General features: G+C 36.4%; 1 protein-coding gene across 7 annotated transcripts; it reads left to right on the top strand.

Moving 5' to 3' along the window:
• Positions 1–54,232: 54,232 nt before the first annotated feature.
• Positions 54,233–123,873, top strand: LOC127873674 (protein Smaug homolog 2-like). Of its 7 annotated transcripts, none has more exons than XM_052417602.1 (12): positions 54,233–54,312; positions 71,369–71,858; positions 76,286–77,005; positions 91,290–91,676; positions 105,362–105,471; positions 108,750–108,836; positions 110,557–110,743; positions 110,999–111,087; positions 113,381–113,490; positions 114,932–115,151; positions 117,606–117,789; positions 118,257–123,873. In XM_052417602.1, exons 2-12 carry the CDS (start codon positions 71,618–71,620, stop codon positions 118,283–118,285), a joined length of 2,364 nt encoding a protein of 787 aa, XP_052273562.1. In that variant the 5' UTR covers positions 54,233–54,312; positions 71,369–71,617; the 3' UTR covers positions 118,286–123,873. The 7 variants fall into 7 exon arrangements, with proteins under 7 accessions (XP_052273562.1, XP_052273559.1, XP_052273557.1 ...); XM_052417599.1 differs by lacking the exon at positions 54,233–54,312 and adding an exon at positions 54,319–54,567; XM_052417597.1 differs by lacking the exon at positions 54,233–54,312 and adding an exon at positions 54,319–54,586.
• The last annotated feature ends 5,881 nt before the right edge of the window (positions 123,874–129,754 follow it).

Genomic DNA, 129,754 nt, shown 5'->3' with positions numbered 1-129,754 from the left:
AGTCGACTATAGCCACAGTAAATGACTCTTAAAATGACACCATCGTTCATTACTGCAAGTCGACTATGGCCACAGTAAAAGACTCTTAAAATGACTCCATCGTTCATTACTGAAAGTCGACTATGGCCACAGTAAATGACTCTTAAAATGACACCATTTTTCATTACTGCAAGTTGACTATGGCCACAGTAAATGACTCTTAAAATAAGACCATCGTTCATTACTAAAAGTCGTCTATGGCCACAGTTAATGACTCTTAAAATGACACCATTGTTCATCACTGCAAGTCGACTATGGCCACAGTAAATGACTCTTAAATTAACACCATCGTTCATTACTACAAGTCGACTATGCCCACAGTAAATGACTCTTAAAATGACACCATCGTTCATTACTGAATGTCGACTATGGCCACAGTAAATGACTCTTAATATAACACCATCGTTCATTACTGAAAGTCGATTATGGCCACAGTAAATGACGCTTAAAATGAGGCCATCGTTCATTACTGCAATTCGATTATGGTCACAGTAAATGACTCTTAAAATGACACCACCGTTCATTACTGGAAGTCGACTATGGCCGAGTAAATGACTCTTAAAATGTCACCACGGTTCATTACTGCAAGTCGACTATGGCCACAGTAAATGACTCTTAAACTGACACCATCGTATATTACTGCAAGTCGACTGTGGCCACAGTAAATGACTCTTAAAATGACACCATCGTTCATTACTGCAAGTCGACTATGGGCCGCAGTAAAAGACTCTTAAAATGACACCATCGTTCATTACTTAAAGTCGACTATGGCCACAGTAAATGACTCTTAAAATGACATCATCGTTCATTACTTAAAGTCGACTGTGGCCACAGTAAATGACTCTTCAAATAACACCATCGTTCATTACCGAAAGTCGACTATAGCCAGAGTAAATGACTCTTAAAAAGACACCATTTCTCATTACTGCAAGTCGACTATGGCCGCAATAAATGACTCTTAAAATGACACCATCGTTCATTACTGCAATTCGACTATTGCCACAGTAAATGACTCTTAAAATGACACCCTCGTTAATTACCGAAAGTCGACTATGACTACAGTTAATTATTCTTAAAATAACACCATCGTTCATTACTGAAATTCGACTATGGCCACAGTAAATGACTCTTAAAATGAGACCATCGTTCATTACTTCAAGTCGACTATGGCCACAGTAAATGACTCTTAAAATGACACCATCGTTCATTACTGCAATTCGACTATGGCCACAGTAAATGACTCTTAAAATGACACCATCGTTCATTACTTAAAATAGACTATGGCCACAGTAAATGACTCTTAAAATGACACCATCGTTCATTACTAAAAGTCGACTATGACCACAGTAAATGACTCTTAAAATGACACCATTGTTCATTACCGCAAGTCGACTATGGCCACAGTAAATGACTTAAAATAACACCATCGTTCATTACTAAAAGTCGACTATGACCACAGTAAATGACTCTTAAAATGACACTATTGTTCATTACTGAATGTCGACTATGGCCACAGTAAATGACTCTTAAAATAACTCCATCGTTCATTACTGAAAGTCGAATATGGCCACAGTAAATGACTCTTAAAATGAGACCATCGTTCATTACTGCAATTCGATTATGGCCACAGTAAATGACTCTTAAAATGACACCATCGTTCATTACTGGAAGTCGATTATGGCCGAGTAAATGACTCTTAAAATGTCACCACTGTTCATTACTGCAAGTCGACTATGGCCACAGTAAATGACTCTTAAAACGACACCATCGTTAATTACTGAAAGTCGACTATGGCCACCGTAAATTATTCTTAAAATACCACCATCGGTCATTACTGAAATTCGACTATGGTCACAGTCAATGACTCTTAAAATGTCACCACTGTTCATAACTGGAGGTCGACTATGGCCACAGTAAATGACTCTTAAAATGGCACCATTGCTCATAACTGGAAATCGACTATGGTCACAGTAAATGACTCTTAAAATGTCCGGTACCGACGGACTAATACATTAAAAAAAAGTCTATTTTTTTTAGATCTTTCCTTCTATATGTCTAGCCACGGCGTGAGAAAATATTTTTTCAAATTGCATTCGTTAACACACCTCATCCTTTACCACTGAAGATTATTATAAAATCGAAATATTGTTCTTGACTATATAGTCTATAGTCTTTACTAGAGGTCGAATATGGCCACAGTAAATAACAATGAAAATCGCACCTTGGTTCATTACTGAAAGTCGACTATGGCCACACTAAATGACTCTTAAAATGACACCATCGTTCATTATTGAAAGTCGACTATGGCCACAGTAAATGACTCTTAAAATAACACCATCGTTCATTACTGCAATTCGATTATGGCCACAGTAAATGACTCTTAAAATGACACCATCGTTCATTACTGCAAGTCGACTATGGCCACAGTAATTGACTCTTAAAATGACACCATCGTTCATTACTAAAGTTGACTATGGCCACAGTAAATGACTCTTAAAATGACAGCATCGTTCATTACTGCAAGTCGACTATGGCCACAGTAAATGACCCTTAAAATGACACCATCGTTCATTACTAAAAGTCGACTATGGCCACAATAAATGCCTCTTAAAATGACACCATCGTACATTACTGCAAGTCGACTATAGCCACAGTAAATGACTCTTAAAATGACACCATCGTTCATTACTGCAAGTCGACTATGGCCACAGTAAAAGACTCTTAAAATGACTCCATCGTTCATTACTGAAAGTCGACTATGGCCACAGTAAATGACTCTTAAAATGACACCATTTTTCATTACTGCAAGTTGACTATGGCCACAGTAAATGACTCTTAAAATAAGACCATCGTTCATTACTAAAAGTCGTCTATGGCCACAGTTAATGACTCTTAAAATGACACCATTGTTCATCACTGCAAGTCGACTATGGCCACAGTAAATGACTCTTAAATTAACACCATCGTTCATTACTACAAGTCGACTATGCCCACAGTAAATGACTCTTAAAATGACACCATCGTTCATTACTGAATGTCGACTATGGCCACAGTAAATGACTCTTAATATAACACCATCGTTCATTACTGAAAGTCGATTATGGCCACAGTAAATGACGCTTAAAATGAGGCCATCGTTCATTACTGCAATTCGATTATGGTCACAGTAAATGACTCTTAAAATGACACCACCGTTCATTACTGGAAGTCGACTATGGCCGAGTAAATGACTCTTAAAATGTCACCACGGTTCATTACTGCAAGTCGACTATGGCCACAGTAAATGACTCTTAAACTGACACCATCGTATATTACTGCAAGTCGACTGTGGCCACAGTAAATGACTCTTAAAATGACACCATCGTTCATTACTGCAAGTCGACTATGGGCCGCAGTAAAAGACTCTTAAAATGACACCATCGTTCATTACTTAAAGTCGACTATGGCCACAGTAAATGACTCTTAAAATGACATCATCGTTCATTACTTAAAGTCGACTGTGGCCACAGTAAATGACTCTTCAAATAACACCATCGTTCATTACCGAAAGTCGACTATAGCCAGAGTAAATGACTCTTAAAAAGACACCATTTCTCATTACTGCAAGTCGACTATGGCCGCAATAAATGACTCTTAAAATGACACCATCGTTCATTACTGCAATTCGACTATTGCCACAGTAAATGACTCTTAAAATGACACCCTCGTTAATTACCGAAAGTCGACTATGACTACAGTTAATTATTCTTAAAATAACACCATCGTTCATTACTGAAATTCGACTATGGCCACAGTAAATGACTCTTAAAATGAGACCATCGTTCATTACTTCAAGTCGACTATGGCCACAGTAAATGACTCTTAAAATGACACCATCGTTCATTACTGCAATTCGACTATGGCCACAGTAAATGACTCTTAAAATGACACCATCGTTCATTACTTAAAATAGACTATGGCCACAGTAAATGACTCTTAAAATGACACCATCGTTCATTACTAAAAGTCGACTATGACCACAGTAAATGACTCTTAAAATGACACCATTGTTCATTGCCGCAAGTCGACTATGGCCACAGTAAATGACTTAAAATAACACCATCGTTCATTACTAAAAGTCGACTATGACCACAGTAAATGACTCTTAAAATGACACTATTGTTCATTACTGAATGTCGACTATGGCCACAGTAAATGACTCTTAAAATAACTCCATCGTTCATTACTGAAAGTCGAATATGGCCACAGTAAATGACTCTTAAAATGAGACCATCGTTCATTACTGCAATTCGATTATGGCCACAGTAAATGACTCTTAAAATGACACCATCGTTCATTACTGGAAGTCGATTATGGCCGAGTAAATGACTCTTAAAATGTCACCACTGTTCATTACTGCAAGTCGACTATGGCCACAGTAAATGACTCTTAAAACGACACCATCGTTAATTACTGAAAGTCGACTATGGCCACCGTAAATTATTCTTAAAATACCACCATCGGTCATTACTGAAATTCGACTATGGTCACAGTCAATGACTCTTAAAATGTCACCACTGTTCATAACTGGAGGTCGACTATGGCCACAGTAAATGACTCTTAAAATGGCACCATTGCTCATAACTGGAAATCGACTATGGTCACAGTAAATGACTCTTAAAATGTCACCACTGTTCATTAGAGCAAGTCGACTATGGCCACAGTAAATGACTCTTAAAATGACACCACCGGTAATTACTTCCAGTCGACTATGGCCACAGTAAATGACTCTTAAAATGTCACCACTGTTCATTAGTGCAAGTCGACTATGGCCACAGTAAATGACTCTTAAAATGACACCATTTTTTATTACTGCAAGTCGACTATGGCCACAGTAAATGACTCTTTAAATGACACCATCGTCCATTGCTGCAAGTCGACCATGGCCACAGTAAATGAATCTTCAAATGGCACCATTGCTCATTACTGCAAGTCGACTATGGCCACAGTAAATGACTCTTAAAATGTCACCACTGTTCATTACTGGAAGTCGACTATGGCCACAGTAAATGACTCTTAAAATGTCATCATTATTTATTACTGGAAGTCGACTATGGTCACAGTAAATGACCCTTAAAATGTCAAAACTGTTCATTAATGCAAGTCGACTATGGCCACGATATATTTTTTTTAAATATCACCAATGTTCATCATTGCAAGTTGGCTATGTCCACAGTAATTGACCTGTGAAATAGCATTGATGTCATTGATTGCTAGTTGACTATGGCCACAGTTATTGCCCATTGAAATGCAACCAATGTTCTTTATTGCAAGTCAACTATGGCCAACCAAATTGCCCTTTGAAATACAACTAATGTTGTTTCTTACAAGAATAATATTGCCACCGTAATTGACCTTTAAAATATCATGAATAATAATAACGTAAGGAATTCCGGACTACTCTCTGTATGTTCAAACGAGACAAATTGTGGTCCAGTTGCAATTACGCGTTAATGTCCATCACGCAGAATTTCCGTTTTGCTTTCAAGATGAGAAAACAATCATTACCGAAATAGTAAAGTGTCACGATAAGAGGAAAATAGTTAATGATCCAACCACAATGTTTGCCGAACTTGGTCAGCACGTCTGGAAATCGTTCCTGAACGCCTGGATAGGCTGCTCTTATTTACAAATTTGCTTTTTTAAATTTAATTTTGTATCGAAAAGCATTGTGCTGAAATGTGGCATTTAGAATTCGCAATGAGATTTTTAATGACCCTCTTAATGCGAAAATGGGTCTTATTCCATATGCGCCCATCATATATAAAGCCAACCCAGTCTGTGCAGTCTGGTCACGAGATACATAATGAGACCATAGCATATTGAGTGATTTTATAGCGAACAGCATCGCCTCTGACCTGACTGCGCAAATGCACATGTTGGGTTGAAGAAACGCTGGCTGAAACGCAGAAGACCCATTTTCGCATGACGCGGCTATGCAAGTGTGATTGAAATATTTCGACATGAAACTGCATTTAATTCAAATATTAACATACGATATATTTTGATAGTGAAGAAATATACTCATAATAAGGCATGTGAGGAGACATATGATGTGCCCTCCCGTAGTATATATTTTTATCTACTTATACTTATGTGTGGTTTGAAAATGCTAACACCATTCTATACATAGATGGTGACGTCACTACGTTATTGTCACCTCTATACTAAGATGCATCACATTCCCCTGGTTTGGGGAAAATATGCTTCCGCCAAAGTAGTTCTGTGTAGGAATGAAAATGTTAATACTGAAAGAAAAATCGTTTTTATTGTGCGTTTAAAACGGAATGTTGTTTAAAGAAATGCTATTTAATTATGTTTATATGTGATTTTGAATCTCTTTTAAGACTGATAGCGATTATCAGAAGCACGATTACCTGACCTAATTTCGCTTTCAGTTTTCACTCGTAAAAGAAGTGCTACCCACAATTCCTTTCGCGTTAGTACACAGGTCAGTAAGACCGGTGTGTACACAATGTGCTAACACACATTTCATGCGGCGAATATGCACCTTACAAGTGAAAAAACAACAACACAATAGTTCAACTTTTGTTTTCATTTTATTTATTTATTCAGAACAGTAAATTGCAAACTTTATTTAAAAGTCAGCGTTTACGCCTACTAGACATTTTAAAAGATATTTCTTGTAATATTTAGTTGTTTTCGGTTTAAGCGATTATAAAGCATTTTTGAGGCTGTCTAAAGTATAGTTTGGTCAAAACGAAAATCAGGATAGGGAAAACAATATTGTTATGATAAAAAAATACGTGATCACAGAATACAATACGGTAATAATAACTAAATATGAAAACACAGCCTTTAAGTACAAACGCTATTGCGCTGACAATCTTCTAAATTAAAAGGGGCACACACAAAATGTTTAGATGTCTTGAGATGATTGTGTAATTTTTCAATACCTCAAGCCTTTATTTTGAGAGGTAAAGTAGATTCATGCTGAACACGCATTTAACATTGATACAAAGACGCGGTCGTTTTGCCGATGTTCTGTGGAATTATGCTCAAATCAGCCAATTGAATAAATAAAGTGTATTCATTCTGATCTAGCCGCGGGATATTTTATTGGAATGTTATTGGTCATGTTTAAAGGTCACCTAAGGTCAAAAGTGACGTAAAACAGCTACAGCTTCAGTAGTCATATAGTAAAATGAATAAAGAAAAAGGGGGCCAACTCTCGAATTATGAAGGCTTCCGTATCAGAATTTGGGCTTGCACCACCGCAGTATGTTGATACATATTTATTTTACGTATATTGAACATTCATGAAATAGTTATTGAGAAACAGCTTTGGATGGAAGAATTCCTCAATTTCCATCAATTAAGGAAACATAAGACTACCAGTTACGAAGACTATCCAAACAAAATTTACGTGTGCACCATGGTACTATGAGGGTGCATGTTTATGTTAAGTTTCATACACTTTAAAATGCAATAGCTACTGAGAAACAGTGGGAAAAAACAACCTCAATATCCATCAAATAAGTCTGTCTGGAATTGTCAAGGCTATCCAAATAGAATTTACGCATGCACGGTCGTTTTATGATGATGCATAGTTATTATTAGTTTCATGAGCCTCCATGCAATACTTACTGAAGAACAGCTCCGGGCAAGAACAAATCCTCAATTTCAATCAATAAAGGGGACGTAACTTTGAAGTTTCCAAAGCTATAAAAAAAAACAATTTACACGTGCATCATCGCAGTATCAAAATACACATTTATTTTAAGTTTTATGAAATTCCACGCGATATTTACTGAGAAATAGTTCCGGACGGTAAACAATTTTACAATCATTAATTTCATTCAAATAAGCTTGAATGCATTAACAGACAGATTCCTAAGTAAATACGCGGGAAGTTTGTTCAGTGGATGTTCTTTGAGTTGGTCGTCTTATTTTTAATATAGGCTTTTTCCTATACATTTGTTTTCATATCCATACCAGCTGAATAAGTTCACGTTCCAACATAATACCACATGCATATAACTGGAAATAAATTCTTTAATCAAACATAATCATTCGATCAATGCATTCCAAAAAAGAACACGATTATGCAAAAAATAACGAATTTCTCTGCATGTTATACTAACGTTATCTTATACTGAATTGCTATAACGTCGTTTACATGTAATCATTTTTCACTTAATCTATTTGGCTCTGGATCGTTTATTCACAATACTCTATTCATGGAAAACGTCTACATTTTTAAATATTTAAATCATGTCCTTTAAGTCTTCTAATTAACTTTCATCCAGCGTTAAGCTTCTTTTCGCTCGCGTACGCGATGCGTAAATAACTAAATCGGTGTAATACTGCAAAATAACTGTGTGCGTGTGTGTGCGTGCGGGCATGCGTGTGTGTATGTGTGATGCGTGTTTGTGTGCGTACATCCATTCGTGCGTGCGGACACAAAAGAAAATCACACACAGACGCGCACGCAAGTGCGCGCGCCCGAACGCTTGCATTTATATGGACTTATGCGCTATGTGAAATTTTGAATTTGACCAAAGGGGTGGAAAATATATTGTTTTTTAAGCAACACTTTTATGCCGGGATTTGACATGAAATATCCAACTGGAACGTTAAGGTAACTTCTATTTTGTAGGCATCCAACTAGCTAAACATGTGTATCTTAAGGACAGAGATCAAGTCAAGGTCGGTCGACAGGACTACAATGGGACCCCATTTGTTTTTCTTGGACACAGATTGCGATGATCTATTTTGGAAACATTCGCGACTTTTACTGCTTTGTCGATTGTAGAGCTTTGCAGACTCAGAGCGTTTCTCTGCTCTCGACAATGAGCGAGAATCACGCGCGCGACCTCGCGCAGACTTTTTGCCCTAATTGCCGGGTCGTTTCGCCCTAGTTTTTAGTCTTTAGCTTGTTACAACTAGAGTATTAATTTTTTTAATACAGTATTATGCTATCTTTATTACTGTTTCTGTTGTCTTTTGGTTCAGGTATATCGCAGGGCAACAGATAAGGTTCATTTTATCGTTTTTACGATTTTTATTTGCCAGAAAAACGAATTGAAATTAAAATTCAATCGCACAGAAATTGATTTTGAAAATGGAAAACGAATTGAAATCGATTCTTCGTCGTTTTATTGTTTTCTGTTTTCCGCCGTACCGCCTTTAATTATGATAAGTGTATTGTAACATTTAGTGCGGCCGTTATATTTTAGTAAGTTCATATAAAAACCGTTTTGGACCGGTGTCAATATAAAAAAAACTAAAAACTAATTGTAACAAAAAGCTTGCAGTGAAAAATAATTTACCCAAAATCTTATCTGTTGCGATGCTAGAGACGCTTTGAAATAAAAAAAACTAACAAGTTATTTATATTGCATATATTTTGATAGCTTCAAACTGATAACATACTTTACGGAATACACATGTCTCAACAAAACATTCAACGGACTATTGTTATGAAAGCGTCTCAGTCATGTCATGCATACCAGGGATGAATAAGGTTACAATATACTAAAATATTTTGGAGTGCAATGCTATACTCTCTAAAAACATGAACATCATTTATAAGAAGACACAATTCTCTGTAGGGGCACTTGCCATGGCTTTATTTTAGAATGTTTCTTTGTGCATGTGGTAGGGAAAACATTGATGTTTAACAGAAATGCACTCTTTTGCTTGAAGGTTGGAGACTACATGAGACTTTGACAGATGGCGGGAAACCCTTCTCAACTGGTACGAAGCCGGCAAATAGATGGCCATAAAACAGTGACCGCTGATTCGCGTCGAGTTCTTTCTTGCATAACGTATGACCCCCCTTTTTTATTGTTTAAATCATTGCGGCTTGGAATGCTCTTTAAGAAAAGGTATGGTTATGGGGATGTCTATGCGCAAAAGTTTGACTTTATTTTTTGTTAAAGTTATTGCTTTCACATTGAATTTGTGTAGGAAATCTTTTAGTATATTGTGACCATAATACATCCCTGATCATACCAAGCGTTCATCATTGAGGTTATAGTATACTAAACAATCTCTTGCACGACGGTTACATTGCATTCACTGCATTAAAGAAAACCATCTCATACCATGATATCTTATATCAGTCTTAATTCATTATTATAACATTGATATGGTTTTTTGATGTTAAGAAACCAACATGCATACACACGTCGAAGCAATTGACATGACGCCTTATCAGTGATCGCTCCGCTCACTTAATCACGTGTCTCAGCGGGAAGAAAACCTAGACAAGCTAACACAAAAATGGCATCTTTGCCTATAGACTGCATATAGATTTACGCGATATTCCGGATGATTTTATGGACTTGTTTAACACCATATTACACTTGTAAAGGGGTTGATGCCATTTAGTTATGCAAACAATATACGATAAAAGAGAACATCAGCTATTTATAACGGGTAAATCGGTACATTAAACACGCTCTCAAACGCTTGCGCGCTTACCGAAATCGAACCCGTTATTACGTGTAATGGTGGTATTTGCAATAAATTAACACTTCACCGGTATTAACCCGTGTTATTAACAAAATTATTACCGAAACATTCCCCCCTACCCGTGTATTTGACACGAAATAGCGCTTTATAACTGGGAATTCGGTGAAGTTTTACGCGCTTTCTGACGCCGAGTGGGTACCTCAATCCCACATGTTATTGCGTATAAAAGTGATATTAATCATATTAAACATTGCTTATGGGACATTTATCAATCACTATAATTTAAAGCGCAAAAACAACACAGTAAGTTTGTCTGAAATAAAATTAGCGTTGTACGAAATGGAATACGGTCAGGCTATTATAAATTAATAAGGCTACCAATATCAGACGCTCGCGCAGGTACCGACTTCCCCGAAGTTACCGCATTTATTGGTTAACTAATATCAGTAATAATAACTGTTTTACAATAGCATTTATCGATACGTCTTTATTAAAATAATAACAAAATGGTTTTCACTGGTTTCTGACACACACAGAAACGCGATTTTTAACGGGGATTTCGTAAAGTTACACGAATTGGGTACCAAATTTCTCAATTATTTTACATGCACACGTGACATAATACATACTTAATAATGCTTAGTTATTGCTTATATGACATTTCAAGTTTGTGAAATAAATTAATGTTCTATAAAGGGGATCTCGGTAATTCTTGAAGCTTTCACTCGCTCTTGTCAAGACCGCATTGCCGCGTTGGAAATGATATAAATTTAATTCATCTAACTTATCTTTCTGGAAACCAAATGTCAGAGTTGCATTAACCCTTTTTACACCGTTTTTGCCATATTTCATTTCCGTTTTTTAATCCGAACAAAATACACGAAACTCGTTTAAAAAATGAGATCAAGGCATTCGAGTTCCTAGTGTGGATTAAAAGCGTTTATTGGTGACACCACATGAGTGCAAATGTGTAGATACCGTTAATAAAATAATATAACACATGTCACCTTCAAATAACATGTATGATGTCAATTAAGTGCATTACTATCAGAGTAATAAAACACAGCATGAATTAGGCTTCATGCTTTTTTTTATATTTCTCTTTGAGTAATGCAGATTAACCTCGCTTCTGACCTAGTAACTGATAAAACTATTAAAAAAAGTGAAATATTATGTGATAATCAGATCGATAACATAAACTATTTAAATATGCTAGTATATCTGATAAAAATATATTATAATTGTCTTTGACAGTGTTGACGTTCAGTTGTTCGTGGTGACGACCGCAAGTATTTATACATCTCTTACACTTCTCAAGATCTCTTTGCGGTTTTCGAAACGATATAAATTAAATGTCACTAACTAATCTTTCAGGATATCGATTGTCCGATTACATAATCCCCATTGACACCGTTTAACCATTTTTAATCGTTTTTTAAAGAGGAAAACAAAAGAAACTCGTTGGAATAAAAGTGAACCTAAACATGTAGCGTGTCTAGAAAATGGCGGACAGGTCGTTGCTAACGAGTGCGCCCGATTAATCGATCGCTGATTGGAGGATCATTTCTAGTGGGCGGAGCGATCATAGATAAGGCGTCATGTCAATTCCTAACGTCACTCAATAAACATTATGTTCGATTGTTTACATTTGTAAAGTGTGTGGAATGATTCCATCTGCGTAAATGGGCAATAAAATAGTTCCAAAGAGTTGCAATAAAACTCGCAAGTTTTTGCAAGATTTATCGTACATTTAAAAGTCATATTTCTTAATTGAATGCATGCGATCTTAAATATCCAATCAAATATACATTGAATGCGTTTGTTCGGTTTTACCTATTTGGTAGACAAAATGGCATCCTGAGCCTTACGCAGAGTTGTATGTGAGAGCAAGGAACGACAACTCTGCGTGGAGATTGACCCCATATACATGGGTCATATGGTGTCAATAAGTCCATAAAAATAATCCGGAATATCGCGTTAATCTACATGCAGTATATAGGCAATGAAACCATTTTGCTGTTGGCTTGTCTAGGTTTGCTACCCGCTGAGCCACGTGATTAAGTGGGCGGGGCGATCATAGATAAGGCGTCATGTTAATTGGCATGTTGCAGGCTACCAATCCCACGCGCCGAAGCGTCCGATCGTCACTGATGACTTATTTTATCTTGAGCTTGCACACGATGTAGAAAAATGATCACATAAACAATTTTAAATACAAACAAATTCTTATCACAGAGAGATTCATGTTTGAAAAGTGCACCTAAAAAGTCTCCAAGTACGTGCTGCGTGAGAAGTCTCAAAGTGTATACCAAATTGCTAACACGACAACGAGCCATCCTTCTGCCGAAACTATACAGCGCTAACATTCATACCAATATAATAATCTGAAAATTAGTGTCGTTCAACTGAGATAGTTTGGTCAACAACACCATAGCGCTGAGAGCGGATTATAACTTTCACGATTGTAAGGACTATGCTTTAGTATAAAAACAGACCAGGATAATATTTTACAAAACTGGTCTTAGCCGAAATTCATTCCTTTACAATCACGACACATTAAGTTCAGTCAGTTGTGAATGTTTGATTGGAAATTATGTGAAATTGAGTACACAAGATTTTTTACGACCATCTTTTTTATGTTGTTAAATTGAAAACCGGTACTTAGGCCGCAAGCAAAATGGTCGCAGCCAAACTTCCTTTATTGACGAATATGGCGTTTATGCATATATTTTTTGTTAGATTAAGAGTCTCTGCACACCCGTTGAGAATCAAATCTGGCAGAATTGACTCACTGGCTCGCTGGTGGGCTCGCTTGCTCGCTCGCTGGCGGGCTGGCTGGCTTGTTGTTTCGTTTAATTTGTCAGTTCACTTTTTACCCAATTTTACCCCTATTTAAACTACCTTATATAATGTTTAGAACACTTTTGTTTGGAATGATACTGCAAAATATCACTAGCTTCTCCATATGAATATTAAGACTGTACATCCATAGGTACATTCTAATGTTGCTCGGTGGATTTTTTTCCAAACCTTCTCAGCTGATTTACCGTTATGTATACAGACGGACGGACGGACGGACGGACGGACGGCCGGCCAGTCAGCCAGCCAGCCAGCCAGAATCCAAAATTTTCGATTCGAATATTTAAGTTCATAAACAATAATTTTAGTTTTCAAAAAATAACGTAGGTGTGTTCAACTGCAAATATAGTAAAGCTTTTTGCAGACGAGGTTTGTGTACTTTTTATAGCAACTGTCGTGAATTAACTAGATGATGTTTTGATAATTGACATAAAATGTTGGTCAATGGGCATACCAGCGCGACTGATTGTAGCAAAATCGATGGGAGTTACCCAAATTTAATTTCATAATTTATTCTTATGTCAGACCAGCAATTCGCGTGTAAAGAACGGGCAACAAGGATGCCAAACCAGTTTCTCATACACGTATTTCTGTAATGGTGTGTTGATTCTCACATTGAGAATTATGGTGAATGAGCTAAATTGTTTGAAATGTGACTTATTATTTCACTGCAGAACAATTATACTCTCTATATTCATACTCAGCTTTTTACTATTGCAGCATATCATTAGGCATGAACATTTATATGTTGATACGAACTCGAGCTAACATTTATTTTTTGCCGACAATAAGGACATTGTTGTATTGTAGGTTGATGTGTGCCACAATCAATCATGCAATTACGATAATAATATATAACGAAAGCATGCGGAAAAGAGACGTTGAATATTTTTGTCGTTGAATATCCTTTGTGTATCGAAAAAGGTTAACAGTCAAGTTTAACGGACCAATCAACCCTATTTATTTAAGTTTTTTTCAAAAGCGTTTGAAGTAAACATCTAAAGTTGTGAAACTCGGACAAAACAACTCTCGTAGGTATGACATCCCCCCAAAAATAGAATCCATTTATTTCTTGAGATTTCGTTAAGTAATACCCGCGAAGAAAATCGTAATTTGCGCGTTTTACACCTACATTCAAATACTGGAGTCTTCAAAGAGTGTATCATACTTCAGCAGAGACATCCGTATTTATATTCATTATTCTCTTTCTGTAAGAGTATGCATTAAAAGAAATCATCCTCATCATCATCATTTTCATCATCTTCTTCATCATTATTGTCAACATCAGCATCAAAAGCATTAGCATCATTAGCATCATTAGCATCATCCTCATCATCGTCTTCATCATCATCAACACCATCATCAACACCATCATCAACACCACCATCAACATCATCATCAAAACCATCATCAACACCATCATCAACACCATCATCAACACCATCATCAACACCATCATCAACACCACCATCATCAACACCACCATCAACATCATCATCAAAACCATCATCAACACCATCATCAACACCATCATCAACACCATCATCAACACCATCATCAACACCATCATCAACACCACCATCAACATCATCATCAAAACCATAATCAACACCATCATCAACACCATCATCAACACCATCATCAACACCATCATCAAAACCATCATCAACACCATCATCAACACCATCATCAACACCATCATCAACATCATCACATACACAACCAACATAATCGTTATCATCATCATCACTAGCAACAGCAGAATATATTCGTCTTCGTCCACATCCTTCTCGTCATCATCACCATAATGAAATCTTCATCATTTTCATCAGAACATTCTAATAAGAATGACTTTGGTTTTGTTGTATTGTTATTTTTTTCCGCACGGCACGATAATATGAAATGTTTTATATTTTGCTGCAGAACGGTACCACTGGGGGCTGACGAGGTCAAAGCGTAGTCCGTTTCGCTACGACGTCGGGTATATGTTTTACTACGAAAACATGGTGTAAATACACTACTTAAAGGGATCTTTTCACGCTTTGGTAAATTGACAAAATTGAAAAAAGTTGTTTCAGATTCGCAAATTTTCGTTTTAGTTATGATATTTGTGAGGAAACAGTAATACTGAACATTTACCGTGGTCTAATATAGCCATTATATGCATCTTTTGACGATTTTAAAACCTAAAAATTATAAAGCGTTGCAACGCGAAACGATTGAATAATTTGGAGAGTTCTGTTTTTGTCGTTAAATTTTGTGAAACTACGAAGATTGCTTATATAAGGTATAAAATACGTTAATGTGTGTACTGGGCGGAATAGCTCAGTAGGCTAAAGCGTTTTTACTTCAGGACTCTGGCAGGACTCCAGGGGTCACTGGTTCGAAACCTGGTCCGGGCCATGTTCTTTTCCTTTTTTTAATTTTATTCTTGATTTTTTACTGGAGCTTTTACGATCCAATGTTTACATTTATCGATATAAAGCATTTAATGAATAAGTTAAAAAATGCCAAAATCTGTGAAAAGGCCCCTTTAATCAGGCGAGTTTCATATTTTCTGGTGTTTATGGATTAGAGAACGGAACATCCAGTAATGGTAGGTACTTATTTTCAATAACAAACTAATAACAAATGCGCGTAGTTGCAACCTTTAAGTTTATTTTGAGCTAAAATCGAATTATTTTGATTTGAAGCAATGCATAAGGTGGTTATTCTGTTAAAATAGCCAATTACGGTAACTTAAATTAAATAAAACTACATTTTACTTTGATTCAGTGTACATTACACATTTTAAAGTACAAAACAGGTTACGAACATATATTTTAATTATTCAAATGCTTTGTTTCGAAGAAAATTACAAGTCGCTTTATGTAAAGGTTTCGCACAGAGTATGTATTGGTTGCGCAACGAAGTACAAATATAATGTATAGGTTGCTCAACGAAGTTTCTGTATCCATTTCAGGACATATCACATGCAGTTTGCAGTAACTGCAGACTGCCATTTCCCAGTGCAAAAGATGCCGTGCTTCACTGTGCGCATGAACATCCAAACGAAAAGGTTGAACCCGGTGAAAGCCTGCAGAGTCCCGGCAGAGCCCCGGTAAACCGCCACTACGCCGGCACTCACCGGGGTTATACCGGCATCAGACCCCGGCAGAGCTGCGGCAACGCCCCGGTTTAACCGGGGACAACCGGGGCTCCACCGGGAAAGTATTCAAATGTTTAATACCTCCGGGATGAACCAGGAGTTACCGGGAAGGACCGGCAATAACCGGCTTGGCATTGGAAACAACCGGGACTGCACCGGGAACAACCGGGACGGTACCGTCAGAGCACCGGTTTACTTATGTAACGTAGCTATAAAGGGACTCTGCCGGCATTCACCGGGGCTCCACCGGGGCGTTGCCGTAGCTCTGCCGGGGTGTGTTTGGGCCCCGGTGGAGCTAAGGTGCCTTCCCGGTTGTTCCCGGTACAGTCCCGGTTGTTCCAGGTGCCACGCAGGTCGTTGCCGGTCCTACCTTGTGACTCTCGGTTCATCCCGGAGGTATTAAATATTTTAATACTTTCCCGGTGGAGCCCCGGTCGTCCACGGTTCATCCCGGTGGAGCACCGGTTCATCCCGGTAGGGCCCCGGTTCATCCCGGTATATGCCTGATCACGCACTGGGGCTCCGCCGGCATCATAGTGAGACTGGGCCTTAACCGCATTGTAACACGAGGTAAATTTACCGGCCGTCATGTACGCAGTTAACAATAATCTGTGACAGAAACCCACTGCCACACCTTTACAACAATATATTGATTATGCAATTGCGAATTTGTGCCGTTGGGGTCCTACTTTCCACACCTTACGGCTGTTACAGGTGTGGATTTTACAGGTACAATCATGTATACGAACATGAAATTCACCTCAAAATTAGTTGACGATAACTGATTTTCAAGAAAATCGCTTTGATATATACAATGTAAAAAATCAAAATCCGTATGAGATAAATAATGATCGAAGTTGGGACATGGGATTTACTTTGACATAAGCAGAGATAAGCGAGTTGGGGATAACGAGAATCGAATGTCATTTGATAAAGAGTACCGTATGCTGAAAACCTATCGTCGGTCTCTATCAAAATGAACGTATAAGGGATTGTCAAAAGGTGAAGATGCGTCATTTTTATTGAGACCGACGACATTAGGTTCTCGACTCTCAACTGTCATCTTATATATGGATTTTCGATTTTAATCGTTTCCTTTGGCCTAGTCGTGAATGTAATTAGATCATAATAATGTGCATTACCATGTCGACTGTGCGCTTCGGATCATGTTGTGCCGTTGTTACTACCTCTGTCTCAAAGGAAATATCCAGCCACTCCATGACTCTGTATTAAAAACTTTTTTCTTTATTTTGCCTTTGAGAGATAACCAATACGTCTTCTGTGAGAAACGCATGCACGCTAAAGCGTTGTCGTAGCGAGGCATATACGTAAACTGTCAGAGACATGATCATGCCTTATAATAATAATTAGCCTTTATTTCTGATAACTGGGTCACCCTACACATTTCTAAACACACCAGTGGCTTAACAATACATAGATCAATATGGAAATTGTAAAATTGTGTCAATTAAACACAGTTGTAAACCTTAATTGCATTTTTTAAAGTGAAACTTGACTTCGGTTTGATAAATCAGCGGTATATTTCATGTTAAACCGCATAAACCAGACACATCTTGGATTATAATTTGATGTAACAGACCTATGAAATGACATTGTGCTTAAATTCAGAGTTTTGTTATTACAAAATCATAATCTTACATGTTTTGAACACAGGTGGTTAGCGTGTGGCTATGATATTAATTAGTGAAAACATCATTTTGAATGATAAATAATCATATTATAACGAAAAATTAACTTTTCTGAAAAAAAATATTTCACTATCAAATATATATATATTTCAAAATGATGTTTTCACTAATTAATAGCATAGCCACACGCTAACCACCTGTGGTTTTAAACACAATGTTCGACTAATCCGTTCTCGATGTCATGTGTATTTAAACAATGTTTTCGTAGTAAAACATATACTCGACGTCGTAGCGAAACGGACTACGCTTTGACCTCGTCAGCCCCCAGTGGGTACTGTATATTCAAATTAATCTCTCTTGCCTCGAGCTTATAAAGGAATCGTAAGTTGCGTCTTTAAATTTCCTGTGATAAATCAGTTATTTACAATGTATGTAAATATATCAAAGAAGCTCTTGTTATTAGAAATACGATTTTAAATAATACTGTTCAATACATTTTATTACCACCTTGATAGTTTATAAGTAATTGTACTCGTAAATGTGTATTTTATGTTATTTAATATTGTGTTGTTATACCTAGTTACGTGACAGAAAAAAAATGTATATACTTTAGTATTAAGACGATGTACTTGTGTATAAGTCGGAATAAACTGTCTGTCTGTCTGTCTGTCTGTCTGTCTGTCTGTCTGTCTGTCTGTCTGTCTGTCTGTCTGTTGTCTGTCTGTCTGTCTGTCTGTCTGTCTGTCTGTCTGTCTGTCTGTCTGTCTGTCTGTCTGTCTGTCTGTCTGTCTGTCTGTCTGTCTGTCTGTCTGTCTGTATGTCTTTAAATGAGGAATAAATAGTCTTCAGTGACATGTTGCGTGAGTTGTTGTATCGAGCGACTACAAAATACTGAAAAGATCGTTAAATGCCCATGCTTGTATTGACCTTAAATAAGATAAGTTCAGAGAGTGTAGTACTACACTGACTTTACCGACGTTGATTCGTTAACATCTTAGTCGGTTAACTTTTTCAGTTGTTTATTACACTGAAAATATGTGCACATATTTTTGCTAATACCTCACTCTTAAAGTGCCCGCTGATCAAAAGACCACAAGTGTTAAGCCAAAACAAAAACGTATCAAGAAAATAAAAGTTGAGAGACTCAACCTACGAGGATTGTATAAAAAAAAATTGTTGTTTTCCCTTATGAACTAAATGAAGCTAAGTGGTGTTTTTTCATCATCATTTCCGATAAAAAGTGTTGATAAGCGGAAAAAAACTTCCTTTCATTTACGTTTTTTATAATACATTAGTTATTTCACAGATAAAAAGAATGTTCAGTGTCAGACCTATGTTAAATCGCTAAGCAGCATTAGTTTCTTTCTTTGTACAGGTAAGTTTATCGAATACTAAGTATACCAAAAATAATGGGAAACTGTACCTGGAATACCAAACAAAGTTCAAGGTCGGCGCGAAATATCAAGATCCGTCGGATTTGTGGAAACATCCAATATTGTTAACACTTTATTATAACATAAAAAAGCATGTGGGTCACATTTTGAAACGTTAATTGTGATTGAATGAATACGTGTGGTGTCAAATAACTAAAAAGTGACAAGAAATCCAGAAAGAAAGACAGTATAATGACAGTATCATTGTATTACCATGTAAAAAGTGTATGCCTCAATAAAGGTATTTTATACAAACATTCAATAATCAATTTATAGCATGTTGTTAGGACATAAAGAGGTCCCAACGTTTTCCCATATTAATTTCAAATGAAAATGGAAATTACAACTAGAATTATCAGTTTTCAGGTGTGAACACCTGTGTCCGAGTAAGGAATTTTGAGCTTTTTCGAATGAAAGGTTTCGTCTTAATTTAATGAATGATCGTAGTTTATTGCCAAATTTATATTTTTGTCTGAGAGATAAATGTCTAGGCTGTTGGTATTCCATTTATTTGGTGTCATTAATGCTTTTGGAAGCGATTTTTTTTTAAATTGTTAAGAGTATGGTTTTGTGCAGGAAATGCGACAGTTGTATCCCTTGTATACTGTTCTATAGTATGTAGCGTTATTTGTATAAAGATCCCTGTGGCATACTTTAGGTATGCATTGAATCACGGACTCTAGATTACAATATACACTCCGTGATTGAATTAAGAACATTAGCGGTAAAACATTTTAAAACCTCGGAGTGTGAATAATATCAATTAAACATACGGTACTTACAACTTCTGAATCTCCAAATTCGAACGTTATATCCTAAAATATGTACTCCAAAAACGACGCAAAACAAGGAACAATGATTTAAGATCATTACACGTCAACAAGTTAGAGCACAATTCATACTCGTAACCTAGGCCAGGCACTTACATATAAAATATACGTCTAAACTAAGTTTCTAATTATACTCGGTCAGCAGCTGGAGCGTGCTCGTCGCGACCGAGGCCAGGAGCCGCCTGCAGAAGATTGATTCTCGCGGCTTGATCTTCTGCGGATTGCCCAGCAAATCCAGCTGAGTCCGTCACCCTCGAGCCGGACGTCTTTTCACTGCTGAGACTGCTGTCTTCTCCAGGATGCAGCGGATCTGACCAATCCGCTGTTTATCGTCGAGAGCTCGCCTGCCCGTACCGGTCCAGAGGTCCCGTCTGTAGAGGGACGGGTACGGCGGGACAGCATGACCACCAGTGGAAGGACATACGGGACGGACTCGGGGTTCCTTCGTTATGGGAGGGAACCCATGAACATCGAGGGTGTGGCTGTAAAGAGACCCCGGGGCGGCGGTACCTAGTGCGCTCAACGCGCTGGGGAAACCGTCTCGGGGATGAAGACGACAGCCGGTGACAGCGAGAGGGGCCATAAAGGCAGAGCGGTGCTTGCACTCCCTTGGCGGAGGCGTCCAGACAAGAATTTATCTGGAGATTGTCTCCCCTGAAACATCACAGGGGCAGGTCGATACCAAATGTAGTCGTGAAGACGCGGGAACGACCTGTAAATAAACAACAACAACACACACAGTTTCTAATTAAAGCGTGTCGAGGCGAAAGATATGGCGCAGGCAACGTTTTTTATTAGCAATTTACAGCGGGTTGACAGGCGCTTGGCGAATAGTGCAATGTCGGAATAATAAGTTCAAAATTCTGATTGCTGGTTAATCATAATTTTGCCAATTATCGTACATCAGTGACACGAAATGGTCTCATTTGACGCCTGTATTCGCACAATTCTTATCCTCCGCGACATCATCTGACTATTAAAACTGATGATCGCTTAGAGTAACGAATGCAGCGCAATATGTGTTGATTATGAACATAGATATTGCTAGCTGTTATTTGCAAGAACGTTTTTGGCAAAAATCTGTGCATTATAATTCCGACTATTGCTAAAATATAACAGAGTTATTTTTTTGCAAATAGTATATTAGTGGTTGCAGGCGCGTAGCTGTGCGTACGCTGTGCAGGCACGTGCATGCAGTATGAAAAATCGAAAAAACAAAACGCCCGAAAATGCAAAGAAAACGAATGCTATGGGGGATTACCCCTAGAGAATTCAAACATAATTTATTTTGGACATTAAACGTGTTCAACGAGTTCATATTAAAAAATAAGAAAGCAAGCGTTGCATCTTTACTCAAATTAAGAATAGATCGCGCATTTTTATTGTATTATGTAACCTCTCAAGCGTGTATGGTTTAAAACCAGTATAATGTAAAGACCGTCTAATCGTGTGACTGAGAGTTTCCTGTGCATGTACATATCCAGTTGGATCAGGTTTATTATATTACATATAGATATAGAATTTATTTAAAATAACCTCTGTTTGGGTGGATATATTTTTATTAAATTTTGGTTGTTTTTCGCGTCTGCTGGTATCAGTCGCTTAATCAGCCATGATTGAAAAGAAGGGAGTTATATTGCAGTCGTTCAGAATCATTTTCAAAGAAACGAATAGTTCATTTTTATTAAACTATAATAAGAATATCGCGTCTGGCCTTTTTTCCCGGGGAGGGGGGGTGCCGGCGGACCCCATAAAAGGTGCCTGCACATCCTTGGAGGGCTCACCACGCCCCTGGGTTAGTGGTTTAAATGGAGGCATTTTGTACAGAATAAATTTACTTACCTGTACTTGTGTATTACGAAACGAGGGCCCTCCGCGTCTGAGGTTGCTATATATTTATACCCGGGATGTGTCGCAGCATTCCCACCTAATAACATTACTAGACTCGCGAAAGTTGAGACGAATTAATAATTATTGCCCAAATTTCCAGCTTTTTAGTTGTTACTGAAAGATTTCACTATTGCGCTAACCGGACAGCCATCATGAAATAATTTAGTGTTTTTGTTTACATTCAAGATTTACCGCGCATGCGCACAGACTGGTCGGCGAAAGCACTAGTTGCAGCAAAGACCTCTAAAATACATATATACATGTATTGTATAGGTCTTTGGTTACAGTTACGTAAAACATACGAGTCAATACATCGATTATAGTTATCCGGAAATACCTCGGTTAACATAATAACATATAAATAACAATTCACAGATATCATATTCAGTACCAATATTACTTTACTTACATCTTTATAAAAATACGAGTAATTATTATTAACTAACTGTAACGGAAACAAGAGATGTGTTTTTAGAAACACAATGCCCCCGATTGCGCCGCTTTGAAGCCATATATTTGACCTTTGACCTTGAAGGATGACCTTGAGATACACATGCATGCCAAATATCAAGTTGCTATCTTCAATAATGCAAAGTTATTGCAAAACTTTAACCAAGGTTAAAGTTTTTGGACACACACAATGAATGAATGACAGACAGACAGGCCAAAAACATTATACCCCCGATCTTTTGATTCGGGGGCATAAAAATCTACAAAATATGCGAATTAAACTGTCTATGCAGGCATATTGGAATCTCTTTACTAGGGATTATGACTGATAGATATCTAGCATTATACCGGTATATTATTAATCTGTATTGTTTTTATGTTTTGAAAATATGATTTACCCCCGCTGTGGCCAAACGAAATTGCTTGTTTTCATGTTGTTGTATACTTACACTACATAAATAATGACTGAGTCTTAATTTACTTGTATCGGCTAAGAACTTAAATATTTATAAGGAATTTATACAAAATTTCAAATTTCAAATTTTAAGTTATTAAACACTTGATTATTATGACAAAACTTGCTCATAGTTATAGAGTATTTAGTTTCTGATATTGGACAAATCACTTTAATTTTTACCATTTATGTATGTAACATATCAAACGCTTTAACGAGTGTAGCAAGTTACGGAGGTAGGAATCTTTGGATGTGAGCCGGGACATTACTTTATAATTTTATGAGTCGCGTTCTGAGAAAACTGGGCATAATGCTTGTGCGTAAAGTGTCGTCCCAGATAAGCCTGTGCAGTCCGCACAGGCAATCAGCGACGACAATCCAATTTAGGCGGAAAGTGTCGTCCCTGATTAGCCTGTGCGGACTGCACAGGCTAATCTGGGACGACACTTTACGCACATGCATTATGTCACGTTTTCTCAGAACACGCCTCTTATATAAAAACTGCAGCTTTAGGCGCCCAAGGCAGTCGTCATCTATGAACTATCTAGACACGCATCTGTCAATATTTCTATTGTTAGAAAGACAAAAAACAAGCGAATGAAATGGTCTAAGCATACCCGAATATTGTCGTAGCTGGCTGATTTAAAATCAGATTTGTCGATTTGGCCAGCCCTTATTTCTCTTCGAGCCTGTAAGAATTATTTCGTATTTTCTCCTTGATGAAGATTTGCTTTTGGTAGACGATTAATTTTCTCTTTCATGTCTATTTGAACAACCATATAAAAGGCAGGCACTTTGTACTTCGTATTGATGATTTTTTAACAAAATATTTTCGTCCGTGTTTATTAATTTTACGCGTAACCGGTTTTCTTTGTTATTTCTACGGAGATGGCTGCGCGAACTGTTCGTGACGTCACCAGCATTTCGAAACGTGTTTAATGCATTCTTACTGCCTCTGTGAATATTTTGACAACAACGGTCGGTTCATGAAACAAGGGACACACTATCTATCGAATTTCCAAAGTATTTGGCTTTTTTCCATATTGTCGTAGTTTTGAATCTCCCAAAAAATGATTTAACCAAAAAATATTCAAAAACTATACTTGTTTGCTTAGATTTGACACATATGCCAACATGTCGATCACGTTCTTGTTCATGAACATGCGACATTTCAGAAATAAATTAGAGCCGTTATTAAATTGGCCATATCGCGGTCTGTATCTGCTGGTTACGGAAACTTAGCAAAAGTTCAATTATTGCACAGAAAAGACATTCTGTAAATATATCCCTCAATCTATACATGGTGGCTTACATTTTACTTCACGAAGTAATACTTAATTTAGATATTTTTAAATAAAATTATTGTATAAATTATAAAGTAAAACAATTTTATAAAATAACATAAACACAATACTCAACAAGTTACTAAGTGTTTGTCATATTCTCTTTTGTGCAGCTGGATTTGATGATGATATAGATTTGATAATGAAAAACTTCAAACGTTAATTGAAGAAAATCGTGTACACTCCTTTCATATGTATAAGGTTTAAGCCAGGAACATGTGGATATTTTGAAATATATAACTCGAGCCTTCATTTGCCATGCGCACTGACTTTTTATGGAATGTTGTCACTGCAAAAAATTGGTACCAAAAGTCGACATTTCTTATTCAATCATTAATTAACATACAAAACTGTGTTAATAGTTTGAAAATAACATCATATTTTGTATTTAAAAAAAAACTTAACATACCTTTAAGGAAGGCTATTTTATAGAATCTGTTCTGAGAATTATTGGAACACACTCATCAGAACATAAAATATATGGTATGTGATTGATTTCATTTGTAGATGGTATACATTATTCGATTGATCCATTAAAATTGAATTATCTTTAATTGTCTCATATACGTGTGCACATGTCCATGATAAATTCTGCATCTGAGTGAATTGTGAATTTTCGTTACCTACGGTTCTTATCTGAACAATTGTTTCGGAGTGCGTCGATGTCGATATGAAATTAAAATTACGCGAAAAATCAGAAAATTACGGAATGTAACACAATTCATTAATCCAAATAGGCGCACGTAGGAAGTTCAATTCTTTACTGTGTTTATACGTGCATCGAAGTGATCGATTGCCCATATTACTCATCGGCTTATTACCTATTGAACGAGTTACCTGATTGCCTTTACGTAGTCCTTTATTCTAACATTTCAGCCTACGATACCACGTCTACTATTGATAGTCCTCTAAGAAGTTCATTATGAAAAATTTACTATATTACTTTGAGACTATTAAACATCTACAGCAGTTCAATAAGTTTATGACACTAAATCAAACTTAAAAAATAAGTATTGTTTCAGTAAAATGCAACCGCGCGTTTGTAATATGAAGTCCCCACACTGATCCGACATTTTTCTAACCGTTCAAACGCGCGGTTGCACTTAACTGAAATAAATACTTATTTCTTTAAAAAGATCATGATCCCTATAGAAAACTCTTACGAATAAGCGAGCTCTCCTTTTTTATCCCATTAAGAATAGTGAAATATTTAAAAAGAGATCCTAAAAAATGTTAACTGGGTCGCGCTTTATTCTCCCAACACAGATCTGAAAAAGTCACGTGGTGTAGGCACCGTGTAATTGGGTAAATATGATTTTACATCATGTTATCGAATGATCTGTCATTCTCTTTCATTTCATTCTATGGATTATACACCACGTCCATCTTATACAGTGGATTATACACCACGTCCATCTCATCCCATGGTTTATAAACCCATCCCATGGTTTAAAAACCACGTCCATCTTAAACAATGGTTTTATACACCACGTCCATCTCATACCATCTTTTATACCACACGTCCATCCCATACCATGCATTTTACACCTCGTCTATCTCATCCCATGGTTTATAAAGCACGTTCATGTAATACCATGGATTACACCACCATGTTCATTTTATAATATGGTTTATAACCACGTCCTTCTCATACCAAAGTTTATACACCACGTCAAGGAAAGTCGTTGGTAATCTTGCCAAAATTCCTGAGCTCGTTTTGTGTCATCAGTGAGACGACAAGTCAAAGCTCTGCGCACAGGTCGGAGAAAAATATGAATGTCGTGGACGAAAACAACGGGGCTTTAGAAATGTGTGTAAAGTTTCGTCGCAGATTTGCCTGTGCAGTCCGTACAGGCTAATCCGGGACGACACTTCCATCTTAAATGGAATTCTTCGTTTAAATTAAGTCTTTTCTGAATAAAAATCCGGTCAAGGCGGAAGATGTCTTCCGTGATTAGTACGTGCGAAAATGCACAGGCTAATCTGGTCGGCACTTTGCGCACATGCATAAAGACACGTTCTTCCAGGACGAGACTCATATTTATGGTGACTGCAATGCTCTTGCATCTTAAATATATTCTAAATATAGAAATAAATATACTTGACATCCCTAATTTTGGAAATAAATTGATCCAATTTAGAAGGATGGGAGAGTCCACTAGGCATAAATGGGTTAAATGTGAACATAGTAGTACATGGTTGTGTATCACCTTCGAGAAAGTTTTCTCTCTTCAACACCAAGTATCGAGATGTGTAGCCATTACAGCAGTCTGAAGTATACTGCTGGTGTTTGTTTGTTCATCACGCATGTTGGCTAATATAAACACATATTAGCAAATGGTATGATAAACTAAAAAGAGCCCCACTAGAAATTATTTCGCGATAGTCTGAATAAACTTGGGGATTTAGCTTTAACCCATTTATGCCTAGTGGACTCTCCCATCCTTCTAAAGTTGATAAATTTATTTCCAAAATTAGGAATGTCTAGTCTATTTATTTCTATATTTAGAATATTTCTTACAGAAATTCCTTTAAGCAAACAGCGCAGACCCTGATGAGACGCCGCATCATGCGGCGTCTCATCTAGCTGGGTCTAAGCTGTTTGCCAAGGCCTTTTTTCTAGACGCTAGGCATAAATGCGTTAAGTAATCACTTATTGACGTTGTTCATCATATCCCATAATTATGAAATCTCACAAAACACGGTATGGATATCTATCACAGAACAGAAAACAAGAGCACCGCCTTGCGGGTGCAGACCGCTCACCTATTTTCTTTTTAAAGGTGAAAGGACTCTCAATTTAAATCACAAAGGAGGGAGAGGTGGAGTGAAGAGGGGTGTATAGTGTGGGGGTGTGGACATTTATTACATTATCTTCCAAAAATGCGGAAAAAAATGCAAAAAAAAATCGGGGGGGGGGGGGGTATTCTTGGGTGCGATGGTTGGACGGTATTTCAAAAATAAAATAATAAAAATAAATATTTGTGTTTGGGGGGGGGGATGGGGGGGGGGTATAGTGTGAGGGTGTGGTGGTCATTTGTGAGATGATCTTAAAAAATAAAAATAAAAAAAATAATAATAGGGGGGGATTCGGGGGGGGGGGGGGGGGGGAGGGGGGCACGGGGGATGGTTTGGGTGGAGTCTATTGTGGTATGTCAGGTAAGAGTAGTTTTGTCAAAGTATCAATCAAATCTAATCATAAATAAAGAAGTTATGGCAATTTTAGCAAAATGTAATCATTTTATCTTGAGAGTCAAGGTCATTCAAAGGTCAAGGTAAAATTCAACTTGCCAGGTACAGTAACCTCATGATAGCATGAAATTATTTGAAGTTTGAAAGCAATAGCCTTCATACTTTAAAAGTAAAGTGGATCGAAACACAAATTTAACCATATATTCAAAGTTACTAAGTCAAAAAAGGGCCACAACTCCGTAAAAATGACAACCAGAGTTATGCAACTTGTCCTTTTACTGTCCCCTTATGATAGTTTGCGAGTGTTCCAAGTATGAAAGCAATATCTTTGATACTTTAGGGGTAAAGTGAACCAAAACACAAAACTTAACCAAATTTTCAATTTTTTAAGTATAAAAAGGGCACATAATTCCGTCAAAATGCCAGTCAGAGTTACATAACTTTGCCTGCACAGTCCCCTTATGATAGTTAATAAGTGTTGCAAGTATGAAAGCAATAGCTTTGATACTATAGGAATAAAGTGGACCAAAACACAAAACTTAACCAAATTTTCAATTTTCTAAGTATAAAAAAGGCACATAATTCCGTCAAAATGCCAGTCAGAGTTACATAACTTTGCCTGCCCAGTCCCCTTATGATAGTTAGTAAGTGTTGCAAGTATGAAAGCAATAGCTTTGATACTTAAGGAATAAAATGAACCTAAACACAAAACTTAACCAAAATTTTCAATTTTCTAAGTATAAAAAGGGCACATAATTCTGTCAAAATGCACGCCAGAGTTATCTAACTTTGCCTGCCCACTCCCCTCATGATAGTAAGTAAGTGTACCAAGTTTGAATGCAATAGCATTGATACTTTCTGAGAAAAGTGGACCTAAACGCAAAACTTAACCGGAAGCCGACGCCGACGCCAAGATGATGACAATAGCTCTTTTTTTTCAAAAAATAGATGAGCTAAAAAAGAATGATTTGTCAACATGTTTTGTGGTAACGTCAAAGTCCGGAGGCATTATTGAGAAGTTAACGAACTCTACTCGAACTCGAACTAATTTACAGTTTTTTGTTTCATATGTGGAGCAAGATAACAACGAAACGCCTTTAATTGCATGTACTAGAGAATTCACTTAGCACGTCAAATAAATATGCTTTCTACAAGCAATGTACCCTGGCTAATTAGTAGGACAGTTTGCATGTGAAGGGGTAATATGCGGTGGGTGTGGTTGGATTGACAAGTGCTTGTAATCAATCAGATGATACCAGTGTTTGATTTTAAAACATCAAACATTGGTTTCTACAAGTTGTAAAAAGCAAACTGTTTGTATATAGAAAAAATAATGTTTTGTTTTAAAAAAATATACAAAAAATATACAAAAAATATAGAAACATAAATGCCTATATAGAAAAATAAAAACTACAAAGACGTTTGAAGCCAAAGTCCCGATTCCAACTGATCAAACTCAAGTGACCATTTACATATGGGCCGCGCTCTGTGAAAAAGGAGTTAAACACATGTGCGTAAAGTGTCGTCCCAGATAAGCCTGTGCAGTCTGCATTGGCTAATCAGGGACGACACTTTTCGCTCAAACTTGATTTTTGCTAAGAAGATACTTTCTTTAAACGAAAAATATAAAAGCGGACGTGTCGTTTCTGATTAGCCTGTGTGGACTACACCGGCTTATCTGGGACGACACTTTAAGCACATGCAATAAACCGCTTTTTTACAGAGCACGGGCAATATTAATTTATAACTAGAAATATCTTTTTTTAAATATACGGCGTTGATGTTAAAAGGCTTCTGCTGGTTGAAAACGATCGTCACTAAAATTCATTAATGATAGAGTAATGACTAATGTTGGCAATGCTGTTTTTGTGTTTTAGTTCTTAGCCGTATAAAATCAACATACATTAAAATGAGGACGAAAATAGTTTACAATCTTATCTCAGACCTTTTTCTGAAAATGTAAATGCTCGAAGAAGGCTAGAATTTGTGTCAACAAGCTTGGAAATGAAGATGTGGTATTTTACTCTATTTATCGCATTGTTCACCATAAAACGTAAGCGCTAGATATTATTTTAAAAAAATGGTTCAGTCATTCGAACAATACCAGTGTTTGACAGTGACTGCCGATCAACATCGCCATGTGGCCTTTATGTGCGCAATACAATATTGATTTGAATGTGCACATAAAGTTTATATATATATATATGTTTTTTTTGAAGTCGATTCGATACTGATATTGATTATACATTGTAATAAGTTATGCTCAATACAAAGCCGATACGTATAAACGTACAAGTTGCAGAACCCCCCCCCCCCCCCCAAAAAAATATGTTTCTATGCAGTACATCTACATGCAAATCAACAAAAAGAGTGGGAATTTCCCATCAGTGTTCGTCAGTTACGCTATACCGCACAACATAGATAGTCAATCCGTTTTTCATACTTTTAACACTTTTTTAAGTCAAGGAAGAAGAAAGTTTTTTATTGTTCGTACTTAAGGTATTTTTAACAAATATGAATATCATATAATTCACACGGGCCTCCTGTCGTAAAATCCCATCTTCGCCTGTGGTCCCATCTGGGACGAAGGCCACCAACCAGATTCCTCAAGGCGTCTCGGTTCTGGGCGAGTCTCTCCAGCTGCCCCCATGTTTGGCAAATTTGCTTAGCATCTGCATCCAGATCGCGGCACCAGGTGTTTCTAGGCCGCCCTCTCTTCCTTTTCCCTTGGGGGTTCCATATGAGAGATTGCCTTGTTGTATTCGATGCAAGCTTGCGAAAGGTATCCACCACCAACGTTTCTGAAGAAAGTCTTCTTTTCAACTGGCTGCTGCTTTGTTCTCCTCTATAATTCTTCGTTGGAAATCTTTTCTGGCCAGCGAATCTTAAAGATCTTCCTGAGGCTGGTGTTGATGAAGACCTTTATTTTCTTTATGGTGGTGGCAGTGGTTCTCCGGGTTTCTGCTCCATAGAAGAGTCGTGGCTTCACGATGGGAATTGAAGAGCCTAATCTTTGTGGTGATGCCAATTTCGCTGGATCCCCAGATGATGGAAGGCTGCTCGTGCTTTACCGATGCGGATTCTGACATCTGCATCCGTTCCTCTCTGGTTGCCCTGGATGCTACCGAGATAGCTGAAGCTGTCCACCTCCCCAGCGCATTGGACTGTAATGGGTGTGTTGTTGGATGTGTTGGTCCTGAACAACCTTGCTGTTCTTTCTGTTGATGGTGAGGTCCAGTCTTGCGGAGGTTTCCGCTACCATGTTTGTCTTTTTCTGCATCTGTTGTTGGGTGTAGGAGAGAAGAGCCAGTAGCTCCACACTGGTCTCCATGTAAGCCTTAAGCGCTTCTGCGGGTATGCTGCCATGTCATGCAGATTTGCCGTTCATTAATTGCTTGATGGCGCTGCTGATCTTTTCCTGTTTTCAGTGCAGCACTTGATTGGCAGATCGCTTGTAGCTGGCGGAATCACTGATGTGTTCGCAGGAGCTCGTCATCTGTTATCACTCCTTCATTTTTGTCCCTTACTGGACTCTTTACAGATCTTTAGTTGTTCTGTTCTGGTAGGCTGCCTCTTCCGCCTCTGTTGCAAGCGCCTCTAGGTAGTTCCGATTGTTTGCTCGTATACTTTGCTTGGCGCTTCTATTTGCTTCGGTGTACTCTTCTTGTGCTTTCACTTTTGCGGCTTATGGTCTGCTGTTGTTGAAATTTGCATTCTTTTCTCGTCTTTCAGCAACTTTCTGAAGCATCACTGCTGATATCCACTCCTTGTGGGTGTAATACCTGGAGCACTGTATTTGTGGCATGTTGATGGCATGTTGAAGTCACTGCTTCTTTCACGTTCTGCCACTTCTGCTCTATCGTCTCTTCTTCAAGCAGCTCCTCTAGGACCTGGAACTTGTTGGTGAGAGTGATCTTGAACTATTCTTGTATCCAGGTGTCTTTTAGGTGGCAGTGTTGTAACGTTGGCGTTGGCTGGGCCCCCCTGTCCAACTCTTCTGCAGCTTTAGTTTCAATCGGGCGACGACGAGATGATTGTCCGAAGCCACGTCTGCTCGTCAATTGACACGTTCATCCTGAAGAGAGCGACAAAACTTCCTTGCGATGCACAGGTGGTCAATCTGGTTCTCCGTTGACAGGTCTGATGACATCCGAGTTGCCTTATTTTTCCTTCCGTGAAGGAAAACACTTCCTCCGATGATCTGGTTACAAACCCTTGCTTCCACATGATCTCCTCATATCCTCGGTTTCTGCTGCCAATCTTGGCGTTGAAGTCACCCATAATAATGATGATGTTTTTCTTTGGTAAGTCTTGTATGATGGTTGACAGTCTATTGTGAAAGTTGTCCTTCTCATCCTCTTTACTGTCGTTCGTCGGGGCGTATCACTGGATTATGTCCACGTTGATTATGTCCTCGTCTTCTTTGTAAAGAAATAAGCCGTCATGATCCGAGGTCCGTGTGCCTCCCACCCGATGAGCGCTCTCTGTCCCGACTTGGTAAGCATCAGGGCTACTACCTGGCTGTGTGCTGCATCTTCCTGCTGATGCCACGAGAACAACAGTAACTCACCGGAAGTCAGACGCTCTGTCCAGAGCCAGTCCATCTTGATTCACTGATCCCTAGGATGGTGAGGTTGAACTTCCTCATCTATGCGGCCACGTGTGCTGTCTTTTCGGTATCGTACATGGTTCGGATATTCCATGTACCGATGGTGGTTGTGGTCCTGGTGGAGATGATGGTCTCTGGCCTGATGGCTTCCAGTTGACACTGGATTTTACCGTCCGGCGACATACGTCCTACAGCTGGAGGTCCACCTTCTCCAAGGTCCGTGATGTCTGTGGTTATTCTGTTTGGCGTTTCTGTATCAATAAGGTTTCAACAGGGTAGATCAGCTAGCTCTATGCACAACCCTCCTGCTTTGTCAATGCGGGCTTGGGACCGTCCTTGTGGAGTTTCTTGGTATATCACCGTGGTCTTTTCCACGCACATTATAAGGGGTAAATCGCATTGGAGCGGTCCCTCAAATGGGGGTTTACACTTATTATATCGCATTGGCATTGCCCATGCAAATCTTAGAGGTTTTCACAGATATATTGGATTAAAACGGCACATCATTGGGGGTTTTCGTGGGTGTATTGCATTGACGCGGTCCATGAAAACCATGAGCCTTTCACACAAAAGAGGTTTTAGCATAATCTTAATCTTTTTTCACAGTTACCGATACTAACAAAACAACATTAGTTTCAATGTTTCTAAATATAAATCTCGCAGCATTTCAATAACAAAAACATTAATGTATATTTAAATCAGATTTAAATACCGATTAAAGAGGATATCATTTCATATAAATAAACAAGTAGCTAATCAATCGGTTGAATTTCACCAGAATAAAGGACGTAAAACTGTGTAAGGTACAATGAAACGGTATGTAAAAATTATTTTCATACGCCAGTTGGCGAAATTTCAATACACAAGATCGTAAAGTTTAAATTCAAGATCATCTTGGTGAGACGAAAGTGTCGTCCAGATTAGCAAAGGCAGACTGCACAGGCTAACTGAGACGCTCCTTTACGCACAAGCATTAAGCACAATCTTCTACGGACGAGGCTCAAGTGTTCAAATCCAAAATGGAAACACTTGTCACAGTTAACAGGTGGCATTGTCAGATCTTCTTGAACTGTCATAGTAATGTATTTACCACAGTTGACCGAGTGTTAAGCATTTCACTGATATTTTAGCTGTAAATAGGAAATCAGCTGGGACAAACGTGCGTCAACAAGCCAACTGTCCAACATATATAGGATCGTTTTGTAAGAAAGTCTTTGAATAACTGTCAGTTCAGTTTCAGTTTATTGGCAATCAGCAAAGCATATGCCTTTGGCCATTTACAAACACACACACACACAAAGTTATGGCGCAGACCATCACAAACATCAAATAAGCATAGACAGATATTGCAGAACATAACATAGATATACATACATATATATATAAGTGATCAGAAGACAGTTAAACTATCAAGGGTATTTTGTCGTATACGTAATGCTTCTTTTACATATTTTGCAAAATTCAACATACATTTTTTACTCGGAGTTGACATTAACGAATTAAATTTTTGTACTGTAGGTCATGAACATTGGCCTAAGAATTTTGATCTTATACAACTGTATCGTGTGCAACATAACATAAAGTGATATTCAGACTCTACTGCATTTTGGTTACATAATTTACACAATCTATTATTTCTTTCTGTATTGTAATACCTTCCTAGTTCTATATCTAAACTGTGAGAACATAATCTTAAACAAGTTAATTGATGTCTAAGTTTATCATTTGATATAACATCCAAATACTTATCAAAGCACAATTCCGTTTTATATTTAAAATAACTATCTAACTTTGACATTGAATTTACATGATTACTCCACTCTTGAACAAATTGACTATGGTCTATGATAGAATTTATTCTACTAGCCCAACACGAAATAGTTATATTGCTACATACGTCATTATACATTCTTTATATAGGTGATTCATTATTTTTCATGATTTTCAACCAGAATTTCATTGCTCTTTCCTTACAAATAACTGACAAAGGTACTTGACCGAGTTCACCATATACAGCATATGTAGGAGTTTGATTTCTTTACACCTAGTATATATTTACAAAACTTAATATGTAATTTATCAACGTGTTTATAATTATACGCACTCCATACTTCACCACCATATGTCAGTATAGGTACAATCATAGGATCAAATAGGGATAGCTTTGTCTTAATATCTAGGCTAACTTTATCAAAAACATTTAAAAGATTATTGTACGCCCTAAGGGCTTGATCATGCAGTGCTTTAACTGCATTGACCATGTTACCAGTATAAGTAAATTCTATTCCAAGATATACAAAGTAGTCAACAATGTCAATTTTTTCATTATCTATATAGAAGTCAGGATACACAGTTTGCTTTCTTTTTTCAAATACACATATTTTAGTTTAGTTTTATTTACATTTATTTTTAAACCCAATTTCTTAGAATTATGATGTAAAGCATCTATTCGAGACTGTAGACTATTTGGATCCGTTGTGAACAGTACAATGTCATCGGCAAATGAAATCATATACATGGACAAAAGTTCGTAATCTTTTTCAGGTAACTCATTAAAATTCATGTTTTCAGTGATATAATTTATGAACAATATGAAAAGAAGAGGAGATAAAAGCTCCCCTTGTTTTTCATCCAATTGTTACATTGAAAAAGTCAGACATATTCATATTACTTGACAATTTCACACAGGCTTGCACATTTAAATATATACATTTTATCATATTTGTCATTTTACAACTAATTCCTGATTGTAACAATTTAGTCCATAACGCATCTCTAATAACTGTATCAAATGCCCTCTGGTAATCAATAAAAACACACCATAATTGAGACTTTTTAGAGAGAGCTGTCTGTATAGCATGTTATAAGAAAATAGCATTAGATGTAGAGCGTCCATCTCGAAAACCATATTGGGATTCGTTAAAAATATGTTCTTGTTCACACCACTTATTAATACGATTCCTTAGTACATAACACCTCGCTTCTTCTGTTAATATGTATTCGCACATAACGACATATAATTAGCACATTATTGGGTTGAGATAGATTCTGTTGGAAAACACATATAGCTACTGATACTATGTTATACCTAGTAAGTTGGAAATCGTTTTGTTGGAAGATATCGATCTAGCTACACGTTTTCAGTATTTACTCAATACTATTAACCAACTATAGTACAGTTCAATCCGGTGGTATTTCAGGTCTAACAACAATAATGTGCATTATAAGACAACGGCGGTGATCACAAATGATAGGAGTAAAATATATTTACAACTTTTTTATAAATGAAACATTTGAAAAATAAAACAAACATAAATTCATCAAAAGAAACGAAATCATCCAATCGTTTACTGAGTAAACGCAATATGAAAATGTGGCAGATGGTCATATATTTGCTTTCAGCATAATATCGCATATCGCACTGCTATAAGTAGATCATTTATGAGAAATGTGTGTGTGCGCGAGGGGGAGGGACGATTCGATGGATCAAGTACAACATTATGCCGATAACATTAGGACAACTATCATCCGGTATCATTATGAAAACTACTATTGCGCGGGAAAATAAGGACACTTATTTACCGGTAAGATTGTGACAAATATTAACCACTAACAGTAGGACAACGACTTACCGGTAACATTATTACAACCATTTATCGGTATAATTATTACAACTATATACCTGTAACATAAGAATCATTTATCATTAATATAAGGACAACCATGTACAAGTAATATTGGCATAATATTGTACTGGTTACATTTGGATAACCATTTACCGGTAATATTTTCGGAACCAAACGACAAAATACAACTGTAATCCTCATAGACTATTTAAAAAATACAACAACGGAGTAATACACCGTACGTAAAATAAGATTTACGTAATTCACCAGTCATTTTGTATATGGATATCCAACTAATTCATACAAATAGCTGTTCAGCTTTGTCGTTTATATATTTCTTCTTTTAATAGAGATACATGTTTTAATAAACCTTTGCTAAGAGAGGGATGTCTACAATTAAATATTTAAAGAAAGGAATACATTATTTAAACTGTTTTTAAAAGAATGTTGTATTAAAAAGTGTTTAAATAAACGAAATCCTGTATACGTTTCTAAATTCAATATCAAATTATTTTAAGTTGTTATGAAAATGTTTAGATCAAATAACCCGTCATTATGAATGTTTTCCAAGAACAGTTAATTGACCAATTTTAAAACAATTGGAGTGGATAATTCGACCCTTCAAAAGAGATAGGTGTAAGAACGAAACGATTCTAAACGATGCAGTGTCTATGATGTCCGCCAAACGCCCGAGGGGTCACGGGATCGATCCCCGTTGTGGGAGCGTTGACATCTCCCATTAAGACACCATGTACTGATTGTATGCTGGAAATGGACTCGATAGCGTTTCAATAAGATATTATCGACTTTTTAGAGCTTAAATAGATAGATTAAAAATGTAGCGACGAAAATCTGCAACAATCCGCTCGGGAGAAATTTGACTTAAATGGGAATAGTTCAGCAAAGGGGAACCTCAAAAGAGATATTTTCATCGTTTGGAAACAGCGGAACGCTATTTGATTCAATAATATTGATATAATGATAACTTTTATCCCTTGATATGACACTTATAATAGTCTTCATATTGCGCGTCACGGGCTCGTGTTCGTGTTGCCTTTACTCCACCTGTCTATTCCCTCCATGACCTTGCTGCCAATGTAGCCGAACACTCGCTCCCAGGCCTCCTCGACCCGCGAGCTGTATTGGTCGCCGAGGTAGTCCTCGAAAATCGCCGTCACGGCGGGCCAGAGACGCTAAAATAGGAACGGCGCTCTATGAAAAAGGGGTTTAATGCATGTTAGTAAAGGGTCGTCCCAGATTAGCCTGTGTAGTCCGTACAGGCTCATCAGGGATGACACTTTCCGCCTAAATTGGATTTTTGCTAAGAAGAGACTTTCTGTAAACGAAAAAGACAATAAAAGCGGAAACCCCTTTTTCACATAGCACTGCTAGTTATATAATGTTGTATTTAATATCACTCTGTGAAAAGTGAGCTTCATTCATGTGCGTGTCATCAAAGATTAGCATGTGCAGTCCGCGACACTTTCGGCCTACACTGGATTTCCGTCAAGAACAGTTTTCCTCTAAACGGAAAATACTATGAAATGGAAAGCAGGGGCGGATCCAGGATTTCTGCTTAGGGGGGCGGGATATTGAAAGATTTGCTGGGGTGCCGCTAGGGCCCCTGGTGGGTGCTGTGCAAAGCCCTGCTAGGGGGTCCAGGGGGCAAAGCCCCCCGTAAGCTCCACGATTTTAATTTATTTTGAAGGCTTTGACAACCACTTCTCGAACATGTCACGCCTTATATACTTTCATCAAAGTACCTTCCTATAATGCCCTCAAAAGTGCATAGTTTGTCGTTTAGGGGCTCCAGGAAGCAAAACCCCCCGGAAGCTTCACGATTTTAATGATTTTGAAGGCTTTGACAACCACTTCTCGAGCATGTCACGCCTTATAAACTTTCATCAAAGTACCTTCTTATAATGCCAAAAAAGTGCATACCCGGAAGCTCCACGATTTTAGTGATTTTGAAGGCTTTGACAAGTTTTAATAGGTGATTTAGATTTAGTTAAGTGTGAAACACTGACTTTACTTTGGCGATTTTAGGGGGGGGGGGGGGGCTAACGCCGCGTCTGCCCCCCTCCTGAATCCGCCTATGCAGTGCGGATTGCACAGGCTAATCTGGGACGACACTCTATGCACATGCATGAACTATATATAAAGCGAGATTCATATATGTGTTTGTTTGGATTAACTGTTGCTCATTTGTGGAAGGTAAAAAAATAGGATGAAGGCATGCGTACAATCATACCAAAATTTTGGTATGTTTAAAATGTGTATACAACTAATTAACAGATAATTCACTTGTAAATTATTTAAACAAAATAACGATTAAATATGATAAAGCGCGCACTATATCAAATACATATATATATATATATATATATATATATATATATATATATATATATATTTCGAGCAAATTTATAGTCAGAATTATGACTATATTACCGGTAAATCTGCTTCAAACATCATACGCCTATATGACCTTGACTTATCATAACCCTTTTCCGTTCTCTACAAACGCGCACATATAATTACATTTCAATACGTTTAGAAGAAAATTTGTTTTAAAATTGATATTGTATGATTTTGAAAAAGAACTGTTTTTTTCGGGATTCGTACAGATATAAAATAACTCACCGGCACCATTTCCCGCGAGACTCCGTACATCACATGACGCTCACCAATGCCTGCAGTGAAACATGATTCAACAGGCCGATAATAGGGGCCGTATTCACAAACCAATTCTTAAACTTAAGCCTAAGAACACAGAATATTATTTAGATTAGCTTTTTAAAGAAATTACGTTTTTGCGTCTAAATTGGTATTACTTTTTACCATCTGCATGTACATCATTTTTCACGCACAACATTTTTAATTGACATAAACGGACTTTTTTCAGATTTTGGCATTTATTGAAGTTTGTCAATAAATGCTTTAAATTTTATTAACGTAAACGTTGAGACAAAATATCTCTAGTAAAAAAACAATAACGTTTTGTCAATATACCAAAACGTAAAAAGGCCCCTTTAAACGATGGGCATATTTTTCGTGGTTCTAAGTATATTCTTTATTCATAAGATTAGAATGGGTTTGTGAGTATGGGCCCTGAGTATTTAGTTGAGGGCTTTAGTTATGGAAATGTAAAGAAAAATCACGACTGCTTAAAGGCAAAACAACGACACAGACCATTTTTCCTAAAATGATTTTTTTACTATAATCAATTCTGGGTGTTACACATTGTGTCAAACTGGGAAGGCTATATCGTAATTAGCTATTGAGTAAGTATAAGAGATCAATCATAGTATCTGTTTAAAATCAAAATTATATGTTGCTTTATCACTGTATTTTCCGGTATAAAGACAGATTGACAGTTATTTAAACAATACATTATGTAAAAAAAGTGATAAGAATAAATCATTCTTTTATTTGTTATTAAGAAAATGGTAGTTAACAAAATGTTGAACAGGTATCATATAATAAAGTGTATTTTTTCCTTGAATTCGTATACATGCATAAACCATGTTCTCCCAGGCTCATATTCTGTAATTAGTCTTTATCTAACATGCTTACCTAGTAGAATATCACCTTAATTGCTTGTATCAACGAGTCCATCTCTAAATATGCTATTAATATCGGTATCGAGCCAAACCTTGAATTGAATTTCGATACACTGAGAGTTGTATGTTTCGATTATGGTGAAAAATAGCCTATACCATTTACTAATGTTCGTCAAACAATTCCACGTGCGTTATGGTACTCATAGTATAAAGATCAGAAGGATAGACAGTCTATTCAGTAAAACAATTGGTATTCAATTTTCTTGACGTAATAGCACTTTAACTCGTAGCAAAATTCGTTAAACATATAAAGGAGCTCGAAACGATTTGTTTATAGAACGGAGTCCAGTTTCTGACTGTCAGTGGAGAATTGATTGTCGGCATATTAATGTACACTTGGACGTTTTTCTAACGCAACACTTTTCAAATTTGAATATCTCTGTTATGAGTTAGCCCTTTGAGTTAAAATTTTAAATGTGATCATTTGACTACATATAAGGCAAGCTTAGGATAAAATCATTCATCCGTGACGAATGGACGCTTAAGCACGCGGAGTGTGAATAGGTTCGTCTTTCTGCACGTGGAAATGGTGAAACGCTATATTTTTTATCAAAAAATGTAATCTCATCATTTAAGGTGGGTTTTCACACCAGAAAAACATAAAATTAATTTAAAAAAATGTATGGCTCATATAATTATTAAGAAGCGCAACCGCTCAGTTTAGCAAATTGCATGCGACCCACCCCACGTGATAAAGAGTCGGATCGTAACGGATGAATGATTTTATCGTAAGCTTGCACCGAATGTAGTCAAATGATCACATCTAAAATAAATAATGAAAATCTTATCATAGAGATATTAAAGTTTGAAAAGTGTTGCGTTAGAAAAGTCTCCAATACACTTGCATGTAACACGCAGTATGCAAAAATGCGAGGTCTCGCTCTTAAATAGCCATTTGCACGTGCAAACAGATGAAACCATACAACCCGCACGTGCTAAAGCGTCCGATCGTCAATGATGAATGACTTCACAGTGAGCGTTCTCAGAATGTGGTTAAATGATCACATGTACAATTTTAAATCAATATCTTAACTTATAACTTAGATATTCAAGTTTGATGAGTGCTGCGTTAGAAAAGTCCCCCAAGTGTATGTATTTGCATGATCGCAACATTTATTATAAGATAATGTTCAAGGCATCGGAACGATAAATGAGTCATAACTAAGCGGGGGTTTGTGCTTCGGTTTGTCTGTAGTTATTCAGTATTTACAAACTTATGTTCCAGACATCAATTATTCGTATTCATTTAATTTAAAAGTGACACTGTACCGGCGATTGCAGTAGATATAGCAACATATTTTTTTTTATTCATAACAAGCAAACAATTACCAAAATTAAAGCGAAAGTTAAAAAAAGAAACATCACAAACATAAAAAAAAAACGTCCATTTAACATTAGATTACCGACTTGAAACAAAATGTTCAAGAATTTACTGGCTTTATGAACACCAAACAATTTATTGAGCTAATGTTATAAGAGTGTACATACAATGTAATTAACAAGCATAAAGACGAAACGTAGCAACTACTCTGCCAGGTTTGAACCTTAAACTGACAATGTACAAAACCATTGTTGGAAAAGGGGTGTAAAACCGGTTAACGGGCTTTCAAACTATACAAATGTGCAACATAAATCATTAGAACGTGCTATACAATAATATCATCAAAACATACCTATAAGCAACACAGTAAGCTGCTCGCTGTTGTGAAGACATTCTACGGCGGCGCCCAGAGTTTCCATAACTACCATTCCGTGCGTCATCATCTTTTGGTCGTCAAAGTTGAGGTGTTCTACGTTCTCTAGGGTCATACCTGGGCACTGCAGCTTGTGGTAAAACAACTTTTTCAAGTCCTTGTTTTGAGCAAATAATCTGAAGAGGGAGAATAAAGTAAATACGTATTATTTAAAAAGTGTGTGATTTTTTAAATAAAGAATATTTTTATGTTAAATGCATTTGGATTTTGTAACAAAAAAATACGTTTTCTTTTGTTATTTAACTCAAATAATTATATAAGCAATTTACAAATTAAGTTGTTACCGTATGATTTCTATTGTATTTTATTAATTTGGAGTTGAAATAACGTTTTCTTTATATAAGTTATTAAACAAAGCGCAACTCCCTTCGTTCTGAATCCTTCCCATATAGAAAATGATAGGATGGTTTTGTATACGATTTGGTTCATATAGCGAGGCTTAGAAAAACATAAACCCCAAGCCTTGGATTACTAGTTAACCATCATTTACGAATTGTTCAGTCTATGATTCGAAAGTGAACAAAAGAAAAAGGCTGACAACAAAAGTAAAATATAAAATGAGGTAAGGTAAAGAAACATCCATCACAATACTATGATTGTTTGCAGTTTCCAATAAGGTTGATCAGTTGGGTTGCTATTTCAGTTATGAGGGCATGATGCCGCAGAATAATACCATATTCCGGAGTAGCACGAGTATTGTGTGACTATAATGCCCTTCAGAATTAAAAATCCTTATTTTTCGACAGATAAACAAACCTAAAACTCACCGCTTGAATATGCCTAACCCAAGCATGGCCATGTCATGCTGAACAAGAGACCACGATTCCTGGACAATCCTGATGTCATCCGGCGACACGTACTGTTGAAGCTCCTTGTCATCCCCCGCCAATGCCGACGACGACGCCGCACAACCCATCACCGCCGGGATATAGAGTACACACACTGATTGGTTTTAAGTTTTACAATTCCTATGACAATATGGTAGTCACTATGTATTTCCGAAACCGCGCATAAGAACAGTTATCCGAGCTAACAAAAAGAGTGCACTGACTTATTGGTTATAATGTAAACAATTCCTGTCATGAACACGATAATCTGTTTAAAATTTATTAAAATCAACTGATTTGTTTAAGGCAATCGTTTGATTATTAATGACTAGTCGAGCACACAGTATAAACAGTATAATAACACACTTTTGTTCAAATATATCGAAATTAAATACTTAATAACACTGTTAATAGTTGGCAACCGTTGAAATGAGGTTACCTCCTTTCTTGTACACCAGAGCATATGTATCCTCAGTGATGGCAATATTGAACAATTAACAAATATATCCACAAACAGCGGCTAATATCGTGTTCATCTTCTGACCATTTTTAAAATTGAACCCTTTGTGTTTATTGCAGAGTTCTTCAACCGGGGTATTCTTTTTACCGATTGTTACGAACTGTCTTATATCCACTGCACAGTTCGACAATACCGCTTATATACCGCTTATAATCAATATCTCGCAGTGGCAGCGGGTGGTCACTTGCTCTATTAGCGTTGACGTGCAATGGCTCTGCATTTGTCACACTTGGTCACGATGTTGTTACATCATCGCAATACGAGCAGGTCTGCAATGCCACGTATCCCTTTATAACTGTTTGTTTTCACAAAGAACTGCAATGGATAATAATCTGATATACTCATTAGTTCACGTTTTTCATGCGTGAATGTATAATATTATGAATGTGTTATCACGATGAGCTGTAATATGCTTAGGTGAATCCTGTTCTCATAGTGTTTAGATGGATTTTGGAAAAAATGTCATTGTAAACGCATTAACGCTGTTCTTCGTTTTGGTTGTATTTTGACGGTGAATAGATTTAAGTCTAATGAAAGAGAAAAAAAGACCAAATTAACAGCGATTACTTAAAATACAAATTTAAATGTCTAGTACAATTGCAAAATGAAGTTCCATATATGTTTGTCATCATTGTGTTAACGCCTTTTTTAAAACTACAGCTTAAATATTCATTTATGCTTTATGTCGTTTTGTTTGTATCGTCTTTGATTGTACAGGCAAGTTAATAAGAGACTACTAAAAAATAATTATTTTTCGGATAATTGTTCCGTAGTTTGATTTTTCCTGTATATGTAAACCAGGTATGTGTATAAGATAATACACATACCTGATGTAAACACTGTCCCCCAAGTTAAAGTTTCTTCCTTAATGATCGTTTTATTTACTGGTGTAGCGAATTCACATTATCTACTCTTGCATGAAAGATCTACTTCTCGCCTCTATATAAGCTGCAGAAGTGATTGTGAAGGTAGTCTATAGTGTTTTGTGTAGCAGAAAATTGATAAAATACAGTATTTATTCAACACTGTAAAGACTTAAATTCATATTAGATGCTCCAGACCATTTGTGCATTGTCTTAGAAATTTAGTTGTATTATTTGTTTATAATTATCTATGGGTTTGCTGTTGTTGATTTTTTTCGAAGTTGTATCAATGCTCTTAAAGAATGTTTGATTCAAATATTGGTTTATTAGACGACCCCCAAAACAGAATTGGTTTATAGACAGCAATAAAGGAATTTCTTCATGCAAACATAATGCCTGTGATAAGTCTGACACCAGCCACTCCATTGTTGATGGGTAGTTTATAATATGGACTATTTTTTAATTTTTATTAATCACGCGGTTCTTATATTGCCAAGTAGTGATGTATGCCACATGTATAGGGGCTGCTCGGTTATTAAGTATATATCTTAATTAATAAGTTGTGCTCGAAGTCTTCCGCAATACCCGAAATACGCGTTTAAATGTGTGTTTTTCTGTTGTTGTGTTTTTGTGTTAATACCTTGTTACGCAAATCATTATACATTATGACTTCGACTTCTGTTAACTTAAATGTGCGTCGATTCTTTTTATGTAACTCACTAATCTCACTTAATGGACTCGATTTTTAATGGTTAAGGCAAATTATAACGTTTATATTCGTTACAAAAACCACAAGTTTTAAGGGTAACTATAATGGTGCTTTTGTAACGTTTTTCACGAGGAAATAGCGACCTCCGCCCCCTCCCCTCCGCTATACACTAATACTAGTAGGACTGTGCTAGTTCTAGTTAAGTACATAGTTATATTTGGAAGGATAAGTGTGAATAATATCGTGTTTGTATCGATAGGAGTAAAGCCACTGACAGCAGTTAAGTATGAAACATTAAACAAAAAATATCTTTAAAAAAAAGATATTCGGCGCATGAACTAACTTTGAAATAAAATAAAAAAGTGATAGTATTGCTTTGTCCTTTTTTCACTTTTAAGTCGCATACCCAACGCATGAAATGTTTGTTATGGAGTGCACGCATATTAATCCACATTAAAGTGTTCGTAGATACAAATTTCCCACGCGAGATCACGTCATTTGTGTTCTCACATGGTTTATTATAAATGTATATTTTCGTAATCGAAACATTTTGTATAATGATATTTGATTAATCTTTCCACACATTCAAATAACATCCGCGTCATGTGGAAATTAGTCTTATGGTCTATGCGGCCAGCGGAGTTCAAGCCCAGCCTATGTTCTTGCGGAGTCTGGTAAGGGGCTACGCTTTCCGCTATAAAAAAAATGCACGCAATGTTTCATGGTATCTCCAGAGAAGCCTGTTTAATATGCATGCCTCAACAAGCATTATTTGCAAAAGACTGGCGCAACTTTGGTGTTTTGTATAACTTGAATAAAAAACCCTGAAAGTACTGGTCTACGAACACTTTAAAAAAAATCGTTGCAGAAACTAAATTTGATGAACATCATAATGACTAAAACACAACAAGCCCGCATCGAAATCGGTCGAATAATGAAGACATTGTATTAGTTTGCACATGTACATACACGCGATAACGTGTAATGTTTGCGGTGAAAATTTTATTTGTTGTACATTATAATACACGCGTATAAGTCTTAAGTTATATTTGATAGCATACTCAATTAGATTCTTAGAATAAAAAGACCCATACAATCTATGCACGGTATTCCACACGAGCAACAACACGAACGAAAATATTTACTGAAATAACGGATGTTCTCTCTCGCAGAACTCATGATATTTTAGCATACATGGACTCATTTCCGGGCTTCAACTAAATCTCTGCTTTGTGACGAAACGATGGTTTACTTAAGCAAATTTAAAGAAAGAATTTGCTCAAGGAATATCAACATTCACTAACAGGGTCGTTTTAAAAAACATTAACATACTTTCATTGCACATGTATTAGACAATAACTGTCCGACGGACTCTTTTGATATCGGTAATCACAGTTCGTCAATACTCAATGGAATCCTTGCACTTAATTGGTAGAAGAAAAAGGCTTCCAATATTTTTAGCATAGGCTCTCATATGACCACGTGAACAGTCCTTATACCGCACTGACATGTGCCTTCCGGACCGGTCCGTTTTGGACACGTGCAAGGCAGAAAACTGACCTTACCGACATACGTCATTTCTGGCATTTGTTTCGTTAAGTACTGTAACTATTTCATAACTTGTTTAAACATAAATGTATTTTTTTAATTCAAACTGTTGTTTGAAAGAAAAATAAAATATAATAATGCTTCAGAAAAGTATATGCAAATCTTGGGCAAATGATGAACATATAAGGAAAAATTATTATAACAAATAATGGACTGATTAAAATCTTAAGTTATTTTTTATGTGTTGCAGTCTTTTTAGTGTATGTGTGGGTTTTTTAAATCAATGTTTACTCAAGGAAAAGTAGATAAAATTCAACCATCATGGATAAAACTTCCTAGTTACTGATTAGACATTCGATAAAATTCATTTACTAAGAAACGTGTTACCAAATGAACAAGTTGACTAAGGTACGAGTTGACCACGATACGAGTTGACTGTACGCTATGCTGATGGTGGTAGTAATGTTGATGACATGGTTAAGTCTAGTTGTGTGATTTGCAAGCCTTTCTCTCAGATGGCAATACAGCTGTTGATTTTGAATCGGGTTTAATTATTGTTATCCTGGTTAAGACTAGCCTTGAGATTTGCAAGACTAACTCTCAGATGGGAAGAATAATGTTGATGATGGAAGTGGTTGTATTGACATGGCTAAGACACCACCACAAGCAATTTCATAATCTCAGTCCATTAGATTGTCTTGCATTTCTCGCGGGCAATTACTATCAGCAAGTCATGATAAATATAAGACAACCACCAGCATTGCTATTTTCGACGATTACTAATTCTTGCACTCCTCACTTGCAATAACTGGCCACCAACATCATCATTTAAGACAATTACTTGGTCTTGCACTTCGCACCGGCAATATGTATCAGCTGGTCAAGCAAAATATAACACACCACCACCAACATCATTATTTCATACATTTATTTGGTCTTACACTTCTAACGGGTAATAAGTATCAGTTGGTTCAGCCAAATGTAATACACGACCACCACAAAAATCGTCATGCCACATAATTTGTTCGTCTTGCACTTATCGTGGTTAAAATATTATCCGCTGGTAAAGCCACGCATAAGACACCACCACCACCAACATCATTATTTCAGACAATAACTTGGTTTTGCACTTCTCACGGGCAATAAGTATCATCTGGTCAAGCCAAACATAAGACACAACTACCCCAAACGCCATTATTTCAGACAATTAAATGGTCTTGCACTTCTAAGGGCAATAAGTATCAGCTGGTCAAGCAAAATATAAGACAAGACCACCAACAACATTCTTATGTCAGACAAAAACTTGGTCTTGCACTTCTCACAGAATTTTGTATCAACTAGTCAAGTCAAAGATAAGACACCACCACCTGCAACATAATTATGTTTATGTACAAAGTAATTCTGTACTTTTAAGAGTCCTTTGTATTGGACATCGGTCTTAGGTTTTTTCACTGTCATTGGTATTGCATGTCTTTATGGGAAACCGTGAGAAACGCAGACTTTCGGTTGGTATAAAGGTTTTCATGGTCTTGCAAATCTTACGCTACACCGGTACACAACGGTTTCAGAATAGGCTCACGAATGATGAGATATCGTGCTGAATGGTTGCGTTATATTGAAGAACATGCTGAATAAAGGCCGATTTGTTGTTGACCGAATGCCATATATGTTGCCGATCTTATAATCGGGGTGGTGAAACGATGCCGAACTTCACATGTGTTATTGGTTGCAGTCTTGGCGCTGTTGAAAGTATATATAAGACGTTTGCCCATAAGCATACTGATAATTTTATATTGTTAATGACATCGACGAAAGGGTGATATGTTGGTGAGTCATTTAAAGCACTTAAAATGTCTGGTTGCTTCTGCCTCACGCTGGTAATGCGGATACTTTGATAACAGATGGCACATATGATAACAACAAAAGCCACTCGCGAGATGTAAGTTTCTCAGTTGTGTTTAAAGTTATATCGTAAAGATTAGTTTTTTAGACAAGGCACATGGTCGAGTGTATAAATGGAGTATCCTTTTCTATTGGGAAGAAAAAAAAAATTCACGGGAAAATGGTAGATTTTTTCCCCCAAAAAATGCGGTCGGAAAACAGCATGAACAGTAATCATTTCAACGAAATAAAACTACTTAGAAATATTAAAAGAAATTGTTTGATATTCCAGCATGTAGAGTAATCACTGTACTTCAAATACTGAAATTTTGATAGTATTCAATTACATATAAACGAAGATAGGGCATGTTTTTTTAATAAGTGGTATTCATGAAAGTTGAAGACACTTTGATTCCCGATGAAGGACACTTAGGATAACAGAGACTTTCAATAAATTGGGCACTCTGATAACCGAGTTTTACCTTCTACCTGAAATGCATTTATGTATATTATGGCTATTTTTACTTAACATTTTGAAGTACGAATCAATGTGCATAGTCAAGCGCGACACATTCGGAATCTATGCATAACTTAATTACAAACACATGTGAAATATAACCAATGGCGTTGTTCGCTTTCAAAAATCACATTACTACTGATTAATACTGTTAATATTATAATTGCAATTTTTTAATAAGATTAAAATGCTTATTTCTGAATAAATATATTTTAAGTGACGACCGGAAAAAATTGTCTACATAATGTACTTGTTTTTTAGTGGTAACTTGAGATTCAGAGAGATTAAAATGCAACGGATCATGTGAATCAACGCGATCGTGTTTAATCTTACTTACAACAGGGCTCTAAATTACGGGAACGAATGGGTAAAGAGGCAAATACACCTTTGTTCGTCATAAAATCCTATGTCGTTGGTTTCATTAGGATCGCATCATTAAGACGATACTAATGCGCAACCACAAAATTAATAAGAGAATTGAAAAATCACTTTATATTGAGCTTTGCTATAGGGAGCACTTACTTTTACACAATTATAACAAAGTAAGCTCGAAGTGCGATTCACCTGACCCTAAATCACTTCATTAGTTGAGTTAAAAGATTTTCGGACCTGCAATGCTACTGATATTTATCTTTAAGTTGCACTTTTAGCAACTGGGTGATATATGGTCATATAGACAGTACTCATGAGACATATCGAATTATTTTCACATGTATCTTGCACATTTATACAAAATCACAATCATAGTCCAAAGGGATAAGAAAATGTTTCGGTAAATCGTGTTTAATTTACTTAAGTACATACAGTTTTATGCATTGCCTGATTTTTTAACAGTATTCCACACAGGTGGTTAGCGTGTGGCTATGATATTAATTAGTGGAAACATCATTTTGAATGATAAATAATCATATTATAACGAAAAATTAAATTTTATGGAAAAAAAATCACTATCAAATATATATATAACAAGGTATGCAACTCAAAATCACCCCAAAACGGGGTGCATCGCTTTGAACAGCCATATCTTCATCAATTGTGCAGCGATTTTCACGATCTCGGTCTTATTCAACGCAGAAATGAATTTCCTTTCTGGAATGTATATGTCTTGCAATATTTGCAATATTTTTACAAATGCTGGGTCAACTTTTAAGAAATAACACGATACACAACTCGCATTCATGACCCAGTTGACAATGATCATGCAGTCTTTAAGACTGAAATCTTCACGGAGTAAAGGGCATCTTCCCTACAAAGTTCATGTACCTCGATACCATAATTCAATAAAACGTATGAAAAAAATATTATAACCGTTCTTGTCGTTACATTATGCATCAAGACTAACTGTCCAGCGCCGTTTGAAACCTTTGTTTACATACATTTCAACTAACTGACATTTTAAACAAACGAGTGATTTCATTGGTCCAATGCGGAGGTGTGTCTTTACAACTGGAGATTTCATTCATAACGACTGCATGATCATTGTCAATTGGGTCATGCGAGTTGTGAAATAAGCACGTTCTTGGTATATTCCCAAGTATTTTTATTTTGTTGAAATATGTACCGGTACTGATCATCCAATTTATGCTGATTATTGATGGAATTTTATCGTTTAAAAAAATATAATCCACAGTTTTTCTGCGAATTTCCTTGTTCGCAATACGAAGAGCTATACCATAAATCGACCAAACAATTTCCCATGTCTGAAAACCGAATGAACAGAACATAAATTTATGCAAAAAAAGCTGAAGAACTCTCCTCTCGCGCGTGGCTTTTGTTGTTCTCTATTATCGAAGTGCCATATGTTATCAAAGTAGCCGCATACCCGGCGTGAACCTGTTAGCAAACCATTGGGGCTGTTATCCACGGCCGCCTTTTAACACCCCCATTTGCGGCGTGCGCAGGATAATATGGGACGACACTTTGCGCATATGTGTTAAGACCGATTTTCCCAGAGTGCGTCTTTAATGAATCAATTATATATGCAACAGCAGGAATGGTAAGGTGTGTTCTTTTGTAATATATTTTTCAATAAAATATAAAGAATTGTTATTGGTAAAATAAATTCTATCATAGCGAACATATAAAATTATATATATCTATTTGATTTTTTTATGTCTGCTCTTTTATTCATTTTACAGTTTTTTTTAGAAAAAGTATGTCTGCACCAGTAGCCTCTTTTTATAACCACTCGTGAAATTAATTATTCACCGAAAGCAACTTATATCCTCTATATCAGTTCCCAGAACTCTAAATACGTTAAATGGAATGCATGACAACATCTAAAGCTTATAACTACGTCACAAGAAACGCATGGGAAAAACTCACTTTGACAGAAAGCAAAGGTATAGCGTGTGTAAGATCCGTATGCTTGTCTGGCTTTCCAAAGCACTTTAAAGATTGACAAAACAGGAGCATTCAAACGAAAACATTAAATAAATCGTTTGTAAAGGACATCTTAAATTGCTTCGAAATAGACAAAGAAATGAATAGAAATGCTTTAAAATGCAATGTTCATTCGTTTGTAGTTTCTATAAATACGGAGTTAATCGTGTTAGTACGCTGACAACTATGGTTATGACTATAATGATCTTGATCATGATGAGGAAGAAAGGAGGAAGATGACGATGATTACCAAGGGAAGGATGATGATCATGTTGATTATGATGATAATGATGGTGGTGGTAATACTGATGGTGGTGGTGGTTATGATGCTGATCGAGAGGAAGATGTTTATATTGAAAAAAGATGGTGATGAAAATGATGACAAAATATAATATTTTTCAAGCTCGTTACATTCATGGCAGGGGTTAAAGGGGCCTTTTCACAGATTTTGGCATGTTTTGAAGTTTGTCATTAAATGCTTTATATGGATAAATGTTAACATTGGATATAAAAAGCTCCAGTAAAAAATCAAGAATAAAATTTAAAAGGTGACCCTCAGCAGGGCTCGAACCACTGACCCCTGGAGTAAAAAAGTCTCCCACTTAGACCACTCGGCCATCCTTCTGGATACAATGACAGATGTATTTTATACTTCAAATTACCAATCCTCGTAGTTTCACAAAATATAATGACAACAACAGAACTCCCCAAATTGTAGATGCGTTTCGCGTTGCAACGCTATATAATTTTGGGTTTTTAAATCGTCAAAAGATGCATATAATGGCTATTTTAGTGCATGGTAAATGTTCAGTATTCCTGTTTTCTCACCAATATCATTACTAAAACGAAAATTTGAGAATCTGAAACAACTTTTTTCAATTTTGTCAATTTACACAAACGTGAAAAGGCCCCTTTAATCAAACATAATTTGAATAGTCTTAAATATTTAAAATTTAAAAGGATGAAATTGGTAAAAATGGCTTATACGGGATTTGACCCGGACCTCGGGAGGCTACCACTGCGTGTGTTTTTCGAAGTTTGTTTGATGAGGCCCATTTGCGCCAGAGACTGCATTTTGTGAGGACCCATAGTGTGTCCCAGCACTCCTACCTAATCAATTACCAGACTTGCGAAAGGTGGAACAAATATTTTATTATTGCTTCAAATTCCAGCTATTTCGTGAACTACTGAGAGGTTTTCAATTTTGGTCTGGTCTTGTGTTGTGTGTGTGTGTGGGGGGGGGGGGGGGGGGAGGGGGCGAACCCGTCTGGTATGGTTACCACGAAACCAAGCTAACATGCGCCGGATCGGTGTTTCAACCCGGGTCGCCACTCTTGAACGCACCTCGTAAACCATAAACGCTATCTTTGAACTCAAAGTATTTTCCAAAGTATCTATTATTTTACCCTTTTCCACTGATGACTTTCCGTTAATGAACCAATATCTTTTAAACACGTTTCTTAGTCAGGAATCTAATTTCACTTGTTTACAAATAATGTATTTGTTCTATTTTTTAATCTATGAATATTATTTGGTAAATCGTCCTTCTTGCCAAACTGTGAACAAGTCCCTTATATCATTTATGATGTTTTATTTGAAGGCAGACAACTAAAAGAAACCACGTAAGACACATAGACTGAGTAGGCACCCTTGATCACATTTTTATTTTTCCAAAACAATATTTTGATCGATATGAAAAATATCACATCCTTTGTCTCATTACCGGGTACACTATGCAGAAAAAAGGTCATTTTTCTTGCACTGCTGTAATATAATCACATTTTTAAGTACCGCACCGAGTCTGCCACACTGGTGCTGTTTGCGTTTCACTGCGTTGCATCTGTAACCAACACTTTAAGCGGCGAGCATAAGGTTGTACTATCAATGATGCCCTCAGAAAGCGGAAAATATAGAGGATATTTGTTGGATTCGGTGGATTATCGATTTTAATTCACGAGTGATCATAGAAAATAATATTTTTACGAGTGGCGCAGCCACGAGTGAAAATTTTTTTTTCTATGATCACGAGTGAATTAAAATCGATATTCCACCGAATCCAACAAATTTTCTTTTTATTTTATGCCATTTTTTTCACATTTTATATAAATTGTTAATGAGTTTCACTAAAGAATTTCGCTGAAATAATGACGTCATTTCGTAAAAAAAAGACGTCATTTTACAGTAAACAGTGAAAATTATCGATATTTTTCACTGATAATTTTCAATGTTTGAAACAGTGAAATTATCCATTTTAATTCACTGATATTTCTCTATAAACCACCGGAAAGCATACAATAAAAATGTATATTCAAAATAAGACCTGATGTATTCCACAGGTGGTTAGCGTGTGGCTATGATATTAATTAGTGAAAACATCATTTTGAATGATAAATAATCATATTATAACGAAAAATTAACTTTTCTGAAAAAAAATATTTCACTATCAAATATATATATAAGACTGAAATCTTCACGGAGTAAAGGGCAACTTCCCTATAAAGTTCATGTAGTTCGATACCATAATTCAATAAAACGTATGAAAAAACATTATTACTGTTCTTGTCGTTACATTCTGCATCAAGACTAACTGTCCAGCGCCGTTTGAAACCTTTGTTTACATACATTTCAACTAACTGACATTTTAAACATACGAGTGATTTCATTGGTCCAATGCGGAGGTGTGTCTTTACAACTGGAGATTTCATTCATAAAGAAAACATGATCACTGTCAACTGGGTCATGCGTGTTGTGTATCGTGTTATTTCTTAAAAGTTGACCCAGCATTTGTAAAAATATTGCAAGACATATACATTTCCAGAAAGGAAATTCATTTCTGCGTTGAATAAGACCGAAATCGTGAAAATCGCTGCAAAATTGATAAAGATATGGCTGTTCAAAGCGATGCACCCCGTTTTGGGCTGATTTTGAGTTGCATACCTTGTTATATATATATTTGATAGTGAAATATTTTTTTTCAGAAAAGTTAATTTTTCGTTATAATATGATTATTTATCATTCAAAATGATGTTTTCACTAATTAATAGCATAGCCACACGCTAACCACCTGTGATGTATTCTTGATGTAGTTTACGTCTAAGTTCTGTGTTCTTACAACACACGATCCCATCATGGCATGGCATGCGTTATGAGAATCGTACAGCGTCACGATTGTCGTAAGAATGCAGCAACGACAGCGATATAAAAAAATGTTAAATTAATACCACTTTGTACATAACTTAAATGCAGGTGTACCGGTAGTATTCTGTATTTTACTCGTCACGCGATTGCTTCACATCCCAGGTCGCAAGTTCAAAACCTTGCTTCGCCCAGGGGCTTGAACAAACAAAAACTTGTATTGGTCCTTGGTTCGCCTATTGTACTTAACTTATTTTTTAATGATACGCTAATCCAAAGATTTGTCAATAAACTTGAGATTGATATATCCTTTTGTAAACATAGGGGCATGGTACAGTTGGTACTTTAACATGTCTACTATAATACAGTTAAGTAGATCCCCTAGTTTTGCTAGTCAAAAGCTACGCCCATTCTGTAATTTGAATTCTTCATAAAACTAGCGCGAAAACGAAATTGTTGAAAAACATGACGTCATCAACATCATTACACATTATGTCATGTGTTGCGTGTTACTTAACTATTTTGTCTTTCTGACGTGTAGACACATCGCGCGTGAGTAGCATGTCATCAAGTTATTCTGGGAAATTTTTGCATGCAATAAGAAAATAATGTGTTAACATATTTATTAAAAATTAAATATATATTTATCGCATCTGCTTATTCTCGTGTGGTTATCACAGAGGGTATCTGTTTGTTTTTAACGCAATCCGTATTCGTGACAGCCGTTTCTAAAAATAGAACATGTGTCGGAACCAAAACATCGAAAAGTACTAAGTAGGTGGTAAAGACTCAGAGAGCGAAGCACATGTAAGGGATATTTCTCTTTGTACGTAGAGGTTTGTGTTTATTTATGTTGATTTATTTCACATGTATGTATTATTTGTAATCAGTAATAATGTCTTTGGGGTTCTAATTCTTGAGGAAACAGTCATTTTTACAACAAAATTCGAAACCGGTGTTGACCTAAAAGGCTAAATGATTCCTCGTGCAAAAAATCCTGAATGTATTTTTTTATTTTTTAATGTGTGCTATTTTTTGTCTGTACTTGTTATGTTGTGAAACATCAGTTTATTTTTAAAAGTTAATTACACTTTTATTGAATCAATACAAGTGTGCAGCTCCAACGGGAGTTTTTCCAGACATTTTGGAAAAAGGAGTCTGGTCAAATTGGGATTTTTTATTGATAGAAATGGCAAATTTGGGATTTTTTTATCGAAAAAAAGGAATTTAGATACTTTTTATCAACAAATATTGACACAACAGGTCTTTTACTGGCCATTTTGGATAAAAATCATATACATTATAATGTGAAATTATGTGTTTCTACTATTAAAACCGAGACGTTCTTCTTTAAAATACAAGTTTATTTACAAGATGTACAGTTAAAAATCAAGAGCTGTTGTTCGCTTCGTCTCGGTCATTCCAATGCACGAGTTCCACCTGCATCGTCTGATGTCACCACCGGTACGCACTAAAACCCGCACCACTCGTCTGGTCTACGTCCCGTCTTCTCTCGGCTCGGTACGGAATGGGGGCAAAGTCACAACAATTATGATTATATATTTTGTAGGTTGTTTTAAAAATAAATTTGATATATAGAGTCTAATATTCTACATAGTACGTCGCTGCCGTCAAACTTGACAATTATGCAACTGGTGGTGAGAAGATAAAGTAAGAATGGAAAAATAGTAAAGTGAGTAGAGTTTGATAGTTAAAAGTCAGAAGGACAGTACAGATGCGTCCCCAGCTATGTTTCATCCCTCTCTCTCATGCCTCTCCGGCTACGGAGGCCGCGGAGAGGATTGAACCTTAACCGGCACAGCCATGAGGGGTCATTTGGGGTTACTTTGTAGCTGGCGCTGACGGCTTGATTGGAAACTTAAAGGTGCTAATCCCTGCTTGAAGGATACCAATTCAGGGGATTCGGCAACAGCGGCTGGTAAGCTGTTCCACGTCGGTATTATTTTGGGGAAAAAGCTATGCCTGTAATAAGATGTTGATGTGAAGATAGGCAGGAACTTGATGGAATGGCTTGACCAGGTCCTGCTTGAGCTTGGGGAGAGGTATTTTGCAGCTGGGATGTCTATGAGGTTGTTTGATATCTTGTAGATAATCGTCAGCTGGGCCTTGGTCCTTCGTGACTCCAGGGTTTCCCACTGCAGGTGATCAAGCATGGATGTGACGCTGCTGGTGTTATGGTGGCGGTTCATCACATACCTGGCTGTCCTTCTCTGAACCATCTCCAGATCATGAATCTGGTCCTTCTGGTATGGGTTCCAGACCATGCTACAGTATTCCAGGTGTGGACAAACGAGAGAAAAGTAGGAAGCACTTTTAACATTCTCGTTGCAAATCCTTAGATTTCTGCCGAGGAATCCCAGCGTGCTGTTACCTTTCCGTGTTGTGGTCTGGATGTGAGGCTTCCAGGACATGTCTTTTGTCAGATCCACCCCGAGGTACTTTGATGTTTCTTCACTGGCAAGTATATGGCCTTTGAGGGTGTAGTTGTGCAGTATTGGGGATCGTTTTCTGTGAGCTCGCAGGATGCTGCACTTCTCAGGGTGGAAGGACATTCCCCAGAGCTTCTCCCATTGCCACAACCGATGGGGGTCTTCCTGGAGATGGTTGCAGTCGCGATCAGAGTCAATTTGTCTGTAGACCACGCAGTCTTCCGCAAAGAGTCTTGTCTTGGATGAAACTCTAATGAATACCAGGAAGAGGATCGGTCCGAGCATATTCCCCTGATGCACTCCACTGACTTCTGGGGCAGGATCTGAGGATATTCATACTAAAGTCATAAGACAATTCTTTCAAAAAAATAATTAGTTTTCTTTGCTTTGGGATAGGGTCCGTTTTACGGCCTTTTTTTTTACATAGCAGAAAAACCGCTGTTCAACAGAAGTAAAGCAGCAATGATTTTAAGCTATGCATTTTTTGAACTCATTTCACACTATTTCAATAATATTTTTCAAATTCAGTGAGTGAAAAGCCTATTTCCCAAATAATTATCTGGGGCACTGTCTTGATTTGTAATAGTTATTCAATATAAACCCAGTATTTGGTCAGTTTTTTTGGGAAAAATTACTTTTGCCATTGGGGACATCTGACTAAGAGGCGTTCGTTTTTAATAAATTTTGTGTAAAAAATCACTGCAATATACAAATAATTCATTTAAATGCACTCCAATTCAAGTTAACTTTCACAGAAATTACTTTCACATTTTTATGTCCCCCACCACTATAGTGGGGGACATATTGTTTTATGTCCCCCACCACTATAGTGGGGGACACATATTGTTTTTGCCCTGTCTGTTGGTTGGTCTGTTGGTCTGTTGGTTGGTTTGCGCCAACTTAAACATTTGCAATAACTTTTGCAATATTGAAGATAGCATCTTGATATTTGGCATGCATGTTTATCTCATGGAGCTGCACATTTTGAGTGGTGAAAGGTCAAGGTCATCCTTCAAGGTCAAAGGTAAAATTAAAGTCAAAGCGGCGCAGAAGGGGACATAGTGTTTCTGACAAACACATTTCTTGTTCCTATTTTAATCCATGTTGACATTTATACACATAATTATGAGCAGGGCCAGGTATTTAACAGATGTTCAATTGGAATATCTTAGTCTTGAGTCAGGCATTTGTTCTTGATTTGTGGATTTTTTTTTTTTTACAAAACTGAGAAAAAGGAAAACATTTCCCAAAGTAAACTTGACAAATTAGAGAATATTGAATCATTTTAAAGCAGAGCTCCAGATAACATTTTGGTCAAATTCTTATTTTTTTTTCAAAATTAATTCTTATTTTACCCTGTATTGATAAAATTAATTCTTATATTACTCCTTATTGTTAAATTAATTATTTCAAGCCAGGCGTATTGCTGTTTCCATGTCTCAGCAGCTCTCCCGGACACTGAAGCTGAATGTTTTTTAACTGCTTTAGATTCACAGTCATTTACGCATGAGCTTATAAGTTCATCAATTATTGACGACATCATGCTTTGGTTGTTTGGTTCTTGAGAATCTGATTGGAAGAATGCATGCAGCGTGGATTTTTGACACTGAAATGGCTTTTTTTTGCGTTCCACGCTTCAATACACCGCTTTGATCGGCCATTTTTATTTTTTATGTAAAACGGACACTGACATTTCGGCTTAGGTCATAATGGCCAGATGGTCGCCATTTAAGTCCAATGAAAAAACTATATTTAACATTTAATTTTAATGACGTTATGAATAGGTATTCAGTATCTAATTTCCTTGTGTATAAAAATTTCAGTAAGTGTAATTAAAATGGTACAATGAACAGTAATGACTTTTATCCTACAGCTAAAAATATAATACTATGTTAGTGTGATTGTGTTCTTAAATTTATCCCACTCATGTCAGAAAGGCTTACAAGGCTCGGCAAGCTTCACCATGTAAACCTTTCTTCACTCGTGGGATAAATTTAAGTACGCAATCACACAAACATAGTATTCTCTATGCCTGCAATAATAGGAGAACAGAATCGAGACCGTTTGGCCTTTCGACCGTTCTTAGGTGTGACTATTCCTCACAGGAAACGCTTGAAGTATGTTGACTTATTTTTTTTGAGCGCCTAGACCAGTCCAAACTGGGATGAAATTTTCACCGTATATAATTTTCAACTGGAGGTTTTACGCATGTTGGAAAATTTGAATTCGTGTTTTATTTTTTAATGCGTAACTTGATGCAAAGATTTTAAATCTAAATCATTATTTAAGAAATTAAATTCGTTTTTACGCCTTTACGCATGTTATCTGGAGCTGTGTTTTAAAGAAATTTGTTTTGGGAAAGGGGCTTTTCTCTTAGGGGTTACTGGGCCTTTGTAAGGGCCCTTGAAAAAGAAGGACGAAAAGCCCTGTGGGTGGACATCAAAAAGAGGCATACCTCACAATTCACTTGACTTCATGTGCATGTTCACTTTGGAAAATGGTATAATTTTGTGTTTATGTTCCAGTGTTTTTTTATGGCAATTTCGGGGCCGATATTCGGCCCCATTCCCCTCAAAAAAGAGTATATATTTTTCCCCCATTTAAAAAAAAAAATCCCCTCCAGAAGTTAAAAAAAAAAAAACAACATTTTTTTTTTTTTTTTTTAGAAAGAACTGTCTCATAATCATGATAAATATATCTCAAATTTATTTCATAAACAACTCAAAAAGTATATAGCTAAAATTAAATTATTTTGAATAATTATAAAGATTTGTATTAAATAGTTTTTCCATTAAATAGTTTTTCCCAAATCAGTGGACTTTTCACATTAATTGCATTTTTCTCCCAAAAATGGCAAAGAAAAGGCCTGATGTATTTATATTGCGTCAATATTTGTTGATAAAATCATTCCAATTTGGTCTATTTTATTGATAAAAAATGCTTAAATTTGCCATTTTATCGATTTGAAAGATCCCAATTAGACTCAAAATGGCTAAGAAAACTGAAACAGTGCATGAAGGCTGAACTGTCTGACACTTAAATGTTGAAAAAATCATTGATATATATTTTAATTTTAAGAAAAAGGACAAAGACATTCAGCTGTGAATATCATATTCATACAAACATGTGTATTTATATAATAAATATCATTACATATAAACAAGTGAGTTTTTAATTTTCCACTTTTCCTAAAAACGACGCATTTTTCCCCTTTGGACAGGCCCCGCCACCATTCCCCTATAAGTGAAAAAAACCACTGATGTTCTAACGGCAATATCATATTTGGCCGCACAGGCTAATCACTGACGGCTCTTTCCCCCTAAACTGGATTCTGCATAAGAAGAGACTTTCTTTAAACGAAAAAAATATCATAAAAGTGGAAAGTGTCATCCCTGATTAGCCTGTGCTGACTGCATAATTATGCTCATTTTGGATGACACACATGCATAAAGCCCTTTTTTCCCTATAACCAGGCTCATCACCCTGCTGTTTTTACACAGCGCCCTCACACTACTTTGGGGGAAGGGGTCCACAGCCCTTATGAGGGGGAATTTTCGCGGCATTTCCCTGTTTGGGGGATTTTTTTACTTACTCTCTCATTATGACATTTGTACATGTTTGCACTATATTCATTGCATTTTTGATAATTTAGTATGTTTGCAAAGATTAAATTGAAATAGAATTGAGATATAATAATCATGAGACACATCTTTTTATTAAAAAAAAAAAAAATTATTTTTTTAGGGGGAATTTTTCCCCCCAAAAGGGGAAAAAGTATACTTTTCAGGTGGGGGAATGCTGCCGAATTGCGGCGGCAGATTTAATAGATTTAGGGCCCTGTTACATAAACACTTGAAAAACTCAGTCTTCTTGTGGAAGCATTATAAACTGATATGAAATTCCCCTCTTATTTTGGAAATAAATTGCCTGCTTACAATTGAATGAAAACCCTGACAGCTGTGACTGTTGCGATTGCATTCTTAAAATCAAAGCGCTGAAGCCACTGAAATTGTTCGCTGTTGTCGTCCTTGATTAGCTTGTGCACATTGCACAGGCTAATCAGTGTGCACAGGCTAATCTGATTTGTTATGCATTAAGCCCCGTTTTCCCTGAAAGCAGCCAATATGTACAGATTTCAATGATAAACACTAGACTGGCCAATGTCGTCTTACAAGCTGGTATATACACTCACTGCAGAAGTAGAGCAGAAGCATTTGTCGTCTGCAGTGCAGATAGGCAGCGGTTATCGCTCCTAGCATCGTAAGTTGCGGTTCTGACTGTAGCTAAGGCTTCTAAGCACATACTGATTTGCAAAATATGCTCTGTAAAATTAGTCGGCCGCTAACGCGACCAATTAATGAAGATACCAGAGGATAATGTGTCCTGATTGATGGAAACAGTCTAACATCGAACATTAATTGCAAGAAAAGATAACATTATCCCTTAAAATCTTCAGAATTAAAATAACTCTTTACTTATTCAAACACTTAACGTTTATGTTTTGTCAAGAAATAAAGTGTGCAAAACAAAAAATCATTTATCAAGGTCATTCATGGTTTTATTTAAACTGCAAAAAAATGACAAACACTCTTGTTGTCTGCATTTTAGGAAACAAATTCTTGGATTTTCCGAAGCTACTTTCACAACATTATGATGCACCCATCTTTTTTGCAGAACGTACCACAATTGTTCCTTCTTTGTCTGCTGAAAAGAGTCATTGGTTGTGACATGATGATTATCCACATAAATTATTATCTCCTTACTTTAATAACCAATACTGACTCACCTTGACAATTGCCCATTACTGTAGTCTGTAGAAAAAAAAGATTTATTTTACATGAAAAAGACATAGAGAACTTAATTAAAATGAGTTTACAGCGATGGTTTTCCAACAAGAAATCCTTACAGAACTCAAAATTACCAGAAATTTGTACTTGCAAAAGTGTGTGAGCTTTAAAAATTCATATTCCCTATTTACAAAGTGAACAGCAACCCATCTGATAGCCAGCCCTTCCCAGATGTAAATGGAGACCAAGCATGTACTATGTGCATGTTATTGCAAACAATATCCAATTACAATGTAACTACAGGTACTCAACTGGTTGTCCAGTTTTGGTATCAAGCCTACCAACCCACCTTCTTAACACCCGCAGTGATTTTTTTCCTTCTTTATAAAGTACCAGTAAACTGCACTTTCCCAATAACGAAAAAACTACAAATTTCCCAATTGCTGTCCAAAAAATTCCCAATTTAATTAAGGTTACAAAAATAATTATAATTTTTTTTTTTTTTTTTTTTTTTGGAAAATGCATCATTTTGTTAGTTTCCTTATGCAGCTCTATGGTTTGAACATAGGTAAATATAATATTGACAGCTTCAAAACACTTAGTTATCAATTTTAAAAGTATTTGGGAGCATAAAATCAAATACACCAATTTCCCAATTTGAGGGTTTCACAACTCGATGTTTCCCAATTTTGAGGCTTTCACGACTCAATTTTTCCCTAATGGACAGTTACGGGTACTTTTCCCAATTGGACAAAAAAATCGCTGACGCGTAACATTACAACTCCAAATCAACAAACATTTCATGCACTATTTCGTAAAATAAAGCTTAACAATTAAAAATCATTGTTCCTTATGCCGAAATTTCAACGCCAGATGTGGTCTGGTAAAATAGATGTTTGTAAACAAAATGCTCGTTTTTATTATTGTTGTGCATGGTATCATTTTAATGTTCGTGTGTCATATGAATCGATATATTCGCGGGAAATTAACATGGAATTAATTGTGTCGCAAATTAATGAAAATGAATATTTTGTATCTACAAAAATCTATGACTGTAATCGTACCATATCTAGCGTTGAAATTGTGGCTATTGCTATAAGGAACACTGATTGTTTAGGTGTTATAAACTTTATTTTACAAAATACATCGTACTTCACTAAATTTTCGTTGATTTTGAGCGTTATAGAGACTTTAAGGGCTGTACATGAAGTGCCCAACCCACTGCTGGTTATGTTCATTAGAGGAGTCAAATAAATGTGTGTTTTTATTTAATTTATTTAGCCATTGACAGTGGTTAAATTGCTCAACATGCTTTGAATCATCTATAAGCCAGTTTATCAATGCATTGATTTTGCCTGTCAGGATCATGGTTATTATGTAAACATTTTACCAATAGCGTGGATTAATCATGATCCTGTTGGAAACCATAATTATTATAAAACACAGTCTGGGATTAAACTGTCAAAGTGGATTTATAAACCCATCATGTCTTAAAGTAAAATTTAATACTTGAATACTTTTCCAAACAGTCTGCTTTAAGACTCAGTTTGAAGGAGTAAAATTTCAATTCATATTTGACTAAGTCTCCCCATGGGCACATTGCATTGAAATGGTTGCTATATTCATAATGCAAGATACTATGGTAGATAGTGTAAACCCAGTTTACACTGCTTCAATGAATGGATCTGTTGAAGCTTGAAAATAAACATTTGCATTTTATCTCGAAGGGGCACAGTTGTTATCAGTAATTCATAGAATCTGTTGTGACTGCCCCTTTAGCCAATTATTTGCCACTCTGTCTCCTTAATTTGTTTTAATGAGTTACAAATAGCACCTACAATTTGAGGCTTGCAGTGTTTTTATGCCCCCCCCACCCCCGTATCGAAAGTCCGGGGGGGGGGGGTATACTTGGTCATAACTTTTGCAATATTGAAAATAGCAACTTGATATTTGGCATGCATATGTATCTCATGAGGCTGCACATTTTGAGGGTGAAAGGTCAAGGTTATCCTTCAAGGTCAAAGGTCAAATATATGTCTTCAAAGCAGCGCTATAGGAACATTGTGTTTCTGACAAACACATCTCTTGTTTGTTGTTTAAAATCAGGTCCGGTATTGGCCACATTCCCAATTGAAAAAGTTTATAATTATTTTTCCCAATTGGGACCTAAAAATTCTCAATTGAAGGATTCACTTTTCTAAACAAGTTCAACCTTAGTAAATAATTATAATACTGAAAACTCTTTTATTCTGAATGTTGAAGCATTTTTAATCAAAACCACAACACTTATTTCCGAAATTTAGTCAAAACACGAATTTCCCAATCCAAAGTGAACCGACTCAATTCCCAAAATGGTGGAAAAAACACTGACTTCCTTTTTATTTAAACAAATTAAATTAAATGACCAAACTATTAAACTGGTTGTGAATTAAACTTACTGTACTGTGTGAAAACAGTGCTTAATGTATGTGTGTAAAGTTGAGTCCCAGTCCATACAGGCTTACCTCCCAGATTAGCTTCTGCAGTCCACACAGGCTTACCTCCCAGATTAGCTTCTGCAGTCCACACAGGCTTACCTCCCAGATTAGCTTCTGCAGTCCACACAGGCTTACCTCCCAGATTAGCTTCTGCAGTCCATACAGGCTTACCTCCCAGATTAGCTTCTGCAGTCCACACAGGCTTACCTCCCAGATTAGCTTCTGCAGTCCACACAGGCTTACCTCCCAGATTAGCTTCTGCAGTCCACACAGGCTTACCTCCCAGATTAGCTTCTGCAGTCCACACAGGCTTACCTCCCAGATTAGCTTCTGCAGTCCACACAGGCTTACCTCCCAGATTAGCTTCTGCAGTCCACACAGGCTTACCTCCCAGATTAGCTTCTGCAGTCTGCACAGGCTTACCTCCCAGATTAGCTTCTGCAGTCCACACAGGCTTACCTCCCAGATTAGCTTCTGCAGTCTGCACAGGCTTACCTCCCAGATTAGCTTCTGCAGTCCACACAGGCTTACCTCCCAGATTAGCTTCTGCAGTCTGCACAGGCTTACCTCCCAGATTAGCTTCTGCAGTCTGCACAGGCTTACCTCCCAGATTAGCTTCTGCAGTCCACACAGGCTTACCTCCCAGATTAGCTTCTGCAGTCTGCACAGGCTAATCAAGGATGACACTTTCAGCTTTTATGGTATTTTGTATGTAAAGTATCTTCATTGCAAAAAGTCTGGCTGATTGCACAGGCTAATCTGGGACAAAGCTTTATGCACACATATTAAACCCAATTCTCCAAGAGTGCTGCTCATATCAAATTCAATCACACATGACCAGCTTGCAGACATTGACCAGCTTGCAGACATTTGCTGTTTATTCTGTTGTCAAGTCATTTGTTAATCCGTACATAGCAGTACAGAAATGGCTGTAAAAAGGTTTATGTTATTGGCAACCTAACATATGTGTTAAGTGTGTTACATGTCATCCCAAATTAGCTTGTGCAGTCCACACAGGCTTTGTAGGGAAGACACTTTCTTTGTTAACTCAATTTTTGCAAAAAAGAGACTTTCTTTAAAAAAAAAATAAGTGGAAAGTGAAGTCACTGATTAGCCTGTGCTGACTGCACAGTCTTATCTGGGTCAACACTGAATGCAAATGCATTTAACCCAGTTTTCCCCAGATAGAGGCTCAAATGACTTCACAACAGATGCGCATAATTATCACATTCAGTGATCAGCATGCAGTTATTTTCTGTTCATTCTGTTGTCAAGTCATTTGTTAATCCATACATTGCAGTACAGACATGGCTGCAGTGGGGTTTATTTTATTGGCAACATTACATATAACATTCATTCACTCACTCATGGCTGACTCACCATGTATTCTCCAGAACAGAGCTTTGGCTTGTGGGAGGTAACTAAAGTGTGTTGCCACAACCTTTGACTGTGGTAAATATGTATATCAACATTTCATAGAGGATAATAGTTTTGGTTACATGTAACATTGTCGAGACTGGTTTAATGTAGAGATGTGTTTGGTCTGCTGTCATGTAATTGTTTCCATGGCTTGTGAGGATATACATGTGTGCCAAAGTGAATAGTATTAAACTGAGACCACAGTTCGAATAGAATTGTTGCATATTATGATATAAATTGGGAAACATATTTGATGAATTGATTGAAACAGTGAATGGAAGGTAAATATAGATATGAATGAATACTGACTGCTATGTGGTTATCGTAGGTTTATTTAAAATTATAATATTTGCATGTTGAGTTATGTTCACTTTTGCGTTTATTTACTTTATAGGTTAACATTTTTCAGGCTTCCTTGACATAATTTGTTTCATATTCAGAATTATATTATCTGTGGATCTGAGTTATTTTTTTAATATAGTGAAATCTATTTAAATTGTTCATAATGTAGGATTAAAATAAGAACATGAACAAGTTTGTTTTACAATCTAAATGAACTTAAACCAGTGAGTTTTTTAGGTCACATTGTGGCCCAATTTCTCTGCTCAAAAGCTATATTATTTTCCCCTATCATAACCTTAAAATTCCACTCTCAAACTTACATGCATTTTTGTAAATTATCCCAGTATTTATAATTTTTAGACTACTCACTAGTTAAGTATTTAATTAATGTTTTATTACAAAGTAGAATATAAACATGTTGTCATTCCTCTCTTTAAACATATTAATCTCCCTTTTGTTTTCCCCAACCTGTATGTAAAATAACACACATGAACAAAAATCGTAATGCCAAAGCAGTATTTTGCTAGTATCAATATTCTTGAAAAAGGTGAGTTCTGATAAGTTCATTTATTCATACAATGAATTGAAAAGGTTTTTAAGACACAGTCAGACACAACTTTCAAAGACATAACAAGGTTGTGTACATGACCACTTACCCATCAACTTGGGTGTATAAGTCTGTGTGAATCACTGTCATGACCCGGCCTAAAGCTGGCCAAAGCAATGATCACAGATACAATGTACTCCTATTAAAGGGACCTTTTTACATTTTGGTAAAATTTTAGTAAATTGACAAAACAAAACAAAAAAAAACGTTTTAGATTAGCAAATTTTTGTTTTAGTTATGATATTTGTGAGGAAACAGTATTACATTTACCATGCTTTAAAATATCCATTATTCGCTTCTTTGGACGATTTAAAAACCTGCAGATTATAAAGCGTTGCAACGCGAAAGGATTGAATAATTTGCAGGGTCTTCCCCAGGCCATTTAAGCGCCCCTTGCCGGGTCGCTTGAATTTCGAAATCAGGGTCCCCAGGGCGCTTGAAATTTTCCGATCAGTGTATTCTTCAGTAAAAGAAAGTGGAGATTGTCCAAAAAAATCAAGGTTTCCCTATCAGTGTATCAATATTCCCTGTTTTAAAAGAGCACTCGGTACCTACTTTCACAAGTAATCGCCATTAACACCACATGGGGTAATGGATAATCCACTGATAAGAGAATAGCATTGCGCGCGTATCGATTATTCTAGCCACATAACACGGTCATTTAAATGCCGACAAGGATGTGTCTGGTAACTTTCCAGTCGTCAAACTGTGAAGTTCATTGTCCAATCGGTTACGCGAATGATTATGAGGGCGGGGTTAACTATCGACTATTATTTTTGATTGACGTCGGGCATGAAGTAAGAGTTTATCGCAGCTTGATTAGCAAGTAGTAGTACCATTTGAGTAATATAAAACCGGTAATTAGTACAGTACAGAACATTAAAGACGGTTTCGGGCATCATCATCACACCTTTTTACTGTAAACAAGTGTTACCTATGACTCATAATTAATACGAGAAATTAATTGCAAGTGGTAAACAATTAATTATTATAGCGGTTACAATTATGTGATAACAATTTATTTAATTCCAGTACATGTATATTTCAACATGTCCATTTATAGAACTGATTCACCTCGTTTTTCTGACATTTATTCGACACGTAATGCGCTTTAACAAATGTTCGTTGAATTAATTACGCACACTTGTAAATGTTTCGTCCGATAATCGATAGTTAGAAGACTGATGATGGCAACCGGCCGTGATCCTCGTGGACAACGTGAATTTCATGCATAATTCCGTCAAAACATTTACTTGACTCGTTAAGTGTGTAAACAAATTATCGTTGAATTTATAACGCAACGGTTAATATTTGTTGAAATCTCAAATGGGAATAATTAAATTTGTAATCCGAAACCCATTACCGTAAGTCGATGTTAACGCGTTTTTAATCCGAAACACACTTCCGAATGTAAATGTTACCGCAACATTAAATATTTTTGCTTCAAATTAGCAGTGCAAATTTATTTTGTGTCGAATCTTTTTCTCAATTAAAAAGAGCGCGAAAATTATGCAGCATGTACAACGTCGCGTCTATTGCATACAAATGGCGTGTATTGAGCGTTTTAACAAGCACACAACAGGTCAGGGGATTGACGCATATTCAGAGGCAATATTTCATCAAATCTATAAATAGTCACTTAAAAAATGGCAAGGGTTGTGTTAAAGAAATAACATATTTACCAGAAAGAGATTGATAAAAACGGAATAAACGGGATTATCGGGTAATAAATAGAAACTTGAAAAATAGTAAGTATACAGTAATAGAGTCGGGTTGAAACGGATGTTTTGGGGAATTGTTCGAGTCGGGATTTTACTATCTGTGCGGAAAAGTTTTAAAACAATTAAACAATATAAAAAAATATATTTTTAAATGACTGGGGGATTTTTTTTAAAGAGTCATAGCGCACCAAATGACGTCTTTTGACGCTGTTTTTCTTTGAGTTATAACGCACCACAAAACGTGAATTGACACGTTAAATTAAAAAAAAATTCAACGAACCCACCCCCGGGGCGCCTGAACAAATTCCTGGGGAAGGCACTGATTTGGAGAGTTCTGTTGTTGTTGTTACACTACAAGGATTTCTTATAATAATGTATAAAATACAATTATACATCCCTCATTGTATGAGCACAAATGGCCGAGTGGACAAAGGGTCAGACTTTTACTCCAGAGGTCAGTGGCTAGAGCCCAGTTTAGGGTTACTTTTTTTTTTAGCTCACCTGAGCACAACGTGCTCATGGTGAGCTTTTGTGATCGCTTTTTGTCCGTCGTCCTTTGTGCGTTGTGCGGGTTAACATTTGCCTTGTTAACTCTCTAGAGGCCACATTTATTGTCTGAACTTCATAAAACTTGGTTCATCCCAAGATTCATCCCAATAATATCTTGGATGAGTTTGAAAATGATGCCGGTTGGTTGAAAAACATGGCCGCCAGGGGGCGGGGCATTTTTCCTTATATGGCTATAGTAAAACCTTGTTAACACTGACTCTAGAGGCCACATTTATTTTCCAATCTTCATGAAACTTGCTCAGAAGATTTGTCCCACTGATATCTTGGATGAGTTCAAAAATGGTAACCTTTTCTTGAAAAACATGGCCGCAAAGGGGTGGGGCATTTTTCCTTATATGGCTATATATGGCTATGGTAAAATCTTGTTAACACTCTAGAGGTCACATTTATTGTCCAGTCTTCATGAAACTTGGTCAGAAGATTCATTCCAATAATATCATGGACGAGTTTGAAAAAGATGCCGGTTGGTTTAAAAACATGGCCGCCAGGGGCGGGGCATTTTTCCTTATATGGCTATTTATAGTAAAACCTTGTTAACACTCTAGAGGTCACATTTATTGTCCAATCTTGATGAAATATGGTCAGAAGATTTGTCTTAATATTATCTTGGATGAGTTTGAAAATGGTTACATTTGCTTGAAAAACATGGCCGCCAAGGGGCGGGGCATTTTTCCTTATATGGCTATATAAGGCTATAGTAAAATATTGTTAACACTCTAGAGGCCACATTTATAGTCCGATCTTCATGAAATTTTGTCAGAAGATGCATCCCAATAATATCTTGGAAGATATCAAAAATGATGCCGGTTGGTTGAAAAACATGGCCACCACGTGGGCGGGCTATTTTCCTTATATGGCTTGTATTGGTCTCAATGATATCTTGGATGAGTTGGAAAATAATTAAGTTTGCTTGAAAAAAATGGCTTCCAAGGGGCGGGGCATTTTTCCAAATATGGCTATAGTAAAATCTTGTTAACACTCTAGAGGCCATATTTACTGTCCGATCTTCATGAAACTTGGTCAGATGATTCATCCCGATAATATCTTAGACGAGTTCAAAAATGATGCCGGTTGGTTTAAAAACATGGCTGCCAGGGGGCGGGGCATTTTTCCTTATATGGCTATAGTAAAACCTTGTTAACACTCTAGAGGCCACATTTATTTTCCAATCTTCGTGAAACTTGGTCAGACGATTTGTCCCAATAATATCTTGTTATCTCAGGTGAGCAACTTTGGGCCTTTCAGGCCCTCTTGTTTCGCTTTTGTCTCCTACCGGTTTCACCAAAGGGGACTTGTGGTTTGCGCTTTGTAAATTCTTCAAATGATTGCGTACACACAATTCATAGTGACTGCAAAAACACACAAGTTTCAACAGTTGCAGTCTTCCACGAACTTACTTTTTAGACCTAACTTTTTAGACCACAAAGTCATGCACACATGATAATGTTGCATAGTCAACTTATAAAAAAGTCATGATGTCTACTAACCTTATTTATAGTGATTTTACTTAAAAGTCATTATGTCTACTAATCTGATTGTAATTTTACTTGAGCCAGGGTTCCAGGGTTGTTCTGGAGAATGCAGGGGTAATTGCGGGATGTCGGCATGATGACCAAAAAAGCCGCATTCTTGGAAAACCGGGCTAAATGCATGTCAGGTCCACCCTGGCTGAAAATTCACTTTAGCCGAATATACAGTAGAACATTATCAGTATAACTGGGTTTTATGAAGAAAAATGTATAGCCAAATGAAAATTTCATGAGCCAAATTTTCTTATTTGTAGTCATTTGCTAATTTGGCGAATGGCATCGCAGGCCCTGCGTGTAAGTGGGTAGTTGTCTCAGTTCGCACAGTCTAGTCAGGAACGATTAGTTAAGGCGGAACTTGTTGTCCCTGATCAGCCTGTGCTTAATTGCAAGGTTTTAAGCCTGTTTTTCAAGCTTGTGTCAAATACACAACACACTGATAAATATCTGCTTTTCGGCTATCAGCTTTCCTGACAAAGCCAAATGTCCTTGACTGATATTAACCTGATAACAATCATTTGAAGTTGCATTTACAAAGGTATTCTTATTTACACTATATGCATGAGCAGTTACTTTGTTCTGAAAAAAAACCTACGCAAAATTTAGAAAATAAAAACAGATAGAAAAAATTGGCTTTTGTTATAGGAAATTATTTAAATAAACCAATGGAATGTAATAAGTAATTAGATTTGTTTTTGTGAATTTGAAATGCAAAAATTGTCTACCCTGCAAAATGTTAATGCATAATGTTTGATCTTAACAGCTTTATCTATTCAAGCTAGTGTTATACAGCACCTGTTTAGAAGAAAAGAAAAAACAGATAAACATTGACTCAATGAGTCTTGTAAACAGATTAGATAATAGATAGAAGATTATCCATACAGTTAGTTAAAGACTGAGCCACGGTTGGGTTACTAATATTGGTTGACTGCTCATGATCCACGATAACTCATGATCCATGATAACTCAATGAATATGATTGGGTCTGACCTGTTTAAGCCTTCAATATCAGTGGTAGAGTTGTGAGACAGAGGTGTTGGTTTCTTTGTAACTGTGGTTGTCATATTCAACTTGCAATTGGCAAAGCATTAGTTTGAAGTGCTCTTACAGATAATATTATACAGTGTAGAAATGTTTTAAGTGGTGGTGAAGATTTATTTATTGTTGTCTTGGATATACAGTCATGTACACAACTCTGGTAAAAGCAAGATTTTTATTATGATACAAATGTGTTTCAGTTTGATCTTGTTTAATTAAATTAAAATAAATAATGTAATCATTTCAATAAAGCTTCAAAATGAACAAATAAACAAATAAAAAATATTGCAGACATTTGTTACTATTGTGAAAAACCAAAAGCATTGTATCAGGCACAAAGATAATTAAACATAAAATTTAAGTTAGATGGACTAGTACATCCAAATATTTTGTCCACAAAAGCTAAACGTAATTTTCTAGTCTTATGGGACATGTTTCACATCTTTCTTATAATCAATTATTAAATTAAATGAATTCTATTTGTTTTGTCACTTTTATTATATTTTAGATAATCAATAATGTTATTGATTGATTGTTAATTAGGTATTCATATTGTAAAACCCAAAATGCGTGTTGGGTGTAGTTTTGCATAGAAACTAATCAGTTCATTTCCTTGTGGAGATCATTAATAAGCTCTGTATAATATGACTTTTGTTGTTTTCTATTTTCAGGGAATGATTTGAGACTTCAGTTTTAGCCGTGACCAAGTACAGGCTTCTAAAGACGTGACATGTAAAATCTGTTGACTATTACAACTATTAAAAAATACCTTGTCTGGGATTATTGAAAATCTAACACGATAATTCTGCTGTTTTAACACAACCAACTCCTGCATAATTATTATCATGACCAGAATAACATTTAATTCAAGCCACAATCCACAAGGAAGACAAAATGGCTGACATAGTCTCAGTGTTCTCATGGTGGTAACACGTAGCCACTATTGTGTTATGAAGATGAAGGGGAACATGTTTCGTGACCAGGTGAACTCTGTGACCTCATGGTTTGGGGAGTGGAGCACGTGTGAGCAGACAGTGGTTCTGTACTCGCTGCTGAAAATGATACCGCCTCACCACTGTCGCTTCCTCGCCCAGATGCTGCAGCAGAGAATAAAGGACGACAAGGATGTGGAAACGCACGAGAAACAAGCCAACGATCCAGGTCAGTAGATGCCTGATATAAACAGGCAAATAATCCAGGTCAGTAGCTGCTTGATGGAAACAAGCCAACAATCCAGGTCAGTAGCTGCTTGATGTAAACAAGCCAATGATCCAAGTCAGTAGCTGCTTGTTGTAAACAGGCCAACATCCCAGGTCAGTACATGCTTGATATAAACAGGCAAACTATCTAAGTCAGTAGCTGCTTTATGTAAACAGGCCAACGATCCAGTTTAGTTGCTGCTTGATGTAAAGAGGCCAGTGATCCAGGTCAGTAGATGCTTGATGTAAACAGACTAACGATCCTGTTCAGTTGCTGCTCAATGTAAACAGGCTAGAGATCCAGGTCAGTAGATGCTTGATGTAAACAGGCTAACAATCCAGGTCAGTAGATGCTTGATGTAAACAGGCCAATGATCTAGGTCAGAAGATGCTTGATGTAAACAGGCCAACAAACCTGTTCAGTTCCTGCTCAATGTAAACAGACCAGCGATCCAGGTCAGTAGATGCTTGATGTAAACAGGCTAACAATCCAGGTCAGTAGATGCTTGATGTAAACAGGCCAATGATCCAGGTCAGAAGATGCTTGATGTAAACAGGCCCATGATCCAAGTTATTACATGCTTGATGTAAGCAGGCCAATAATCCAGGTAATTAGCATCATGCTTGATGCAAACAGGCAAACAATCCAGGGCAGTAGTTGCTTGATGTAAACAGGATATCAATCCAGGTCCAGTAGATGCTTGATGTAAACAGACCAATGATTCAGGTAAGTAGATGCTTGATGTTAATGGGTCAAGTGTTGGGGTAACTACTATAGACAAAGGGTAAGAACATAACAGTTTGGTCATGTTGTCCTGCCATTCTGCTTTCAATTCAATACTGCTTGCACAGAAGACATTATTCGCCGCCTCATGCAAAATGGGTCTTAAGAGCACTTGTGCAGCTTAGTCAGGGGCTACAATCAGCTTTATAAAGTCAGACAAGGTTTTATGGTCTCATTAGCAGACAGGGTAACTCCATACCAAACTGCATGAATGCACAGGCTGGTCTGCAACTACCAGTACTTTATATAGCATAAGACTCATTTTTGCACAACTTGCTAAAAAGTTTTTGTCGGAGGCACAGTTCAGTAAAGGCTTACATCTTAATCATGTAGTAAGCCTGAAATAAGTTTCTCTGTAATAGCCAGTACTATACATGAGCTGCTCTGTTGGAAAACTGGGCTGAATGCATTTATTTTGTCAGCTAGGCTAATCACTGAGGACACTTTTTCACCTAGACTGGATTTTTTAAGAAGATACCTCCTTTAAACCAAAAAATCAATAAAAGCAGAAAGTGTCGTCCCAGATAAGCCTGGGGACTGCATGGGCTTATCTAGGACGATGCTTAACGTATATGGATAAAGCCCAGTTTTTCCAGACCGCAGCTCATATTTCTCAATGTTTCCATCACCATATCAAACTCCTTCCTCGAAATTCAAGTGTATAAATGTTCCCAAACACTTTCATGAATATATATTGTCTGCTACAATATACACAGCAAACCAAGATAAGTACAAAAGTGACTTGTTGATGCATTGAAAACATGCCAGGCATATGTCAAAAATGCACTTAGATGTTTGTCAACAAAAACATGGTGGACTATGAGCTGTTAAAATGTCTGTCAGATAAATACAGCAATAACATAAAGTGAAGAATGTGGGACTGTCATCTTTTGTGACATTCCATGGCATGGTGTGGAGCTTGCTTAATCTGCTGGTAGCATGATGTGAGGTAATGTAAGAATTCCCCCATCCCTCCCTTTGTTTCAAGGCCTTCCCTGACTCAACTTGGGAAGGTGTTTCAGTCAATGTCATTTAAGTTTGTATATTTTGTTGCAACAGTTAATGTTGGAGTATGTTATATATCTTTATTAAATTAAACTTTGACTGATTTTTGTCTACATCATACACTTGCCTTACATTTCAACATTAGTCAGGCATTGTCACATGTTTTTGTTAACTTTCATTTATTCCTTTGTCTAATGAATTTATGGCATTAGTCATTCATTAATCATTAATCTTTTTTCATAAATGACAAAAATATAAATTGATTTGGAATGGGTCATAAGGGTTTGCCTGGAAGGTAAATATTCAGAATTGTCCCTGGCAACCCAGGAATATATTGATAGTGATAGGTGGTTTAATCAGAACCATTTTAAGAATGTTTTAGGGCTTAGTGAACTATTTGTGGCTTCATGCATATTGATTTTTCAGCTTAATAGGCTTGCAAAGCAGTTGGCAAGTTATATTACAGATTAGAATAAAAAATTGTAGTTTATAAGTTTTGAAATCTGTAATAGTGTGCTGATAAATGTTAATAATCATGTGGCTTGAATAACAAGACGCGTTCTCGTTATTTCTTTAAAACCTGGGTAATAGGTGGGGGTGTGATGTGGGAGGGACTGGGGTGTGTGGAATGGGATGGACTACTGTTTGGTTTGTTTTTAATACATTTCAACATTTAAATTATTTCCATATCAAGTTCTTAAAGGTGAAACTGAGTAAATATAACATTGAAAAATAAAGTATCTCAATTATTTGTTAGCAAAAAACATCAAGACCAATTTTTCCATTTTAGTCAAAACCACAATTTTTTACAAATCGAAAGGGCTCTTGCCAAAATTTCAAAATGGTGAGAAAAGAATTATCACTGAACTTTATGTATGGTATACACTGGCTATTTGCAGGTCATGGTAATTTAACCTCTCTCACAGTCAGACAAGTTGGGCAAACAATTGTGGGTATTTTACAATCTGTATTAAATGCTTTTTGCTTATGTGTAATATGTTCTCAAACTTCATAGTCTTTACAGCTGGCACTTTTATTTGTGTGGTAAGAAAATATAAAATCTGCAATGTTTGACATTTGCATAATTTAATGTTTAAAAGTTCATTGACTATTTTATAAGATTTTTTTTATGCATTGTGAAATATCCATTGGAAAGTACAGTTGCACATGATTGTATTACAGCTGTGAATAGTTTAATATACGCTCCATTAAAATAATAAGACACTAATACGTGCCAATCAAATATGTATTTCAATGTCCATAGATCCTGTTATTTTGTTGTGGCATTTGCGTCATTGATCAGCTTTAATATTTAAATTCAGTTCCTACTGGACGCCATATCAGTTTGAGCTTGCTTCTACAAGTATATCAAAAGATTGTGGTATATTAAAATGTTTGTGGACACAAGTACATGTTTTAATGAAACTGATAACAGTTCCTGCCACTTGGTTATTGAAACACACACCATATTGTTGAATTCATTCTTGCAGAGTTAATGGCTTGACATTTAAATTTATGTTAAGCAGTGTGCATATAAATGCCTTTGCATGTATTGAGGGGTTATACTAGAATTCGCTCTATATGTCTGCCTGAAGTATGAAGTCTGACATTTATCAAGAGGACAAAAATAACAATAATGAGTGTTTTATGTTTACAATTGTCTTACCAGTGTAAGTGGCCTTCAACAATAACAATGTACACATGCAATGGTTGTTATGTCTTTCTTTATTGGGGCGAATTGGCAAGAAAAACAATTGAGTTGTTTTATTTTAAAAGTCCTTGTATTTGTTATGCAAACTGTGAGATGTTCATGTGAAACTTCATTAGTCATGGAAAATTCTTCGCCTGTGCAGTCTTTGCTAAAGTGGCTAAAAATGTGGTATTCATTATTTCTCAGCTTAATTATATCCACAATATTTATATATATATATTGCAAGTTGCTTATTGTTATGTGAATATTAAGTGAATTTGTGATTTTGCCACTCATACACAATGTAATGTACGCATCTCTGGAAAAAGTGGCTTAATTAATGTTCGGAAAGTGTCATCCAAGATCAGCCTGTGCATTCAGCACAGGCTAATCTGGGATTATATGTTCTGCCTTTACTGGATTCTTGTTTTGAAAATGCTTCCTTTAAACGGTAAAATTATAATTTTCAAAACAATTGATAAAGATTCAAAAACAAATGTTAACATTATGTTTAATAAAGTAAAATAACCCTCCTGACTAATAAAAATGCCTTACATGGCATCGCACTAGCTCTTGCTTACAGAGTTCATGGGCTTGAATCCCGTTGAAGGCAATATTTGTATTCAGCCTATTTCTTCTTGTTATTATTAGTTATAAGACAATTACAAACATTATCAATTTGTAATTGAACATTATTTCATAATATTTTTTTCAAAAATAGGAAAATCTGTGAAGAAGTCCCTTAAAAGGAAAAAAGCCATCAAAGGAGAAAGTGATGTCCCAGATTGGCCTGTTCAGAGGGAACAGGCTAACCTGGGACGAGATTTTAAGCACATGCACAAAGCCGAGTTTTACCATAGACAGGTTCAAATAAAAGTTAAAGATATTTTAACATTTCTTTACATTTCAGAGTACATTAGCATGCTGCAAGAATTCCCAAAGGAGAAAGTAATTCAGGAGCTGTTAGTTCACTTGCCTTTACTGCACGCGGGGAACTCTGAGGCGAAGAAGGAATACCTCGCCATCATCCCCACCATACTGGCCCACTCCATCAAGAACAGCATATTCATTGAGGAGAGTCGCCAGCTACTGTCATACTCACTCATTCATCCTGCCATCACCTCGGAGGAGAGGTCAAAGTTTAACCTGTGGCTGTGCCAGTTGGACGAGAGTTTTAGCGGCAATTATCATCATTCGCCTTCGAGTCAGGGTAACCGTGAAAGCTCACCGAGTCACAGTCCTGGCCAAGGTCATGGTCAACTTCAGGGTCAAGTTCAAAATATGCCCTTTTCCCATCAGACTGAGAATAGCAACTCTTTGAGGACCCATATGGCGCTGTCTAAGCGAGCCTCAGTGGGGAGTGTGCCAAACATGAACGGATGGAATAATGTGATGTTTCACACAAACGATTCAATATACATGAATGGTGTCGAAGGTCACGGGGTAGGTCAAGGTCAGGTGCAGTCTGGTAGCCAGGGCAACCTGTACATGGGGATGGGGCATGGCCAGGGTGTAGCCCCTACCCAGGGTGGTGGTGGTGTAGCTGGTCATATGCCACTCAAGCCCACCCTGTCTGCTCCCCCAAACTTCAGTGCCATAGTGCCACCACCAACATCTCTCCCTTGCTCAAGTGAGTAAAATGATTATCTTATTTCTAAGAAATATTGCAATGTTTCAGTGCTTACAAAGTGGTCACTTTTTCCCCCACTTTGGGAATAGGGTGGTATAGCCCTTGTGATTGGAAATTACTGTTGTTTTGATTAAAATTGAGAAATTTTTTGTTTTTCTTTGCTAACAAATACTATAAAATTAATCGTTAGTTTTTACATCATCTTTTTTAAAGTTTAACTCAAGGACCAGATTGGGAGATGAACTAAATGTTGTGATAAAAAAAATAGGGTGGGGGGAATTTTCACTAGTGAATAAAAGGCTGTCATTTAGGGAGAATACACACCTTTTTAGATTGAGAATGGAGCTTAATTTTGGCCCAAAATTTAATTAACCTAACAACACTGGCTGTACATTTTGGTTTATAAGAATCATGACAGAAAGTTGTTGTTTTGTATATGCCTAATCCTCATGCAGCATAGATTGTGACATTGAATGTGACCAGTTCAAATCAGTCAAAGATCTCTGGGGATTAAAAGTTAAGCTGAATAAAAAATAAATCCTTATTCCTTGCAATAGTACCATGGGTTTTAGCTCATCTATTTTTTGAAAAAAAATTATGAGCTATTGTCATCACCTTGGCGTAGGTGTCAGAGTCAGCGTCCGGTTAAGTTTTGCGTTAAGGTACACTTTTCTCATAAAGTAGCAATGCTATTGCATTCAAACTTGGTACATTTACTTACTATCATGAGGGGACTGGGCAGGCAAAGTAAGATAATTCTGGCTTTTATTTTGACAGAATTATGTGCCCTTTTTATACTTAGAAAATTGAAAATTTTGGGTAAGTTTTGTGTTTAGGTCCATTTTATTCCGTAAGTATCAAAGCTATTGCTTTCATACTTGCAACACTTACTAACTATCATAAGGAGACTGTGCAGGCAAAGTAATGTAACTCTGACTGGCATTTTGACAGAATTATGTGCCTTTTTTATACTTAGAAAATTGAAAATTTGGTTAAGTTTTGTGTTTAGGTCCACTTTTTTTCCTAAAGTATCAAAGCCATTGCTTTCATACTTGCAACACTTACTAACTATGGTAAGGGGACTGTGCAGGCAAAGTTATGTAACTCTGACTTGCATTTTGACGGAATTATGTGCCCTTTTTATACTTAGAAAATTGAAAATTTGGTTAAATTTTGTGTTTTGGTCCACTTTTTTCCTAAAGTATCAAAGCCATTGCTTTCATACTTGCAACACTTACTAACTATCGTAAGGGGACTGTGCAGGCAAAGTTATGTAACTCTGACTGGCATTTTGACAGGATTATGTGCCCTTTTTAGACTTAGAAAATTGAAAATTTGGTTAAGTTTTGTGTTTAGGTCCTTTTTTTTCCTAAAGTATCAAAGCTATTGCTTTCATACTTGCAACACTTACTAACTAACGTAAGGGGATTTTTCAGGCAAAGTTATGTAACTCTGACTGGCATTTTGACGGAATTATGGGCCCTTTATAGTTTAAAATTTTGGTTAAGTTTTGTGTTTTGGTCCACTTTACCCCTAAAGTATCATAGATATTTATTTCATTCTTGGAACACTGGCAAACTATCGTAAGGGGACAGTAAAGGACAAGTGCCATAACTCTGGTTGACATTGATACGGAATTATGGCCCTTTTTTGACTAAGTAACTTTGAACATATGGTTACATTTTGTGTTTAGATCCACTTTACTTCTAAAGTATCAAGGCTATTGCTTTTAAACTTTAAATCCCCCCCCCCCCGAATCCCCCCATAATTTTTTTTTTAATTGAAGATCATCTAATAAATGACCACCACACCCTCACACTATACCCCCCACCCCCCGTCCCCCACCCCAAAAAAATAATTTTTATGCCCACGGTAGGGTGGCATAATAGCAGTTGAACTGTCCGTCAGTATGTAAGTCAGTCTTAACATTGGCCATAACTTTTTTACTTTTTAAGATAGCAACTTGATATTTGGCATGCATGTGTATCTCATGGAGCTGCTCGTTTTGAGTGGTGAAAGGTCAAGGTGAAGGTCATCCTTCAAGGTCAAATGTCAAATATATGGCGTCTGTCCGTCCGAAACTTTAAAATTGGCCATAACTTTTTAAATATTAAAGATAGCAACTTGATATTTGGCATGCATGTGTATCTCATGAAGCTGCACATTTTGAGTTGTGGAAGTTCAAGGTCAAGGTCATCCTTCAAGGTTATCCATCAAGGTAAAAAAAAATAAAATTCAAAGCGGCGTTCTCATGAAGCTGCACATTTTGAGTGGTGGAAGTTCAAGGTCATCCTTCAAGGTCAAGGTCTTCCTTCAAGGTCAAAGGTAAAAAAAAATCAAAATCAAAGTGGCATTATCATGAAGCTGCACAGTGGTGGAAGTTCAAGGTCAAGGTCATTCTTCAAGGTCAAGGTCATCTTTCAAGGTCAAAGGTCAAAAAAATATTCAAAGTGGCGTTATCATGAAGCTGCAAATTTTGAGTGGTGTAGGTTCAAGGTCAAGGTCATCCTTCAAGGTCAAAGGTCAAAAATAAAATAAAAATTCAAAGCGGCGTTATCATGAAGCTGAACATTTTGAGTGGTGGAAGTTCAAGGTCAAGGTCATCATTTAAGGTAAAAATAAAAATAAATTTCAAAGCGGCGTTCTCATGAAGCTGCACATTTTGAGTGGTTGTAAGTTCAAGGTTTAGGTCATCCTTCAAGGTCAAGGTCATCCTTCAAGGTCAAAGGTCAATTTAAAAAAAAATTCAAAGCAGCGTTCTCGTGAAGCTGCACATTTTGAGTGGTGGAAGTTCAAGGTCAAGGTCATTCTTCAAGGTCAAGGTCATCCTTCAAGGTCATAGGTAAAAAAAATAATGATTTCAAAGCGGTGTTATCATGAAGCTGCACATTTTGAGTGGTGGAAGTTCAAGGTCAAGGTCATCCTTCAAGGTCAAGGTCATCCTTCAAGGTCAAAGGTCAAAAAAATAATATTTCAAAGTGGCCTCATAAAGCTGCACATTTTGAGTGGTGGAAGTTCAAGGTCAAAGTCATCCTTCAAGGTCAAAGGTAAAAAAAAAAAAAAAAAAAAAAAAATCAAAGAGGCGCAATAGGGGCAGGCTTTTTCCGCTCCATTTTGGGAAAACGCCACACTGGAATTTTGGGAATTTCGCATCGTGAAAACCCCCATTTTGGGAAAAAAATTAATAGCAAAATTGGCTCAATTAGGAAAAATTATCGCATGTAAATTATTTAAAACAGTGTTTCTTATATTTCAAAGAAGCCGTTAACTGGTAAATAACGACTATTTTGATAACTTATTATTAAAATTTTGCAAAATATTATGAACATGTGTGATTAGTGCAGGTTTTTTATCTGAATTTGGGGAAAAGGCTTGGCCTTTTTGAGGTGAAAAAAATCGCGGGAAGCGCCGGATTTTGAGGAAAAAAAGGAAAGTCTTAAATAATCATTAACATATTTTACAGTTCTTAAAACAAATTCAAGGCAACAGATAATTTAATTATGCAATACTTTCTATTTTCTACACCAGATCAGGTCAACTTATATATTTAAAGGGTAAAAAAAAAAAAAAAAAAAAAAAAAAAAATTTTTTTTTTTTTGAATTGGGAATTTTTTTTCAATTGGGAAAAAAACAACCAGATTTGCATTGGGAATGGGGCCGAATTTCGGACCCGTGGCATAGGGCGGAAAAAGCCTGAGGGGGCATCGTGTTTCTGACAAACGCATCTCTGTTGTTTTTTTTTCAAACATGGTTAAAAAACACAAATATTTATTTTTTATTATTTTATTTTTGAAATACCGTCCAACCATCCCATCCAAGAATCTTCCCCCCCCCCCCCCCCAAAAATTATTCAAAAGTATTTAACAGCTTGTAAGACAACGTTGGCCAGTCTAGTGTTTATCATTGAAATATGTACATATTTTCTGCTTTCAGGGAAAACGGGGCTTAATGCATGTCAAATAAGATTAGCCTGTGCACACTAATAAGCTGTATCAATGATTTGAAAAAAATCACATCTCGACATGTGCTTTAAGACACACTCTTTATAAATTTGAATTGGTTGTGGTAATTTCAAACTTGCGATATAAAAAGCTATAACATAATTTTGAAAACTGAGTTGCGTCTAAGATTATACAACAGCGAACAAATTCAGTGCCTTCAGCGAGGGCCTTTAGTGACAAGCTTTAAGGCCAAGGTTTTTCTTGAGTGCACATTACACTGCAAAATCTACCTATGATTGTTATCATTAAAAATTACATTGATCAAGAAACATTTAGAAATCAATAATCTACCATTAATCTCTTTTGAATTGACAGCTTAAAAGGATTTAGAAGTTAATATTTATAATTCACTGATCGTTAGTCAAAATATTGGAACTCAAAAGAAATAAGTAAGTGGCCATAAAGAGGAAATCAATACTCATGACAGTATGATTGCTCTTATACAGCTGTCCTTGCACTGAAGTTATGTAAATATTTGTAAACTTGAAATAACCATAGACTCAATACAAGACTGTTTAGTGTTAGACTTAACAGACGCTGCTAAGGTGATGTTGCTAAAAATACTACACCAAACAAAGGTGTATTTTAACTGTGTTTTTGTTTTTATGCCCCTGAAGGAGGGCATGTAGTGATCAGACCGTCCGTCTGTCTGTCATTCTGTCCTTTCGTCACACTTTGCGTTTAGGTTTAGGTTTCAAAAAATGCTCATAACTTCGATATCCCTTCACATAGCAACTTGATATTTGGCATGCATGTGTATCGCATGGAGCTGCACATTTTGAGTGGTGAAAGGTCAAGGTCATCTTTCAAGGTCAAAGGTCAAAAATCATGTATCAAAGCAGCGCATAAGGGGCATTGTGTTTCTGACATCTCTTGTTGTTTTCTGTCTTTATATAATGATAAGCAGGAAAAATAATATATTGTGTATTTTTCAAGCCTTTTCCTGGCCATTTTGGGATTGGATATTTTTGTATGCCCCCGAAGGTGGGCATATAGTGATCGGACTAGGGCTGTAATGAATACACTAGGTGACAAAAAGGATATGTATCACGAATACAGGGTGGCGAATACGAATATTTATTCGCGGATATGAATTTCAATGAACACAATAAATACTGACAACTTGACATGACATTATATAGTATGAAACTATGAGTATTTGTCAATTTGATTAATTAATTTATTCCATCTGCTAATCCTTTGTGTGAATGTTGAGCACCAAATAAACATTAAACAACCATCGAAAGATTTTTCAATTCCATGTCGTAAATATTCAACCGGTGCCCACCATTATTGTTGATAATCTCACTGTGTAACATAATGGGTGGGGTAAACATGATGCAAAACACCGGAATAAGGAGAAAAACATTTAAATATAGGGGTTTATTGTATGAACCTTCATTTGTAAGGTAAGATAAGATGATTAAACTTTCAAACTCGAAACAACGTTTGTATTCGTCAAATATTGGGTTCGGGAGGTGGGGAATAACGAATACGATTCGTCCACAGCCGTATTCGAGTAATTTCGAATATTCAAATGTATCGTTACAGCCCTAGATCGGACTGTCCGTCTGTCTATCTGTTTGTCTGTCTGTCTGTCACACTTTTTCGAAAATTGCTCATCATAACTTCTATCTCGCTTCAGAATTAACCTTCATATTTGGTATACATGTGTATATGGACAGGGCTTTTCCATACGCACACAAATTTTGACCCCTTTGACTTTGACCTTGAACTTAGGCTCTTCGTTTAGGTTTCGAAATCTGGGTTTACATGTAGGTTTCAAATAATGCTCATAACTTCTATATTGCTTCAGATGTTGCCTTCATATTTTGTATGCATGTGTATATGGACAATGCTTTTCCATACGCACACAAATTTTGACCCCTTTGACCTTGACCTTGAACTTAGGGTCCGCGCTAAGGTTTCGAAATCTGCGTTTAGGTTTGAAAAATGCTCATAACCTCTATGTGGCTTCAGATGTTACCTTAATATTTGGTATGCATGTGTATATGGACAAGGCCTTTCCAAACGCACACAAACTTTGACCCCTTTGAACTTGAACTTTGGGTCGGCATTTAGGTTTCGAAAATTTCGTCCTGTTATTTAGCCGTCTTACATAACTATCAAAGCGTTTTTTAGGAGCATATTGGATTCTATGGAGACAGCTCTTATTTAGCAAAAAGTCCACTGCAACCCTATATTAATGGGTAATACTTAGTCAATATATTAACTTTAAATCATATATTAGTTTAAATAAATAGGTTTAAACTAATATATGATTTAAAGTTAATAATTAGTTGGATCCCAGATTTTTATTTTTATTTTTGCAACTATGATTTTGAAATAGTTAAGCACTACAACTTGAACAATTTCATAAATCATTTTGCTGATATTATACAATAATGATAATAATACTAATAATGGTAATAATAATAATAATGTATTATTCTAAGGTTGCATCTGTATTAAAAATTTGAAAGGGAAATATTAAACATATAGTGATATCTAATCACAGTACAATCTGACATAGTTATTTAGGTCTGCTGATTACTTATTCATGTCAGCTCACCATGTGTGACAATCAAATGTGTATTGTTGATATCTAAATGAGAAGTACTTATAGGATGTCAATAGTTAATGGTAAAACCGGTCACAAAGTTTAATTGATAAAAAATACACAGCGAGATTTGCAATTCAAAACAACATGAAATAGGCCAAGGATGAATGCCTTTCGTTAATTTTCAATGTATGTAAATAATTGAGACACGATCGAGATCCAGTAGCTGTTTGTCCTTAATAATTGAAGATAACTTTCATATTCTTCCATGATTAAAGCGAGACTATACGATTTTGTATATGTGTCACACTTTAATTATTGATAAAATATGTACCAATAACACAAAATAGGCAAGAAAAATTATACATTGAAGACGAATTTCATAAAATGCAGCAAAGACAAATTAGTGCCCGAACCGATTGTGACGAAGATATTTCGTACATATTTTCCTACAACAGGGTTTTTTTTTACTAAGAAAGTGACGCCGATATTCGGCGTCTTCCCCTACCAGAATTTTTCCCCTAAAAATACCATTTCCCCTCCAAAAATATAATTTTTCACCAAATATATTTTACCCTCAAAGAAATGTTTTTTTTCTTTTGGGAAGTCGACACTTATCCAATTTGTACTATGTAAAACGATCTCGCTCTCTCTCTCTCTCTCCCGACGGACACTCAAATCTGGGAATCCCAGTGATTCTATATATAGCTCTTAAATTACGTCATGGAAACCGGGCAACTAATCGTATTAATCATGTGACTATTTTACTGGATTCCTGTCTTGCGCGAGAAGGGTGTTTCGTCAATTAATTACCGGAAACCAGTCGAATTTTCATCCGGGTTATGTGAAAGCCAAGATATAAACGTTAAAACAGAAAAAAGTCTCACAATTGGCGTTCATACACGAACAAAATAAAACGTTCGGACTCGGAAAATATTAATTGAGTTGGCGCATTTTTCAAGAATGAATCATCAAAAACCGTTGAAACCCAGCAGGATTCGGAGGTACATGTAATCAACATCGATTAATACTGTCGGATTATTGTGAAATTGAAAGTAGACAATCGGCAACTGCCGCACCTTTCCCTTCCAATACTGTAGCTGATCTAGATCGTCAACCCATTCATAATGAAATTGAAATCATAATATTGACATCGTTCCCCGGCCCCAGTTGAAAACATTTCTCATTATTAGATCTACACCTGCAACTTTATTTAGGACTTTGACTTTAATATCATACTTGTTCATGTGTTTAAGAACAATAAGGCCAGAGACATGCCTCTTTTCTTTAAAAAACCCTTAAGTCTGTAGGTGAGTTATAGACATTGAAATGAACAGTTTTTATTTTTTCCCCAAATATGTCTCTTGCGCGCTTGATTTTCCCCTTTTACCCAGCGTCCAGCGTCTTCCCCTCTTTCTAAAAAAAACCCCTGTACAATAACCGAAGCATTCGTCTTTTTAGTTAGTTTTCGTGTGTCAAATAAATAGATATAATTGCAGGAATTTAAAATGAACCGTTAAACTAAATTTAGATTCACATCGTACATGCATGATTTACATGCTGGCGAATTCGACTGTACAGCCTTTATCGATTTGAGATTTAAATATCTGGCTTATTTCCCATTTTTCGACACATGTTCTTCTTAACTTTAATTTTAATTTATATTAAAATATATTTAATAAGTTTAATAAGTTTTTTCCACATTTTATATAAATTAATAAATATTTGACAAAATTGTATAATCTTGCTTTAATTAGCCCATAAATGTACATAGGTGAAAAAAGATCCCTCCAAACTTAATACAACTGTTGTTATTGTTGTTGAACAACCTTATCCACACAATGTTGTAAAGCTCTTATTATTTCAATATTACATGTAACAATTGTAATAAAGATTTAAAGATTTATAAAAGCTGTATAGGCACTCACAAAGTTCTGGTTTATTTTATAGACTGATGATATATTTGCTCTACTTATTGCTTAGCTACAATGCTAGAAACATTAAATATTTAATCAAGTGCTCCTTAAAACCTATTCAAAATGTTTTTTTGGAAACAGTCACAATTGCCTGTATAACCAAAATAGATTTGTTCGACTTGACCGGCTCTTTTTTATTCAATAAATACTTGAATCTGTAACACAGTGTTGTCAATAAAAATATAAATCAGCTCCAAGATAGAAAGTACTTTCTTAAGCTCCAAGCTGAAGCCTCTAATCATGCCTTCAAATGTCTAATGTCAATATGTATGTATATGGGCAATCATAACTGTTTGAATAGTAAAGTAAATACAAGCTTTGTCTGCCATGTTGAACAGAGATGTGGGGTAGGATTTAACATTGATTTTTGGAATCCAAGCAGATAACAGACTCATGGGGTGTTTATGACATGATTGGCAACTAGATGTTATAAAATATCGAAATCTGTGAACCTATCTGAATAGGTTATGCTGTCAACTTAATGACAATAAATCATATTAACTACTACCAGAACAGTGAAATTTGTATATTAAAACGGGTTCACATAGTTGTATGATGCATTTAATTTAATTTTTATTTTTTTTGTTAATTAATTTTTTGTTTTAATTCAAAATAATTGAACCATGTGGACCAATCATCCTGTTGATACCATGAAGCATGAATCAATTGATACATTGGTTTATCCATCTGTACAAGGTTAACCCAAAATGACAAGGTCCAAATAAGATCATTAATACTTAGATATGCAAACAAAACACAAAACAAAAGTGTATATCTACAATCTGTGTACTGTTGACCATGTGTTCAATTAATTTTAAGGTCTCTGTTTTAAGATAAGGGGCATGGGTGGCAGTTTCAAACAGTGGTTTTTGGTCATTATACCTTTTGTATGCATTGAACAGTGTGCTAAAACTTTGGATGCAGCATTGCTTACATGGGCATCTTGCAGCGATTTTTTCCCTCCTTGATTAAGTACTGGAAAACAATACCTTCACAATGGGAAAAAATCTAAAAAATTTCCAATTGCTGTCCAAAAAAATCCCGTTATCATTACTTTTCCCAATAGGGCAAAATAAGTGCTGCCTTGACATTTTAGTTTGGCCTAATGTCAGGTCAAGTTCACTGTCTCAGAAAAAAATTGCCGCTGCTTTATTACTTGTGTTGGGTAGGAGGTATTTCACTGAATTAGCATTTGTAATTGTCTTACATGAAAACCCAGCTGGAAGAGTGCAAATTAAAAAAAAAAATATTTGTGACATAAATGTTGACAACCTGTTTTTTTGGGGTGACACTTGATGGGTATAAGTCTTTAATTTTTGACCAGCTCACTGATATTCATGTACCTTTATTTGTGCAGAGTATTGTAAATTATGGTAATTGTTTTAACACGTCAAGTGGTAACAGCCTCCTAAGTCTGACAGACATAATACATACCTATTGTAAACTGTGTATTAAGGCCTAAACAAAAAGTGTTTCTGGTAACATGGCTCAAAAAAGATAGTTTGAAAGTAGTTAAATTTTATTTATATTTTTAGACAATACTTTTATTTATTTAAAGTAATACAGGAATTTGAAGATTCCTATGTCCCTATTTCAGGGGTGGCGAAATCTCAAAAAACTATACTTGTCCACGGACAACCATTTAGGAAATTTAACTTGTCCGTTGCTGAACTACACTTGTCCGTTAATGTTTATATAAATTATAAACGAATTTATTGATTAATGTAAAACAATGTGGAATATACCAAAATGAGTATGATTTGCTAGTTTTGTTTATAGTTGTATTGCAATAGTACATTCATTATAGCAGTATATTATAAACAATATAAAGACTTTCTAAAACATTTAATCTTGCAAAGCTAGTGTTATTAAAACATGTGTTGAACATAAGTACATCGTAATCTTAACAAATGAAGCTCTGCGCCGCTACTGGAAGCAATTTGATTATCATCAACTGGTAACCATTGAAAATCTGTGAGCCAAGTTTCTTAAAAAGTTCTGGTGCGTTTACTTAGATCATATTTTTTATCATAATCTTTCTTAGTTTTTTTGGAAGGTGGACTGCTCAAAGCTTCGGGTTTCTGCTCCGTTGTTGAAGATTTAAAAAAACTAAATGTTCCATTTTCACCATTTAAGTCGTCTTAAATAACAAGGTAGACCGTGTTTTGTTTATCTTACTTTGATACTTTTTATTTCCGTCTGATTGTAAAAGTAAAGAAACCAGTCTGTACACTGTTTATCAGTCGGGCCTAATGTTTAAAATGCGTCATGCTCCTGGTCTCTTATAGAATAAGGGAGATCACTGCGCAGGAGAGGGCCCGTATTTTAGCTTGATTGCTCCGCAAATAGCACTGACACTGTAATCGCATGTCAACATCCGGTTTTGTAAAACTTAATTACGGCTTTAATACAATGTATTTTTTTGTATACCTGGACCCGACTTTTAAAAAACTTGTTGTCCACAGACAACTAAATTGAAAAAATTCAGTTGCCCAGACAAGCAAATGTACGACTCCGGCAACTCGGACATTTGATTTCGCCACCCCTGCCTAATTGTTGGTAACATTTATTTTAAATTTAATTCTCCTACCCTGCTGTGTCAGGATTGTTTATACTGCAATCATGAATGTCAAATATACCCCAATGCAGCTGTGGATCTAGTTTTTTTATCTATCCAACTTTCATTATTAAATACTGGTTTAGTTGATTTGCCTGTCATCATTTTACATCATTACGCACTTATGTAGTTCAACAACAAAAAAAACTACGCGATTTTCTAATACTTTTGGGTGCTTTTTATCAGGACAAAGGATTTGCACAATATGCACCAGCACAAAATATTAGTTGCTGTAAAATGTAATTGTCAAATTAGCAGTGAAATGTTGGTAATTTAAATAAGTGTTTGCTATTAAAAAATTACCTCAAGCAATTTCCAACTAGTGCATTAAAACATATTGATTAGTGAAAAATAAAATGATAAAGCATTCAGTTTTTACCCCCAAAAATTACATCACGATTTTCGGACATATAAACTTTTGATTTATCAGGTTAACATATTGGGTCAGACAGGTTACCAAAAACAAACCTTTTTTTCTGTATCCCAAAGGCATTAATTGTTTGCAAAGAAACCACAACATTGTGGCATCTTTCTGGATATTACTCCTGAGGTTTTCATTCACCTGACAAGTATTGAATGCCTGAATTACTGCTTGCCCATGATGTCAGTTGGATCTGTTACTGTAAACTGAAGCCAGCTACTTAGAAAGAGACTTGGCTGATCAAGATCTGGAATTTTTCTGAAACATGAATAATGGAAAATTTGAAAATGCCATCTGCATGTTTCAGGTTTAACTTTATAAAAATGCTCAAATTTTTGTTTGTTGTTTGCATAATTACTGATCAATGAGAGACACATTAATATCATTGCAAAATGACTAAATAATTGAAATAGTTCAATGTTCACAACAGATATAAAATTATGATAACTGGATTGGTCATGTTTTTTTTTATAGCAAACTTCTTTATTCAAGACTATTCTAGTTTTCTGTATTATACAGGCACCATTTACAGGAGGATAACCTTACATAATCATAAACTAACAAATAAATGATAATATGAGCCCTTTTCTAAAAAAACGTGACTTAATGCACTTTCCTAGTGTCTGCGCAGGCTACCAGAGACAACACTTTTTGCTTTTATGGTATTTTGAGTTTAAAGGTAGCCTCATCTACAGTAAGGCCAACGCGGAACAAACGTATTTCGCGATCCGTGGCGGCAAGGCGAAACGAGTCGATGCCGCGTCAGTCGTTGAAGCGGCGTCAGTATGCGGCGGCAAGTCGCATTTCGCCGCGAAGCTTCGCATCTGTCCGCCGAGGCATTCCGCGATCCGCGACATGATGCCGAGTCGATGGGCATCATGAATTAAAAAATATTTTTTAAACTATAAGTTACATGTAGTAACAAATTTTGAAAGAACAGTTATAATAATAATTAAAATCATAATAAACTTATTGTGCGCGGATTGTATTAGCATATACATGTAAGCATAGTTATTGTGTCTGGCCAATTAAGTTTGTTTCCCGCCCGTAGTGTATGTATTTCACACATAAACAAGGTCACGTAATTATGTTTTCGCACATACAAGTGGTCAAGGCTCCAGCATATGGTGGATTTATAAATTAATTGCATGTTGATTTTGCTATTATATTTAAGCTGAGAAAATTAGCAATTTGAAGCCACATCAATAATCAAGACGGTGACGACGTATTTGTTGTTTTGTTAATTATCAGCTTATTATAACTATTGTATGAATATGCGTATATAAACACGTTTTATTTTGTTCATATTATACAGTTAATATCGCTACTAATTACCCAAAAATCCTGTATATTCCAGTTTTAAAGCAAATGCTGGTAAATATTTACGATACATAAACATTCTCCATATTTCCTTAAGTATCAAAAACATTTTGGCATTTGTAACTATTTAAAAAGATTATGAAATAACGTCTCATCGGGGCAGGTTTTTTTCCACTGAACACACGCTTTATGCCTGACGTGATGTTCATGTATTTATGCAACACAAAATACACCCACACTTTCCAAACGACGTTCTACATGTCTTCATAATTTTCGCGCGTTTTTTATGAAACAAAGGATATTTTAGCACTGTTTATTTGACACTAGAATTTGCCAAAGGTCACGTTAGCATTAATATTCGGAAGTGCGTTTCGGATTACAAATTTAATAATGATAATTTGATAATGGAACGAAACATTAACAGTTGCGCGTAATTAGTTCAAAGATAATTTGTTAAAGCGCATTACGTGCCATTTCGCTTATTAAAACGTGAAAATAATAATTATGAAACCAGCGTAAATCTTGGTTTCTACGCTACACATACATGTATGCACATGTAGGTGGATATCTTTTCACTCGATCCGCCGCGTACGTATGCGGCGGATTTACTTTGCGAAAGTACGCGAGATTAATACAGACTCGGCGTCATTGCGCGGATCGATGCCAAGTGCCGCGGCGATACGCCGCGTGAACACACGATTCGGCCGCCGCGTACTAATAATCTGGCTGTGGCGTAGCCGCGGATTATGTTTGTGCCGCGTTGGCTGTACTGTAACTGAAAATTCAATAAGGGCAAAAAGTGTTGTCCCACATAAGCCTGTGCAGACTAATCTTGGACAAACCACTATTGACATGCATTAAAGTCTCTATAACGCTCAAAATCAACGAAAATTTTGTAAAGTATTTCGTAAAATAAAGTTAACACTCAACAATCAGTGTTCCTTATAGCAAAAGCCAGAATTTTAACGCTAGATGTGGTATGATTACATAGATTTTTGTAGATACAAAATGCTAGTTTTTTTATTTATTTGTGACACAATTAATTCCATTTTAATTTCCCGGGAATATATCTATCCATACGACACACGAACACCATGTAAGTGTTCATGTGTTGTATGAATAGATATCTTTGCAAGTTTGCCGGAAATTCAAATGGAAAAACAAAGAGCATTTTATATCTACAAACATCTATTTTACCAGACAACATCTGGCGTTGAAATTTCTGCAATTGCCATAAGGAACACTGATTTTTAATTGGTTAAGTTTGTTTATGACATATTGTACAAAATTTTCGTTGATTTTGAGTAGTAATGTTACTTTAAGCCAAGTTTTCACAGAACTTTGCTCAAATGATACTATTGACTGTATACTTTTATATGCTTGTTTCAGCGTCTGGTAGCGGCAGTCCTGTGGCCCCTCCCTCCAACAGTCACCACGCCCCCCTGCGACGCATGCCATCCATGGCCCCTCCCGCCTCCCTGCCAGTCACCAGCTCTGTGCATGACTGGCTCCAGTCAAACCACGCCCACCTCACACAAAGCCACGCCCAACTAACACAAAACCAGGGTCATGGGTCAGGGCGACCCATGCATCATGAGGCCCTGTCACGCCCCCATGAAGCCCTGACACGCCCCCTCTCGGGTCTGTCTGACCACGCCCCCCTGTCACCACAGAGCAGCACGGCCAGCTCTGGAAGTGGCAGCGACCTCCAGGGAGAGGACTGCGGGCCCCACCCTGCCAGGAATACCTTCGTGGAGGAGGGTAGCGGTATGAGGGGTACGTTGCCTTGGCTTGGTTACAGTGTTTGGATCGTTTTCATGTTTCATAGAATTATCTTCATGTAAGCCTCCTTCTGAGAACACATGGCTAAATTCATGTGCTTAAAGGGTAGTCCAATCAATCCTCGAAGTTTCGTAAGCAATCCTCGTAGTTTCACAAAATTTAATGACAACAACAGAACTCTCCAAATTATTAAAGCCTCCTTCTGAGAAAACAGGGCTAAATTTATGTGCTTTAAGGGTAGTCCAATCAATCCTCGTAGTTTCGTAAGCAATCCTCGTAGTTTCACAAAATTTAATGACAACAACAGAACTCTCCAAATTATTCAATCGTTTCGTTGCAACGCTTTGTAATTTTCAGGTTTTTAAATTGTCAAAAGATGCATATAATGGCTATTCTAGAGCATGGTAAATGTTCAGAATTACTGTTTCCTCACAAATATCATTACTAAAACAAAAATTTGTGAATCTGAAACAATTTTTTTTATTTTATCAATAAACCAAACGTGAAAAGGCCACTTTAACAATGAACATATTAATCATTAGTAAATAACCAGTAAAGGGAAGGGCAGTGCATTTGAACCATCAATGCTGGTTTCGTTATTTCACAGTTGTTGCTCTGATATCTGAAACTTTGTCCAGGGCATGTCTATATTAAGATGTAACATCATACCTAGGTATTGGTAGCTTTTATTTTGGGAAAGCAGTTCTTAGCATGCAAGCATCAATGCCATCTGACAACATGGCATGCAGGGGGTATTTCAGGAACAAAGGTGTGAGTTCTAGCAATTATTGCTCCTTATTAAAGCTCTTTACTATAATTATATAAACAATATATTTAGCATGTAATTTCCATGCTAAATGAGTTTTGCTTTCAAGTAGCCGTAACCTCTCAAGTTTCCTCTGTTAATCTTATTTGTTTTATCAATCCTGTTATATTCAATTACTTTGGTATTATCTGAGGTTTGAAATATAGTCACAGACCATATTGGTTGAGTGTTCAATATAACAGTAAGATAAATGAGGATCAGTGCCTATCAGATTGTAACACTAGGCCCAGCCTATTTAAGTGCAGTAACTTAACACCACAGCTTTTCTGTTGTGAAACTTGAGCCGGCATAGTTAAGTGCTTCCATACTGTCTGTTAGTGTGCCCCTTATAATTATCAAGTTGGGTAAATTTGAAGTAAAGATATATGAGTTGCACTCTTGGAAAATGGGTCGTAAAGCATGTGCTAAAGTGATGTCCCAGATTAGCCTGTGAAGTCCTGACAGGCTAATTAGGGACGACACTTGATGCTTTTATGGAATTTTTCATTTAAAGGAAGTCTTATCAAAAAGTCAGTTTACACACATGCATAAAGCCCAGTTTCCCCAGAACACCAGTCTTAATTAAGATTATGTTGGGCTTAATTGGTTTTGAAATATTAGCTCTTTCAATATGACAACTAAATGGAAATTAGATTTTATGTGAGTGTTATATACAGGGCTCTACATGATCTTTTATCTGATTGTCCAGTCTTACTAGTGTCCTAAAGTTTCAATTGTTATGAACAAAGTGTCTCCATAATTTATTTTTAAAATCTTTCTGTATAATTAAAGGGGCCTTTTCACAGATTTTGGCATTTTTTAACTTATTCATTAAATGCTTTATATTGATAAATGTAAACATTGGATCGTAAAAGCTCCAGTAAAAAATCAAGAATAAAATTAAAAAAAGGAAAAGAACATTGCCCGGAGCAGGTTTCGAACCAGTGACCCCTGGAGTCCTGCAGTAAAAACGCTTTAGCCTACTGAGCTATTCCGCCGAGTACACATGCTTGACGTATTTTATACCTTATATAAGCAATCTTCGTAGTTTCACAAAATTTAACGACAAAAACAGAACTCTCCAAATTATTCAATCGTTTCGCGTTGCAACGCTTTATACTTTTTAGGTTTTAAAATCGTCAAAAGATGCATATAATGGCTATATTAGACCATGGTAAATGTTCAGTATTACTGTTTCCTCACAAATATCATAACTAAAACGAACATGTGCGAATCTGAAACAACTTTTTTCAATTTTGTCAATTTACCAAAGCGTGAAAAGATCCCTTTAACACAAACCAATTATGTAAAATGACAGATATTGTAAACTTTCACAATAATGTAACAATTTCTATAAAGGTTTGTATGGAGCTATGCTGGCCGCATGTGGCATAAGATCCCTTTTCAAGTGACTTAGGTTACATCTGTTTCTTTCAGAAAGCGAGTGGGATTTTATCTCCCTTTAAAAAAGAAAGCACATTTTCCTAGCTGTGGCAATTTTCTGTGCAAATTAAAAAAAGCATTAAAATTAAAGGTGTCAAATGAATTCTTACCTTAGCCCTGAACCCTCCACCATTGACAGTGTTTTTTTGTATGACAATTTCGGGGCCGATATTCCCCTCAAAAAAGAGTATATATTTTTCCGCCATATTGTAAAAAAAATCCCCTCCAGAAGTAAAAAAAAAAAATTTTTTTTTTTTTTTTTTTAGAAAGAACTGTTTCATAATCATGACAAATATATCTCAAATTTATTTCATAAATAACTAACAAAGTATATAACTATAATTTATATGATTTTTAATTATTATAAAGTGACGTGTTATATTAAATTAGATTAGTTTTTTCCAAACCAGTGGACTTTTCACATGAATTGCATTTTTCTCCCAAAATGGCAAGGAAAAGGCCTGATGTATCTATATTGCGTCCATTTTATTGATAAAAAAGCTCAAATTTGCCATTTAATCGATTTAAAAAAAACTCAATTCGACTCAAAATGGCTAAGAAAACTAAGACTGTGCATGAAGGCTGAACTGTCTGAAACTAATGTTGAAAAAATTATTGATATATATTTCAGAAAAAGGACAGAGACATTCTCCTGTGAATATTATATTCATACAATAAATATCATTACATATAAAAGAGTGAATTTTTAGTTTTCCCCTTTTCCTAAAAAACGAGGCATTTTTTCCCCTTTGGACGGGCCCCGCCGCCATTCCCTTATAAGTGAAAAAAAAACACTGATTGATATCTATGTAATATGGGGTGCATTAAGTTAAATGAATGTTATTTATAGGTAATTATTTCTCTGTCAGTGTTTAACTGTTAAATACCATGTTTATCCCAGTTTGCTTACTTAGATGGTTTCCATTTAGACTTGATAGGACATTTTTCCCTGTTATTGAATATGATGTCTAAAGAGATGAGCAGATACTTTTATGATATCAAAGCGCTGAAGGCACTGAAGTTGTTCACTGTTGTCGTCCTTGATTTGCTTGTGTGCATTGCACAGGCTAATCAGTGTGCACAGGCTAATCTTATTTGACGTGCATTAAGCCCCGTTTTCCCTGAAAGCAGCCAATGTCTACAGATTTCACTGATAAACACTAGACTGGCCAATGTCAACTTACAAGCTGGTATATACACTCACTGCTAGAGGGTTTTATTATACACTCACTGCTCAGGCCATCTTTAAAAAATTGTTTGTTTGGCATAACCCGAGCCAGGTAAATTTGGGTGGATAGGTAGGTAGGGATTTTTTTGTTTTAGTAATTGTTTTTTCTGACATTGAACTCCGACGTATACCTAACTGAAAGGTAATTATCAAATAAAGCTCCAAGTCTTCTGCCTCATGAAAGGATATTGTTAAATATTTTTCTGCACCGTCCGTATCACCGCGCGTGTATTCGTAAGTCTATTTTTTCTATAAGAACTTCGAAAATATAATATAATCGACGAAAAATATTTTATCCGAAAACGACAGTCCGAAATATTGTTCGCATTTTGCACATGAAATAAAATGTGTATATCGTTTGACTACAGAAAATGAAAACAAGTAACCTAGCAAATACGTAATTATTATACTATTTGGTTGACATATTACTTTACAATAGCATAGTTTGTGAGTAAATACAACAAAGTAATTATAACATTTTAATATCAATCAAGAACAGAAAGGTGCAACATCTTTGACATGTAACTAATTCTTTAATTATCATCCTCTAATTCAGATCGATAGTCGGTAGAAATTTGTAAAGTGATTAGCTTAAAAATAATTCATTGAGTGTTACGCTTCTTTTCATTTGCTTATTTTTTATACAACTTTTGCCATCGGCTGTTATATTGTAGGCAGACGACAATATCAACTGTGTATTCCATTATCTTCGCATGAATGACCCAATATTACCCGATAGCGAACTCAATGTTGATTGGCCAGCTACCATATGCGCTTCAAATTGTTCATGGGAACAAAGAGAAAAATAATTATAAAAAAAACACTCCGGATTAAAATGGCGGATGTTTTCAATGAAATTTAACAAGATTTAAGCATATTCGCAAATAAGATTTTTCTTGAGCCAAATTCACTATACTTTCGCAAATGGCGAACGACAGCGCTAGCCCTGTAATAGTGAGCATTTATTCCAATAATAACACGTTCGCTATGCTCGCACTGTCGTTCGCCATTTGAGTCATTTGCGAAATTATTAAGAATTTGGCAGAAGAAAAATAGAAATTGCGAAAATGCGAAAATCTAGTAAAATTTCGTTGAAAACATCCGCCATTTTAATCCGGACTGGTTGTCTATATTTGTCTCAATGAAAGTGTTCACAATTCGAACAGTTAACGAAACCCGGTCTGTACCCGATAAGACATTGCTTGACCTTATTGTTAATGAAGTGCACAGGGTAGCTGGCCAATCAGCATTGAGCTCGCTTACACATGACATGACGTTGTCGAATGAAACGTGAGAACGGGTGGAGCTATCAGATAATATTGGGTTATTCATGCGCAGATGTTGTACAATTTTAATACACATTTAATATCGCCGTCTGCCTCCAAAATAGCGAACGGTCAGAAAGTTGTATAAAGAGATAAGCAAATGAAACAAAAACGCGACTAACCCGTCAATAAATATTTCTAAGCTGACCACTCTTTATCTTTTTACCTAATATTTACCAATCTGAATTAAAGAGTGATAATTAAATTATTAGTTATATGGCGATAATATTGCACATCTCTGCCGATTTGAATTGAACGGTGATAATTAATTTGTTTTTTTACTCCCAAACTATCCTGAACGACAGAAGCGTATTTTAATTAAAGGGATACGAGAAAAACAGGAGCGGTTTAATTGTATTTAAAGTCTAATTAATCGCATATGCATATGTCAAATAAATAGGCGACTCAAATAAATACCGGTACGCGTTTTGTTCATTGCTATACAAGATATCCTTGAAAGAGCATTCAATTAAATGACGCAAATAACCGGAAAGGATAAAAGTGAAAAGGAAAAATTAAGCGGAAAAAAGTTTCGGCGAGCAAAAAAAATTTGTTTGGAAAGAAACAAAAAAAAATTAAGTCGGGCCGATTTTAGTGGGTCGGTCGGGTTATGCCAAACAAAAGAATTTTTAAGGATGGCCTCATTTGTTGTCTGCTGCAGACAGTCAGCGGTAATCGTCCCTAGCAGAGTGAGTTGCAGTTCTTGCCGTACTTAAGGCTTCTAAGCACATACTGATTTGCAAAATATGCTCTGTAAATTTAGCTGGCCCCTAACGCGACCAACTAAAAACTTAACAGTGTAATTATGGCATTATTTTTTAACTGCATGTTCCCCGTATTTACCATGGGCTCCCAGGTGGTTTATACCTGTTTTACACTTGCAAACTGATGAGATTGCATTCATCATTTGGTATTCAAGGAATGACTCATTATACCATCAGTCTCAAGCTGCCACTGAAAGTTATTCACACAGAATCTTTTCTCTGCACTAACATGCAACAAAAGCAGTGGTTAGATTAAAGCATTAAGTATGTCAGCCTGCCAGCTCAACATTTTCAACCAAGGTTACTGCTCTTCTCAGGTATATAAGCCTCTCTGGGAAAACATGGCGTGATGCATATGCATATAGTATTGTCCCAGATTATCCTGTGCAGACTGGTAAGGCTAATCAGTAGCACTACTTTTCACTTTTATTGTCCTCTACCGGTGAAATTGGAGGGGACTTATGGTTTGAGTTCTGTGTGTCCGTCAGTATGCCAGCCAGTCAGTCAGCCAGTCAGTCAGTCAGTCAGTCAGTCAGTCAGTCAGTCAGTCAGTCAGTCAGTCAGTCAGTCAGTCAGTCTGTCACACTTTTCTGGATCCTGCCATAACTTTAAGAGTTCTTAATATTTTTTCATGAAACTTGAAACATGGATAGATGGCAATATGGAGATTATGCTCGTCATTTCATTTTGTAACTACGTCAAAAATTATGGTTGCTATGGCAACAAAAAAAATAAAAAAATCTGACAATGATGGAGTTTCACCGGTAGGGGACCATATTGCTTGACAATAGTCTTGTTCATTTTGTTAGTTTAGTCTATTTTTAGCAAAATTCCAGTTTATACCTAAAGTGCTCTCCCTGATTAGCCAGTGTGGACTGCACAGGCTAATCTAGGATGACACTTTGTGCACATGCATTGAACCCAGTTGTCACAGAACAAGCCTTATATAGGACAGCTCACATACTCTCAGATACATGTGATAAGATTAAAATTCAAGTGTGCTTGTCCCATGTGCTAATGTCAATTTTTATACCCCCATTACCACTTTGTCGGTCGGTCTGTCTGTACCAAAATTTCATCCGATCTTCACCAAACTTGGTCACAAATTGTATAGGTCAAGTTTAAATATGGGTCATGCCGTGTCAAAAACTATGTCACAGGGTCACTTAGTGTGTTTAAACCGAAAGTTTGTCCGGACCATAACTATGTCATTTATCATTAGATTTTAAAATAACTTGGTACATTTGTTCACCATCATGCGACGGTGTGTCGTGTTAAAAAAGTACGTCAACATCTCAAAGGTCAAGGTCACACTTGGAGTTCAAAGGTCAAATGCATGTCCGGGCCATCAACTGTATCATTTATTGTGAGATTTAAAAATCATTTGGCAAATTTGTTCACCTTCATTGGACGGTGTGTCGCGCGAAAGAACTTCGTCGATATCTCCAAGGTCAAGGTCACACTTTGAGTTCAAAGATCAAAAATGGCCATAAATGAGCTTGTCCGGGCAATAACTATGTCATTCATTGTGAGATTTTAAAATCATTTGGCACATTTGTTCAGCATCATTGGCCTTTGTGTCACGCGAAAGAATTACCTTGATATCTCCAAGGTCAAGGTTAAACTTTGAGTTCAAAGGTCAAAAATGGCCATAAATGAGCTTGTTCGGGCCATAACTATGTCATTCATTGTGAGATTTTAAAATCATTTGGCACATTTGTTCACCATTATTGGATGGGGTGTCGCGCAAAGGAATTACGTCGATATCTCCAAGGTCAAGGTCACACTGTGTGTTCAAAGGTCAAAAATGGCCGTAAATGATCTTGTCCGGGCCATAACTATGTCATTCATTGTGAGATTTTAAAATTACTTGGTACATTTGTTCACAATCATTGGACAATGTGTCATGCAAAAGAATTACGTCGACATCTTCAAGGTCAAGGTCGCACTTGGAGTTCAAAAGTGAAAAATGGCCATAAATGAGCTTGTCCGGGCCATAGCTATGTCATTCATTGTGAGATTGTAAAATGACTTTGTACATTAATTTTGTTCACAGTCATTGGACAGCGTGTCATGCGAAAAAATTCAAGAGTTCAAAGGTCAAAATGGCCATAAATTATAATGGCATAATAATTCTTAAAAATCACCATTTAGATTCTCTTTTTTTGTGAAGACAGCTTGCGAAATAGTCTGTGTCAATGCGGCATGTGGGGGTATACGTCACGACTGTGACAAAGCTCTAGTTGCATAAGATGCCATTTAAAGGGACCTTTTCACAGATTTTGGCATTGCTTTAAATTGATAAATGTATGCAGTGATTTTTTTTGCCAGAAATTACAGCCGATATTCGGCTGCTTCCCAATTGCAAAAAATGACGTTTTTTCCCAAAAATTTGATTAAAATTTCCCCCAAAAAGACAAAATTTTCCCAATAAAGCCAATAAGATTACAATGTAATTTAGCAATAATTTCGAATGAGTGCCGATCGAGTTGCCGAGTCGTCGCCGAACAACAACTGACTTATGTATTTTTCGCGAATTTAGCCGAATACAATTTTACGTTGCTATCCACATCTCTCTCTATATTGCAGAATATACCGACGATAGTCGATGTATCCCGATTGTAAACGCCTGTTTTCTACACACGCCCAAGATGGCGGCAAGCAGACGAGAAATTTGCGATGCGCGGCGAAAATGATAAATAACATTAAAATTAACAACGGATATCATATGGTTATTACGGAATAATTTAATGCGTGTGTCAATTAACGCAAAATATAACGTTTGAGATAAAAACAACAAATATTTATTATAAATCTTCACAGTGAATGTGCATCACGGAAATCAGTGTTGGGAAATTGGAGTTAGTCTACCGTTACTCACAAAGTTTATGCATTTAAGATGAGTATCGTTCGAAAATGGAAAGAGACAAACATGATATGATTTATATGTTAGTGGATCTGTGTAAAATCAGATTCATATGCATATTCTTCTTTATTATGTTTGTCACGCTTTACAGTTTACTGAAATAGCATTGAAGTGCAAGATGTTGAAAGGTAAAGAAATGAAATAAATTATTTTTACTCCATATAATACATCATTAACATAGCAAGACCACTTAAGCGTTTTTTTTATTAATATGTGTTAATGTTTTCACCATATGATATTTAATTTAAAAGAATACTGAATTAAATTCTTACTGTTAAAGAGGTTATGATTAAATGGTATATTTAAGAATCTATATAGATTATTGCAAGTTCAATATGAATGTGGAAGGATATTAACTTAACATTGTCTTCATTGTAAGAACACATTAAATTAGTACTTTATAATATAAAAATGCTGTCAAACATACTTTAATAATTTTAATTCTGTTCTTATAATCATATTTATAATGTTTCCCAATTTCATGGTTTATCGCGCTATTTTTCCCAATTTCATGGTTTATCGCGCTAATTTTCCCAATCCAAAAGGCACAGGCTGTAAGAAAAAAAAGCAAAAATAATCACTGGTATGCATTGGAACTAAATGCATTGGAACTAAATAGCTCCGGTAAAAACAAGAATAAAATTAAAAAAATAAACCTCAACTGGGCTTAAACCCCTGAACCTTGGAGTAAAAGTCTAGCACTTACACCAATCAGCTGCCATCTGTGCTTATACAATGAGTGACTGATGTATTTTATACTTTATATAAGCTATTTTCATCGTGTACCAAAATCTAATGATAATAACAGAACTCTCCAATTTATTCGTTTTGCAGTTGTAACCCTTTATAATTTTCATGTTTTTAAATCGTCAAAAGAAGCATATAATAGGTATTTTAGCGCATGCTTAATGTCCAGTATTACTGTTTCCTTGCAAATATCATAACTACAACAAAAATGTTGGGATCGGAAACAATTGTTCTCAATTTTGTCAATTTACCAAAACGTGAAAAAGTCCCTTTAAAAAACAATGTTAATGTCAACTGTTATTTCTACGAATGATATTTATGCCCCCCTTCGAAGAAGAGGGGGTATATTGCTTTGCTCATGTCGGTCGGTCGGTAGGTCGGTCGGTCTGTCCACCAGGTGGTTGTCAGACGATAACTCAAGAACGCTTGGGCCTAGGATCATGAAACTTCATAGGTACATTAATCATGACTTGCAGATGACCTCTATTGATTTTGAGGTCACTAGGTCAAAGGTCAAGGTCACGGTGACCCGAAATAGTAAAATGGTTTCCGGATGATAACTCAAGAACGCATACGCCTAGGATCATGAAACTTCATGGGTAGATTGATCATGACTCGCAAATGACCCCTATTGATTTTGAGGTCAAAGGTCAAGGTCACGGTGACCCGAAATAGTAAAATGGTTTCCTGATGATATCTCAAGAACGCATACGCCTAGGATCATGAAACTTCATGGGTAAATTGATCATGACTCGCAGATGACCCCTATTGATTTTGAGGTCACTAGGTCAAAGGTCAAGGTCACTGTGACCCGAAATAGTAAAATGATTTTCGGATGATAATTCAAGAACGCATATGCCTAGGATCATGAAACTTTATAGGTAGATTGATCATGACTCGCAGATGACCCCTATTGATTTTCAGGTCACTAGGTCAAAGGTCAAGGTCACGGTGACCCGAAATAGTAACATGATTTTCGGATGATAACTCAAGAACGCAAATGCCTAGGATCATGAAACTTCATAGGTAGATTGATCATGACTCGCAGATGACCCCTATTGATTTTGAGGTCACAAGGTCAAAGGTCAAGGTCACGGTGACCCGAAATAGTAAAATGATTTTCGGATGATAACTCGAGAACGCTTTTGCCTAGGATCATGACACTTCATAGGTACATTGATCGTGACTTGCAGATGACCCCTATTGATTTTCAGGTCACTAGGTCAAAGGTCAAGGTCACAGTGACAAAAGTCGTATTCACACAATGGCTGCCAGTACAACGGACAGCCCATATGGGGGGCATGCATGTTTTACAAACAGCCCTTGTGAGGTCACAAGGTCAAAGGTCAAGGTAACGGTGACCCGAAATAGTAAAATGATTTTCGGATGATAACTCAAGAACGCTTTTGCCTAGGATCATGACACTTCATAGTTACATTGATCGTGACTTGCAGATGACCCCTATTGATTTTCAGGTCACAAGTTATTATTTGCATCATACGTTTTCCAATGTACATTAATTACTTTTTTTAAGGCTTAAAATAGTAATGTTTTTAGGTAAAAGTAAAATGCTGAATACAGGGCTATAGATAACTTTTGGGGTATATTGGGTAATTCACCCGCTGTTTTTGACAACAATAGGGTTTTTGTAAATTCAATTGAGTTTTAGCAAATATTTTCACCCCCTACTTTTGAGCTTAAATGGGTTTTTCATCCCTGGTTTTTTAACTCAATTGGGTAAATTAGGGAATCAAAGTTCATTCATTTTTACATCGAATAAGACCGAGTTCGTGAAAATCGCTGCACAATTGATGAAGTTATGGCAGTTCAAAGCGATGCACCCCTTTTTCGGGTCATTTTGAGTTGAATACCTTGAAAATGAAAGTAGAAATCGGATGGGTCTACGAATTATTACAATATTACCCCAAAGATTGATAAACGCTGGAAAGACTGCCTTCTTTTCTTCATTGGACGGCATATAAACTATGCGGTACATTTTTGTACGGAAAATAACCAGTCTAAAAAATACGCCCGGTTTTCGTAAGAATTGCGTTTCGTGATGTTTTTTTACGGGAATTTCGTTATTAAATTTGTATTTGCGTTTTTGTACAGTTTATTTTGAATTTAATTACGTTTTTGGTTATTTTAATTGCGTAATAACTTAAGTACGCTTGTTATCTATAGCCCTGTGAATACTTTATTAATTTTGTCAAGCCTTCAATTGCCATTTTGTTACAATTGATTTGCTAGCTACAGAATATTGTATTGTTTCCTCTGACCTGACTAGTGATATGACTCTGCAAACAGAGAGAAATGTGTTTTAAAATCAAAACATTTATCTGTAGCTCAGACACAGTAAGCAGCTCATACAGATCAAGATGGTGTTTCTGTTGTTGAATTCTTGAAATCTTCTCCTTGTTTGCATCTGCTACAGTTAATGCATTGTGCCAGATGTGCTTCTTATTGAGCTGACTCACTACTTAGAATCGTGTTTATGTTTGATGTGCAATAAATTGAAATATCTTATGAAACCCTTGCATAAAATTGTACTTCTGAATGTGAGGAAACAGGATATACGAAGGCGTAAACTAGTAATAATGCTGTAATAATGAAATACAAACTCTAGCCTTCCAGCATCATTCCACATATTGGCTTAGTTATAATGTTTGATTGTATTGAACTGTCACTGGTGAATAATTACAACTGTCACTGGTGAATAATTACGCTATGGATATTTTGTAAAAAAAAATGTTAAAACGAACAATTTATATTCGTAGTTTAAGGGTTGTTATTATGAAAAAATGTCCAAGGTAAAGCCTTGTTTATAAATTACCTTGTTTGATGAGTGTGTATTAACACATGACAGTATATACAGCTCCAGTAGCATCAGTGTGGGAAAATGGGGATAAATGCATGTGAAGTCTGCACTGGCTTATCAGAGACAACACTTCACCTAGACAGGATTTCCATTACGAAGAGACTTAATTTAAAAGTTCCATGATAATAGAAAGTGTCGTTGATAATAAGTCTGTCTGCTTTATGGAATGTTGCGTTTAAATAAAGTCTCTTAACGAATATCCTGTCAAGGTGAAAAGTGTTGTCCTCCATTAGCCTGTGCAGACTTAATAGCCATTAACCCTTTTAGTGCGGGAACCGGATTTTAAAGGCCTTTGCAAACAGTTTGGATCCAGATGAGACGCCACAGAACGTGGCGTCTCGTCAGGATCCAAACTGTTTGCTATTCTGATAGTATTCTTTGAAAGAAAATCGAAGAAAATGCTTATTTTACAAATTCAGCAGGCGACACTTTTGCAGACGACAAATTTCCCAGCATGCAAAGGGTTAAACCCAGTATCCCCAGAGCAAGGCTCACATCAGATAGTACTCTTTGAATCCAGAACAAATAGTTTGCAAGTTGTTCTGATAAAATCATTTCACCTGGAAGGTGTGGCCAATTTTTATCCTGGGTGCATGATTTGAACTTATTGTGTACATGACCACAAAACAATGTATCAAATCAAATATTAAACCTCTCAGCCTTGAGGTTTCAGCAGAAAATGATTTTTAAAGTTATTTTGCTATTTAAATCTCTATAAACGTTTGAACCTAAAGTTGTGGACCAGATATAAAACATGTGATCCTTGTAGTCTCAGAAAATTTATTTTTATAACGATTGTATTAATAATAATGTAGTCATGAAATATCTCAGTTGGAAAAGGGGCATAACTTTTATTTGTTTTTAAATTGGTCGATCAAAATTGCAAATCGACAACTTAATATCATAAGGTGCGATTGCTTAAAGTTTGAAAGTTGTATGTTAGAGAGCGTACAGAAAGATAGACGGATAGAAGGACTGATATTCATGACAACTGACTTTCAGTTATATGTTTTATCTTTTTCCAACAGCATTTCATTCACGTTCACTCCAAATTATAAAGTTGTTTCTTTATTGATAAATGAAATGAGTCATTATTAAGTTTTGGGCCAAATAATGATGGCATTTTGCCTGTCATTTATGAAAGAAGTAGTGCAGTTGTGAATAATTTTGTATTAAGTTGCATACATAGTGGGTTCATTGAGAAATGAAATCTCCAATCAGGTCATGTTGGCTGATTATGCAATAGAAATACAGTGCTTGAAATGAAAATAAAAGAAGTTGTATGTTGTTCAGACATCACCATCATTGCATCTGCATTGTGGGAAAACTGAGCATAATGCACGTGCAAAAAGTGTCACTGCAGATAGGCCTGTACAGTTCTTACAGGCTTATCAGGGAAGATAGTTTCCACGTTTAAGAATATAATATTTCAAATAAAAGAAGTCTGTTCTAAATAAAACTCCAGTGAAGGCAGAAAGTGTGTTCCCTGATTAGTCTTTGTATATTGCACATGCATTAAGTTAAGTTTTCCGATACTGCGTCTCATTGTTATTGTTCTTTCAGATGTGCCAGTCTGGCTGAAGAGCTTGCGCCTGCACAAGTATGCCTTTCTGTTCCAACAGCTTTCATATGAGGGAATGCTCAACATGAATGACGAATGGCTGGAGGCGCAGGTATGAAATGTAGACACACAGACACGCACACAGACAAACAAGCACACAGACAGACACATACGCACAGAGAGCTCTCCTACAAGGAAATGCTCAACATTAACGACGACTGGATAGATGCACAGACATTATTTGTAATGACCCTTTGTTGGATATTCACATAGAGGTGCCATAATAAAAAAACTGCCATTATGCTACATAGGGACCTCTGGGGGGTTTGCAGCAAGCATTTAAATTTAAAAAATCTTCAAATTGAATAAATCTGTGTATTGAGTCCTCAATCAATCAACCCATCCTAAAGATTAAAACTCTAATTTTTCTTAATGCCGGCCAGCTCAGTTGCTATACAGTGCTGGACTTCCAATCTGAGGATGGTGGGTTGGATCCCCAGCTGGGCCACATAACTTGTGTGGCGATTGATCATGAAGTTATTTCTACAGCACCATACCTTTGGTTGGGCAGTTGTCAGTTACTATCAGAAGTGTGAGCATTTAATACTGGTAAACCAGCTGACCCAGGAAAGTGTGGGTTAAAACGGGTTTCTTTATTGATCACCTTGACATGGTTAAATATTAGCCATGTTGTTGCAATCAGTTAACCAACCCACACGTTGACCACAGGTAGACACACACAGGCACACCTACAGGATTCAAAAATATAGTAAGCCATTTAAACCTTTTGTAAGACGCCGTTGCATAGTGGATATGGTGTCTGCCTAGCGACCGGTAGGTCAGGGGTTTGCTCCCCACTGTAGGAGTGTTTTTAGCTCACCTGAGCACGAGCTTTTGTGCTTGCCTTTTGTCTGTCGTCTGTCGTGCGTGCGTCGTTTGTCGTCAACATTTTGCCTTGTGAACACTCTAGAGGCCACATTTATTGTCCGATCTTCATGAAACTTGGTCAGAACATTTGTCCCAATGATACCTTGACCAAGTTCGAAACTGGGTCATGCTGGGTCAAAAACTAGGTCACTAGGTCAAAAAAAAGAAAAACCTTGTGAACACTGAAGAAGTCACATTTGATGCCCAATCTTCATGTAACTTTGTCAAAATGTTTGTCTTAATAATATGTTGGTTGAGTTCAAAAATGGTTCCGGTCCGTTGAAAAACATGGCCACCAGGGGGCGGGGCAGTATTCCTTATGTGGCTTTAGAGAAACCTTGTGAACACTCTAGAAGTCACAATTTTTGCCAAATCATGAACTTAGTCAAAACATTGGTGTCATGAGTATCTAGGACGAGTTTAAAAATGGTCCAGATCAGTGATAAAACATGGCCGCCAGGGGGCGGGGCAGTTTTCTCTATATGTATATAGTGAAAACATGTGAACACTCTAGAAGTCACATTATTGGTCCAATCTTCATGAAATTTGGTCAGAACATTTGTTTTCTGGATACAACGGTTGAGTGTGATCAGATTTAAGGGAAGTAATAAGCTTTAAAAAGGGAGAAAATTATTCAATATTGAACATAGCCACTTTATATATTTGGCATGCATGTGTATCTCATGGAGCTGCACATTTTGAGTGGTGAATCTACAGTCACAGTATAGTGGCTTTTAATTATTTGCTACTAAAGATAGAGATTTGTTACAGACAATTATTTTCAAGGGAAGTAATTTATATAATTATAAATCTCATATTATATATTTCCTTACCAAGAATTTAAGTTCTTTTCACAGTTACTGTACAGATTTATTATTTTGATTATTTATAACCCAAATGATTGATTGTTCAAAGTTTTTTTTTAAATGATATAATTATAATTTCTTTGATGTTCATTACATACCTGTGGACTTATGTCCATAGATACATGATCAACTTTGGCTATGATCTCTTTTAAACCACAGGCGTTGGTTGTCAGTGATGTCTGACATGGTCATAATTGACTGTGAGACCCCCCCCCCCCCTGTGTTGGATTAGACAAAGTAAAAGGGAAGTAATAACCTTTAAAGGGAGATGATTTCTATACCTGCCAAATGATTAATAGAAATTGTATTTCAATGCGGCGCCATAGGGGGCATTGTGTTTCTGACAAACACATCTCTTGTTGGGTCACTAGGTCAAAGGTCCGGGTCACTGTGACCCCTAAAAAAAAAAAAAAAAAAAATCTGACAAGCTTTCGCAGCCGAGCATGGCACCTGTTTTGCGGTGCTCTTGTTAGCTACTTCCTACGGGTCTCAGGTGAGCGCCTTAGGGCCCATGGCCCTCTTGTTTAGATTACCCCCATATACAATCAAGCTAAAATAAATAGCTTTAAACTAAACCTTTAAAACCGAACCTGAAGGCATAGGATCAAAGGATCATATAATATGAATCCTTTATTGTGTATATTCTATCTGCAAAATTCATTAGACAGATATCAGATTATGACAATTCAATGTGTTTCTGTGGGCAAAATATTTCTTGTAACAGGTTGCATTACACTTGATAACATCTGCACAAACCCAATGCTGCATAGTAGATTGGTGTACACTGAAATTGGGTCATTATGATTAACTGCAGAGTTATGCAGTCTTCATGTTTCCCTTTTATGGAGAACCAGTGATATTGTTTGAAGTCTTCTATAGATACTAACATGACACACTTAATGTTCAACCATTTGCATTGTGTCTCCATATGGCAATGCGGCTCTTGGTGACTTTCACAAGTGAGTTGATTCCAATATTGAATTGAGGCCAGCTTTGATCTGACAGAATTACAAGACTGGTTGTCTATGACATAATTGCTCTTTAAGTTACTTTTAGAACATTCTTAGCTCTTAATTTGTACACTTATTCAGTAATCAGAGTAAACAAATGTTTTGTTCTTGTCCAGTGATATTTTAATACCAATTATTGCTAAAAATAGGACCAGTTGGGGGAGCTTATGGTTATATATATTCTAATTTTGAAAACTCAAACATAACACTGATGGATTCTTATGGACAAACCATATTTTCACTGCTATTATATTAAAACTACTATTGAATGCTTGGTAGACTGTTTCTTAAAAGAAAGATACAAAATCTTGCTTATAGGCCTAGATCTGAGAAAACAGGGCTTAATGCATATGTGTTAAGTATTTCCATGATTAGCCTGTGCAGAATGCACAGACTAGTCAGGGATGACACTTTCCACCTTAATTGGATTTTGGTAATAAGAGACTTCCTTTAAAAGAAAAATACCATTAATGTAGAACGTATCGTCCTTGATTAGCCTGTGTGGACTGCAATGGCTTATCTAAGACGATAGTTTATGCACATGCATTAAACCCTGTTTTCTCAGAGTGAAGCTCTCCTATTTTCAGCATGTAACCAAAGGTGCTAGAAACAAGATCATGCTGTACATCAGGAAGCTCCAAGAGAGGCAGGAGACTCTCAGGAAACTGGAGCAGGTGAGTTAACAGTGGACAGCAAGACCAGTCAGGAAGAATAGTTTAGCCTGGTTCTGCGAAAATTGGGCTTAAGCATGTTATGGAGTGTTGTCCCAGATTAGCCTTTGCAGTCCACACAGGCTTATCAAGGACAACACTCCACTTGTTTTGATTTTTAGCTTGACTATTATATATGAAATATAGATAGTGGAGCTATCCTACTCACCCCGGCGTCAGCGTTAGCGTTCATGTGCAAATGTTATAGTTTGCATACCTCCCCAAATATTTCCTATGTCCTTTGACATATTGCTTTTATATTTTGCATACTTCTTAACCAACATGACCCCAATCTGTAAACAAGAGCAGACAACTGTATCAAGCATTTTGACAGAATTATTGCCCCTTTTATACTTAGAATATGCATATTATTGATACATCTATGTTAAAGTTTGCGTACCACCCCAAATATTTCCTATGTCCTTTGACATATTGCTTTTATATTTTGCATACTTCTTTACCAACATGACCCCAATCTATAAACAAGAGCAGACAACTGTATCAAGCATTTAGACAGAATTATGGCCCCTTTTACACTTAGATAATTTAACATTTTCCTTAAATTGCCATAACTTCTTTATTATGCCCCCCTTCGAAGAAGCGAGGGTATATTGTTTTTGCACATGTCCGTCAGTCCGTCGGTCGGTCCGTCCACCAGATGGTTTTCGGATGATAACTCAAGAAAGCTTATGCCTAGGGTCATGAAACTTCATAGGTACATTGATCATGACTCGCAGATGACCCCTATTGACTTTCAGGTCACTAGGTCAAAGGTCAAGGTCACAGTGACTTGACACAGTAAAATGGTTTCCGGATGATAACTCAAGAAAGCTTACGCCTAGGATCATGAAACTTCATAGGTACATTGATCATAACTCGCAGATGACCCCTATTGATTTTCAGGTCACTAGGTCAAAGGTCAAGGTCACAGTGCCTAAAAATGTATTCACACAATGGCTGCCACTACAACTGACAGCCCATATGGGGGGGGCATGCATGTTTTACAAACAGCCCTTGTTTTTTTGTTTTCTTCTTAATGAAAATCCAGTCTAGGTGGAAAGTGTAATCCCTTATTAGCCTGTTCAGTTTGCACAGGCTTATCTGAAACAACAATTAACATGCATGCATTGAGCCCAGTTTTCAAGAAGGAAGCTTATATGTTTCATCTCCAGTATTAACTCTGCCATGGTTGTCTCCCCTGTGAGTGAACAGACAAGAGGGAGTACGCTTAGTTTTCTCTGAACGAGGCTCATATGTTCCCCAGCATTAACACTAAGAACTCTTTCATGAAAGTCTTCCTCTTGGTAAAGTAAATGCTTTTATTTGATTGGCCAGTAAAATTGTGTTTGGGCCTATAATAATTCAGAGATACAAAAGTATGTGTGGTCAGACTCTATGAGAGGGACGCTCAGTTCGCAGCTAATGTATTTGGTCCCCATCATAAAACCCTTTCAGCGCTGGAACCGAATTTTAAAGGCCTTTGCAAACAGTTTGGATCCAGATGAGACGCCACAGAACGTGGCGTCTCATCAGGATCCAAACTGTTTGCTATTTTGATAGTATTCTTTGAAAAAAATTCGCAGAAAATGCAAATTTAGAAATTCAGCAGAGGACATTTTAGCTGACGACAAATTTCCCAGCATGCAAAGGGTAAAAACTAAAACTGTCCCCTGTTTGTGTACAGACTCTGCGTGACGGAGGCTCAGTTCGGGGCTGTATACAGGAGATGAGGGACATACTGCGGTCACCCCTGAAGACGTTTCAAGTCCCTGCCCCGGAGTCACCCCTCCCCTCCCTGGGGCCTACGGGAGATGGGGACACCATACAGGAGGGGGATATCCCCGCACAGTTCACACGACTTATGACGAAAGGTGGGTAAAACGTGCTGTTTTTTTTTCTTTGCACAGTTCACACAACTCATGACAAAATGTGGGAAAAAACTTGTTATGTGGTCTTCGTACAGTTCACATGACTTATGACAAAAGGTGGGCAAAATTTGATTTTTTTTTACCCTCACAGTTCACACAACTCATGACTAAAGATGGCAATAATTATTTCTGGCATAATGATTAAGTGACATTTGGGAAAAATATTTGCTTTGCTGTAAAGTGTTGTTGTTGTTTCAGTGTACTCCCAGCTGATGCTAGCCAGTCCATATGATGATGAGGGCCTGAACACCTTTCTACAGCTCATAGACAAGTGTATCAACCATGAGGTAATGTTTAACGATGCCTAGAAAATTGAGCCTCACTCTGTGAAAAGGAGGTTTAATGCATGTGTGTAGTGTCATCCCAGATTGCACAGGCTAATTAGGGACGACACTTTCTGGTTTCATGATATTTTTATGTTGAAAGAATGTATTAGCAAAAGTCCAGTTTAGGCAGAAAGTGTCAGCCCCCACTAGCTAATTAAGGACAACACTTTACGCACATGCATTAAACCCCCATTGCACAGAGCTAGGTTCAATTGTAGATGTCATTATGAATATAATGCTTTTTATGTCCCCCACTATAGAAGCGGGGGACATATTGTTTTTGCCCTGTCTGTTGGTCTGTTGGTTGGTTGGTCTGTTGGTTGGTTGGTTGGTTTGCGCCAACTTTAACATTTGCAATAACTTTTGCAATATTGAAGATAGCAACTTGATATTTGGCATGCATATGTATCTCATGGAGCTGCACATTTTGAGTGGTGAAAGGTCAAGGTCATCCTTCAAGGTCAAAGGTCAAATATATGGGTCAAAATCGCTCATTCAATGTACACTTTTGCAGTATTTCAATATTCAAGATAGCAACTTGATATATGGCATGCATGTGTATCTCATGGAGCTTCACATTTTGAGTGGTGAAAGGTCAAGGTCATCCTTCAAGGTCAAAGGTCAAATATATGTGGCCAAAATCGCTCATTTTATGAGTACTTTTGCAATATTGAAGATAGCAACTTGATATTTGGCATGCATGTGTATCTTATGGAGCTTCACATTTTGAGTGGTGAAAGGTCAAGGTCATCCTTCAAGGTCAGATGTCAAATATATGTGGCCAAAATCGCTCATTTTATGAGTACTTTTGCAATATTGAAGATAGCAACTTGATATTTGGCATGCATATGTATCTCATGGAGCTGCACATTTTGAGTGGTGAAAGGTCAAGGTCATCCTTCAAGGTCAAAGGTCAAATATATGTGGCCCAAATCGCTAATTTTATGAATACTTTTGCAATATTGAAGATAGCAACTTGATATTTGGCATGCATGTGTATCTCATGGAGCTGCACAATTTTAGTGGTAAAAGGTCAAGGTCAAGGTCATCCTTCAAGGTCAAATATATGGGTCAAAATTGCTCATGTAATGTCACTTCTGCAATATTGAAGCTAGCAATTTTATATTTGAAATGCATGTGTATCTCATGGAGCTGCACATTTTTAGTGGTGAAGGGTCAAGGTCATCCTACAAGGTCAAACGTCATATAGGGGGACATTGTGTTTCACAAACACATCTTGTTTTTCATGCATCTTTGTTTACAATGCAGTCTTTAAATATCATCATATGTATCAGTTCCTCATAAGACCAAACTAAATATTTATTTTTACTGTAAGCTAAGAGTTTACTATATGATTTGAAATGCCAGTATTAAAACGTAACCACACATCATTAATTTGATAATTGTATGGTGTTTTTATCATTAACAATACAATGTCTTTATTCATGCAACTTTTTTATGTAATGCAGTCTGTAATTGTCATTATATGTATCAATGTCAACAACAATTTCCAGAACAATATCTGCTTGTGTTTAATTATATTTGGTAGGTTTATGGCTAACTGCACTAAACTGTTGTGTATATATGTATCCATATATAATTATGCCCCCCCTTCGAAGAAGAGGGGGTATATTGTTTTGCACATGTCGGTCAGTATGTCCGTCTGTCCGTCCACCAGATGGTTTCCGGATGATAACTCAAGAACACTTATGCCTAGGATCATCAAACTTCATAGGTAGATTGATTATGACTCGCAGATGACCCCTATTGATTTTCAGGTCACTAGGACAAAGGTCAAGGTCACGGTGACTCAACTTACAAAAATGGTTTCTGGATGATAACTCAAGAACGCTTACGCCTAGGATCATGAAACTTCATAGATACATTGATCATGACTCGCAGATGACCCTTATTAACTTTCAGGTCACAAGGTCTAAATGTCAAGGTCACGGTGACTTGACATAGTAAAATGGTTTCCGGATGATAACTCAAGAAAGCTTACGCCTAGGATCATGAAACTTCATAGGTACATTGATCATGACTTGCAGATGACCCCTATTGATTTTCAGGTCACTAGGTCAAAGGTCAAGGTCACCGTGCCAAAAAACGTATTCACACAATGGCTGCCACTACAACTGACAGTCCATATGGGGGGCATGCATGTTTAACAAAAAGCCCTTGTTATAGTTGGTTTTGGTTGGCCTTCTTTTGCTTAAATCTGTAATTTAAATTTGTTGTTATTGATCCAATGTAGGCATTTTCACACAAGCAAAAACGTTTGCTGGACTCGTTCAAACAACAGGCCCGTAAAATCTGGCAACCAGCGCCAATCAAGTATGGCTTCGACAAGAAACCTCGACCCTAGTAAGTGAGCTTTGTTGTTCCACACTGGGTCTTCTTACATGCAGGCTGGTCTTAAGCTGCAATGTCCGCTTTATAATCATGCAAGGTGTGAGCGGACAGGGCAGCTCTTGTCCATACTGTGAAGGTACCCAGCTACACTGAACGCATATGGCACAAGACCCAACATTACATGACCTTGCTCAATGATCAAACATTGTGGAGTGGGAGTGTTTGTTGCTGTAAAATCGCTAATGCCTTGAACTGTCAGTCACGGCATTTTACTGTCTAAAGTGTAAGCCAGGGCCTTAAAATGTCTAATGTGTAATTAAGGACTTTGAACTGTCTACATTGTAAGCCACGGCCTTGAACTGTCTAATGTGTAAGCCAGGGCCTTGAACTGTCTAAAGTGTAATCAAGGACCTTGAACTGTCTAAAGTGTGATTCAGGGCCTTGAACTGTCCAAAATGTAAGCCAGGGCCTTGAACTGTCTGAATTGTAAGTCTCTGACACCAATTACTGGCTGTTGAACGGTAAATGACTTAAATATTAAATTCTTGATTACTGATTACTAGATATGCTTGTACTTTTTTTAGCCACATAAATACTCAAAATCAACAAATATTTCGTTAAGTACTTCGTAAAATGAACCGATAAAAAATTAGTGCTATTTATAGCAATAGCCAACATTTTAACGCTAGATATGGGCTGGAAACCATATCTGATTATTTACGAGAGAATGCGAGATTGGCTTTGGGCAGCTCATAAGAACTATGTCATGCTTCCATTGCTGGCGGAAGCAAATCTCGCGTTTGCTTGTAAATGTTTGGATAGCGGTGCAGGACATTCACATGGAACATATTGTGACATAAAATATGAAAACGAGCCTTTTGTATCTTGTTAAATTTGTGTTCATTACCACATCTAGCGTTGAAAATTTGGCTATAATAAGTGCCACTATAGAGGAAGCTAGTGGTAAAAAAAATCCACAATGACATACCCAGACAGGAAAACTAACTAGATAGATGACTTATAAGGGCCATTTTAAATTAATGTCTTTAAAAATCTAAACAAATTTACTACATTTAAGTTCATGTGAAGTTTTAAGTAATTACTCTGAATAGAGGTAACATCCAAAAACAACCAATTATAAAAAGTTTGTAAGGAAAATGTTTTAACGGCAAATGACAGGACTAAAAGATAACTTTGATGCAAATACATCACGAATTGTAGAATTCAATATGTTGATGTACCCTAATTACTTATATATGAACTACGCTGTGAGAAAATGGGGTTAAATGTGTTTAGAGGAGTCGTACTTGAAATTTAAAATACAATACAAACAGAAAGTGTTGTCCCTGACTAGTTTGTGCAGACTGCACAGGTTATCTGGGACGACTCTTTACTCACATGCATTAACCCCCCTTTTCACAGAGTGCGGCTCAAATAGTGCTTACATTCACAGCTGGGGTAACACGTTCCCTATTGGCAACTCCTACTCATCGCGTCCGATGTTCAGGCAGGGCTTTAAACCCCCAGTGACCCAGCACCACAGCCTTGGGCCCCAGTGGAGCTTTGGTGCCCGGAGGGCCATGGTGGGAGGCATGAACTCAGTGGCACATCTTCCACTGCACCGCAACAACTCCCACAATACAGCTGTCTTCTCCAGGCCAAGTGTGCTGGAGGTTTGTATAGTTTGTTTATTGTGTCTAGTACTTTTCAGCTGATTTAACCACTTTGGCAATCAGTTTTGCAGTGTTTTGTTCGGTCAAATTTCGGGTCAAATTTTGGGCCAAAATGTGATCCCTCTCACAATCTTAAGAATTATATGTTTCTCAAATGACTGCCTTAATAAGTCAATTGAAGGTTTACCAAATGACTGCCTTAATTAGTCAATTGAAGGTTTACCAAATGACTTCCTTAATTAGTCAATTGAAGGTTTACCAAATTACTGCCTTAATTAGTCAATTGAAGGTTTACCAAATGACTGCCTTTATTATTCAATTGAAGGTTTACCAAATGACTGCCTTAATTAGTCAATTGAAGGTTTACCAAAAAATGTGTATGACCTTAAAAAATCTCAACCTTTAATTCATATATTTATTTTGCTGTATTAATTGAACTGCTAAATTTTTGTTAGCAGAAAATCAACAACAATTATTTCCCAATTTTAGTCAAACGAAAGTGATTTATCCTGATTCAAAGGGCACTTGTCCCATTCCCAAAGTGTTGAAAACAAACATGTGCACTGTTCCGTTATTAAAAATCAGAATGCTATAAAAAGGTTTCTCTCTTTTTGGGTTAGCCTACACTTGGTCTTAATATGAGTGGGAATAATGTTTATCCAGTAAAAGGTCTGTCATCTTAATAAACACCTGCATCCAATATGAGTGGGAATAATGTTTATCCAGTAAAAGGTCTGTCATCTTAATAAACACCTGCATCCAATATGAGTGGGAATAATGTTTATCCAGTAAAAGGTCTGTCATCTTAATAAACACCTGCATCCAATATGAGTAGGAATAATGTTTATACAGTAAAAGGTCTGTCATCCTAATAAACACCTGCATCCAATATGAGTAGGAATAATGTTTATCCAGTAAAAGGTCTGTCATCCTAATAAACACCTGCATCCAATATGAGTGGGAATAATGTTTATCCAGTAAAAGGTCTGTCATCCTAATAAACACCTGCATCCAATATGAGTAGGAATAATGTTTATCCAGTAAAAGTTCTGTCATCTTAATAAACACCTGCATCCAATATGAGTGGGAATAATGTTTATCCAGTAAAAGGTCTGTCATCCTAATAAACACCTGCACATCAATTTATGCCTCGTTCTGGGTAAAGTGGGCTGAAAGTATATACATTAAGTGTTGTCACAGATTAGCTTGTGCTTTCCACACAGGCTTATCAGGGACGACCCTAAACTAGGAGAGACTTTCTTCAAACAAAAATGTCCTGAAAGCAGAAATGCTGTCCCTGATTAGACTGTGCAGACTGCATAGGCTAAACTGTGATGACACTTAACTCACATGCATTCAGCCCTGTTGACCCAGAATGTGGATAAATTATGGATCTCATGAACATACTTATAACTAATAGGTGAGAATCTTAATATCTGGGGTCATACTCCCTTATCTTAGGTCTCATATCCAGTAGAAAGAATAGTCTTTAACATGTTCTCTTCAAAAAAGCCCATTAAGTAATTAACAGCCCATTGCTTTTTGTTATAAAATTCTTCTAAGAATGACTTTTAGTAAAAACGTGCATGCAATTGGTATTGAAAACAGTCTGCACCCTATAGAGTCCAACACAAATGCATGCAATTTGTTTTGCAAACAGTCTGCACTTTATAGAGTCTTCTCATACTGTAAAATCATATATATTCTTTGGCATGTCGTTTTGTGTTATAATGCCCCCCCCCCCCCCCCCCCCCCCTTTGAAGAAAAGGGGTTATATTGTTTTGCACATGTCGGTCGGTCTGTCAGAAGCGTCGGTCTGTCCACCAGATGGTTTTCGGATGATAACTCAACGCTTAGGCCAAGGATAATGAAACTTAATAGATTCATTGATCATGACTGGCAGACGACCCCTATTGATTTTCAGGTCACTAGGTCAAGGTCACAGTGACTTGAAATAGTAAAATGGTTTCTGTTTGATAACTCAAGAATGCTTAGATCTAGGATCATGAAACTTCATAGTTACATTGATCATGACTGGCAGATGACCCCTATGGATTTTCAGGTCACTAGGTCAAAGGTCAAGGTCACAGTGACTCAAAACAGTAGAATGGTTTCCGGATGATAACTCAAAAATGCTTACCCCTAGGATCATGCGACTTCATAGGTACATTGATAATGACTGGCAGATGACCCCTATTGATTTTCAGGTCACTAGGTCAAAGGTCAAGGTCACAGTGACTCGAAACAGTAAATTGGTTTCCTGATGATAACTCAAGAATAATTAGGCCTAGGAGCATGAAACTTCATAGGTACATTGATCATGACTGGCAGATTTCAGTCATTTTTCCATTGGTTTGTGTTAAATTTTAGGGTCACTCAAACCACCCTATCAACAAAATAAATACAAATAATGATTAATTTACAGTATTGTTACGCTGATGTCTGTCCTTCCAGCAACAGAGTCCTCCGCAGAAGCAGCCACTCACTCACACCCAGTCTGCCCCTCTTCGTTCCCAGGGGTTCATGTTCACAGGGGCGCCCCCACCCCATTGCGTTCCCATGGTGACAGACACTGAGATCAACGCGCGGCTGGATTCTCTGTGTCGTAGCGTTACGGAATGCGCCCTTTCAGGATCAGGTATGTACAATTTTCCTAGATAGGCAGGCTTTTTCCAGCTGTTTCTATGGATTTGTTAAACAGACCCATTCCAAAAGCAAAAGGGACATATATCCCAATGTGACCCCCCCCCAAAAAAATAATTAAAAATAAATAAAATTGAAAACATAAAATGTTTATATCCAGTTAAATACATAGTATGATTTTAAATACTAAAAAGGTGAAACATTTGAAAACAAGATACACAACTATATTGTGCCCCAACATATTAGAGTATTATTTTCATTTTTTTCTGATCTAGTTTAATTAACTGACCTAGTTTAATTATCTGAATAATTTGCTTATATTAATGCTCTGACCTAGTTTAATTATTGGACCTAGTTTAATTGTCTGACCTAGTTTAATTATCTGAATAATTTGATAATGTGACGAAGTTTAATACGCTGACCTAGTTTAATAATCTGACCGGTATTTTTGCTTTGTTTCAGACGGCAATGAGCGTGGCTCAGCCTATTGATCTACATGTCTTTATCGAGCAGTCACAGTCCAGTGATCACCATTTAGTGAACCTTAACTTGAGGACTGTAATCGAGCAGTCGCAGTTCAGCGATCACTTTAGTCAATTATTACCTGTGGTCCTTTATCGAGCAGTCATTGTCCAGTGATCACCGTTTAGCCAACCGTGATAGCAGTACCTTTATCAAGCAGTCACGCACCAGTAATAAATGCTCTGTCAACAATGACCTGCATACAGATATTAAGAAGCCATGGTTGAGTGATCATTGGTTAGTCAACCCTGACCTGCATACCGATATGCTTCAATTCTGCAGCCATACAAGTGCTTTAACTCTCACCATAATTGAAATGTTCATCTACTTGTACATTTGTTTCTATTTAAACTGTTCACACATCTGGTGGTGCTCCAAATCAGATGATCCTCATGAGTTAAAACCCTTGCTTCTGACGATATGTGCCTCGCTTTGGGAAAACAGGTCTGAACATATGTGGGTAGTGTCAAATCAAATTTTCTAGCTAATAGGGAGGAATTCTTTTGCTGAAACTGGATTTTTGTTAAAAGAGACCTCCTTTGAACAAAAATGTCCTTAAAAGTGGAAAGTGTCGTCCTTGATTAGCCTACGTGGACTACAAATGCTAGTCTCAACACTTTACGCCATGCATTAGGCTCCGTTTTCACAGAGAGAGAGACTCATATGTTTGCTTTAGCATTTGTTGCTTGATGTTGGTGAAAGGTTGTTAGGTTGCTTCCAAACTCTTCAGACATGGTCTTGTTTTTGTGAAATTCAAGGCCATCATTACTTCCTTTATTTTTTTCAGAAATTTTATTGTTCAGTGTATGACACATTATTTTGCAATCAAATTAAACTAAATACATGTAATGAGAACGTGTGAAGGAGAATGCTGATACACTGTAAATCCAATATAATGCGCAACTTTGACAAGTTGAACAAAGCATGTTTCATTTCATTCTTATTTGTAGACAATATGTATTTAATTATTGTCTACTAAAATGCTCTTGAAAACATAGCAGGCAAAGAGAAATTAAATAAGTTATGAGAAATCCAGACGATTTAGTTACATGCACAAGCAGGGTAATAGTAAACAGAAATTTACTTTCATTTTCAGCAGGTTTTCAGAAAACAAGTTTTTTTTATGACTTCGTATGAGGCAATAAAACATCGCTTCCTATCGTAGTGCATTCAAGTTATGGATACAATTTGGTTTATATGCATGTATTAGCGAATTAATGACAACACCAAGTATCAGTTAATGAGCTAGCAACGTTTATTGCAGATCTGTTTTTAACTATGCCCTGTGGCTAGTATCCGGTCATCCGCATTATATTGGACTTACAGTGTGTAGCATTAAAATGCTTTCATATCACCAGAAATGTGTCATAACATTGTTATTCTATGTTTTAATAACAACTTATGAATTTCAAATTCATTTTCTTGTTGAATTGGACGTAGTTAAATTTCTAGGAACCTCTTTATATTTTATTTTCTTGTACTTTTATGAAATGTGACAACAATTTGAGTAGTTATTTTAATACTGAATTAGATATCATATACATTGCATGTTTCTTCTGGCATTACTAGTGATTTTGTGTGGGACATTATAAGTTTATGATACAGTTAGCATATTGAATACTGTCTTGCTTTCCCAGCAAGCAAAGGGTTAACTAACTGAATTAAATTGTTTAAAAAAAATTAAATGTTGATAGCACGTGCTCTGGTTTGGTAGAGTGAGCACAGGGACAATTTTGTCTGATCTTGATTGGCCAGTTGAAATTTTGAATCTTAATTTTACTTGTTTTTTGTTGTGTATTTCATATGTGTTGCTTTTTTTCCTGTTATAATTATTAGAATTCGAAATGGTCAACTAATGAAATGACAAAAAATGAATGTAAAATTATTTTATAAAAAAAGCGGGTTACTCATAACTGGACACATATTTGGGATTTATTTCCACCTTCACCTATGGATTCAGTTATCGCTCTTTCTTTTACATCAGTAAAACTGATCTTTCTAATTACTTTTTGTTTAGTTTCCAAAATATATGAGTGCCATATTTATTTAAAAAACTAACGGTAACAACACAATGCAAGTGTCAGAGTTTCAAAAGCTCTATGAAGAATTATAACTCAGAAATGACAGAAAAATGTTTTTGAGAGTTAAATTGGTTATGCTGAGGTTAAAACATTATTCATTATAGCAGAAATGCTTTATGTATGTAGATGTAAATAATATCATGATAATATAATTTTAAACGTTTAATGTTTCTGAGGTATTCATATTTTCTTGGGCACATTGCGTGCTTACAACAATAACATATAACAATGTACATAATGAAGACTGCAGGTACAGTGTCTTGTACATGTATATATCAACTCACTGTTATGTTTGAAGTTTGCTGTTGTTGTGTTTCCATATAATTCTGTGAATCATGTTACAGGATTCCCAGGTTAAACACCACTATAATTGTATCAATGTTTTTTGTGTTTGATACTTGTTCAACCATCATTGCCTTGAAATGGAATGACATAATCATGTGAAATTTGAGTGTGTGTGAAAATTACATTATTTTCCAGAAAGATACATTAATGTATGGAATGTTATGTTTGGGACATATTTGTATTTATTACAATACCTACATGTACCTGTATGATTAAAATGTATGTGGTTACAATGCATGCAAGATATTTCAAAATTCATAATAAGTTGACTGTTTTCAAGCATTATTTTTTTTGTATTATCGTATTCATGCATACCCATTTTATATATAATATATATACTATATTTATAATTTTTCATTTGACTTGGTTCATGAACAAAGTTTAGTTACCTTAATGAAACAATTTTGTTCCCGAGTTTGTGAATTAAGTGAAACAGTGCTTATAACAAGTTGGTAAATGTAATTTTCCATTTGGCCTTTATAAATAAGATTTGTGTCAAAGCATTCATGATGGACTTGCCAAAAAAGAACATGTAATAACTAACATGTTTGTTTAGAATTTTCTTAAATCTTTTCAAGGTTGTTTTCACTGTGATGGAACAAAATGAACATGTCAAATGAAAAAGCCAAAAATAGTATTATTAACTGGCATTTCTGTTAGAATTTTCTGATATCTTTTTGATGTTGTTTTCACTGTGACAGTGAATAACAAGTCTTAATATAGTTATTGCAAATTATTTGATGTTGTTTTCACTGTGACAGTGAATAACAAGTCTTAATAAACTTTAATTGCAAATTACAAATTAGTACTCCCATGTATGTTATAGTTTGTAAATGTGCATGGTAGAGCCAACAAACTTCTGCTACTAGTTCTGTGTGTTTTAACCCTGTCCCACTCAGAAGCAAAGTGAAAATGGCTATGTGCAAACAGCATAAAACCAGAACAGCCTGGGCGCAACTCTAAGTCTGTTCAGGTTTCATGCTGTTTGCTGCTCATCAGTATCTAAGGGTTGGAAATGAAGCCTTAACAACTTGAATATAGTTAGAAATGTCCTTCATAAAATTCAACTTTCTAGGGACAACAAATGCCTCAAAATACGTATCTAAGTGGTAAAGGGTTGATGTCCATTTTCAATGAGAGTTGACTCAACGTAGGTATCGATGATTCTGGTGCACAGAGTCATGGCTTTTGTTTTGCCCAACTTAAGAGTTTGCAATTGTGTGGAAATGTTCTTATTTTAAATAGGGCTTTGAAATTATACTAAAATGTATTGGTTTAACTAGCTCAAAGTTGACACGTTTGCACATTTTTTTATGACACTTTAAAAAATATAGTTTGTGTAACATGTAACAAGAATTAAATGTTTCTGTATTCTGGTCCATTAATGGTGAACAAATTGAAATATAATTAAAAAAGCAGGCTTATAGAGCTTAGTTGATGAATTTTTGTACAAGATTAACATACATTTGACGTCATTGACAGTATGTTTGTACAAGATTAACATACATTGGACGTCATTGACAGTATGTTAGTACAAGATTAACATACATTGGACGTCATTGACAGTATGTTTGTACAAGATTAACATACATTCGACGTCATTGACAGTATGTTAGTACAAGATTAACATACATTGGACGTCATTGACAGTATGTTAGTACAAAATTAACATACATTTGACGTCATTGACAGTATGTTTGCTTTGTGAAATTCGTTGTATGCCTTAATTGGGTTGACACATATTTAAAGAGTAGATGTTATGTAGACCATGCCATATTGTTTTTATTAGGTAATCTTATTTTGTAGACTATCATTGTTTGACTAAGTAGCCTTTAGATTGTGTCTCTTTTACCATTGAATGGTCAAATCATGTTATAAATTATTTTTAAAATACTGAGTATTGATTAATATTTTAAACAATCTTGTTGAAAAAGTGTCTGTTAAAATGCTTACTTTTTTTAAGGTTGAACTTTGTTAGATATTGTTTGTTAAGGATTGTAATAGGAAGCACATCCAAATCCTTTGGGTTTGGTGAAGTAAATGAAAACAATATCCAGTAGTATTGGATTTTTGTAATGCAGGTTTAATGTTTGTTAAAATAGTTTAATTGTTTCTTTTTTCAGGTTAAAATGTTCCTTGTTACTTTTTCCCTTAAAAAAAATAACAAAAAAATTCACCTTAACAGTTATCTTAAAGTTTAAATGAAAATAAAAAAAACAAATGTAAGTTTAAATTTGATCAAAGTGTTAGTGTTAATCTGACTCAAGTTCTTGTGTTTTATTGTTAGTTTCTTGTTTGATGTTAATTCTTGTCATAAGTTTCTATTAAATCACTGCCAGAAACAATCTACCAGCTGCCTCCCTGAGATGTATTTGAGTCATTTAATAAGTTATGACTTACAAAAAATAAAACAGTTCAAAATACATTTGAGCCTTGCACTTCGACAAAATGGACTTAATGGATATGTGTAATGGATGTTTGTAAAGTGTCATTCAACACAGGCTAAATAGGCTGACACCTTCTGTTTTTTAGAGTCTTTCTTTAAAGCAAGTGTCTTCTTAATGGAAATAAAGTCTAGGCGGAGTGTCATCCCTTATTAGCCTTTTCAAACTGCAGAGGCTATTCTGGGACGCCACTTCTGGGACGCCACTTTGTGCACATGAATTAAACTCCTTTTTGCCAGAGCAAGGCTCATTTTGAAGTAATTTTTAATTAGGGAGGCACACCAGGGTAACACTGAACATTGTCCACTGTATAGACAGTCTGTGTAGTAATGTATGATTAGAGCCTGGCTCTGGGAAAACTGGGCTTAAGGCATATTTGTACAGTGTAGTCCCAGATTAGCCTGTGCAGTCAACACAGGCTAATCAGGGACGGCACTTTCAACATAGACTGGATTAAAAGTTACTTTCTTAAAACTAAAAATTCCATTAAAGTGGAAAGTGTTGTCCCAGATAAGCCTGCACGGACAACACTGTACACAATGCAATAGGCCCAGCCTTACCAGTATTTCCTTGTGAATTTCAAACACACCGGTTGTGCAGGTAACCTATAGATTTTATACATAATCATGGCATAAATGAGTGATAAATGTACCCAGTTTTCAAATGTGAAATAAATTTGATACTTAACATCTGTTTGTTGTGTGTATCCATGATCAATCACTAATGGTCTCACGTTTACACTTTGTGGTAAACATTTAAACATAATGAAATTAGCAAAACGCTATTGTTTAAATGGTAAATTTTCTTGTCATTGTTCTGAAACTGTTAGTAAACAATCTTTTCCAGATAATAGGGCTTTCACTGGCCCCCAAAAAAGTTGTCGCCACTATGATTGTGACGTATTTATGTCAGTTAATCTTTGGTATTATGTAAAACTATTTAAATTTCAATAAGTCTTTGTGACAGTTGGTCAAAGCACTTGTTTATTGATTGTTCAATATTATAGACAGTTTTTCTGATAATTACCCGATTAAATATTAAGTCGGTTGCTATCAGTTGCAGTACAAACGTCATCTGAAACACACACTATGGTGGTTTGGTCTTGCACTCTGACCAGTATGTCGCTAATGTTAATCAATCTATATTTATAACCGCCAGACACTGGTCGCTTACGTTTCAGTCACTTGTGTTGGAAGGATCTATGAGACAATTATGTAAAAAAAAAGCCACTTTCAGAACTTAATAAAAGTGACAATGGGGAATGACAGCGAAACTCATGAAATATTTTTTTTTAAGTCTGCATTCCATTTGCATGATGATTTCATTCCAAAAGCCTCATTTGGTGTAATAGTCAAATCATAGGTTATACTTTATCCATGTCCTTGTTTTCTTTAATTGGAAAAATATTATCATAACAATTATTAAGTGTTAACTAAAGAAACTAGAGCTTTGTCACAGTTGTGACGAATACCCCACATGCCGCATTGACACAGAATATTTTGCATGTTGTCTTCACAAAAAATAGCGGACACCATGCTCAATGTTTAAAACACACTAAGTGACCCAGTGACCAAGTTTTTGACCCGGCATGGCCCATGTTCATAATTTACCTACACATCATCTAGATACAACTTCTGACCCAGTGTGGTGAAGATGGGATGAAAACTAATTGAATTAGAGAACGGACACCGTGCTGAATGTGTTAAATGTACTAAGTGACCCCGTGACCTAGTTTTTGATCTTGCATGGCCCATGTTCGAAACTTGGCCTTAAGATCATCCAGATAAAACTTCTGACCAAGTTTGGTGAAGATTGGGTGAAAACTACTTGAATTAGAGAGCGGACACCATGCTGAATGTTAAAAAACGCACTAAATGACCTCGTGGCCTAGTTTTTGGCCCAGCATGGCTCATGGTCAAACTTGGCATAAAGATCATCTAGATAAAACATCTGACCAAGTTTGGTGAAGATATTGGATGAAAACTACTTGAATTAGAGAGCAGACAACATGTTGAATGTTTAAAACGCACTAAGTGACCCCGTGACCTAGTTTTTGACCCGGCATGGCCCATATTAAAACTTGACCTAGTAGACACCATCTCGATACAACTTCTGACCAAGTTTGGTGAAGATCGGATGAAAACTACTTAAATTAGAAAGCGGACCTCATGCGCAATGTTTAAAACGCACTAAGTGACCCTGTTACCTAGTTTTTGACCTGCCATGACCCATGTTCAACCTTGGCCTAGACATCATCTAGATACAACTTCTGACCAAGTTTGGTGAAGCTCAGATGAAAACTACTTGAATTAGAGAGCAGACACCATGCTCAATGTTTAAAACACATTAAGTGACCCCATGACCTAGTTTTTGACCCGGCATGACCCATATTCGAACTTGACCTAGACATCATCTAGATATAACATCTGACCAAGTTTGGTGAAGATCAGATGAAAACAACTTGAACTAGAAATGGCGCGGCAGAGGCAGATGCGTATCCCCACACCTCATGTTTGACCCAGGGGACACCCCAGGGTTAGTAATGGGGCCATGCATAGTTGAGATTGACCGTATTGTCATAAGAGATGTTCAGTATCAATTCGAAGTGAATCGGTGTACAAATGAAGAAGTTAATGTAAAATAACATTAAACAAGAGATGTGTTTGTCAGAAACACAATCCCCCTTCCTGCGCTGCTTTGATTTATTTAAATAAAAATTATCATTTGGCAGGTTCATTACTTACCACCCTTTAAAGCTTATTACTTCCCTTGGATTTTTTTTTTACCTTTGGCCTTGAAGGATAACCTTGACCTTTCACCACTCAAAATGTGCAGCTCCATAAGATACACATGCATGCCAAATATCAAGTTGCTGTCTGCAATATTGCAAACGTTATGGCCAATGCACCATACTGGGGGCATAAAAATGAGTGAAAATCTCTGACCCGGCCCCACCCCAACCCCCATAACTTTTGACCCAGGGGTCAGATCAAAATTCCAAATAGTGCAGGGTAGCACATATGCTCATAGCTACCATGTGTGTAAGTTTCAAGGTTCTAGTGCTTATAGTGTAGGAGGAGGTAGTGGCCAGGACGGACGGACGGCGGAGAAAACCACAAGCGGACACTTAATATGGACTGACAGACAAGTTCACTGCTATATACCCCCTAAACTTCGGTTGTGGAGGTATAATGAAATGGTGGTAAAATATCGTCATGCAATTGTTATTGTATGCTTCAATTGTTAAAAACCTACTTTACAAAGAATATATTTCTGTGGCAATTGTTTTTAGCCTAATTTACTATAAATGTTTAATGTACATGTATTAGGAAATGTTGAATGACATGATCATGGACCCAACACAAATGTCCCTGTTGTGTTGTAGAGTTTATGTACAGGTTGTCCCTGCGTCTTCACTATGTCATTTTTTAGTATCGACCTGCCCCTGTGACCTTTCAGGGGAAAATATTTAATCTTGAGCCAAAGTTAATCAAATTTACCCCGGCTACCTGGGCATTCGCCAAAGAGATAATTTTGATCCAAATAGACCAGTGCACGATGGCCAATCAGACCTTAATGTGCACTGGTAGACAATTTAAAGACAATTCATGTCTGGTTGCCCTTACAAGGGCAAGGTTACTCTGCCAAGGGAGTGCTGAAAATTTAGCAAAGATACTCGTTCTGCCCCTATCGCGCTGGCGAGTCTGGTGGCAACCCCTAAACCACTATCATCCCCCATGGACAATAAGTGCATTCCGCTTGGGGCCCCGATCATCAAGTTCTCGGAGACAGGGAACCAAGCTGTAAAGTCTTTTATGATATAGCAGCTGTCTAAGTGTCATTGACTTTGTTAGTATGAATAAACATCACGTATAAAGTGAATTCCATGGATAGTGACATTACAATTCTCTCAAACGTTCCGATGTTTCTAAATAAATAATGCTTAAAAATGAAATAATTTGAAACTCAGATACAACAATGAACATTATTCTGTTACATAAGCTGTCTGATACATCTGAAATTATTATATGCATGTACATGTATTAACATTCTTATTGGGGCATTCAATTAAGAAATGTGTTTGTGAATATGTTCAACTGAATATTAATATCATCTTGAGCCAGATTTTGCAACTCAAGTTGAAAATGAAACAGACATTCCAGAATAACTCTGAAATAAATATTCGGAATATTCCAGAATATATGGTATCGAGTTATGATATGATATGCATATTAATAGTGTTGTGCTGCAGGTGCTGTCTAAAATATATGACAAATATTTAAATAAAATATATTAAAAGGTAAATTGTGTCAATAAATCTCAAAAATTATTATAAGGCTTTGCGCTGTCTGGTTAGGAGGTATACTGTCCGCTAAAGACCACTGATAACATCAATAGTAGACCAATGCCACTCATTGAGCATTATAACTTTGACTAACAGTCAGAGCAACAGATTAGATGTATATTTTTGTGGAAGTTCCTAATTCTAAAATACCATTTACTTAATTTATTTTGATTTGATCTGCACAGGCTTATCAGGGACGACACTTTCCGCCTAAACTTGATTTTCGGTAAGGAGGGACTTCCTTGATTAGCCTGTGCGGACTGATTGGGCTATGTTTGGTGTGGGATTGGGCTATGTTTGGTGTGAAGCATTATACCATTTATGCCTAGTGGACTCTCCCATTCTTCTAAATTGGATCAAATTATTTCCAAAATTAGGGATGTCTATTATATTAATTTCTATATTAAGAATATTTCTTACAGAAATTCCTTTATGCAAACAGCGCAGACCCTGATGAGAAGCCGCATCATGCTGGATGGACGGACGGAAAGATGGAAGAAAGGACGGACGGACAACGCCAAAACAATATCCCTCTGCCTATGGCGGGGGATAATTAGAGAGCAGACACCAAGTGCAATGTTTAAAACGCACTAAGTGACCCCTTGACCTAGTTTTTGACCTGGCATTACCCATGTTCGAACTTAGCCTAGACATCATCTAGATACAACTTCTGACAAAGTTTGGTGAAGCTCGGATGAAAACTACTTGAATTAGAGAGCAGACAACATGCTCTAGGTTTAAAATGCACTAAGTGACCCCGTGACCTAGGTTTTGACCCGCCATGACCCATATTCCAACTTGACCTAGACATCATCTAGATACAACATCTGACCCAGTTTGGTGAAGATGGGATGAAAACAACTTGAACAAGCAAATTCGTTGAATTGATATCCCCCGCCATATAAATTTTGTTTATGGATGGGTGTAGACCTCAATGTGTGACCTTGACCTTAGCCCCTAGGATTATGGGTGTTGAATGTGAAGCAACCCCAGATGATAGAGAACAACTAAAGAAGTTTCATGGCATAGTAAAGGAATGACTAAATAATGAATAATTGATCAAATTTGTGACCTTTGACCTCAATGTGTGACCTTGACCTTAGCCCCTAGGATTATGGGTCTTGAATGTGAAGCACCCCCAGATGATTGAGAACAACTATGGCAAGTTTCATGGCTCTGGCTCTTGTGTTAATGGAGATAAAGCTGTAAGCTTATATTAAAAAGCATTTTTTCAAGATACAAAGGGCCATAACTCCGTTATTAACAGATTAGGTACAATGCCATTTGGCGTGCATCATCCTGTTAGCCATATATATACTCATACCAAGTTTCAATTAAATACGCCAAAGCACTTCCAAGATATGGCTCCCGACGGACGGAAAGATGGAAGGACAGACAACGCCAAAACAGTATCCCTCCGCCTAAACTTCGTTTGTGGGGGTATAAAAAATAAATAATTAAATTGTATATATATTTATCCTAAATTGATACAAGAATGTTATTGCATCATGTGTTTTCTGTCCAACTCCATAAATTGATATAAGAATACAAGAATGATTTTGAATCACAAGTTTTCTGTCCAATGTCATAAATTGATATAAGAATACAAGAATGCTTTTGCATCACATGTTTTCTGCCCAATGCCATACATTGATATAAGAATTTACATTAAAACAAGAGATTGCCGGTCCCCTACCAGTGAAACTCCACCAATATCAGATTATTTTTTTATATATTTGTTTATCATAGCAACCAGAATTCTTGACGTAGGAACAAAATGAAATGACGTGCATAATGTCCATATTGCCATCTATCCATGTTTCAAGTTTCATGAAAATATATGAAGAACTTTAAAGTTATCGCAGGATTCAGAAAAGTGTGACAGACTGACGGACAGAGCGAAAACCATAAGTCCCCTTTGGCTTCACCGGTGGGGGACAACTAACGTTTTTGCATCACACGAAGAGCCTCGCTCTGAGAAAACGGGGCTTAAAACATGTAAAGAGACTTCCATTAGCAAAAAATACCGTAACTGCAGAAAATGTGGCCCATCAGCCTGTGCTGACACTGTTTTACCAAAGTGAGGCTGATATAAACCAATCAAATCCTAGTATTCTAACAAGAGGGCCAAGATGGCCCTAGTTCGCTCACCTGAGAGGAGTCGGTTCATTCAATCTTTACCAAATGTCAAACTTGACCTAGATATTGTCCAGACAAACATCC

The sequence above is a fragment of the Dreissena polymorpha genome, chromosome 3 (genome assembly GCF_020536995.1).
Source record: "Dreissena polymorpha isolate Duluth1 chromosome 3, UMN_Dpol_1.0, whole genome shotgun sequence".
NCBI classification, from domain to species: domain Eukaryota; kingdom Metazoa; phylum Mollusca; class Bivalvia; order Myida; family Dreissenidae; genus Dreissena; species Dreissena polymorpha.
The sequence above is the reverse complement of the archived record's forward strand: the minus strand, read 5'-3'. Positions and strand labels throughout refer to the sequence as shown.

Coding starts and splice junctions, on each gene's coding strand:
- LOC127873674 (XM_052417602.1), top strand. CDS start 71,618: ATGGTGGTAACACGTAGCCACTATTGTGTTATGAAGATGAAGGGGAAC. Junction 113,491..114,931: donor GACAAGAAACCTCGACCCTA/GTAAGTGAGCTT, acceptor TTACATTCACAG/CTGGGGTAACACGTTCCCTA. Junction 115,152..117,605: donor CCAGGCCAAGTGTGCTGGAG/GTTTGTATAGTT, acceptor CTGTCCTTCCAG/CAACAGAGTCCTCCGCAGAA.